Source organism: Eulemur rufifrons, chromosome 14 (genome assembly GCF_041146395.1).
Source record: "Eulemur rufifrons isolate Redbay chromosome 14, OSU_ERuf_1, whole genome shotgun sequence".
Taxonomy (NCBI): Eukaryota; Metazoa; Chordata; class Mammalia; order Primates; family Lemuridae; genus Eulemur; species Eulemur rufifrons.
In genome coordinates, this window is record NC_090996.1 from 2,002,875 (window position 1) to 2,104,181 (window position 101,307).

At 43.4% G+C, this 101,307-nt stretch overlaps 5 protein-coding genes and 2 non-coding genes across 15 annotated transcripts; 4 read left to right on the top strand and 3 right to left on the bottom strand.

Moving 5' to 3' along the window:
• Window positions 1-18,460: 18,460 nt before the first annotated feature.
• Window positions 18,461-29,984, top strand: CCT6A (chaperonin containing TCP1 subunit 6A). Of its 3 annotated transcripts, XM_069485611.1 has the most exons (14): window positions 18,461-18,674; window positions 19,102-19,165; window positions 21,660-21,794; window positions 22,617-22,790; window positions 23,320-23,423; window positions 24,052-24,162; window positions 24,425-24,584; window positions 24,677-24,759; window positions 25,622-25,718; window positions 26,368-26,515; window positions 26,969-27,102; window positions 27,640-27,742; window positions 28,669-28,741; window positions 29,005-29,984. In XM_069485611.1, the coding sequence occupies exons 1-14, from the start codon at window positions 18,538-18,540 to the stop codon at window positions 29,075-29,077; spliced, it is 1,596 nt and encodes a 531-aa protein (XP_069341712.1). In that variant the 5' UTR covers window positions 18,461-18,537; the 3' UTR covers window positions 29,078-29,984. The 3 variants fall into 3 exon arrangements, with proteins under 3 accessions (XP_069341712.1, XP_069341713.1, XP_069341715.1); XM_069485612.1 differs by lacking the exon at window positions 24,052-24,162; XM_069485614.1 differs by lacking the exon at window positions 21,660-21,794.
• Window positions 22,357-22,490, top strand: LOC138394948 (small nucleolar RNA SNORA22). Its single transcript, XR_011235456.1, has one exon. It is a non-coding gene; the product is annotated as a small nucleolar RNA SNORA22 (small nucleolar RNA).
• Window positions 26,564-26,698, top strand: LOC138394944 (small nucleolar RNA SNORA15). The gene has a single exon (XR_011235452.1). It is a non-coding gene; the product is annotated as a small nucleolar RNA SNORA15 (small nucleolar RNA).
• A 270-nt stretch (window positions 29,985-30,254) lies between the features above and the next one.
• On the top strand, window positions 30,255-41,183 carry SUMF2 (sulfatase modifying factor 2). Of its 4 annotated transcripts, none has more exons than XM_069486125.1 (9): window positions 30,255-30,332; window positions 31,837-32,002; window positions 35,033-35,147; window positions 35,589-35,633; window positions 35,992-36,142; window positions 37,489-37,544; window positions 39,418-39,502; window positions 39,686-39,830; window positions 41,033-41,183. In XM_069486125.1, the coding sequence occupies exons 1-9, from the start codon at window positions 30,278-30,280 to the stop codon at window positions 41,115-41,117; spliced, it is 903 nt and encodes a 300-aa protein (XP_069342226.1). In that variant the 5' UTR covers window positions 30,255-30,277; the 3' UTR covers window positions 41,118-41,183. The 4 variants fall into 4 exon arrangements, with proteins under 4 accessions (XP_069342226.1, XP_069342225.1, XP_069342227.1 ...); XM_069486124.1 differs by having other exon boundaries at window positions 31,837-31,993; XM_069486126.1 differs by lacking the exon at window positions 35,589-35,633 and having other exon boundaries at window positions 31,837-31,993.
• Window positions 41,184-42,402: 1,219 nt separating this feature from the next.
• PHKG1 (phosphorylase kinase catalytic subunit gamma 1) lies at window positions 42,403-48,430 on the bottom strand. Of its 3 annotated transcripts, none has more exons than XM_069486075.1 (9): window positions 48,348-48,430; window positions 47,659-47,815; window positions 47,178-47,227; window positions 44,504-44,569; window positions 44,078-44,241; window positions 43,556-43,646; window positions 43,273-43,426; window positions 42,978-43,103; window positions 42,403-42,648 (listed from the first exon to the last, which is right to left on the bottom strand). In XM_069486075.1, exons 1-9 carry the CDS (start codon window positions 48,428-48,430, stop codon window positions 42,403-42,405), a joined length of 1,137 nt encoding a protein of 378 aa, XP_069342176.1. The 3 variants fall into 3 exon arrangements, with proteins under 3 accessions (XP_069342176.1, XP_069342174.1, XP_069342173.1); XM_069486073.1 differs by having other exon boundaries at window positions 47,178-47,232; window positions 47,637-47,815; XM_069486072.1 differs by having other exon boundaries at window positions 44,504-44,575; window positions 47,175-47,232; window positions 47,637-47,815.
• A 6,879-nt stretch (window positions 48,431-55,309) lies between these two features.
• Window positions 55,310-58,975, bottom strand: CHCHD2 (coiled-coil-helix-coiled-coil-helix domain containing 2). 2 transcript variants are annotated; one of them, XM_069485883.1, is made up of 4 exons: window positions 58,830-58,975; window positions 57,399-57,648; window positions 56,480-56,630; window positions 55,310-55,606 (listed from the first exon to the last, which is right to left on the bottom strand). In XM_069485883.1, exons 1-4 carry the CDS (start codon window positions 58,877-58,879, stop codon window positions 55,596-55,598), a joined length of 462 nt encoding a protein of 153 aa, XP_069341984.1. In that variant the 5' UTR covers window positions 58,880-58,975; the 3' UTR covers window positions 55,310-55,595. The 2 variants fall into 2 exon arrangements, with proteins under 2 accessions (XP_069341984.1, XP_069341983.1); XM_069485882.1 differs by having other exon boundaries at window positions 56,476-56,630.
• A 5,833-nt stretch (window positions 58,976-64,808) lies between these two features.
• NUPR2 (nuclear protein 2, transcriptional regulator) lies at window positions 64,809-65,636 on the bottom strand. Its single transcript, XM_069486379.1, has 2 exons — window positions 65,170-65,636; window positions 64,809-65,010 (listed from the first exon to the last, which is right to left on the bottom strand). Exon 1 carries the CDS (start codon window positions 65,615-65,617, stop codon window positions 65,309-65,311), a length of 309 nt encoding a protein of 102 aa, XP_069342480.1. The 5' UTR covers window positions 65,618-65,636; the 3' UTR covers window positions 64,809-65,010; window positions 65,170-65,308.
• Between the last annotated feature and the right edge of the window lie 35,671 nt (window positions 65,637-101,307).

Here is a 101,307-nt window from a genome sequence, read left to right on the forward strand (position 1 = left end):
TGATAAAAGCCATATATGAGAAGCCAACAGTCAACATCATACTAAACAGGCAAAAATTGAAAGCATTCCCACTGAGAACTGGTACCCAACAAGGTTGCCCTCTATCACCACTTATCTTCAACATAGTGTTAGAAATCCTAGCCAGAGCAATGAGACAAGTGAAGAAAATCGAGGGCATCCAAATGAGGGCAGAAGAGGTCAAACTATCACTCTTTGCAGATGCTATGATCTTATATCTAGAAAACCCCAAAGATTCTGCCAAGAGATTTCTGGAATTGATACATAAGTTCAGCGAAGTCTTGGGTTACAAAATCAATGTACACAAATCAGTAGCATTCGTATACACCAGCAATAGTCAAACTGAGAAACAAATCAAAGACTCAATGCCTTTCACAATAGCAACAAATAAAATAAAACACCTAGGAATATATTTAACCAAGGAGGTGAAGGACCTCTACAGGGAGAAGTATGAAACACTGAAGAAGGAAATAGCAGAGGACCTAAACCAATGGAAAACCATACCATGCTCACTGATCAGCAGAATTAACATTTTTAAAATATCAAATTGTTTTTTTTTTTTGAGACAGAGTCTCACTTTGTTGCCCTGGCTAGAGTGCCATGGCGTCAAGCTCACAGCAACCTCAAACTCCTGGGCTCAAGCGATCCTACTGTCTCAGCCTCCCGAGTAGCTGGGACTACAGGCATGTGCCACCATGCCCAGCTAATTTTTTCTATATATTTTTGGTTGTCCAGCTAATTTCTTTCTATTTTTAGTAGAGACGGGGGTCTCGCTCTTGGTTAGGCTGGTCTCGAACTCCTGAACTCAGATGATCCAACTGCCTCAGCCTCCCAGAGTGCTAGGATTACAGGCTTGAGCCACCGCGTCCAGCCTAAAATATCAAATTTTAAAATACCCAAAGTGATCTGCACATTCAATGCAATCCCTATTAAAATACCAACACAATTTTTTACAGATCTAGACAAAATAATTCTATGCTTTGTATGGAACCAGAGAAGACCCTGTAGAGCCAAAGTAACTTAATCAAAAAAACAAACTGGGAGGCATCAATTTACCATACTTTAAGCTATACTACAGGACTATAGTAACCAAAACACCATGGTACTGGCATAAGAACAGAGACATAGGCCAATGGAACAGGACTAAGAACCCAGATATAAAACCATTCTCATATAGCCATTTGATCTTTGACAAAGCAGACAAAAATGTACACTAGGGAAAAGAATTCCTATCCAATAAATGGTGCTGGCTGGGCATTGTGCCTCATGCCTGTAATCCTAGCCCTCTGGGAGGCCAAGGCAGGAGGATTGCTTGAGCTCAGGAGTTTGAGACTAGCCTGAGCTAGAGCAAGACCCCATCTCTACTAAAAATAGAAAAAATTAGCCAAGTGTGGTGGCACATGCCTGTAGTTCCAGCCACTCGGCAGACTGAGACAAAAGGATGGCTTGAGCCCAGGAGCTTGAGTTGCTGTGAGCTAGGCTGATGCCATGGTACTCTAGCTGTGCAACAGAATGAGACTCTGTCTCAAAAACAAACAAACAAAAAAAAGGCACTGGGAATACTGGATAGCCATAGGTAGAAGACTGAAACAGGATCCACACCTCTCACCTCTCACAAAAATCAACTCAACGATGGAGAACAGACTTAAATCTAGGTCATGAAACCATAAGAATCTTAGAAAAAAATGTTGGAAAAACTCTTATAGACATTGGTCTAGGGAAAGAATTTATGAAGAAGATCCTTAAAACAATCACAGCAACAACAAAAATAAATAAATGGGACTTGATCAAATTTAAAAAGCTTCTGCACAAAGAAACTATCACTACAGCAAATACACAACCTACAGAATGGAAGAAAATATTTGCATGCTATACATCCGACAAAGGGTTAATAACTACAGTCTATAGAGACCTCAGGAAAATCAGGAAGAAAAAATCAAACCACCCCCAAACTGGGAAAAGGACATGAACAGAAACATTTCAAAAGAAGATAAACTTATGGCCAAGAAACATATGAAAAAATGCTCAACATCTCTAATCATCACAGAAATGCAAATCAAAACCGTAATGACATATTACTTAACTCCAGTGAGAATGGCTTTTAACGAAAAGTCCCAAAACAACAAATGTTGGCATGTATGCGGAGAGATAGGAACACTCATACACTGCTGGTGGGACTGCAAACTAGTGCAAGCTCCATGGAAAGTAATATGATGATACCTCAAAGAACTAAAAGTGAGAACTACCGTTTGATCCAGCAATCCCACTACTCGGCATCTACCCCAAAGAAAAAAAAGATATTCTATAATAAAGAAATCTGCATGTGAATGTTTATAGCAGCACAATTCACAATTGCAAAGATGTGGAAACAACCCAAGTGCCCATTGATACATTAGTAGATTCATAAAATGTGGTATATGTATACCATGGAGTACTACTTAGTCAAAAAAACAATGGTGAACTAGCACCTCTTGTATTATCCTGGATGAAGCTGGAGCCCATTCTACTAAGTGAAGTATCACAAGAATGGAAAAACAAGCACTACACGTACTCACCATCAAATTGGTACTAACTGATCAACACTTATGTGCACATATGGAAGTAACATTCATTGGGTGTTGGGCAGGTGGGAAGGGGGGATGGGTATATTCCCACCTAATGGGTACAGTGAGCACTGTCTGGGAGATGGGCAAACTTGTAGCTCTGACACAGGTGGTGCAAAGGCAATATATGTAACACAAATGTTTGTACTCCTGTAATATTCTGAAATAAAAAAAATCAATCAATATAATCCACTATATCAACAGTCTCAATAGGGAATACCACATGATCTTATCAATTGATGCAGAAAAAAGCATTTGACAAAATTCAATATCCATTAATGATAAAAACTCTCAGCATGTAAAACCTTCTCCAACTAATAAGTTTAGCAAGGTCACTGGATACACATCAACATAGAAAAATCAATTATATTTCTGTATACTAGCAATGAACAATTTGAAACCAAAATTTTAAAAACCATTTATGATAGCTTTTAAAAAAGGAAATATAAATTTAATAAAATGTTAGTATGTTTGGGTCTGTAGGCTAAAAATTTAAAAACATTGATGAAAGAATTCAAAGACCTCAATAGAGAGGCACACCATATTTATGAATATAAAAAGAAAAATATTTATTTACAAGAACTTTTATCACAGCACTATTTTGTAAATACGAAATATTCAGTGAAATATTATACTTTCATTAAAAATGATGGTATAGATGCAACAGAAGTCAAAGCTGTACAAAAATTAAAAAACAAAAAATTTTAATAAAAAAATGATCGTACAGAGATATCCCTACTGATAAAGATTTTCATGATGTTTACTAAGTGAAAAGTAAGTTCTAAGACATTATGTATAGTACAAGTCCATTTTTGTAAAAGGAAAAATACTTATATAGATATATGCAAAGATATACATTAAAGTATTAAGAATGGCCAGGAGTGGTGGCCCATGCTTGAAATCTCAGCACGTTGGGAGGCCAAGGCAGGAGGATTGCTTGAGGCCAGGAGTTCAAGATCAGGCTGGGCAACATAGCAAGACCCCATCTCTAAAAAAAATTTAAAAAACTAGCTGAGTATGGTGGTGTGCACCTGTGTTCCTAGCTACTTGGGAGGCTGAGGCAGGAGGATTGCTTGCAGTTGTAGGCTGCAGTGAGGTATGACTGTGCCACCACACTCCAGCCTGGGTGACAGAGCAAGACCCAGTCTCTGAAAAAAAAAAATGTGTGTGTGTATGTATACATATATATATATATATATATATATATATATATATATAGTATGCATGTATATAAAGAATGGTTGGAATTTTCCTGTATGGTTGTCTGTATTGGAATGGAGGGTTATTTTGGTTTTGTTTTGTTGCATTTTTTTTTTTACTTTATGCTTGTCTATATTTCTTTCTTACTGTATTTTTGAAAAGCATGTATTACTTGTATAATAAAACCAAGGTTATAGTTTTTAAATATAAATTTAAAAATTATATATGTGAATCTCTATAGCTATGTAAAGAAAATGTATATTTAACTGGAAGGAAAAATGGCAGACTGGGAAAAGGGATTTGCAACATATATGACAAAAGATTATGACTGATGCCTGGGTCCATTAAGGAAAATTAAAACCATTTTGAGTATTTACAACAAAGGGAAGCTAATATAGAGAAATGGATACATATTTAATAGAAAAACTAAGAAGCCTAACAGAGTATGTTGAAGCAGCTCACAGATTTACAACTGTAAGAAGCCATTATCAACACCGGGGAGGTGGGATTACCAGGAGCAGGATTATCTGGTAGGAGCAGGATTATCTGTGGTGACCTCCCCAATTGGAGCACGAGCCACAAAGGAGATACATCCATTGCCACCTGAAGCATGAAAGAAAAATACCCTGGTTTCTCATTTCCTCTTTCCAGGGCTTCCTCTTGGCCAAATCTAGCTAGAGGCCCACTTACACAGAAACCAGGGGAAAAAATGTGTTTTTCCTAGGTGTCAGACACCCCTGCCATACAGAGTATAGCCAGGGAAGAACAAGGAATGGATATGAAAAAAACAGGCCAAGGATCAGCACAGGTTATTACAAAGCGGCCTACAATTAAGAAAGAAAAACTAATTCCAGTAGAAATATGGACAAAGAACATGGATATACAATTCACTAATGGCCAAAAAACAAATTAAAATGCCTGATGAAACTAACAAAGAAATTCAAATAAAAACAAGGAGATAGGAATTTTTTCAGATAGGCAAAGACGAAAGGTTGATAAAGATGTAGGAAAATGGGCACTTATTGGTGGTGTGAATATAAATCCATGCAACTTTTCTACTTTGAGGTATTTATCCCAAGGAGCTCAGTCAATATAGAAATATATCTCTTCTAGGATGTTCATTAGATGACAAGTTAAACAATTTATGGTATATACACATATTGTACAATGGAATACAGCATAGCCATTTAAAAGGATGGTGTATATCTATATTTATTAACAAAGAACTTTTAGACATATTGAATAAAAAAATGCAGCATACAAAACAGCATAAACAGTATGAGCTTATTCACATAAATTGATGTATGACTGAGAGATGTTTAAAATGATTTTTACCAAAATGTTGGTAGTTGCCTCTCAATGATTTTTACTTTCTTCCTTGTACTCTTTAGTATTTCTTGAATTTTCTATATGATTATGTATTGTGTCATCTTTGTCCTTACAGGAAATATAAAGCTATCTTTATAATAGAAAGAATGATGAAAATTTACATCACAAAGCAATATGATTACAATATATAAATATTATAGTAATATCTGACTGAATTGTCCCCCTCCTCCTCCTCCTAGAAATTATGCAAAGGAATAGAGAGATATTGGGGGGCAGGGGAGCCTGGAAAACCCATATTCAGCAAAACTAGAAGACAAAAAGTCACTGGAAGCGGGCCGGGCGCGGTGGCTCACGCCTGTAATCCTAGCACTCTGGGAGGCCGAGGCGGGTGGATCGCTCGAGGTCAGGAGTTCGAGACCAGCCTGAGCACGAGTGAGACCCCCGTCTCTACTAAAAATAGAAAGAAATTATATGGACAACTAAAATATATATATACAAAAAATTAGCCGGGCATGGTGGCACATGCCTGTAGTCCCAGCTACTCGGGAGGCTGAGGCAGTAGGATCGCTTAAGCCCAGGAGTTTGAGGTTGCTGTGAGCTAGACTGACGCCACGGCACTCACTCTAGCCCGGGCAACAGAGCGAGACTCTGTCTCAAAAAAAAAAAAAAAAAAAAAGTCACTGGAGACTCTAAGACCTATGTAAGGGCTACCAAGAGTAGCTGAGATTGGGCAGAAGTTTCATGGGAAGGGGCACCTGGTGTGTTTAAGGGAACCAGCATCAGCAAATACCAGAAAACATCAGCAAAAATACTCTCTGCAGGTGTTGTCTGGAACAACCAGAGCAGAAATAGGGATAAAAAAAAAACTGACATTGGGTTAGAGCTACAGGGACCATCGTAGAAAGAGGAGGTACAGAGTATCCAAAAGAATGTCTGGGAAACTCAGATATGGAAAAGCTCAGAAAGTAGACGAACAGCTGCTCACAAAATGCAGAGGCTGTGTCCCCTGCGTGCAATGATTGGTGATGATTCCAGGGAACACAGGTCTGGAAGCAGAAGCCGTACAGGGCTAGTTTAGAACAGAGAAGCAAAGGAGGAGGCAGGGGCAGCTGCAAACCTTTGCACTATGAAGCCTGGAAGACTGCCGTGACCCCTCTTGCCCCTCCTTCACAGAAGACCCTTGCAAATGATTGGTCCAGGAAAATACAACTTGTTCAATAATGGATTCTAAAATGAAAGAAAGAAAAAGGAAGTGACACTTTTGTTATGGGCTGAATTGTGTCCCTCCAAATTTCATATGTTGAAGTTCTAACTTCCAGTACTTTAGAATGTGACCATATTTGGATATAAGGTCTTTAAATAAGTGATTAAGTTAAAACGAGGTCTTTAGAATAAGCCCTAATCCAATCTGAATGGAGTCCATATAAGGAGAGGAAATTTGGACACAGAGAGATAGCAGAAATGTGTGTGTGCACAGAACAGAGATCATGCGAGGACAGAGCGAGAAGGTGGCCACCTGCAAGCCAAAGAGAGGCCTCAGAAGAAAGCAAACCTGCCCACACTTTGATCTTAGACTTCTAACCTCTATAACTGAGCAAATAAATTTCTGTTGTTTAAGACATCAATTTGTGGCATTTTGTTATGTAAACTAATACAACCTTTGATACAAAATTACTATGAAAATGGTAGAAAAGAGCAGCAAAACTTACTAATAGACAACAGACACCAGAAAACTGATGGCCACAGAACAAATGAAACTGGGATTATACATTCTGCCTTGACATTTAAAAATTTAATGAATTTTCTCCACAAAGCACAAACAAAAATACAAATGTAGGAATTCAGGGAAGACAAGATAAGAGGAGAAGAAGAGACAAAACTGACAAAATCCAGGAAAGTAGAGGGAAAAAATAACTATCAAAGAAATGAAGAGGAAACTAAAAAGAACGCAAGTAAAAATGGACACCATGAAAGATATATTAACCATATAAAGGATAACAATGAGAAAAGCAAACTATAAAATAAAGAATTAGAGGGAGACTGGGCGCGGTGGCTCACGCCTGTAATCCTAGCACTCTAGGAGGCCGAGGCGGGTGGATCGCTCGAGGTCAGGAGTTCGAGACCAGCCTGAGCAAGAGTGAGACCCCGTCTCTACTAAAAATAGAAAGAAATTATATGGACAACTAAAAATATATATATACAAAAAATTAGCCGGGCATGGTGGCGCATGCCTGTAGTCCCAGCTACTCGAGAGGCTGAGGCAGTAGGATCGCTTAAGCCCAGGAGTTTGAGGTTGCTGTGAGCTAGACTGACGCCACGGCACTCACTCTAGCCCGGGCAACAGAGTGAGACTCTGTCTCAAAAAAAAAAAAAAAGAATTAGAGGGAAAATAATATAATAGTTATAGAAGATAAACAAAGGTGTTCTAATTGAAATTTCCAAAGAAGATAACCAAAGTATTAGAACAAAATCTGTATGTAATGATATATAAATAAAAACTACTGAATTTAAAAATAAGAAAAGAATCATTTGGGTAGCCAGGAAAATAGATCAAATAACTTATAAACGAGGGAGGGAATGGGCTGATCTCACACTTCCCCACAGATGAATTTACCAGAAGATAATAGTTACAGCAGTGTTTCTCAAAGTGAGATCCTTTAACCAGCAGCTCAGCATTACCCATGTGAAGAGTATGGGAATTCTTTGCACTATTTTTGCAAATTCTTTGTAAGTCTGAAATTATTTCAAAATGACAAGTTTGAAAAATTTCACTAAGATACCATCATGAAACTGGCAAAAAACACAAAATACAAAAGTTTAATAACATAGTATGTCGTCAAGACTGGAAAATCAGAACTCACATAAGTGCTGGGAAAATGGTAAAGTCCCAAAGAAAGACAATTTGGTAACACCCATCAAAATGACAAATGCATATACTTGAAAAAAAGTGTTTTCTTAGAGACAGGGTCTCATTATGTTGCCCACGCTGCTGGGGTGCAGTGGCTATTCACAGGTGCTATCAAAGCTCACCACGGTCTCGAACTCTTGGCCTTAAGGGATCCTCCCACCTCAGTTTCCTGAGTAGCTGGGACTATAGGCATTCGCCAGCATGCCCGGCTTACAAATACGTATACTTCTGACCTACCAATCCTACTTCTAGAATGTGTCCTATGGATATTCTAACATACATATGAAATGTCATATGGAGACTTGTAATAGCAAACTACTGGAAACGACTAGGTTCAACAGGAGGCTGGTTGAATCAGTTATGATTCATTCATTCAATGAATTATGCCACTGTAAAAAATAAGAGAAAGCTCGCTTTACTGACATGAAAGGATCTTCAAGATACATTGGTTAGTGAAGAAAGCAGGGCAGAAGAGTATGTATGTTACCTTTTTTAATAAGGAAAAAGGAGCAGATAATATATATTCTTATTTGTTTGCATTTTCATAAGGTAACTTTGGGAAGATACATAAGAAGCAAAAGTATTAGCAGTAATCAGAAGGTTGGTGGGAACTGCGTGGGTGGAGGTAGGGCTAACAATGGCACTCTCTATCGTATACCCTTTATGTTCTTTATATTAAATAAAAATGCAAAACAATATGTACAGTATATAAGATCAATATTATATCACACATAATCCAAAGCCTGGCAGCATAGATAGTAAGTGGTTAACAATGGTATATTAAGAGTTCTCCAGAGAAACAGAAACAACAGGATATGTGTGTGTTCGGATAGAGATTTATTTTAAAGAATTGGCTCACACAATTGTAGAGTCCAAAATCAGCAGGGTAAGCCAACAGGATAGAAACCCAGGGAACAGTTGCAGTTTGAGTCCACAGGCGGCCTGTTGGCAGAATTCCTTCTTGCTAGGGGGTGGCCAGTCTTTGTTCTATTATGGCCTTCAACGATTGGATGAGGCTCACTCACATTATGGAATGTAATCTGCTCTTCTCAAAGTCAACCTTGATTTAAACGTTAATCTCGGCCATGCGCGCCTATAATTCTAGCACTCTGGGAGGCCGAGGCTGGTGGATCATTTGAGCTCAGGAGTTCGAGACCAGCCTGAGCAAGAGCGAGACCTCGTCTCTACTAAATACAGGAAGAAATTATATGGACAACCAAAAATATATATAGAAAAAGTTAGGCGGGCATGGTGGTGCATGCCTGTAGTCCCAGCTACTCAGGAGGCTGAGGCAGGAGGATTGCTTGAACCAGGAGTTTGAGGTTGCTGTGAGTGAGGCTGATGCCAAAGCACTCTAGCGTGGGCAACAGAGTAAGACTCTGTCACAAAAAAAAAAAAAAAAGTTAATCTCATCCAAAAAACACCTTCACAGAGACATCCAGAATAATGTTAGGCCAAATATCGGAACACTTTGGCCCAGCCAAGTTGACATAAAATTAACCATCACAAGTCCACCCCTTGTCTACGTGGCAGCCACACACACCTCCTTAAACTTCATCTCTAAATAAAGACAATAACAAGATCACACTTCCACCTAATATGATACAACTATCCTACACACAACCAAAAACACACTAACTCTTTCCCCAGAAGATTCAAAGTATTTGGGTGATGTTTATTCTCCTTGATATCCTGTAACTTAAATACTATGATGTAATGTTAATACTTAAATACTATGATATAAAGTCAATATACCCTGTGTTTCATGATAAAGGGATAAGAGAGGGAAGAAAACAAAGATATTTGCTTAATACACACATAGAGACACACAGGCAAACATATTCATAACAAAATAAGAAAGACTTATGACAAATACAGTCCTCATTTCTGTAACTGGTTATGTGATCATAGCTAGTATTTCTAACTACCTTCTTCCACTACCCAGTCCATAGTCCCTTTGCCCTCAGCAAGCACCTCAGTTGGTTGTGGTTCTTCACGTGATGGGGTGACCCAAACCTTCATTCCTGAAGGGTGTGGGCCATTAGTAGCCCTGCCTAATTGGATAGTTGTTTTCCATTGACTGCAGTCGCAGGGCATAATAATACTTGGGGATGCCCTAAGGGAACTCCTGTTTTCCAGACATACTCTTCTTTACTTCCATTGTGGAGCAGCAGTCCAATTTCCCCTCGGTAGTCAGGATGAATCTCCCCAGCCGGCACGGTAACTCCCTTCTTTGCCTGTTGATTCAGAGGCATGAGGGGCTCAAAGTGCCTGGGCGACAGTCTTAATTTCCAGTTCAGTGGAATCAATATTTCATGTGCTGGTGGAAACATTCCTCCCTTTGGAACTAAGACCTCTAGGTCAGCAGAGCATAAGGTCATGGAGAAAGGTAGCAAACATTTTCTTACTGGGGCACTGAGGTCACTAGTGAGTGGTGCCATTCCCATTTCCACCCCTTGATTCCTGGACCCATGTTTCTGGCTATGGGAGAAGAAGTACCATCTATTGCCACTGATTCAGAGGATACTTACCTTAAACCCTCCTAGAGAACCCTTCCCCAGCCCTACAAGTTACTGGTACCTAGATAGCACTCTAATGCAGTCTTCAAATGGCCATTCCACTATTCTATCAAGCTAGCTGCTTCAGGGCATGGGGAGGAACATGGTAAGACCAGGGAATTCCATTGGCCCATTTCTGCACTTCTTTTGCTGTGAAGTGAGTTCCTTGATCAGAAGCAACACTGGGTGCAATACCATGACAGTGGATAAGGCAGTCTGCAGATCCATGGTTGGTGGTTTTGGCAGAAGCAAAACTTCTGTCAAAAGAAGGAGGATAGGCAAATCCATATCCAGAGTAAGCCTCTGTTACAATCAGAACAAATTGCTGCCGCTTCCATGATGGAAGCAGTCCAATGTAATCATACTATGACCAAGTAGCTGGCTGACCATCCTGGAGAATGGTGCCGTATCAGGGACTCAGGGTTATTCTCTACTGCTGGCAGACTGGGCACTCAGCGGTGGCTGTAGCCAGAGTGGCCTTAGTGAGTGGAAGTCCATGTTGCTGAGCCCCTGCATAACCTCCATCCCTACCACCATGGGCCACTTTTTTCATGAGTCCACTGGGTGATGACAGGGATGGCTAGGAAAAGAGGCTGACTGGTATCCACAGAATGGGTCATCTTATCCACTTGATTATTAAAATCCTCTCCTGAGGTCACTCTTTAGTAAGCATGCACATGAGACACAAATAGCTTCACGTTTTTCACCCATTCAGAGAGGCCTATCCACATACCTCTTTCTCAGACTTTCTCATCACCAGTTTTCTTTCCATAGCATTGACCATCCAGCCAAACCATTGGCCATAGCCCATGAGCTGCTATTCATTAATAATTGCTCTTTCTCCTTCCAAGCAAAATGAACAACCAGGTGCACTGCTCAAAGTTCTGCCCACTGGAAGGATTTCCCTTCAGCACTGTCCTTCAGGGATAACCCAGAAAATGGTTGTAGTACCACAGCTGTCCACTTTCAGGTGGTGCCTGCATGTCACGCAGAACCATCTATAAACCAAGCCTGAGTCTTCTCTTCCTCTGTCAAGTGATTGCAGGGAACTCCCCATGAGGCCACAGGTGCAGGCTAGGAGAGAAGGTAGCATAGCAGCAGTGGGAACCATGGGCATTTGGGCCACTTCATGTAATTTACTTGTGCCTTCAGGGCCTGCTGGGACTTTAATCTAATAATAGTTCCAGAAGAAAAAGTGGGTGTGGGGGGCGCCTGAGAAGAATCAGCAGTGTGGCAAGGAAACTGCCTCAAAGGAGACCACTAGAATTTCCTTAGACAATGTAGGGTAAATTTCCTCAGATAGGGGCTGGACAGACTACTTCTATTAGCAATGAAAACTCATTAGCATTTTGGGGCTCAACGTCCCCAGCTTCATCAGGGTCTTCCTACATAACCTCATCCCAAAGTTCAGGATCCCATTCCTTTCGATCAAAGCCCTGACTTTAACATAAGACACCCTGCAAGGCTGGGAGTTCAATTTTTATCATAATTTGGCCACTCACAGGATGAGACTCTAGGTTTGGTTTTCAGTAATCTCAGCTCTGCAGGAGATAAGGGTCTCTTTCAGGGCAGACATAGAAGCTTTCAGGCCATTTATATACTACACTTGAGCTGGGAATTTGAATCCCTGAGCTCATGCTTTTCTTTCCCCACTTAGTCCAGTGATTTGAGGAACAACCAGCCAATCTCATTATACTTGTTATTACAGTTTGACAAAAATGTTCAAAGGTATCATATACATGGTCACCCAGATCCTTGTCTCTTATACATTTGATTAGGAATGTCCACTGTCGACATTTTGCACATTTCTATTGCCAAACCATGCCATTGACTATCAATTCTCTCTTTAACACTGGAAACAGAGTCATTAGTAGCTTTAAATCTAGTCAGATTGGATGGCCAATTCCAGAAACCCCAGAATCCAATTCAGAAAACTCGTCATTAAGATTCTGTTCCTCTAGAGCCATTCCCAGTACCAAAATATGTATTAGCCAGGATTCTCCAGAGAAATAAAGCCAATAAGATGGGCAGAAAGAGAGAGAGAGATTTATTTTAAGGAACTGGCTCACATGATTGATAATGGAGGTGTATTCAAAATCTGCAGGGAGGGCTGACAGGCTGGAGACCCAGGAAAGAGTTACAGTTTGAGTTCAAAGACAGTCTGCTGGTAGAATTTCTTCTTGCTGGTGGTAGATCAGTCTTTGTTCCATTAAGGCCTTTAACTGATTGGATGAGGCCCACCCACATTATGGAGGGTAATCTGCTTTATTCCAAGTCCACTGATTTAAATGTTAATCTCATCCAAGAAACACTCTCACAGAAAACAAGTATCTGCACACTTAGCCCAGCCAAGTTGACACATAAAATTATTGCCTGGTTATCTCTGGGTGATGAGATTAGTAATTTTTTAAAAATGTATTTGTTTCTGCTACTTTTTCCAAATGAGTATGGTATTTTTATAGCAAGAAAATAAAAAAATTTTAATGAAAAAAATCGTTTTAGGAAGTCTTCCTTAGTAGTCTGGCACTGAGAGTATATCTCCATTATAACTCTTGTGTACATTGTGTATACTATGTATATCATGTTTGTCTCTTTAGTAGACTCGGAATTCTGAAGGCAAGGTCCTTCTCTTTACCTGTGTATATGCTTACCCCAATCATAGTACCCTGACACAAAGTACACCCTCAGGGAGTGAATGATCAACAACAAAAATAATAATTACCCACAATCAATACTATCACTCCACCTCCCTACTGCAAGCCTGCACCATTTTTAGAATTGCCTTGACCCTTCCAGACTCTGAGACTAGAAATGGTAACTGTGCAGCACATGTTTTGGAATTCTGTCGATTTTATGTCAGAAACGTTTCTCACCTCTGGCCTTTTGCTATCTCCACTATCACTGCTTTAACTTGGAATATCCCACCTATTAAAACATGTGTTTTACTAAAAAAGTAATACAAGCTTACAGTATTTTTTTAAGCAATCTATGATCAAAAATACCAACAAATTTTTTTAAATTAGATAATTCTATCATTCATCTGGAAAGAAAAACAAATGTAAAAATTGGCAAAAATATTTTGAAAAAGACTGACGAAGAGGTCTAGCCCTACCAAATTTTGAAACATATTGGAAAACTATAGTAAATAAAAAAATATGGTATTGGTACTTGAGTATCAGATAGAGCTACGGAAGAGAACACAGTCCAAAGTAGATCCAGATACACCTGGGAATGTAACATGCTAACAATTACATATTAATTGTGGAAAACATGAATTATTCTGGAAGAAAGTAAAATTGGATTCTGTGTGAGTTTTCTTCTAAACATCAACAATCAATTCTCCAATTCTTAGACACCAACTCTTTGATTCTCCAACAGCATCTAGGTATCCAACCATTTAATTCTGACACTAACTATCTGGAGTTAGTCAGACCCCACAGGTTAAGGGTTCATTCAGTCCCACAAGACTTTTTCCTACTTTAGACACCAGTTGCCAAGTCTCAGGTACCCTGGCTGCTTGTACTTTTGTTCCACTTGTATACAAATTCGGGGGTCCCAAGACCCCCTCCTCAGTTTTGATAATTTTCAAGAATGACTCACAGAACTCAGGAAATCACTTTACTTACATTTACCAGTTTATTATAAAGGATATAACTCAGGAACAGCCACATGGAAGTGATGCCTAAGACAAGGTATGGGATGGGGAGGGCAGCACATCAATGTGTTCACTGATGCTGCAAACTTCGTTGTTCAAGCACTCTTATAACCCAGTATCCACCTGGAGGTGTGTGTTGGGGGACTGAGAGTTCTCACCCTCTTATTGAGTGGCCTCCATCCTGAGGCTACCTAGGGGCTCCACCCTGAGTCACCTTATTAGCATAGAAGCGGGTATATTCAAAAGGGGCTTATTATAAATAACCAAAAGACACTCCTATCACTCAGGAAATTATACTAGTTTTAGGAGCTCTGTGCTAGGAACTAGGAACAAATGCGTAGTTTTGTTATACCACAGATTCTCATCTCACAATAAGTTTCAAATGAATCAAAGATTAAAATGAAAAGGAAAACTTCAAAAATATATTATTAATAAATAAAATGGGAGAATTTTTCTATAATCTCTAAGTGAATAAGGCCCATTTTTATTAATATATACGTGATTATTCACATACACATGCACATACACACAATTGTGCATCACTTAACAACAGGGGTTAGGCAATTTCATAATTGTACAAACATACACAAACCTAGATGGTGTAGGCTACTATAAATCTAGGCTATACGGTACGGCCTATTGCTCCTAGGTTACAAACCTGTACAGCATGTTACTGTACTGAATACTGTAGGCAACTATAATACAATGGTAAGTGTGTATCTAAACATAAAAAAGTTACAGCAAAAATGTGATATTATAATCTCATGGGATCCTTGTTGACCAAAAATTTTATATGGCAAAAGACTGAAATATATACAGTCATATTTGATATCTAAATATATAAAAATGTACACATACATACATATCACAAAAGCCAGATGCCCACAAAAGAAAAAAATGGATGCATTTGACTACATGAAAAAAAATTTTTAATGCTTAATTGGAAAAAAGACATAAATCCAAAATACAAATGATACTAGGACAAGTTAACTGCAACACAAGTCTTAAAGGCTAATTTCCACAAAACATAAGTGCTCCTACAAATCCATAAGCATCCAAGTAGAAATACACACAAAAGACATGAATAGACAGTAAACAGAAGTACAAATAGCTCTTCCTTCTTCCCTCTATCCTATATATCCACCTTTCTCTGGACATGCCAGGTCCCTTCACTCTCTGTCTAGAGTCACTCTTCTAAGCCCTCTTCCCCCACAACATATCTACATATCTTAAAATCTCATTCAACACTTACCTCCTCCAAGTAGCCTTCCCTGATGCTCAGATAAGAGTTAATAGCTTTGTGTTCACAGTACTTCATTCATTGCTTAAATATAACATTGGCCAGGTGCAGGGGCTCATGCCTGTAATCGTAGCATTTTGGGAGGCTGAGGAGGGAAGATCGCTTGAGGCCAGGGCAACATAGCGAGACATCTCCAAATATACATATATATATATGTGTGTGTGTGTGTGTGTGTATTTATTAACAGGGCCTGGTAGTCCATGATTGTAGTCTCAGCTTTCAGGAGGCTGAGGCAGGAGAACTGCTACACTCCAGCCTAGGCAATAGAGCAAGACCCTGTCTCTACAATAAAGAAAATTTAAAAATAAATGAAAACAAATATAACATACTACATTTTACTGTTATTCACCTGTTTACAAGTTTATCTCCATAACTAGGCTGTATGCTTCTTGAGAATTAAGAATCATATTTATCTCTACGCCCACTGGATGAGGAAGGGGAGGTGGAGGGAGGAGGGGAGGAGAGAAAGGGGGAACTACAGTGAAAGTAGGAGGGAAGGGGTCCTTGAAAAGTGTTTCAGGCTGCGCTAAGGCAGCTAGAACATTCTAAGAACTAAAAAGTTCAGAATGCCAGAGCATAACGAGGGAGAAAAGAGTTATGAGCCTGGATAGGCAGGCACAGGATGTAATTGACTGTGGATATATATTAAGGCATTTAGATTTCAGCCTAAGATTTTGGGGATAACTGACCATAAGCAGAGCTGTGGTATATAACGTTTTGATTGCTGTAGCAGCAACATGGGAAATAAATGCAGAGCAACTATTTAGGGCACTATGATAGTTATCCAAGTACGACAAGATAGTGGCCTAGATCTCAGTGGTGCAAATGGGGATGGAGAAAGATGGATAGAGTGGATAGAGGCGATATTTAGGTAGGAAAAGTGAAAACACTTGGCATATTTGGATATAGGGGACTGAGGCAAAGGGAGGAGTCAAGGATGAAACACTGCTTTTTTTTTTTTGTCATTTAACCTCTATTTAGTCACCTGTGAAGCTGGTTTAATAATATCTGACCTATCAACCTCAAAGGATTCTTACTACGATCAAATGAGACACTGCACATGAAGGTACTATGAAAAGTATATAGTTAATTGCATTACGCTATATAAACACAGTATAGCAATTTACTGAACACCTTCCATATCTGGCACAATACAAAGCACATTCTGTGGGCAACCTCATTTAATTTTCTCCAAGATGTCACTTACCCCTACTTTATAGATTAGAAATTGAGTCAAAAAAGTTAAGTAACTGCTCCAAGGTCACATACTGGAATAAACATTGCAGAACTAGAATTCAAACTCAAACTGACTCTAGAATTCTAACACACTGCCTTGCCTCAGAAAATTTTCTTGCCTTACGATGCTCCTCTTCATTGAACTCTCTCCTGAATCAAACAGCTAAACACCTTGCTGCCACCTCAATTTCTTCATTCATGGACTGAAATGGATCTGCTCCCACAATGCTGTGAGACTTTTTGGTTGAAATTTTCCAAAAGGCATTCTGAAATTCTCCAGTTCTATAGAAACACAGAGGGAATAACTCCCTTGTTATTCTATTTCACATCATATAATGAAAATAATTAAACCATAAACTTTAATTTGCTTGAAAGTGTGACAACTGAGACTAGTAGAATGATACAATACAAATAGATTGCCTTTACAACGATCATGTGGATCCTTTTGTTTTGCTGAGACTTTGTCTAATGTCTCGTATATTAGTTGTGATTCAAAACTCCAATATTTGTTCATCATAAATTCTTTGCATTAGTATTACTTTTTAAGAAAATACTCCATTATAATATTGATTTTGATTACTTAGTTTTTTGGCGTCCCCTTGAATTCTGCACCTCAGAAGAGTGGAAGTCTTCCCACTCTCCTCTTCTGTACCAGTAAGCAGATGCCTGAAATTCCACAAACTACATCTGTTTACCTGTTAAATTTTGTCTCCCCATTCATTTTTAACAGGAGTTAAAATAAATCTGCATGCACACCATGTAATGTCTGTAAAACTAATGAAGTCTTTTATGAGCAGTCCTATTATTTACTCATATAGGTACTTTGTGATTCTCAAATACACAGGACACTGGATACTAGAAAACAATTGGGGAGATCTTTGGAAAGTTTTTATCTTAAAAAGTAGTCCCCTCAAAGGCTGGACGACATGACTCAACCAAGTTTTAGTTTTCAAATCTGCCTTGATGGCCCAAGGCCTCAGCAGTGGCCTCAGCCCTATGGATGGACTAATTCTTGCCTCTCAATTCCCATCGCATTAATCCTGTAGCTTTCTAAAGGCATGCAGCATTTTCTACCTTAGCATTCTATCTCATCTTCCCCAGGCCTTCAAACACTGCATGATCCTAGGGAAGGGTCCTTATCAGAATCATTCTATGTCCCCACAGCACATAGTACACCGTCGAGCACATAGTTCATAGTCTAGAAAACTCGAGCGAAAGGGATAAAAGCAGCAATGAAAAGCAACTAAGAGCAAAACGCGCGCTTGAGGGGAGGAGGAAGCCCACCCTATGCCCTGCGGACACGCGCAGCGCTGAGCGGCCTACACGCCAGACAGGCAGGCCATGCCTTGCGCAGAGCAGGCCGCACGCCCCGCCCCGCCTACGTCCTCAGGTCCCGGGTCAGCAAAGCGGGGCGCAAGCCGTACGCGACACCGGAACCCTACGAGCCCAGCAGCCCAGACTGCCGCGGGACAGGCTCCTCCCGTGCGCAATGGCGCCGCGGCCGAGACGCGGGGGGGGGGGGCGGGGCCGCAGGCAGCTGTGCGGCCGCGACCCAATAAGCGAGCGCCGGCCAACCCGCGGCCCAATGGTAGCGGCGCGCGGGCACGCCGGGGGCGGGCCCGGCGCGCCCGACTTTTCCAGAAGACCCGGATAGTACCTCCCGGCCACGCCGAGCCGGCTCTGGGCGCTCCGCACGCCGACTTTTCCCTTCTTCGTCTGTTAAATCTGCTATGGCGGCCGTGAAGACCCTGAACCCCAAGGCCGAGGTGGCCCGAGCCCAGGCGGCGCTGGCGGTCAACATCAGCGCGGCTCGGGGGCTGCAGGACGTGCTGAGGACCAACTTGGGGCCTAAGGGCACCATGAAGATGTGAGGCGGGGCTGGCGGGAGGGTTGGGCGGGCACCTCGCGCTGCCGCGGGCCTGGTGAGCTCGGGACCGCGGACTCGAGTCCGCCGCGTCCCGGTCTCCGCTCGCCGCTGCGGTCCCCCTTCCCCGCGTCCTCCCGCGTCGGTCTTCCTTCCTGCTCAAAGCCCCTCTGCCCCGGCCATTTCCTCTTGCGTCGAGGCTGTCTCCGTGGAGAACAAAGCTGCCCTCGTGCGCGGCGCTCCCCCGCCCTCTGGGACTTCCAGCCACTGTAAAGACCCGGCACTGCACCTTCGTTCCTCTTACTGGGTGGAGATAACCAGCCCCGTGACCCCCGCTACCTCGGCTCCAGAAAAAGCCCGGTTTTTATGGGACTTTTAATTTGGTTTCTATTGAAAAAGTCACATTGGTTCATTTCTGCCCATTGAACAGGCTTGTTTCTGGCGCCGGAGACATCAAGCTTACCAAAGACGGCAACGTGCTGCTTCACGAAATGGTGAGAGGCTGCTATGCTAGGTCAAAAAGGTTTTGATTTTGTGTAGTACGTTTAATTTGTAGAAAGATTTCTAATGTTGATTCTCAAGGTAGGAAGAAATTATATTCATCGACTCTTAACGGGCAGTCATTCAGAGAAGGAATGTAATCTGTAATAGTACTTATAGTACGATACAGTGAGGAGCCCTGGAGCCTGACAGACCTACATTTGAATCCCCGCTCTTTTGCCATTCACAGTCTGGGCTAAAGAATTATAATTATGTATTAAGAACAATTATAATAAAATCTGAAGGATTATGGGTGACTGACACAATCTGCTGGGCAAAATGCAGCAGGATGGTTACAGTTTTTCTTTTTTGAAGACAGCAATTTTTGTTACATCTCGCCCATCTCCAGCTAGAGGGGAGATAAAACTCTTTGCTTTAACATTTTTAAGGTCCCAGGGATCAAATAAATGAGATTATTGAGGGGAGCATCTGTTTTACTCGTCCCTAAATTCCCAAAACCCAACAGTTGAAATCCAAGAAAAAGAAATGACTTGGCCTCTGATTTAAGAATGAAATTTAGGGTTTTGATGATAGTATACCATGTTGTCAACATCCAAATGTTTATAAATATTTTCAGTAAGGACTAGGGGGTGTAGTTTTTGTTTTAGTGGACTAGATGGTGGCCTGTGTTAGCAGAGAACAAGTGGATCCATAGTTTACAGTTGATACCAGAAAAGCCATATATCTACATGGCTTTTTATTTGGTTTTTATTGTGAAATAAACATAATACAGGGAAGCACATAAAACATTTACAGTTTGACAAATACAAGATGAACACATGAAAACATTTACAGTTTGACAAATACAAGATGAACACACAGAGCTACCACCTCAGAAATTCCCTCTGCCTTGTACCTCTTTTCTTCAGTCCTGAGGGGGTCTGTTTTTCATATTTTTTTTCCCTTAACACAGTGCCTGCCATGTCATTTGTATTTGACTCAGGCTACTCTTAGCCCCGAGGCCTCCTGAAACAAAATCTTGCAGTTGGTTTCTGAAAATCCTACATGATATTCTTATTGTTACAATTAATATTGACAATTCTAAAAACATGGATTGTGTTGCATATAACTCATGCACAGAAAACAATAAAAAATAACAGATTAGAAAGGATCGTTTTGTTTTAATAAAACACCGTGGCCCCAGGGAAAATCTTTTTTCTAACGTGGCAGTCAATGTGTTAAAAAATTAAAAACCTATCACAAAGTTGAAAAAAATTAGAATATATGCCCTTGGATTTTCACCTGTGAAATGCTGTTTATACTGAGAACATTCTCGTATGTAATCATAATATTATACTTATTAACATTGATAACAGTATTGTGTACAGTCCATACACAATTGTCCCCTCAAATGTCTCTTTCTAGCTGTTTGCTACTGTTCCCCATGTCCCATAGAAAGATGTCCATAATCTGACATTATGTGCCTATTAATAAGACACTGAGAAGTAAACTGTTGTTACCTGCATGGTACTTTTGTCAAAAATATTTAACATAAGCAAATTTAGATAAGACAGTCTACACGGTGACGGGCCTAAATTCTTAAAAAGTGTGTCCCCAAAGACATAAAAGGCTGGGGAACTGTTGTAGATTAATGAGACAGAGCCAAATGAGGCTGGGTACAGTGGCTTATGCCTATAATCCCAGCACTTTGGGAGGCTGAGGCAGGAGGATCACTTGAGGCCAGAAGTTTGAGACCAGCCTGGTCAACATAGGAAGACCCCATCTCTACAAAAAAATAACAAAAATTAGCCAGACGTGGTGGTGTGTTCCTGTAGGTGCCAACTACTTGGGAGGCTAAGGCAGGAGGATTGCTTGAGCCCAGGAGTTTGAGGTTCTAGTGAGCTCTGATGATGATACCACAGCACTCTAGCCCAGGCAACAGTGTGAGTGAGACCCTATCTCAAAAAACTGTACAACCAAGTGCAATGTAGGACCCTTGATTGGATCCTTTATAATTAAGAATCTCTGGGGTGACTTTGGAGTTGTGAATATCCTGTTCTAAAACCTTTCCACACAGTGAGTGGTTTAGGTTCCATAATTTATGCTAAGAAGGCTATTTTTTTTTTCTCTTTAATTTGGTCCATGCCAAATAATAGTGGAAGCTGCTGGGCTTTCATTTTAGAAGATAACTTGGCTTAGTCTCACAAGAACCCAACATAGATAGAAAATTATGTGTTACTGTTACGTATTAGATCTGTCATTTTGAGTAAACCTTAACTGAACCTCAAGCTTCCTCATCAGTAAAGTGGAGATAATCTGGAAGTAGATTTATACGTGAAAATGTTTTGATTATCATAAGTAGGTGTGCAAAATAGCTAATTTTGAGTTTTTTTAATTGAAGTAATATGTAGCCAAACACTTTGGGCAATTTTTTTAAGTAGATTGCACATTTTGTTTGTGGCATATTTGGACTGCTTCACCTTAAGTGATTCTTTATTTTTCTTTCAGCAAATTCAACACCCAACAGCCTCCTTAATAGCAAAAGTGGCAACAGCCCAGGATGACATAACTGGTGATGGTACTACTTCCAATGTCCTAATCATTGGAGAGCTGCTGAAACAGGCGGATCTCTACATTTCTGAAGTATACACAACTCTATTGTTTCTGTGGTATTTTATTCTATATAGGGAATGTCTGGTATTTATTTATACAAATTGAGGTACCTGAGGCGATTTGGTAGACTATAAAGATCAGGGAGCTTAAATCTGGGAACCTGGGTCTTTACCCTGGTCTGACACAAATTGTGGTCTTGGACAGTTTATGGAACCTTCCATGGCCTGAAAAGCATAATTTTTTTTTTTTTTTAACCAGGTTGCATTGCATACATGATTTATATCTGTCTCTATAGTATAGATTAATAATTGAGAACTAAAAACGGGATGCTCAGGACTAGCATGTTTATTTGTAGGGAAAAAGCTAACCAGAAGCTTACATTTAAGTAAGAATTCTACAACTTTTTTAGCCCAACTAGTTCTAAGTTTAAAGCAAACCTTATTGATTGAGTACTAATCCACTGTCCGAATTTCCTAGGAAGAGAGAGAGTGATGTGAATCAGTTTCAGATTACCTGTGGAAAATACGTAATATTCCTACTGACTACAAATCATTGGGACATAACTTTGGGTTTTGATATTATTCCTGGTGGTTTGCACAGTGAACACCCAAGTGTGCTTTATAGTTCCCTTGGCTTTGACCCTGTGCTAGAGCAATGTCTGTTATTTTCCTCTGCATTGAAAGGAGTATTTATCCTTTTAAATGTATTCAGAAAGCCAGCACATTATGGTACCTTGATTGTATTAAAAGGTATGAATGATTCAGAATATGCCTTCAAAAATTATCTGAACTTTATCATGAATTTAGTTGCATCTAATTGAAGATGCAGGTGTAATTGTATGTTTACTTATAGGGGCTTCATCCCAGAATAATCACTGAAGGATTTGAAGCCGCAAAGGAAAAGGCCCTTCACTTTTTGGAACAAGTCAAAGTAAGCAGAGAGATGGACAGGGAGACCCTTATAGATGTGGCCAGAACATCTCTTCGTACTAAAGTTCATGCTGAACTTGCAGATGTCTTAACAGAGGTATGTGTTAAATTTTGTGTGTTTCTGCTATAGTACACCCATATGGAAAATCCCTGATAGTAGACACTTACCCAATTATAGGGTGTTATCTAAAGTCTTCATAATATCATGCTATGTGAAATAAGTGGGTTCATTTTTTGTGGCAATGATACCTAATCTGTGTCTCTGAAAAGTAAAAAGAAAATTCAAATAATAGTATATCTCACCAGGTTATGAAAGTATAATTAGAGCTTTCATTAAAAGGCTTATAAAATGGAGATTTCATTATTAGAAAGTTTCTAATTATCAGTATTTGTAATAAAATAGCAAGAGAGGTGTTAATGATTCTTTAGGTAATTACAAATTGAGATTTCAGAAATGTAAATTACTTCAGCCCTTTACGTACAATGTATTTGCTCATAGAAAAAGGCTTAAATTAGTTCACAGATTTTTAAAGTGAAGAAACTGTCTACTTTAAAACTTTTGAAAAACAAATAACAAGTGTTTTGACTTATGCAGATTGTACGTAACGGTTATACTCCTATTGCAGGCTGTGGTGGACTCCATTTTGGCCATTAAAAAACAAGATGAACCTATTGACCTCTTCATGGTTGAGATCATGGAGATGAAACATAAATCTGAAACTGACACAAGGTAGGCGGTACAAAGTTATGAAATATTAACAGTGTTTAGAAATTTACAGGTGAGTTTTATACTTTTTGATATAAAATGCATAAATGTATTTATCCAAAGATATAAATTGGATAAATTGCTAGGTAAGTATTTATATTTACTTTTGGTGATATTTTCTCTTGAAATAAGTTAAATGTTATGCTCTATTTGTGGTCAGAATGATTCTGAAAAGTGAAGTACATCAGCCATTTGGCATTTATTGAACTGCTGGTTACAAAGCATAATGGGAGGCTGTTGGGGAATTTTTTTTTTTTTATTTTTTTTATTTTTCCAAAGACCTAGTTTAGAAACCTATTTTTAAAGGAGGTGATCACAATTTAGTAGCCTACCAGTTGAAACTGTCTCTCTACAGAATTTTCTATACAAGATAGGGTTGTTACTTTTGTTTGAATGGCTTGTCACGTTCTGGAATATTGCTTTTCACAGTTGGCCTGACCCTAGGTTTCACTTAAAAGTCTTGTTCAAAAAATTCAAGAAATACGATTGTGTGAAAATTATCAACACAGTCTAAATTCAGTGTTAATTTTGTTGTATATTACACCCCCATCTGGAAATCAGTAACATTATACTTTTTTACATGTTTTAATAGCTTAATCAGAGGGCTTGTTTTGGACCATGGAGCCCGGCATCCTGATATGAAGAAAAGAGTAGAAGATGCCTACATCCTCACGTGCAATGTGTCATTAGAATATGAAAAAACGTGAGTTTATAACCCTTTAACAATAGAATTGGAGAAGCTTGGTATTTTGGGCAAGTCGCTTTCTTTTTCCCCACTGTAAGGACAATGATGCCACAATTTGGTTTGGGGAGAATTAGGGGAAACAAACTCTGAAAATGTATAAGGGGCAGGATTGAAGCTCAGTGAATTATTTGTTCAATCTTAAGACTAATCTAGTTTCAGAGGCTGCTGTCTTATCTTAAAAAATAAACATTTTCCCCCCTTTCTGTTGTTTTTTTAATAGAGAAGTGAATTCTGGCTTTTTTTACAAGAGTGCAGAAGAGAGAGAAAAACTAGTAAAAGCTGAAAGAAAATTCATTGAAGATAGAGTTAAAAAAATAATAGAACTGAAAAAGAAAGTTTGTGGTGATTCAGATAAAGGATTTGTTGTTATTAATCAAAAGGTAAGAATGAAATTTTGATTTATAAACTAGTCTGTATCTTTTTTTTTTTAAGATGGAAGATGTTGAAACTAATTTGTTTTATTTTGTTTTAGGGAATTGACCCCTTTTCCTTAGATGCTCTTGCAAAAGAAGGCATAGTAGCTCTGCGCAGAGCTAAAAGGAGAAATATGGAGAGGTATGGGGAGCAGATCATCTGAGTTATGTGAATTTTACTTACTTTGCAAGTGAATTGGGATTATTCCTTTTTTTCTACTTATTTTATTTTTGCATATTTCTTTTTAGATGTACAATTTATTGGCATTAACTACATTCACGTTATTGTGCAACTATCACCACTATTTGTCTCCAGAACTTTTTCGTTATCTCAGACTGAAACTGTACCCATTAAACAGTTACTCCCTATTTCTCCCTCTCCCTGACCCCTTGTAAACACTACTTGAATTCGGTACCTCGTATAAGTGGAATTATATGATATTTGTCCTTTTGTGTCTGGCCGATTTTCCTTACCATAATGTTTTCAAAGTTGATGTAACATATCAGAATTCCTTTTTAAGGCTACATAATATTCTCTTGTGTGTATGTACCACATTTCGTTTATCTTTTCATCTATTGGTAGATATTTGGGTTGTTTCCACCTTTTGGCTATTGTGAATAATGCTGCTTTGAACATTGGTATATACTTGTTTTATTTTTAAATAAATACTGTACATATTTTTCTTTGTCAAGAAACAGCATCAAAAAGTTTCAGAGAAATAGGTTGTCCCAAAGAGCTTACCACAAGAAAGAGCTCTTGTCCACCTTTAGATTTCATATCGAAGGAGTATTTGCTAATTTGCAGAGAGCAGTTTAAATGGTTAGGAGAAAAGACCGGTTTTCAGCTGGTTGATGGTGAATGGAAAGGCTTAGGTTAAAATACATGTAGAATATAACTTTAGTAGTAATTCTGAAAAATGGCTTCCTAAAATTATTAGTCTTCTCTTTGAATGTAACTGGTAATGTTGCTTATACATCTCTCATAAAACACTTTAATATTTCAGGCTGACTCTTGCTTGTGGTGGAGTAGCTCTAAATTCTCTTGATGACCTAAGTCCTGACTGTTTGGGACATGCGGGATTTGTCTATGAGTATACATTGGTAAGTGTATTTTCTTCCTGAAGGTAATAGTACTTTTTGGTTCATGAATTCTTCAGTAGAAAACTTAATTGAAATTCAGGATCAGATTTTTCTTTGTTTAAATGCATTTGGATGGTTTATGTGTAGTAATGATAAGCCATTGGTGAGGGAAAATCATACTTGTATGTGGTTTTTCAAAAAGAATTTGCTTTAATGTGGTCTATATTTTCTGTTAATATGCTATAATACTTATTCTCTCCATGAGCCCCTCCACTCTGTTCACTCTGTGCGCAGCCAAATTCTGTTTTGTTTTGAGACAGAGTCTCACTCTGTTGCCCAGATTAGAGTGCCATGGCGTCAGCCTAGCTCACAGCAACCTCAAACTCCTGGGCTAAAGCGATCCTCCTGCCTCAGCCTCCTGAGTAGCTGGGACTACAGGCATGCACCACCATGCCCGGCTAATTTTTTCTATATATATTTTTAGTTGTTCAGCTAATTTCTTTCTGTTTTTAGTAGAGATGGGGTCTTGCTCTTGCTCAGGCTGGTCTTGAAATCCTGAGCTCCAACGATCTGCCCGCCTCGACCTCCCAGAGTGCTAAGATTACAGGCGTGAGCCACCATGCCTGGCCTCAAATTCTGTTTTTGAACATAATCTTTTTTCTACACATAGGGAGAAGAGAAGTTCACCTTTATTGAGAAATGTAACAATCCTCGTTCTGTCACATTATTGGTCAAAGGACCAAATAAGCACACACTCACTCAAATCAAAGATGCAATAAGAGATGGCTTGAGGGCTGTCAAGAATGCTATTGATGATGGTAAGATCCTCACTGTGTTTAAACTGTATTCTCTTGCTGGTCTGAAAAGCATGGCTGAATACTGTGTTCTTTTATCAGTAGTTTACACAGCCAGACACCATGCAAAAGCAGTCTTCCCTTTAAAATGACTGATGATATGCTAAGTTTTTTCATAGCATATCATTATTAAAGGCGAATACAAATAAATGAACTAGTACTAATAGCTTGAAATAGCTGCCAAGTGCTAATTAAACCATTCTAGTTGAACCATTCTGCTGTTCCATATATTAGTTGTGTGTACGGTGACTTTTAAATTTAAATTTTGGCAGTATTTAGGTTGCTGTGGTCATAGTGAATTTGTAAGAAATTAATGGCTTTCATATGTGTAGGATTTTTTTTCCGCTCATAATTGATTCTACAGTTTTATTTATTTTTTTGTAGCTTAGCATTTCTTTTTTCTCCCTCATCCAACAGGCTGTGTGGTTCCAGGTGCTGGTGCAGTAGAAGTGGCAATGGCAGAAGCCCTGATTAAATACAAGCCCAGTGTAAAGGGTAGGGCCCAACTTGGAGTCCAAGCATTTGCTGATGCATTGCTCATTATCCCCAAGGTGTGTGAATACTTTTAACAATCAATTTTGTAAACTACACCAAAATGATTTAGCTGATCAAACCTTTTTGATAGTGTAGGCTTTTTCATAATACGAATTTTGGATAAGCACATTTGATCAGTTTTCTTTCTGACGCTAGACTAGGTATTCGTCATCTAAGTGTATTTGGTTCTTAGAGGCTTAAATAGCTGAAGTTTCAGATGGTGAGAGATAATTATATTTTAAGAAATTGACAGTATAGGGATTATTATTCTTGGGTGCAAGCTTTTTGTTTTTTAATTAAACTGATGAATATCATTGTTTTCTGTTTATTCAGTTGGAGTATAATTTATGACCAGTGTATTGTTGGGCTTGAGGTAGATTAGAAAGTTGGTTGGTAACATAGGTCTAGTTCTTCTCTGAAAGGAAACACAGATAGTAGTTCTGTCTTCATTCAGTAAGCGTTTTTTTAAATTAATTAGAAATACTGTTTATTTGTTATAGACTTTACTATCAATTCTTAGTTCCTGTATTTCAAGAATTACTTATTTACTTTAGGTTCTTGCTCAGAACTCTGGTTTTGACCTTCAGGAAACGTTAGTTAAAATTCAGGCTGAACATTCGGAATCAGGTCAACTTGTGGGTGTGGACTTGAACACAGGTAAGAGAATGAAACTGTGTGTGGGCCATGAACTAGATAATATATGTGAGTAAAGCCAGGAAAGATTAAAAATGGGGACAAATCATCTTTTTTTGCTGTGCATTTGGACACTGGTGCTATTGGGGAACTCTGGGTTCTAAATTGGAATAAAATATGATATAAAAATGGAATAACTAGATACAGTAATTAAGGGAATAGAGTAGACGTGAATAATTTGAAAGAGGATAGATAAGTTGGAGATGTTGCTGAATGGTGGTAAGTGGTTCCAGTTCATGTTGAAAACTTTTTATTCCCTTACTCAATTTTTTAATCAGAAACTTTGATAACAAAATATATTCAGTGATTATATTCAAGGGTGACAAAAAGCTAAAGATAGCAAATAATGCCCAGAAAGAGGACCTAGAAATCAAATGAAATAATGATTATGGCTCTGGTCTTAGGTCCCCGTAACAACACAAATTATACAAGTATTGTACAAAATGGAAGACAGGTAACAGATACATCCATGCGATATGTACGAGACCTGCTATTGTCAACATTATTAATTTAATAGAAAAGGTTTCTGGAATGAGGGAAATTATAAGCCTGTTTTAGCCAGATTATAGTTGAAGTGCTGTGTACTTCAGTGTGGATAAACAGGAGTGTGTCCAGAAGAGCAGAGAGATTATTCGAACATTTATTAACCACAGAGAGCACCCATCAAGTCTTACAAGTAGAGGTCAGCCACTCGTCAAAGATACTGTGGACAGGCATTGTGATTTGGAGTAGAAAATTGTACTAATAGAGAAGCTTTGAATTCTCATCGTTAATACTGGATGAAATGAGTAATCAGTGATAAGCAAAGCAGCACAGAATGTTGGTTCTTATAGACAACATCTGATCCTATGACCTATATGTGATTTTAAGAAGACCTGGTTACCTTTCAGGTGAGCCAATGGTGGCAGCAGAAGTAGGCGTATGGGATAACTATTGTGTAAAGAAACAGCTTCTTCACTCCTGGTAAGTTTAGGGGAACCAAAACTGAAATTACCTTAGGGAATCTTCATAGTCTTCATTAGGGGTGTTCCAATTAGTTGTTCTCCCTGCTCCCCACAGATAACACAATCAACTGGAAGTACAGAAACTAAACTGGCCCTCTGTGTAAAGGGGAAAGAGGAAATTTAATTGGATGTCATATGTGCAGCTTATTTGGGAATGGGAAGTTGACTTGAATTAGGGTTCATATCATCTGAGCCGTCTGATTTTTTTTTCTCCCTTTTCAGCACTGTGATTGCCACCAACATTCTCTTGGTTGATGAGATTATGCGAGCTGGAATGTCTTCTCTCAAAGGTTGAATTGAAGCTTCCCTTGTGTCTGCATATTGAAGACTCTCCAAAGTGATCCTGAGGAAGATAGCTGTGGAATTTTTGTCCAAGCATCAAGTGGTTTTCAAAGGAATTTTCTTTGCCCATATGAAAAAAGGAGAGAACACTGGCACCTATTTAAATTCTGAAGTTATAATTACAGTATTTTTTAAATTGCACTGAAATACACACACATAAAAGGAGGTCCTTTTTACCTAGCGAACAGGATGTTTTGCTTTAGCTGCAGTGACAAAATTACATGTTAGATAAACATATGTTATCTACCTTGTTATTAAATATTCCTTGAAAAATTTTAATGGTTTAGTAATTTCTTATGTGGATGTATTTTAAATTATCCAACAGTACCCTACTGTTAAGAATTTAAGGTGAAAATTTTTATGCTAATATAAATAACAAGTAATTTATGATTTTGAAAACATCCCTGTTTCCTTAGTATAAATTTCTATGAGTAAAATTATTGGATCAGTTAGACTTACCACGCTTTTGAAATAGCTTTGCTAAAATGTTCCCCCAGAAAAGTAGGAGACAGGAGGAGTAAACTAGAGCCAGGGGAGTCCAGAGTGGCAAAAGTAGACAGAAGTAACATGGCTGAAGGCCTGGTGGCGAAGAACTAACTAGGGCTACCAAGTGAAATGTGAGATTTTTAGGCTGAAAGTATTTTCAAGCCTCTGAACTTCGCTTATTCGAAATATCCATCTCAAATCCCCTAGTGTCGTGTTTTTTCACTTGGCTTACTGTTCTCTCCTACATGTTTCCATGAGATTGTTTTTATATAGTTGGTCTCTCTGCAGTCCTTGAAGTTGCGTGTTACTCAGCTTTGTATTTTGAGGGCGTTAGCAGCTGCCTACAGTAAGAGTGCAATAAATGTTTAGTTGAAACATTTTTGTCGTCTTGCATGGTATGCAGCACGAAAGCAGTCGCAGTACAAGAGGGAATATAATTTGTACAAAAGTTCAAATAGTGAGTAGGTTTCTGCACTGACGGGCTCAACGCGCTTTTTCTTAATTACCTGGGCGGCCCTGCAGGCGGCAAACTGCAGCCTCGGCTCACGACGGTCGGTGTGCGGGCGGGGCGGGGTTGCGCACGCGCAGAGCGGCAGCCGACGGGGTGTGCGGGCGCACGCGCAGCAGAGCCGTGTGGGGTGCGTGCGGCGCTCGTCCTGCTCCCGGCATGGGTCTCCGGCTGCCTTTGCTGTCGCTGCTGCTCGCCGCGCGGCTCAAGCTAGGTCAGTGTGTCGGCCTGCCCGCCTCCGCTGGCGCCGCTTGTCCAGGGGGCACTGGGAAAGGGACGGGCGCTCCGCCCTGGTAAGGAGAGGGACCGTGGCCCTTCTGCCCGCTGTCGGGATGTGCTCGGAGCATGCGGAGGCGCCCGATCTGGGGAGGTGGTTAGCAGTTCAGGTTGTACCTCGCCGCTTTTTTTTAACTTTTGACTTGTTACTTTGGAGTCTTTCGACGTAAAACAATAAAAGAGAGTATGACGAGCCCCCCACGTACTCGTCGCCCAGCTTAAGCAGCTGACAATTTGTAAGCAGTCTTGCTCTTTTTGAATCCCACTTTCCCCCTGTCCTAGCGCATTTTGAAGTGGATCCAGGCATTATACAATTTTATTCATACATACGCAGCTTGAATAGTTAGAAGACATGAAGAAACATTACCATACTCTTTCCCACCTAAAAAATTGACAGTACTCCTTAATATTATAGCCACTCTGTTTAAATTCACCTATTATAAATGTTTTCAAATTTTAGTTTGCTTCTTAAATTAGGGTCAAAATAAAGTTTACGCATTGCAGTTGTATGTTGTTTCTTAATTCCCTTTCAATCTGAGATTTCCTTGCTTGCTCCTTTTTTTTTCTTGCAATTTATTTGTTGAAGAAACTGGAAATGGATGAAGTCAGTGTGAGTGTGTCAGAATGAAAAGAGAGCCAAAGACAGGATCCTGAGGAACATCAAAACACCTGGACTCTGCCTTTGGGGAACTAACTTACAGTGCTTAGACATCCTTTCTTGGGAACAATACCATGAAGTGGTACATCAAGCCAGAGAAATGTGGGCTATTGAAAACAGCACTGTAAGGAGACCAGGATCTAGACCCGTCTCCCGCTAACCAGCTCTTTAAGTCATTTTTCTTTATTGGGTTTGCTCCTGTGAAATAAGGAGATTGTAGCAAAGATCCTTTTTATTCTATTATTTTCTGAGGCATTCAAACAACAAGTCTAAAGGAGCTCATTTAATCATTGTGTACTTGTAGTAGGTGCCAGGGATACACTGGCAAAACAGACGTCCCTTTCCTTCTGGAGCATGTGGTGTAATGGTGAGAATCACGAAAAATTTATGAGTTGAATAAGTGGAGAGGAAGACACAGAGAAACAACATGCGCAGAAATATGGGTAGAAAGTGCTGCATGTATTTCAGGGTATAGTGTCTAGATTTCCCTAGCTGGGCCAAAGGGTTGTGTAGAAGAATAAAAGGTAAGTGAAAACCTACCATGTGCTCAACATTTCACACATGTTATTTTAATTCATACAGCTACCACCTAAGAGATAGTTAGATGTTATCCCCATTTTATAGATGAAGACTTTGAATCTCAGATTAAATAATTTGCCAAAGGTCAAAATCAAATTTTTAAGCCTCCATGTTTTGTTTTGTTATAACATGGATACTGCATATGATCCAGATAGTGTTTCATATATATGAATTTATTACTGATAACTCTCCTTTTTCGCTTCAGGTAGTGGACAGGCCACTAGCATGGTCCAGCTGCCAGGTGGGAGATTCCTGATGGGAACAAATTCTCCAGATGGCAGAGATGGTGAAGGGCCTGTCCGGGAGGTGACAGTAAAACCCTTTGCAATTGATGTATTTCCTGTCACCAACAAAGATTTCAGGTACATCAGGTGTTCTTCTAGTAGGAATATAGGCCCTTTCTAATCTCTTCCCTAATATCTAAAAGGAAACTAGCTTGTTCACTATCACATATCATCTTTGCAGCAATACTGTGGGATAAATGTTATCTACATTTTTCAGGTGAAGAATCCAAAGTGCAAAGAGGTTTGACTGACTCTCAGTTAGTGCATGAGCTGGGCCTGGAACTCAGATCCCCTGACTCTTGAGCCAGTGCATCTTCCATCACACTGGGCGTGGCACTGAGAAATAGAAGCAAAAGTCAAACACTAAACAGAAGCCTCTTGTACAGTGAGAAGGGATTAGGAGAAGGATCATGCTAGCTGAGAGTTCCTTAAATTCCATTTATTAATATATTGGTTGAAGGAAATGGCGTTGTTTTAGGAGTGAGACATTGTGGTTCTAGCTCAGTGTAAGAAGCCATGTTGAGCTGCCTCAGGTTCCCTAAGGCCATATGTTTTGGGTAGGCTAAAGTAAAAATGATCCAGAAGATATCTGTAACTTACCTTCAAATGGTACAAGGGGGAAATAGAGAGAGAGAGAGAGAGGGAGAGAGAAATATGAAAGGGGACAGAGGGAGGACAGGGGACAATAAGGCAAATGTGAGAAGTGACTTAAATATTACATTTGTGGACTTAAACATTTTCAAGATGAAAAATTGCAAGAAAAAAATTGATTCAGGAGGCACAGACTGGAGTAAGCATAATGATTGTTGGTATAATCCTCAGACACTTGGACCCAGTGAGTCTACCTCCAGGGCTTTGTCTTAAGGAAGAATTAAGGTTGTCCAAAACATCCAGTTATAAAAATGACATTGTAAACAAATGTCTTAATAATTTAAGGATCACTCAACATGTTGTATCAATATAACAGAATACTTAACAGTCATTAAAATCTTGTTGAAAAGAGTTATGTTAAGTGGAAAAAATAACTTATAAAACAATATATAGGGTGTGATCCAATTTTTGAAAACTATATATCTATAAAATGTTTATGCATAAAGAATCTGAAAGATGAAACATTGTATTAGTTGATGGATTTTGCCCATGTTTTATATTTATTTCAAAATGAAAATAATTCCAGGAAAGCACCTTACTAAAGCTATTTGAAAATCCCTGGGTAAGTTGAATGTCATGATGGAATCATAAAAAAGAGGCAGAGAAAGAAGGGGAAGAAAAGAAAAAAAAACCCTGGGTAGGGGTAGGGAGGGAGAATCTAGAAGGATATATCTTTTAGTTGGTGTGATAATGGATGATTTTAATTTTTTTCTTTTAACCTACCTGTATTTACTAATTTTTCTGGAATACAATGTGCATTGCTTATATATGATTTTAAAAAGCATTTTTAAACAGGACAGTTATTAAAATTGGAGGAGAAATCACTTCTGATCAGGCTTGTACCATTCATGACAACCAGATAGATGGATGTACAGTATGCATTCTTTTATATTGCAAATTATGACCTATTAGATGATGAAAATGTACTATGACTGCCAACAGGTCCCTGAACTTTGCCTAGAATCCCATGGCTTGTCTCTGTTTCTCTGGTAAAAGATCCTCAAACTGGTGAGATGCTGTGGGATTGGTGAGCAGCTGTTGCTACACAATCTCCTGCTCACCTCCTCCATTCGCAAAGCCCCTTTGATGGGTGAACAATGTCTTCTCATATCAAAGCCCCAGCACAGGCGGTGTACTGTTAGCCCAAGGACAGCAATCAGTCTTACCCTGGCAATCTGCTTGCTGAAATTTACTAAACCATTCCAAATTATATGAAAATTCATTCTAAAATCTTAGTATGTCATTTTTATTTGACTCAGTGTCTTTTATCTGTTAGATGGAGTTAATAACTATAACACCTGTTCTGTCTGCCTCCCGTGATTGTCATGACATTAGATACGGGATGAAGACCTCTCAGAAAAGAGACTCATTCCCCACCCTTAAATCTCCTGCTCAGTGGCTTTATTCATAATCTCCAAAAGCTGGAGACAACCGACATGACCTTTAACTGGTGACTGTATAAGCAAAACATGTTATGTCCATACCATAAAATACAATTCATCAAGAAAAAGAAACAGACTACTAATAACGGCAACAACATGGATGAATCTCAGAAGCATTTTGCTAAATGAAAGAAGCCAGACTGCAAAGACTACATACTATATGATTTCAATTTTTATGACATTCTGGGAAAGGCAAAACCGTAGGGACAAAAAACAGACCCATGGTTGCAGAGGCGTGGGGGAATGTTTGGGGGTGGCTAATGAACCTGTTCTGTATCTTCATTATGGTAGTGACTGTGTGCTTTGTCAAAACTCACAGAATTACACACTAAAAAGGATGAATGTTACTGTATATGAATTAGATCCTAATTTAAAAGAAAATCTGCTCAGGCTTTCAGGTTAATTCCTTGGTGGTCGTGAAAACTCTGTGGTGTGTGACTTATAGCAGCGGTCCCCAACTTTTTTGGAACCAGGGACTGGTTTCATGGAAGACAATTCTTCCCCAGACAGGGGGTGGGAGGGGAGGAGGGGAGGATGGTTTTGGGATGATTCAAGCACATTCCATTTATTGTGCAGTCAAACCTCTCTGCTAATGATAGTCTGTATTTGCAACTGCTCCCCAGCACTAGCATCACCGCCTCAGCTCCACCTCGATCATCAGGCATTAAATCAGGCATTAAATTCTCATAAGGAGCCACAACCCAGACCCCTCGCATGCACAGTTTACAGTAGGGTTCACCCTCCTATGAGAATCTAATGCCACCGCTGATCTGACAGGAGACGGAGCTGATGCGGTGATGCCAGTGATGTGGAGCAGCTGTAAATACAGATGAAGCTTCACTTGCTCACTTCCTGCTGTGCAGCCTGGTTCCTAACAGGCCACGGACCAGTACCAGTCCATGGCCTGGGGGTTGGGGACCACTGACTTACAGGACAAGGATACATGAGGTTTCCTAGAGTAGGAGAGGGTGGGAGTGGGGCATGGAACCCTTTCAGCTGAACCAGGTGAAATATCTCTTTGCAGGGAGTTTGTCAGGGAGAAAAAGTACCGGACAGAGGCTGAGATGTTTGGGTGGAGCTTTGTCTTTGAGGACTTTGTCTCCAATGAACTAAGAAACAAAGCGACCCAGCAAATGAAGGTGAGAGAACCTGGTCTTGCTGCTGGGGGAGTGGGAGTGGGACTTGGACAGAGCATCCCATTGCCACACGGGGTCGCGTAGGCCACAGTGGAGAAGTAGATGTGAGACCAGAGGCAGAGAAGAGCAACAGAAACCCAAGCTGGAAGAGTCAGCTGAGTACACACTCCTGCGAGTTAACCCCGAGGTAGTTTGCATAGAGAGACTGCTGAGGATCCACATCAAGATAGGGTTCAAGATGCTTCCCGAACCAGCAAGAGAACATCTTGACAAGATGTCTCGTAAGGGTGGTGAGATGTCCCTCCAGAGATTCCAGCCACAGCTCACTTCCACCAGCCAGGTCTCCGCTTGAAGTCTCTGCTCTGCCTCCTGCGGGCCAGTCACTCAGGAAGGCGCCCTCGCTGGGCCAGCGCATTTTGCAGTCATGTTCCTTCTTTTTTGCAGCCTGTTCTCTGGTGGCTTCCAGTGGAAAAGGCATTTTGGAGGCAGGTAAGGGTTTATTCCTCTGCTTCATTTTCTAACCCTGCTGACTCTGTTCTCAAGGCCTGGCTTCCTTATGCCCCTGGCACATCTAGGAACACTGAATTTAAAAGGGTAACAGGGAATTTCAGGGAAATAGCCAAGCAGTCCTGTTGCCTCTGCCCTGAGCTTTCCCCGTTGCCCATCCTATTCCTCCCTTTAGTCTCGTAGTCTCTTCTGACTCTGGACACCCCTCGCTTACCAGACTATCTCTTCTAACTTCCTTGCTCCATCTAGTGGTAAAAGCTGAACTCAGGCACCCTAAGCCTAGCCCTCCTCAGTCTTCGTGAGCTCGCAGAAGCCTGTCTCACTTCCCCCTGGCTGTCAGCCTGCAGGTCCTGGCTCTGGCATCCGAGAGAGACTGGAGCTCCCGGTGGTACACGTGAGCTGGAATGATGCTCGTGCCTACTGTGCTTGGCGGGGGAAACGGCTGCCCACTGAGGAAGAGTGGGAGTTTGCTGCCCGAGGGGGCTTGAAGGGTATACAGATGCCAAGGCGAAGTCCCTTTATCCTCTCCATCCCACCCTCCATGGGGAGCTTTAAAGGGTGGGAAGGGTCTACGTTTCCTAGAGCAATGCTTATCTTATTAAGGTATCTGTGGTAAAAGACCAGTTGGGTTTTTTTTTGTTTGTTTGTTTTTTTGATAGGGTCTTATTCTGCCACCCTAGGCTGGGGTGCAGTGGTGTGATCATGGCTGTTCTCCGCAGCCTTGAAATCCTGAGCTCGAATGATCCTCCCAGCTCAGCCTTTTGAGTAGCTGGCACTATAGGCATGCGCCACCATGCCCAGCTAATTTTTTTTTTTTTTTTTTTTGGTAGAGTCAGGGTCTCACTATGTTGCCCAGGCTGGTCTCAAACTCCTGGCCTCAAGCGATCCTCCTGCCTTAGCCTCCCAAAGTGCTGAGATTACAGGCATGAGCCATTGCACTTGGCCTTTTTTTCATTTTTAATCCATCTCAGACCAATACATCTATGAAATACCATAAAAATTAACTGGAAAAATGAACTTAAAAAACAGACATAAAATCTTTTATTGTTAGAGATTCCACAGTTATGTTACATTTCAATAAATATAATCAGAACAACATAGCATAGGGAAAAAGAAGAATTACCAAAACTACACATCTCTTCCACAGGGGTGCAGGGATTAATACAAAGAATCAGTATTTACTCGTAACTGTCATTCTGTAATACAGTCCTAACTACACAAAAAGTTATGAAGCCAGGTAGGGTGGCACATGCGTGTAGTCCCAGCTTCAGGGGAGGCTGAGGCGGGAGGGTCATTCGAGCTCAGGAGTTCGAGGCTGCAGTGAGCTATTACCAGGCCACTGCACTCCAGCTTGGGCCACAAGATCGAGACCCCCATCTCTTAAAAAAAGTTATGTGAGTGAAAATCAATTCCCTACGTTAAATACCTCTATACACTCTTTGAATGATCACCAGATACATCAGTAATCAAAGTATGCCAAATGAGATTGCTTCTTGAGTGTTCATTTATGAAATCTAAGTCCAGTTAACACCTTTCTCAATGCTTAGTCAATTTCTGTACTTATCTTGACACGGACTGGTAACAAGTAGTTCACAGACTAGCGCTGCTCCCAGAACCACGCTTAGGATTGCACTGCCCTGCAGCACCTCGGGAGGGCGGGGCTCCAAAGCAATGCGGTGAGCGGAGGGGGTGGGCGTGGGAAATAAAAGTAAGTAAGCTCACGCTTTTTTTTCTCACCACCTCCTAACTTCCTTTTGGTTCCTTCATTCTTTCTGCCCTTTTTCTTCCCCAACTCTTCACCTCTCCCTCCTCTGCTGTCTCCTTGCTCTCCTGGCAGGTCAGGTCTACCCATGGGGGAACCGGTTCCAGCCAAACCGCACCAACCTGTGGCAGGTAAGACCCATGCCTCCTTTCACCAAGCGTTGATGGAGACCTGTACAGGCCAGGCACTGGGTTAGGCTGTGGGGTCCAGAGGGCTTTGTGTTCTAGTGGAACCGATAAGCTGGCGAAGCAAAAGACAGCATGGTAAGGACTATATATTAAAGATTCGCAGAGTTGGGGAGGAAATCACTGCCTGAGGGTGCAGGGGAGGACTTCACAGAGGAGGTGACATTTGAGCTGATTGGAGTTTGTCAAGTGGAAAGTGAAAGAAAGGGCTCTCCAAGCATAGAAAGAGCACAAGTGTCTGGCTTTGCTCTGTGTGTTCAGAGACGTGCCAGATCCAGGGAGGCTGGAGCACAGAGAAATAGGGGTGAGGGAGGTAAAGTAGAGAGTGGGTTGGGGACAGATTATGAAGGACCAGATGTGCCAAGCAAAAGTTTGAGATTTTACCCTCCAGGCAGCGGGGAGCTAATTGAGACAGATTTTAAACAGTCGGAACAGCATCACTTTGACTTGCGGGGACTTGGGGCGATGCTAGTTGTTGCTAATTTGTGCAGGACCAGATGAGGTCCAGCCACAGTGGTGGCAGGGGCCTTGAATTTGAGGCTGTGGCAGTGGCCCGGGGGACTATCAACACTTGAACTGGAAGTGGAATCAAGAGGGGAAGCCAAACAGGAGAGGCCTGTCTGAGAAGATGCGCAGGGTTTGGTCATTAATCGGATGTGGAGGGGTGGGCAACATGCTGGTAGTGCCGCCGTCATCCAGAGCAGATAATGTGCATGCCAGGGGTCCGAGGGATAGAGCTTGATCAGTTTAGGATCCGAGTAGCCTGAGGTGCCTTTGGGTCATTTATATGCTCAGTCAGAAGTTGAAAAATAGGAGTCTGGAGCTTAGGACAGAGATCTGGGTCAAAGCAAGTGGTTTGAGAGTCCAGCGAGCCTTGCAGACCTTGCTGAGAATGATGCCCCCAGGGAGACTGTGTAGACGGAGGAGAGCTCGGCCCCAGCATTGAAAAGGGCCTGAGGGTTAGACTGAGCCTTTGGACAACCTTGGCTTAGAAACCAGAGCTTTGCAGAAAGACACATCTGACTTATTCACTGTTTGATCTTTGTTAACTAAGCTATTTTGAGCCTCAGTTGCTAGTTTTATAAATGGAGGCAGTACCTGCCCGACAAGGTTGTGAAGATGAAATTAAAAGAGCTAAATGTAACCGACCTAGCGCGTACTAGTATTGAGTACTTTTAACCCGTTCATCTTCCCTTTTGTAAGAGCAGCTTCCATAGAGGGGTGGCAGCTGAACCCCAGTTTTAATGAGAAGAACCATAAACAAGTTGAACAAATTGCATCAGCAAATGTAGGTGACTTTTTCCAGAATTTTGGTGGTAAAGAGCAGCAGAGAGGGAAGGCTGTGTCCGGGCAGCGGGGGGGGGGGGGGGGGGGGGGGGGCGTTCGCTCTGTTGGAGGTAGAGGGAAGGAGATGTTGCAAGAGGGTACAGGCAGGAGCAGGCCCTGCTGCTCAGGCAGGGGCTGCAGGACACGCAGGAGGGAAGGGGGAGCCACGCTTCCCAAGGCACCATGGCCTGGGGGGTTCGAGCCAGAGGGTAGGAAGTTGCTGAGAGTGGAGAAAGCAGGAGCGGGATGGGCTTGACATGGACCACCGTGGGCACAGGGAAACACACACTCTTCCTGATCCAGCTGGGGGGTCGTGGTGGGGACATGAGGTGACTGGTGTGGGATATTGGGATAGGAACCCCAGGTCACTGCTCCACGCCCTCCTCCTTCCCTAGATGATACAGCAAGATGACCTTGCTTTTCCTCTGGATGGGCAGGAGCACCTGCCTTGGGACAGGATGGTAAATCCTTTAGCCTTCATTTCTCCCACCAGGGAAAGTTCCCCAAGGGTGACAAAGCTGAGGACGGCTTCCATGGAGTCTCCCCGGTGAATGCTTTCCCCCCGCAGAATAACTATGGTAAGATTTCTCATCAGGGTGCTGCCAGTGCTTACACATTGGTTGGTGGGATCATTCTGCCCGGGAGGGGAGGCAGAGAGAAGCACTCTCCCCACCCCAAATTTGCTCCCCAGGGGTTCAGATGGGGAGGAGGGGTGGTTAGTTGCTTCCTAGCCTGGGGCTGACCTGCCTGCTGTGCTACAGGCCTCTATGACCTCCTGGGCAACGTGTGGGAGTGGACAGCATCGCCATACCAGGCTGCTGACCAGGACATGCGTGTCCTCCGGGGGGCATCCTGGATCGACACGGCGGATGGCTCCGCCAATCACCGGGCCCGGGTCACCACCAGGTGAGGGGCGTGGTCCAAGGGAACCCACAACTCGGTAGCTGGGGCTGAGGGTCTAGATCCCGGGCAGCAGCAGAGCTATGTTGGTTGTTGGTGCTGCTCCTGCACCCCTACCTCCACCGAGAGATGCGGGCACAGGAAAGAAAGCAAGCAGAGTTTACCGTGAAAAGCACAAAGGCCTCGGGCAACTTGTGACTTTCTCCTGCCAGCTTTTGGCACCAATGGAGACTGTTCGGCATCTTAGTTATACGGGTTTCTCCTCTTGTCTTCACAGCTAGGTGGGCAGAGGGAGGGGGGTGGAATGTCCACATCTGTAGGTCATTGCCGGTGATCATGGAATTATCGACCCTTCACACTGCTGGACACATGAAACATCAGTTTTTTACAATCAAGGCAAAAAGGCCTAGGGAGGTGCTGGGACCCACTCGTCTCGCATGGATGTCCCGTGGCGGCACCTGCATGGTAGCGTCCCTGTCTCCCGAGTTTCCTTCTGGGACTCTCTCTACTCCGTCCATCTGTGGATTTAATGTGGCTGGTATCTCTGCAACTCCTTCCACCCCTGGGTTTCTTGAAGACTGTGGAGAGTCCACTGTTTCTGTGGCCCCCAGATTTCAGGGTTGCAGGCGTTTCTGTGACACGTGGAAACCCCTGGATTTTCCTCACCTCCCTTTTCAGGACGACTTAGTGGAGAAAACTGGGTTTGCCACAGATTCTACCCCTGAAGCAGTGGTTGGCCTCGGGCAAAACATTTCAGTCTTTCTAGTATCTGACTGTGGGTTTGTAAAATGGTGAACGTATCCTGCCCTCCAGAGCAGCTGGGGAATGGTAGACGAAGGCCTGTCTGTGAATGTTCTTCAAAAATAGGAGATGCCGATTAGTGCTGTGAATTCCCATTTCTTCTGACAGGTTTGTTCAGCTGAGTCTAAACTACTGGCAGTGGATGTTATTAGTCACTGCCCTTCCTGCCCTCCATGCAGCCTCTCAGGGCCATCTCACTTCCCCCACTCTGTCCCAAGCCCCTTCTCGTCCCCTTCCCCAGGAGTGGCATCCGCTCAGGACCTGCCCTGGCACCAGGCTTCTTTCCAGACCATGCCCCCCGCCCCCCAGACCCCAGCAGGCCCCGAGGGGCTGGGCGGGGAAGTTGGGTGAGCCCCCAAGCCCTTTCCCAAGGAACGTTCATTCTCTCTCCCTTTCTCTGGTGGCAGGATGGGCAACACTCCAGATTCGGCCTCAGACAACCTTGGCTTCCGCTGTGCTTCCAGCACAGGCCGGCCGCCCGAGGAGCTGTGAGCGGCCGTGTGCAGAAAAGGAGAAGCCCTCCACAGTGTCTGTGTCCTTCCCTGGCCACACCCCAGACGCTGCCACACTCCAGGCTCTTCAACTGCAGCCTCCGGAAAGAACTCTTTCCCCCTCCCCCGCCCCTCTGTGGCAGGCGTCTCTCCCCAGGGCCCCAGAGGACTCGAACCCTCAGAGAAGGGCTGCCGCCATCTCTTGGAGAAGGGGCCCAACTTACCAGCTGTGGCTGGGAGCTGGGGGTTTCTCTTAGAGCTCAAGCATTAACCATATAGGAACCAAATATGCAAACAGTTGGAACAGAGTGCTCTGAAAGGCAGTTAGTTAAAAATTTTGCGATGTATTCCCTCCCCCTTTTTCCCTAATTCCAGAATCTAACGTTGTTTCCTCAAGGCAGAATTTCCCCGGTTCTCTTTGTTTCCCCAACAAATTACTGGAGAAGGAAAGTGCTTTCTTCATTTGCCTCCTCTGTAGTACTCCCCGCTGAAGGCACCTAGTTGCCACTGTGTGTGTAAATCGCAGGCACGTGGGCTCTTGAAAGCACAACCTCAGACTTAAAGGGTCTGGGAGAACCGAAGGATTTCCCAGGCGAAGCCGTGCACTGTGGGAGTCGCAGGTAAATAACGCTCCAGACAGACAAGTATCGGAAGCTTCCCCTGTATTGCGAATTACATAAGGGCTCTAAGTACGCATCTGCCTCTACAAGCACGTCCCTGGAGCGTAACCTGCCCCGCTGATGTCACTGGATGGTGTCCGGTTAGTAAAATCTCCGATTGTGTATCTCAAATATTTCTGTATCTTTTATCCTCACCCCGGGACCTGAAGGGAAGGGGGCCCGAGTGTCAGGAACTCAGGGCCTCCCGTAAGCAGAAACTGAGGTGGCACAACTGGGACATGGAAAAGCAGGAGAGCTCCTGGTTCTCGGGCCGCATCCGGTCTGCCCCTGCCCCCCGGCCCCCCACCGGGGCCTGGCCCAGTCCGCGTTTGTTGCTGTGTGGTGGGAACACCCTCTCCTCATGTGCAGAGCCTTGGAGAGGGGTCATGGCCTCCACCCCACGGTTCCTGACCCCAGAGCCTTGGAGAGGGGTCATGGCTTCTATCCCAGGATTCCTGACCCCAGAGCCTTGGAGAGGGGTCATGGCCTCCATCCCAGGGTTCCTGACCCCAGCCAGGTGCTCTTTCTGCGCAGAGGCCTGCACGTGATCTCAGTCCTTTGACTTGTATTTCTGCAGCTTCCTCTCCCTACCTGTCTACCCCCGGCCCTACCCCAGCTGCCAGCCCCTCAGAAGTCCTCCTCGGCCAGGGACAGGAGCACGGCCTTGGGTGTGTTCTCAAAGAGGGCGGCCCGGTTCTGCTGCTGCCCCTTCTTCACCCAGTGGCCGTAGATTCGGAAGGCATAGGCATCAATGAGGCGCCGCAGAGGCCGGAGGGCGTAGGGGTCGCGGATGACGATCTCCCTGGTCACTGGCTTCACCCGGCGGTACTGGTAGTAGATCCGCACTGAAGCGAGCACTGTCACAGCGATCACCTGCAGAGGGCCAGGACAGAGAACCCCAAGCTGGCAGCCCCACCTGCTGCTGGCCCCTGCCCCTCCAGCACAGGGGGGCCCTGAGCTTGTTTGCCGTGAAGCCTTAGGTGGCTTCTGCTGGGCCCTTCCTCATGTCCCCCGATCCGCACCCTGCCAGCACCCACAGGGACTTAGGCTGAGGCAGCTGGTCAGCTGACACCTGCCTTCTCTGAAAGCCGAAGTTGAACTGGAACCATCATAGGGTGGGTGGGAGGGGTGGGGCTTGCAGGCCTGAACTTCGGAGCCAGCAGCAACTGCCCTAGGGCCTGGGTCGAGGGAAGTTTCAGTACCTTGAACTTGCCCCGGGGGCTGAAGTGACGTACTTCCTCCACCACGTACTGCTGGAAGAAGGGATGAGCTAAGGCCTCTTCCGCCGTGTAGCGGCTCTGGGGGTGCACCACCAGGAAGCGAGAGATCTGAGAACGGGCGCGGGGAACGGGGAACGTCAAGGCAGGTCCCTTCCAGCATTTCAGGAGACACGGGGTGTCCTGGTGGGCTCCTCCATTCTGTGGCGCGGTATACTCCCTCCCCTTCGTGGGCCTTTCCCCTCGCCCGGGCCCAGGGCCAGTAGGCTTGGCCTCTCACCAAGTCCTTCACGGTGTCCGAGTAATCGTCCCACTCAGGTGAGCCAAACTGGTAGTTGCCACTCATAATCATCCTCAGCATCAACATCTGCTTCCGGTGCCAGAAGGGTGGGGAGCCGGCCAGCAGGGTGTACATGATGACACCCGTGCTCCACCTGGGGCACGAGGGCCACTCACCACACCAGAGTCAGGGCCTGGCTGTGGCTCCCACTGTTCCCGCCCTGCCCAGCCACGTGCTCCTGCCATGGCTCATCCCGCCTCCCTGATCCCCACCTCACACTCACATGTCCACCTCCTTCCCGTAGCCTGGATGGTCATCGTTCATGGAGCACTCGATGATCTCAGGGGCCAGATAACTGGGGGTCCCACAGACCTCTGCAGGAACAGGTGCCATCAGGACAGCTCAGCACGGGACACTCAGAAGAGGAAGTCCAAAGGAACAAAGGAGATGGGACAGGAGTGGTGCTTGGGCTGGAACTCTCCTAACACCGGCCAACTTCAGGGCCAAGGGCCAGGGTGGGGTACTGGCTCACAGGGCCACCGTAGGGGCCCATGGGTTCCTTGGTCACCTGTGGGCATCCCGGTCTGGACTTGGGCAACAGGATCCCTGCTCAGCTCATTCCCGGGAAGAGGACTTACCTGAAGAGACTTCTAAGCCCCTTTTCAGGTAATGATTTTTACCTAAATGGTAAGATTTTTTATTCTGGGGGAAAATTAAGTTAAGGGAGAAACCCAGGCAATCTCTGTCCCGAGAATTGGTGAGAGAGCCTGAGCCCCTGACACGGGCCAAGGCCATGTTACCGGACCTCGCAGCTTCTCTCCTGGCTCCAGCTGGCAGGAAAAGCCAAAGTCTGTGAGCTTGATGTTCATGTCATCGTCCAGGAGGATGTTCTCGGGCTTCAGATCCCGATGCACGATGTTGAGCTTGTGTAAGCTGCAGATCACCTCCAGCAGGGCTCTCATGATCTTCCTAGTGTGGGCAGACAGACACATGCTACTCTTCCGCTGTGCGGGGGCAGGGAGACCTAATCTCACACACCGGCCACACTGCAAGTGAGGGAGGACTCGGGACAGGCTGGGCTAGTCCGGACTGAGCCCAGGGGAGAAGGAGGCCACTAAAGCCAGTGGCGCATGCTCCCAGCCCAAAGGCAGTGTGCCTCCCGCATGACCTCAGTGCCTGTGGCAGTAGGACCTGGGGAAGGGAGTGGGGAGAGAGGAAAATGGACCCTCACCTGGTCTCCTTCTCACTCAGGGTGACCTTCTCAGTGAGATAGTCAAAGAGCTCCCCTCTCTTCATCCTGTGGGGACAGAGGATTTGCAGCTGGATTGGCCCCAAGACCACCACCTCCTCTCCTTGCTCCCAGAGAGCCGTCTCCCACCCTAACACGTCCACAAGCAGAGGGAGCCAAGTCTGGGGAGAATTGGAAGAAGAGCAAAGGAGGCTGGAGAGGCGGTGAGGGTCCCCTGTCTGCAGTGACATCATGGACTGGGATCTTTCAGGGCTGGGGGCTGAAAAGGGGACCCTGAGCCACTGGCCCAGGGCCCCAGAGCCAGATCAGAAGGACACAGGGACCCTGATCTTTCCCAGGGAATGAACGGAAATAACTGGCTGCGCAAATGCTGGAAGAGCAAAGTTTGCTCATTGTAGGATCAAGATTTGTGGTTCTGTCTTCTTCTTGGGATGATCTGGAAAGAGGTCTCTGCTAGAACAATCTAGTTATACCTTGGAGGGCTCCTCAGGGAAGCATTAAAAATAGCTTCCCCAAGCAGCTTCTTCAAAGGTTAAGGACATCTGAGCTGCCCCCACGGGCTGGACAGGACAGGGCCACTGCGCAGTCGGGACGGGTGCAGCTGGTCGAGTCCAGAGGGGTCCTAGGAAAGTCTCCCTTGGTTAAATGCGGAAAGGTACCTCCTGCCCCCACCTGCTCGCCCCTCCAGGGAAGGCAGTGGGATCCCTAGAGCAAAAGGGGAGGAAAATGAATGGAAGGAGAAGATTTTTGGCCAGCTTCATGAAGAGGCATGAAAACCTTTGGGTCTGGCTGGTGGAGTGGGGAGGGGGCCCTGTTTGAGAGGACAACCTAGAATTGGTCACTCAGAAGTGAGCCTTGTTTTTATGATATCTGTACTGTTCCTAGAAGACAGTGTGTGAATCTAGTTTTTGTCATTCTAGTTCATTTGAAGGATACTAGAAGAACTCGCTATTCTCAGCAGCAGAACAAAGATTTACCAGGGAACACCCGGGGCTGTGCGAGGTTCCTCTGCAGGCTCCTGGCTTCAATTGCACACACATGCCAAGTTGACTCGTGTCTCAAAGCCAGACAATACTGCGCATGCTCAGTAGAGCTACAATGGGAAATGTTCCAACAGTACAAAATCTAATAGTTCTCCCGAGTATGTCCAGTCCCTACATTAGCTGTTGTGTGGAGAGATCGAGACACCCCTGCAGTAAGGACCCGTGTCGCAGCAGAGATTTACATCCTGCAGTGAGATTCAGTGGGGAGGGGACACCGGTGCTGAAGAGCCCCCTCCCCTGGGAACACTTCTAATAACAATGATGGTAGGACTTGAACACACCGTTCCCAGAGCACTTTGTGTGTTCACATTTGATGCGTAGCGATAAGAAATCCGTCTCGCTAACCCTACTGGTGCAGAAGCAGACAATGGCGATGATGATTTTGATTTTTGGACAACACCCCAAGTGGCACCCCAACCACTTGCCTGTCCCCTCAGTACTGCTGGCCTCCCCCTTGTCCACTCTTGCCTCCTTACACTCGTCCCCAGAGAGCCAGCGGGAGCCTTGTGCAAAGTAAATCAGATCCCGTCACCCTCCCGCTCTTGGCCCTCCAAACTCACCACGGCTGAAATGCCGCGGAATCTGGTCTTTGGTACTGACCACCTCCCGTCCTGCCACTCTCCACGAGCTCATTCCACCCCCTTCACCCCCCATGCCCGGCCCGGCTTCCTTGCCTTGGACTTGCCGCCCAGCCGCAGGGCCGTGTCCTGGCTCACTCTCCTGCTGCACGGTCTCCCCCAGGCCTTTGATCCCTCCCTTGTTCATCCGGTCTCTGCTCCAGTCACCTCCTGGAGAGCCTTTCCTGACCACTCTGTCTAAAGCAGCCTCTCTCTCTCTCTCTCCCCCACCCCCCGTTCTGCTTTATATATCTCTACAATAGCTCCCCCTTATCTGCAGGGAATACGTCCCAAGACCCCCAGTGGATGCCTGAAACCTTGGATAGTATGAAACCCTGTACATACTATGTTTTCTCCTATATGTACAAACCTATGGCAAAGTACTTTAATTTATAAATTAGACACAGTGAGAGATTAACCACAATGATCAAATAGAACAATTATAACAAGATGCTGTAATAAAAGTTATGCTAATGTGGTATCTCTGTCCCTCTCAACACATCTTACTGTGCTGAGCTCACCTATTTTCATACCACGGTTGGTGGTGGGTGACTGAAACCTCAGAAAGTGAAACTGCAGGTGAGGGGGGACTACTGTGCCTGTATGGGAACTACAGGTCAGGGACCTTGTATGTCTTTTCATTGCTGTATCCTCAGTGCTCGGAAGAAATACCGAGTGACCCACTGTCATCATTGTCACTGTAGTTGATAGCTATTAGCATTTACATTGTGCCTGTCACTGTGCTATTATTATTGCTGTAATGCCAGTGAGAAAACTGATGCGTAAAGAAATCATGCAGCCTGTAAGTGGTGGACCCAGGTTTCCAAACCTGGCAGCCAGAACCCAGGGCTGACCTGCCTAAAGCATCTGTGGTCCTCCCCGGCATCCACAGTGCGGGGCGGCTGCTGGACTCCAGACAGCGCTGGGCGGGGGGCCACAGTGGGAGGTTCTCCGGGAGGCCCCAGGCTGTGGCTGACTCCAGGGCTGGGTACTTACAGGTCAAACACCAAGAAGAAGAAAGTGTTGGTCTCATAAGTGTCCTTCAGCTGTACTGAAATGGAAATGGCTAGCTCGTCTCGGGTAGCAGGGGAGCCCAGGTAGGGGCAGCGGGGCACGGGGAGGGGGAGGCACGGGGGGGCGGGCATGGGGACGGAGGCTGCTGTGGCTAACTGCCAACGCTGGGGCGGGAGTCAGGACGCTGCTCAAAGGAGGCCAACCAGGGGTTTGGGCAGCCCGGGGACTTCAACCTCCCATTCCCCCACCCACGTCCATCCCCAGCCTGGGTCCCTCTCTGTGGGAGCAGTGAGGGTGGGGCTGGGAACCTGGAGCCTCAGGACACAGGAGATGCTCTGGATGGTTCTAGCTAGCTGTGCGGTAGGGCCACACTCCCAGACTTGGGTGACCAGGGCAGAGTCATGGTGGAGCACCCTGCTGTGGCTCGGGGCCGCCACTCACTGATGTTGGGGTGCCCTGAGACCTTGCGCAGGATGTCCACCTCCTTCAGCGTGGCTTCCCGCAGCTCCCGCGCCTCTTGGGAGCTGAAGCTGCCTCCCCCGGTGACGTCGATGATCTTCACGGCGTATTCCTGGCACGTGGGCTTGTGGATGCAGCGCCTGACCACACTGCTAACGCCCCTGGGGGTGCAGACGACAGATGGCCGTGGGGGCCCCTCGCCCCAGGGGGAGTCCCAGGTCCAGGCCGCAGCAGAGATGTTCTGCCTTGTTATGTGAGTTACACTTTCCCCCAACTCCTATGAACTTGTGGGAATGGTGGATGACAAGATAAAGACACAGAGGGGTGATTTGCGCGGAGCTGATGAGTAACACGCCTGGTCTCGGGCCTCTGGACTCCCGGCTGAGGGCCCTTCCTCAGCATATGGGAAGAGGCAGCACACGCTCAGGGCCGCGGCCTTCCTCTGTCCCTGGCCCTGACCCTGGCCCAGAGCTGGGTTTGGACGTGCTTGTCAACAGCACCGGGGAACTTTCTGCTGGGAGCGGTCTCTGATCTCATACCCTGCTCACCTGTCCTGGCTGCAAGAGGGCAGGACCCCGCCCAGGGATTCTCCAAGTGGCCACTGCCTCGGGGACGGAAGTGGGTCAGTCCTCAGGGCGGAGCAGGGCCTGCTGCGGCCCAGGACGGCACCTGGGGGGAATGTCTGCGCCTTACCTGCCCAGGATCTCCTTGGGCTCATAATTCTCGTAGAAGCCCTGCGCGGAGTAGGAGTCGGGCAGCGCCTCGTCCCGAGTCATGCTCAGCTCCGCAAGGGTGACTCCGAGGGGCTCTGGGGGGCGTAGACAGAAGCTGTCAGCCTCCTGCCCCAGGGGATGTGCCCCTGGAGGGCTGAGCTGCTTCTCACGCACCTTTACAGCTCCTGGCACAAGGCTGGCCTGCGGTGAATGTGCAAAATAAATGTTTGTAAATTGAAAACGGTCAGCCAGCTTTGTCTTTCTAGCCCTTTCTGGCACCCAGCCCTCCCCCAGGGTTCCCCAGGGATCCTCCTGCCCTCACTGCCTGCAGCGTCCCCAGCAGACCATGTGGCGCCTTCCCGTTCCAGGCGGGGGTGGCAGATTGTGAGCCAGTGGCCCGGGCCAGGGCCAGGGTTAGCGCTGACGGGCCAGCAGGCCCCTGCTTTTAGAAAGAAGCACACAGAAACTGCAGAGGGCAAATTAAAGTGCAGTTTCCTGTCCTCTCTGAGGAGCTGAGGCTGGTCCTGCTGTTCCTCTGTCTGCTCTCTGCACTTGAGGAAAAGATGAGAAGCTGCACGATTTCCTTAATGATATGCCACCCCTGTGGCCTCTAGTGACTGTCCTACCTTGAAAACACCCCTCCTTCAGGGACACGCTTCCTGAGTTCACCCCCCTGCTCCTTCCTCACTCATTCTGTCCATAAATTAATTTCATAATCGCTTCCTCATCCGTTCCTTCCTTCCTCATCCTACAGACTCTTTGCCCAGCACCGTGCCCAGTGCTCTGAGGGAGGCACAGCTGGGTGCGTGAGTCCTGGACCCAGCCCAGGAATTGCTTGTCGCGTGTGCTGCCGTCTCCCCCAGTGGATGGTGGTCTTCTCTAGGAGGTCCCAGCCATCTCCGCCCTCTGTGGCCCCGGTAGGCACAGCCGGCATTGCTCCCTAGACGTGAGCTAATGTTCAGGCAGCGATGCCTTTGGTCCAGGGTCCTGCTGACAAGATGCCCCACGTCCTAGCTAACGACAGCCACGGAGCCCTGAGTGGGACCGCTGCCTTGCGGCGCAGTAGACAGCCAGGGCGCTCAGGCCGGGCCCCCGAGGAGCTGAGCTGGCCGGCCTTGCTTCGGGAACACAGAGGCTCTCCTGCCTCAGACGCAGGATTTGAACAATGCAGGAAATCATCTACCAACCAACAGGAAGCGGCAGGTAGAAAACAGGCACAAGCTGCCACTCAGCAGGACCAACGCTGCCTCCTGCCCCACTCCCCCCACTCCTTCTGGCCCAGGAAGGCCTGGCCTCGCCAAGGAGCCAGTCTGCTGACCAGCCGAGCAGCAGCCTTGGCTGCCCCAGAGATCGGGCTGGCGGTTCCAGGAATCCTGGTGTCCTCACTACGGGGTGCCTGGTTACCAGGGGAAGGTTTGGAACAGCAAGTCCTCTGAGCAGCAGGCAACTGGGCTGCCCGCGAGCCTCCTCTGCCCCATCAGGAACCTGAGGGGGCCCAGGAATCTCTGTTCCCCACAGAACAAGCCTATTTCCTGGAAAGTCCTGGGTTCCCAAGACGAGCATCTGTGTCCCTCACCTCCCAGAGCTGAGCAGCACCCACCTCCTCCCCTTCCCAGCCCTCCATGGGCAGAGGGTGTATCTGTAGCTCACCACCCCCACCCACCCGATGCCATCCTGGGTCGGGGCCCCCTTTCCCTGGCACAGCCAGCTTGGCCAAGTTCTGGCTGCACTCGCCTTTCCTGGGGGGCCTTGGGAGAATGTTTATCTTGCCCCATCCGCTGCTCTGAGGCCTGGATGGGGCCAACTTTGTGCCTCTGTCTGCTGTCCCATCCACCCCTCACAATTTTTCCAAGACCCCTTTGGAGAGGGTCTCCAAATGGGAATAGGTGGCCCGGTCCTTTGTGGGACATAGTATCCCTCCCCCAAACTCTGAAAGTCCCCCTGATAGCCACAGGGACCCACTTGCTGTAGCAAACTCCCCTCCAGAGGAGAGTTTCGAGAGTCAATTTGGCCAGTCTGCTGGGTCCATCTGCCTTCAGCAGAGAAGAGAAATGGCTCTAATGGATTCAGGGGTTTCTGTCTTCTCCACCCACAGCCTCCCCTCCCTCTGCCTGCTGCTGGCTCTTGTCCATTGCTGGCCTGGCTACTCACCGTTAGGTCCTTGCGGGCCCTCTAATGAGCTTGATGAGAATCCCAAAGGTCCCAGAGCCCCTCGGGGAGAGGGGACCAGAGAGGGCAGAAGCCGTGTCCCAAGTAGACACTTGTGGCCAGAGTAAGATATCTTGCTGTTCTTCTTTTGGATTTTGCTACTTGATGACCAAAGGCTGACGTGCCAAAAATAAATCACAACTGCAAACCTGGGACGCAGGCCAAGGCTGAGCAGGGACAGGGCACGGGGCCGAGTCTCACCAGGGGTGACCTCTGGTGGAGGGTGAGGGAAGCTCGGGTGGCCTGGGACCCGGCAGGACAGCACGAGGTGACCAGTCCTCCCTCTAGGGCTCACTTAGCCTCCAGGCCCTGAGCAGACAAAGCTAGCCTGTGGGAAACACACGTGCTTCTTGGAAGTGATCTCGGTTCCCACGTGTGCTGAGAGCAGGCGCTGGAGGACGCCTCAGCACACGACTGCTGCAGCTGGCAGCCCTGGCTGTCACAGGGCCCCAGACATCCGGGCCCACGCAGGCACCGCTGGCATGGCTGCCCTACGTAATGCACACCTTAAAGGTTAGGGAACTTCCCCTTCAGGGATCCACCTCTGATCTGTCCTCCATAATAATTTCATCTAAAGAACCTTCTTTAACCCATTTTGTTTTCAGCCTGCAGTTTCTACTGGGAGGAGTGCCGTGGCCCAGGAAGAGCATATGGACTCTAACGTCGTCCAAGTTCAGCTCAGGGTTCCGATCAGTATGATTCTACTTGAAGAGGTTGACAGAATTGGAAATAATGTATGCGACCTGCCGGCACCCAGTAGACACTCACTCTTTATTGCTCTCCCTCATTTTTTTTTCAAATCCTTAAAAGCTGAGCCCAAATGCCTATTTGATTAGCATTTTAAAAAGCCCTTCAAACACAATCTGACCTGGACCCCAAAACTCTGGCATTAAGCAAACTTTAAAGAGAATGTAACTTGCTCAAGGTCACCAAGTAGGTGAGCAGGAAAGCCTGGATCGACCTGCTGTTGTGCGTGGCAGTGCTCTTTCCATACCGTGCTGGCCGTGTGTTTGTTCCAGCCTGGGGCAAGTTTTCGAGGAATTGCCATGTAGAAAGGAGCTCAAAAAGACGTCAGCGTATGAGCTCTAAGCATAAAGGCCTCCAACTTGCTCAAATGCAACACATTGAAATACAAATTCTCCAAGGATGAAAACTCCGGAACTCTTCCTTTTATTAATACTTACTGTTAATAGGCCTATTTTTACCCTCAGATTCTAAGCTACAGATTTTTTTAAATTTTTATTTTAATTATTATGGTACATAATAGTTGTATATCATGTGACGTTTTGCTACAGGCATACAATGTGAATTAACCAAATCAGGGTAATTGGGGTATCCATCACCTCAGGGGTTTATCATTTCTTTGTGTTAGGAACATTCCAATTCCACTCTTTTAGTTATTCTAAAGTATATCCTAACTTGTTGATTACAGTCACTTTGTGGTGCTATCAAATATTGTTCATCCTATCTACATTTTTGCATCCATTAACCATCCCTTTATCCTCCCTCCCTGCTACCCTTCCTACCCTCCGGTAACTGTCATTCTGTTCTCCATCTCCATGAATCGATTGTTTTTAGTATTTAGCTCCCACATGAGCGTGAGAACATTTGAGACTTGTCTTTTTGTGCTTGGCTTCTTTCACTTAACATGTTCTCCAGTCCCATCCATGTTGTTGCAAGTGGCAGGATTTCGTTCTTTTTGTGGCTATATAATATTCCATTGTGTATACGTACCACAATTTCTTTATCTATTTATTCATTGATGGACACTTAGATTGATTTCAAAACTTGGCTATTGTGAATAGTGGACATGTAGGTATCTTTTCAATATACTAAATTCCCTTCTTTTGGATAAATACCTATCAGTGGGATTGCTGGGTAACGTGGTAGTTCTGTTTTTAGTTTTTTGAGGACCCTCCATGCTGTTCTCCATCATGGTTGCACTAATTTGCATTCCAACTAAGATTGTATGAGCATTCCTCTTTCTCCATACCCTTGTCAGCATTCTTGATTGCCTGTCTTTCTGATAAAAGCCACTTTAACTGGGGTGAGATATCTCATTGTAGTTTTGACTTACATTTCTCCGATGACTAATGATGTTGAGCGTTTTTCATATACCTGTTGGCCATTTCTATGTCTTCTTTTGAGAAATGCCTATTGAGATCCTTTGCCCAGTTTTTAATCAGATTATTTGATTTTTTTCCTATGAAGTTGTTTTAGCTCCTTTTATATTCTAGTTATTAATCCCTTGTCAGATGGGTAGTTTGCAAATATTTTCTCCCATTCTGTGGGTTGTCTCTTCCCTTTGTTAATTGTTTCCTTTGCTGTGCAAAAGCTTTTTCACTTGATGTGATCCATTTGTCCAATTTTGCTTTGGTTGCCTAAGCTACAGATTTGACTTGTGCTGGCTTATAAGGTATCTTTGGGGGAGTGGTTCCAGGACCCCCAGGGGTACCAAAATCCACAGATACTCAATTCCCTTATATACAATGGCATAGTATTTCCCAATAAAATATGCATATGCTCTCATATACTTTAAATCATCTCTAGATTACTTATAATACCTAATACTACGTAAATAGTTGTTACACTGTATTGTTTAGGGAATGACAAGAAAAAAAGTCACTACACGTTCAGTATAGAAGCAACTGTCCATTTTTTTCTTACCAAGTATTTTTTTCCATCCTCAGTTGGTTGACTCTACAGATGCAGAACTCTGGGATTCAGAGGGCTGACTGCATTTTCAATGCATCACAAAATCCCTTCTGACCTTAGTGCAAAAGGCCAGTGCACCAAGTGTATTATTCCATGACCATCTCCTTATGGCTATGACTCCTAACGGGGAGAGGCCAGACCAGCCACTCTTACCCTTTGTCAGTGTCAGTAGTTCATTTTTCTTTGATTGATTTGGCAATATTTGGATACCCACCATACACCATCATACCTTGGACACAAGGGGCACCTGGGCATTAACACTATGGCCTCTCAGCCATCCTAAGCCTCCGGGAAAATGAGCAAAGAAGCCTACTATAAATCCACGAGGCACTATGCTTGGGGCCTGGTTACAAGTGAATTGTTTGTGGTCATTCAGGTCCTCAGGGCACAGAGTCTTGGCCCCTTTCAGGAACTGAGCATTCAGGCAGAGTGAGGCACTCCAAGAATACAGATGAGGACAGGAAGCTGCGGCTGAATAATCTGTTCCTTTACCAGAACCTCACTTGCTTCGCAGTAATAATGGAGGTCGCCGAAACTTGAAAGGAATAAAAATCAGATAATGGATCCTATGAAGTGTACTTTTTTTTTTTTACACAGTCTCTGTTGTCTGGGCCAAAGTGCCATGGCATCAGCCTAGCTCACAGCAACCTCAAACTCCTGGGCTCAAGCAATCCTACTGCCTCAGCCTCCTGAGTAGCTGGGACTACAGGCATGCGGTCTCTATATATTTTTAGTAGAGACCGCATCTTGCTGTTGCTCAGGCTGGTCTCGAACTCCTACCCGCCTCAGCCTCCCAGAGTACTACAATTATAGGCACGAGCCACCACGCCCAGCCTGAAATGTACTTTTCAAAGTATGAAAACTACAGAGCGGCCAGGCGCGGTGGCTCACACCTGTAATCCTAGTACTCTGGGAGGCTGAGGCGGGAGGATCACTTGAGGTCAGGAGTCTGAGACCAGCCTGAGCAAGAGCGAGACCCATCTCTACTAAAAATAGAAATTATCTGGACAACTAAAAATATATATAGAAAATATTAGCTGGGCATGGTGGCACATGCCTGTAGTCCCAGCTACTCGGGAGGCTGAGGCAGGAGGATCACTTAAGCCCGGGAGTTTGAGGTTGCTGTGAGCTAAGCTGATGCCACAGCACTCACTGTAGCCTGGGCAACAAAGCGAGACTCTGCCTCAAAAAAAATTAAAAAAAAAAAAAAGAAACGAAACGAAACGAAACCACAGAGCAAAACGTAGGCTGGAGATCAACTCCTAACAGAATGAAATTTTGAGCTTTCTATGAGGGATGGGTTCACCTTACAAAAGTCCATTCATTCTCTGAAGTCCTTCCCTGACACGGAGTGGGCGGATGCAGCTAGCTTGAGTCTTCTAGGAATGGAGGCTACAATGCCTGAAGTAGAAGAAAAACACCTGCAAGGGAACTGCCTATATCAACAGAATGGTTTTCATCTTCAACCAATTAATTGGAAATACTAGGGAACAGTGACATGCAGTGCTGACCTGGCCACAGGGAACCCACCCAATAATAGGTCTATTCCCTTGTTTCCTTTATCGTTCACCTGATTAAAACAGTATTTTAAACAGTTTCCTGCTACTGCTCAGTTTACTGAACTCTAGGCCAGCAGCGATTGGAACCTTTTTATTGAGCAGCATGTTTGCTAGTGAACTACTCCTTATATAACTCCCCAGGGAGCTGTCGGATCTTCTGGATGGGTGCTTGTTCAATACTTGGAGACTACATACTAGATTTAACTTAAAAGACATGTTGAGGACAGGCACTGTGGCTCACACCTGGAAACCTAGCACTGTGGGAGGCCCAAGTAGGAGGACTACATGAGGCCAGGAGTTCGAGGCCACCATGAGCAAGAGTAAGACCCCATCTCTATAACAAAGAGAAAAATTAGCCACTGTGGTCCCAGCTACTCTGGAGGCTGAAGCAGGAGGGTTGCTTGAGCCCAGGAGTTTGAGGTTGCAATGAGCTATCAAACAAAACAAAACAGACACATCCTGGAAGGAAATCACTTTATTTAATTACCTTGCAAATAACATCACAACAGCTGGTTTAAGGAGGCCACACCAACCAACTGTTGCCCAGCCCCCAATTCTTTACCATCTCAGTGAACTTCTACACAGTAAGAACACCCTCTTCCACTGCAATTCTGAAGCAAGGAAGCTATTAAATGACAGAGGAGAGGTTTAACTGATGATTTTATACTTTATACTTTCACTATCAGTTACTAAATTAACTTGCTCTTGAGAGCTGATTTTTCATTTCTTCAGTTTGAACTTCTTGATTAGGATAATCCTAGAAACAGAAAAAGTAAGTCAGAAGAGTACTAGCTGCATATTCTCAACGAAACAGAAGCCTTTGAAATCATGAAATCAAACAGCCCAAGGTCACTGGTTTCTTTTGCAAGCTATTGAAGGCATCCTGTGACTAACAAAACTTCAACTCTACGCTTGCCACAACTGAGAAAACACAAGGCTTGTGTACTTCTAGGGACAGAATCCTGAAGCAGAAATTTAGCCTCTTTGGTACTAGACGTAGCTTCACCAAAGACTTCTGATAAACTTGGACATGCAATCTCTTAATTCCACAATTCAACCACCTGCAACGACTAACTTCTCCCCTATTTCCTACCTAAATGAAGGTGGGAAAATGAAAATAAACATTTTAATAGATGGTGAATTCTTAGGCCAACAGGAAGAAATTACACAAAACAGATGACTGCCAACATTCCAGAAACCCTAAATCTCAAGACTGCCACTGAGGGATTTAGTGAATTCTTCTTTCTCAATTAGGTATAAAGAATGCCAATAATACATCATTCATTATGTCCATTCCCGGATTTTGGTGAAAACGGACTATAATTTTATATTCACGGCCTTAAGGCTAGGTGATCACTCACATGCAGTAATCATAATAAGATCTATTAACAGGATATTGATTTATACCATCTTAAGGGAGAAACAGATTAAGAATACAACTGGTAAAAGCTTAAGGCAATGACTAAAATCTGTGACTAGCTCCTTGTTAGAAGAGTTAAATTATTCCTAGAGAAATTTAAATAAAATCTTCTTTAACTTGTCAATTTATTTAATAAACAGACTTCTAAGTTCTATAGGGTCTAGGAATACCACCATGAATCAAGCAGATCTAAGCTAAAGAATCACCTACCGTTTGCAAGTCTGCACTGCTTCAGCACTTCACTGAACCCCTCACAGAGCTTTAGGTCGCTCTGGTTCTGGGCACATTCCAAAAACTGTTTTATCTCATAGAAGCAAGGGCCAACCTGCTGCTGCTGTGCCGGCTGGCTTCCCTGAGGCTCCTGCAAAGACAAAACATTCAATACTGTTGAGAAAGGAAATCATATTTATACTTAGCAAAAGGCAGTACCCATTGTCTTTGCAGTTAACTGGGGAAACAGAACTAGAACCAGATGTAAATAAAGTTTCTATCAAATAAAATAAAAAATAAAAAAATGTGAAGGCAGAAAGCAAACAAGTTTTAACAAAATTCCAGTTGCAATCAGATTCAAGAACAAAGATGCAAATAAAGCAGAATGGTTATCTGTGCATCTCATGACTAAACGGCTCAGAGAAGCTTCATGAAAATGGAACTATTACAGAAAAATCGATGGATGAGAATGTCAAGTACACCAGAAACACAAGAGTATACACCCATGCACATTAGAAAAGAAAATCCACATACCTCAGAAAGACAGATAATAGTAAATATCAGGTAAAAGATCACAGAGCACAGAGTTATTAAAGAGATTTTTGATTACTTAACTAAGATTGATAGGAAGCGTCACCAAGATAAAATATTCAGTGGGGAAAACGGTTGTTTTATAGTGAGTCAGGTTGGACTGTTACAATTCTACTCCTTGGGAATAACCATGATTTGTATGGTATTTATCGATACTGGCTTAAGGCACTAACTCAACTGCCACATGTGGCTTTTGATAACCCATTGTCTATTAACAGCATTGTGCATTCTAAAACTGAAGACAATGCCTACACATAAAGAACTTACTAACAACTAGGTTTTCTCATAAAATACAGCCATGGAAGGGAAATGCTGCCCAAAATCTTACCTGGTAAGTGATGTCAGGGTTTGAGGGTTCGGCATTATGTCCTCCACTGAAGCCCCCAGTGATGGCATGACCCAGTGTGTGGCCAACTGCAGAGCCCACAGCCACACCTGCTGCAGTGGTGGCCATCTGGGCCATCAGACCTGGCTGCCGGGGTGCAGCAGCAGCTGAGCCAACTGCAGATGGTGGGGCTGCTGCTGGCGGCTGAGCTGCTGGTGCTGGCCTGGGTGCAGTTCTCATCTGAGGGGCCCGGCTGTGAAAGAAAAGAACAGAAAGTATGAACTTCCCTCTCCCAACCAGTTTTGGAAATTGTCAACTTAAGAACTATTTACATCACTTTATCTTTTTAATCTTTTGTTAAGATTATAATCACCAAGTATAAACTATTTTTCCTGCTTTTTTTGCAATAATTTCCATGTATTCACATAGCCAGCAGTATCTCTGAAAAAATTAACCCAAAGTTTCATGAAAAATAATAGAATATTAAAAGTTAGGCTGATGTGGTGGCTCACGCCTGTAATCCCAGCATTTTGGGAGGCCGAGGTGGGAGGATTGATCGCTTGAGGCCAAGAGTTCAAGACCAGCCTGAACAACATAGCAAGACCCCATCTGTACAAAAAATGTTTTGTAGAGACTACGTGGTGGCACATGTCTGTAGTACCAGCTACTAGGGAGGCTAAGGCAGAAGGATTGCTTGGGTCCAGGTGGAAGCTGCAGTGAACTCCTGAGCTGTGATTATGCCATTGCACTCTAGCCTGGACAGAGCAAGATCCCTTAAAAGAAAAAAAAAAAAAAAAGTCATAACCATATTAGGTGTTAAGGAAGAAATATCACAAGAGGGGGAGTATAATGTGGGATATCTCAATTTTAAGACGATCAAGAAAAGTCTCACTAAGCCAGCAGCATTCGAATCAGGACCTAAAGATGGTCTTCTGGGGAAAGAAACTAGCCCAATTCGCTCACTAACAAATCAGAAAACGGAAGCCTAGAGAAAGTGACTTGTGTGGACTACTAGACCAAAATCAATTTCAACTACTATCTGCAGGGCATTTGGATGCTTTCAAAAATTTCACTAATATGTCCAGCACTGCTTTAAAATTTTTCAATGGTTCATGCTCCCTCTGCCCATATTTTGATTATTTCCTTGCGTGCTCTTCCCCCAAATAAGGCTAGGTCAAAAGGTTACGACTTGACTTCTTATCAAGTGGCCACTTTATGTCTTTCCCGCCCTTTGGATAAGATGCTTTTCTCCATAAGTGAATTCCTTCCCTAGACTCCTAGCATACCGTTAGAACACAATCCCCTCGGACCCGCTAAGGCGCACCACGGCGCCGTCGGCCTCCGCTCGCCCCCGCCTGCGGCCTCCCTCTGCGTCACGGCGCCGGCTGGGTCCGGGCGCCCACGCTTCGACCCCAAACCCTGCGACGGCCTCACCTGGCCGGAGGGGCCATGCGGGAGGTGCGGCTTCGGCTTCCACGCGGCATTGCAAGTGCACTGCGGGTCGGCGCCTAAACAGCCAAGATCGGAGAAGAGCACAGCAGCTTCTGCGAAGAAGAAGAAGAACGGAAGTCGGGAGGCGGGGCTGGCCTCTGCGCATGACAGGTAAGAGCAGGCGCAGGACTTCCGTTCGCCGATGTCTCCGCGGCCCTGAAGGTCATTGGAAGAGCAGGACGCCACGGGAACTCCTTGTCCTACGCGGTTGACGTCATGAGCTCGGCGCCAGGAATTTTAAAAAAACCGGAAGTTCCTGTGGCGGTTGAGCAAAGCTGCTCCTCCGAGGCCGGAGTGAGTCAAAACTGGTAGCAGTTTGCTTTCTGGGGCAGAGGTGTCGTCGCTGCTTGCTTCAAACATCTGAATTAACATGGAAGGTTAAATCCAACCTTGAGAGTGAGTCACATCTCTGGTTTGACTGGCGGGGCAGCTTGGGGAAGTTACTTAACGTTTCTCAGCATTAAGTTACTTAGGGTAAGTATTTTTTGAGGCAGAGTGTGTGGACACGTAATACGAACTGAACGAAAGAAACAAAGTTTTAGGCAGGGATCGGCAGAGCTGATTTGGCTCTATTTGTATTTCTCTTTCTTGTCTGTGGATCCCGCCAACAAAATTAAATTCAAACGGTAATAATGCCTTACATTTATGTGTTACTATACATTTTCAGCTCCCTTTCATATATATTATTGAATGTCTCCAGAATTGGGATAGTATGTATACACTGATAGTGGAACAAAAATTTACTGACTGGGTAGCTAGGACAGAATTCCTCTTCTCTCCACTCCCGTAATCTGTTTTGCCAGGGTGGTATATAAGCCTCTGTTGTGGGAATGGGGAATCATTCTTTGTAACTCTCCCGAAGTAAACATGTTATATAAATTTGTATGCCTTTTCTCCAGTTAATCAGCCTTTTGTGGGTTGATTTTTCAGCAAACTTCAGAGGGCAAAAAGAGAAGTCTCCCTTGTTGGCTCCCCTACAATAACCATTTGTTTTAGGCCAATAGGTTTGGAGTAATTTGTTACATAGCAATAGATAATACACATTTTCTACAGTGACCATATTTATAATTTAAATTTTTAAACTTTTCATATTTAAAATAAGCAAAATCAAGCCAGGCAAGGTGGCTCACACCTGTAATCCCAGCACTTTGGGAGGCCAAGGAGGGAGAATCGCTTGAGGCCAGGAATTCAAAACGAGCCTAAACAACACAGTGAGACCTTATCTGTACAAAAAATTTTAAAAATTAGCTAGACATGGTGGCAGGTACTTGTAGTCCTAGCTACTTGGGAGGCTGATGTAGGACAGCTCGAGCCCAGGACTTTGAGGTTACAATGAGTCATGATCACACCATTGCATTCCAGCCTGGGTGACAGAAGGACCCTGTCTCTAAAAAAATAAAATTAAAAAATTAAGTGAGTAAAATCTAGTAAGCAGAACATCTTATTATTGCTTTAATATGGCTTATGTCTGTCTGGGGATGCTATATTTAACAGCAGGAGTTGTGGAGGAACTGAAATGTTTAAGACATTATGGTCCTTGCACTCTATTTTTCTTTGGATAACTAAGACATATAAATACAGTGCCTTGCACACATCAGACCAAAAAAAAAATAAGGAATGAATATAATTATTGATCTGAAAGTACTAAATACTATATGAACAAGTGGTTAAGTGGTGTTAAGTTCTACAGGATTTCTGCGGGGAGTTAGCTACGCTCCCTGCAAAGAGGTTTTTTATTCAGATCAGGTCTCTCAGGCAGGGGTCATCGCAAAGGATGAAAAATATAGTAGGAAACAGAACTAAAAGATAAAGTAATGGCAATAATAATACACAGAGCCAAAGATATAGTTTATAAAGTAAAAGTTTATGAAAATAGATAAAGGAGGGTATCCGGATGGAAATATTTTACCCGCATAAAATATCTCCCCGACTGAAACTCCACACAGGTATTATATAGGGTACATACAGGCTCCGGTTGCCAAGGGCAACGGGATTTTCATACTAACAGGCAGTTTGCTTTAGGGTCAAAGTCTCCTAAAAGGCTACCACAGATCCTTTAACTAACTCTAACTACGGGAACAATGAGTTATATAATCGTCTTGGGGTAAACTTCTAAGTTTTATGATAAGGCTATTACTTTAGCAACAAACAGAGACATCTTGGCTCTGGTGATTGTGTTTTTGGAGATAGAGATGATCCCAGAAGTCAACATGGGCTGTGCTTTGTGTTAATTACTTTAACCTCATGATTCCATCTGGGCCCGGCTTGGGTATTAGCATATCTATCTGATTAGCTCTCATCTCCGGGGGTCCACCTGTCAGCAGCACCGGCAACCTTTGGTCCTAAGGGAGGCCTGCCTTGTCTTTCAAAACAGGTGAGAACCAAAGGCCCAGTTTACAGCTGTCTCCTTGAGATGCAGCTTCTACTGACCAGCAAGACGCCCTCCTGAGACGAGGCAGCTTTTGAACTAACACATTTAGTTTTTCCTTAAGGCAAAGCCTTATTTGACTTCTGAAATCAAATCTTGTCTCCAGAAATACAGGGGGCATTTCTATAACTCAGTATTCTTAGGCTCAACAGATTTCAAGGGAGTGGACATTCAATGCAGATGAAGGCTTCAAGGAAAAGGGAGCACTTAGGTATAGGTGGGATTAGTTTCAGAAAATTAACACTGTCAAAGGGGAAAGGACATACTAAATAGGACAGCACAGATTCAAATGAAGAAGCAGAATTGGTTAAGGGGGCAGAAGGCCTGTGTCAAGAACCAGGGTGTGTTTTTGTAAGCTGTGGGAAACAAATTTAAGAAAATCCAATAGATGATCTGCAGGACAATGTAAGCAATCTAGGTTTTTTATCCTACAAGGTTAGAGAAGCCATTGAGGGTTTTTACATGATTAAAATGGTGTGGAGGCTAAAGCAACTCCATTTTAGATGCTAGTCTCTCAAATTGACTTCTGATTAACCCAACATCCAGGAATGCCTCTAAGAATTCTACTTTATCTACTCTTAAGAGCACATCAAAACAGCTTTGTCCCTTTCCCTGAGGGGTCGACTTCAGTTGTCCTACACATCCCATCCTTAGGACATATAAGCCCTGGGTCTGGGGGTAACAGTGAGGGGATCTACTATGTCTCAGCCACCTGGGACATGGCTTCTGTTTGTAAGTACCTATTAAATGTTTCTGAGAAACTGGATTTGTCGTCAGCCTCTTTCTTCAGGCTCTCGGCTTCCTTGGCTTTTGAGGGTAGGTTTGCATAGACCTGCTTTCCATGGAACAAATGGTCTTCAAGAACATTAGTCTGGATATAGTGTCTGAGACCTGGCAGAGGGAGACTAGGGATAAGGAGTAAAATCCTAAAGGCTAAAAAAGTGGCCTTGGGCACATTACTAATTATGTTAGTGCCCACTACGTATCAGGCACTAAGAACTTTACATGCATTATTTCATTTACTCCTTGGGAATTCTTGAAACAGGTACTAGTATTACTCCTATTTTATAGGTAAGGAAAGAGATGCTTAGAGAGTTTAAGTATCTTGCCCAAGTCTATACAGGCGTTTTGTTTTGGTTTTTCAGACAGAGTCTTGCTCTGTTGTTTTGGCTAGAGTGCAGTGGCATCATCATAGCTCACTGCAACCTCACCTGGCCTCCAATGATCCTCCTGCCTGAGTCTCCCAAGTAGCTGTGACTACAGGCATATGCCACCACGCCCAGCTAATTTTTCTACTTTTTGTAGAGACAGGATCTCACTCTTGCTCAGGATGGTCTTGAACTCCTGGCTTCAATCTTCCCACCCAGGCCTTCCAAAGTGCTAGGATTACAGGTGTGAGCCACTGCGCCCAGCCTATACAGGTAGCAGTCCAAAGCCAGTACTACTACCATACCACACTACCTGGATGCTGGAGACATTTTAAAAGAAGAATTAATGTAATGAGTTAAAGAATTTTGAGACTTCATGACTAGAGAGGAAGTTGAGGAGGGATGGCATTATATAAATTTAAAAATAGCTACCATTCATTGAGTTCCTATTAAGTTATAGGCCCTTAACTGTGTTAGATGCTTTATATATTCTATCCATGATCCTCACAATTTGGCAAGGTAATCCAATACTAATCCCATTTTACAAATGAGAAAACTGAAGCTTGGTGGAATTTGAAGTTTGCTGGATGCCAGAGTAGTCAACAGTCAAAGCCAGGACTCAAATTCAGGCTGCTCCTTCTAGTACACCACTCTTCTCTCCTAACCAAGGACTCACTGCTAGGCGCAGAAGGACTGACTGAATGCGGACTGAAAAGAGGAAAGCTAGACTGCCATTTTCTGCATAATTTTGTAACAGTAACACAACTCTTGGTTAACAGTTGAGGAAAACTGATGTTGGACAGAGTGAATGCTTTTTTGAATATCTGCTGGTTTGGGGCCCCTAAAACACACTTCTCTTGACTCTTGGGAGAAATTAAAAAATTAAAAATGCATTTGAAAAGAACAGCATCATTTCTTTATCAATTAGACTGAGGGAAATGGATTTCCTGTAAAATTTTCATTTTCAAAAGTATCATTAAAATATAGCATGGTTTGCCATAACCTACAGGAAAATTCTGGATAAAACTAAACATGAAATATTTACTGCTGTGCTAAAGAGTGCAGAGTTTAAGAACACAAGTACAGGGGTCAGACCACCTGGTCTAATTAGCTGTGTGACCTCTGGAAAGCTAGTTGAACTCTCTGTGCCTTAGAATCCCTTCTCTAAAATGCAACTAGCAGCATCTACCTCAAAGGAGTGTTGTGGGATCCATCGTGCAGAGAACCTAACAACTATAAAAGAAAATAAAATTTCAGGACCCTCTATATCTATTATGCCAAGGAAAGAGTTAAACCTTGGAAACCGAGTCAAGTTTCCAATTTGTTTCTTAGATTATGGATTAACTGCTTCCTCATTGTTCTTTTCTATAAATGACTAGAAGAGACCAGACCCCCTCCCTTTCCACTCACTAATCTTTGTTATAAGTTAGTTATAGGCAGTTGTATATAACTGCCTCCTTTATTGTCGTCTACCTAACTCACACCAGATGGTGCAAAAGACCCTATGAGTGTTACATCTTCAGTGTGGAATGTTAAATATACCTTTCCTGGGGAAAAAAAGACCACCTCAGCTGATCAGATCATTAAAACTATGTGTTAAGCCTTATAAAGAAAGACGTTAAAATTGTTAAGCTTTCCTAAACTTTAAACAGTCCTAAACTTCTACACTTCAGAACATTGCTATTCTTTGGAATCTGTGCTTCCTAGGCAGCTGTCCTTAAACTTTTATTGTGAATAAACTCTCTTTAAAGTAGATTCTAAAGCTGTGTGGGGGCTTATGCCTGTAATCCCAGCACTTTGGGAGGCCAAGACGGGAGGACTGCTTGAGGTCAGGAGTTCCAGATTGGCCTGGGCACATAGTGAGACTCCTGTCTCTACAGATAATTAAAAATTGGCTGGTGTGGTGGTGTACACCTATAGTCCCAGCTACTCAGGAGGCTGAGGCAGGAGGATCCCTTGAGCCCTGGAGTTGGAGGTCACTGTGAGCTATGATTACACCACTGCACTCCAGCCTGGGCAACAGATCAAAACCCTGTCTCAAAACAAAACAAAACCATGTATATATATACATATACACACACACACACACACACATATATAGACTAACTAGATTCTGACCTTTTTGATGATTTTAGGCTGACACACTGTTCAATACACATTATAAAAAGTAAACATTAAGCCTTCAGAGTAGTCTGTGACATTTAGGTAGAAATCTTGTCCAAATTCCTATCTTTGGTCTCCCCCCTTCATCTTTGTGACCTCTTCTTATAGAGAACTCACGTATTTGTGGACTTGAAACGAGTTACCATAGTAACTGAAAAGAAACCGGAAGAGTTAAAATGCCATTCTTGCTGCTCTCTTTTAATTAAAAACCCTAAAAAGGCATACCCACTTGGACGTTAATTAACAATCAATTAGTAAGGAAAAGCTACTGAAGCAGTAAAATTAAGCGATGTGGAAAAGTTGTTGACCAACATGGCTCTCTCCCCCTTAGGAGCAGTTACAGTTGGAGACAGAGAAAATACTTTTATCAGGTCCTTCCAGTATCCTGTAGAAAATCAGACAAAAACACAAATCAATCATTCTCTTTAGTCCGAGCATGAGCACTGGAAGTAAAAAGCTCTCACTTGTATTTTTTAAAAGATGTTTTCTTCCTTTCCTAGCCCCTTCTTCTACCCAACTACAAAGTTCCAAAAGGTAGTTTTACACTATTCCAACTGCAGTCTGTAGATAAGATGGGGGTGTCGGGGTACTGATGGGGGCAGTCTCAGAAGGGCCGACTGTGCCCAGATCGAGCCTCACGGACGGCCGGGGCCTGGCCGGCGGCGGCCCGCACGCACCGGCGCTCAGCCGAGGCGAGTGCGCGGCCGGGGCTGGAGCTGGCGCTGGCGCCGCTTGCGCTGGCCGTTGAGGAGCTTCTGCGCGACCTTGCGCTCGTGGCCGCCGGGCACTGGCCGGTTGGTGCGCAGTTCCTGCTCGCGCCGCGTCCGGCCCTTGCTGCGGCCAGCCCCGCACGCCGGGAAGTCGCGCAGGTAGTAGTAGTCGAGGCAGTCGTAAAGCTCCTCCTCGAAGCTCACGGGCGGCCGCGCTTCCGGTGGCGGCGGCCGGGCTCGTGTCTGACCGCACTTAAGGGCCCGGTGGGCGCCCCGCTCCATCTCACCAGTCGCCTGGCCGCCGCCGCCCGCGCGCGCTCCCGGAGGGCCGAGCGGCCCCGCCCCGCGCTCCGATTGGTTCCAGCAGGCACGGGGGCGGGGCCTCTGTGGCGCCAGAGTGGGCGGGGCGTTGGGCGGGGCCTGTGCCCTCCTGCCCCGGCGCTGGTGACCACTTGGCTCCGGTCTGCGCGCTGGGAGCCTGAGAGACCGGTTGACAAACTGGCCGAGAGTTACGTTTACGTCAGTCAAAGTAGGAAACTATCCACGTGCCCACAGTGAGGAACTGCTTCGAGAGAGCGTGGGGCTGTGCACTCGTCCGGAGGACTTCTGTCGGCCACCGACATTAGGCCATTTGATGACACAAAGTGCTCAGTCACCAGTGCTGTAAAGTCAGAGATGTAGCTTATGCGGGAATACCTGTTATCCCAGTGACGTATTTTTAGAACAGATCTGTCTATAGCAAAGACTGAAAGGAAGTTCATCAGATGCAAAGGCATCTCCGGCCGGTGGCGTCACACAGTGTTTCACGCTTGCTCCTTGCCTGCACGCGCCCACCGCCTTTCGGTGCGGAGCCGGCGTACGGAGAGCGGCGGGCGGGAAAGGCCGTCTGCCCCGCCAGCCCGGCCTTTCGCCCCTGGGCGCTATGGCTTATCCGCGGGCACCGCCACCCCGGCGCCCGGCGACGCTAAGCGCGACAGCGCGAGGTCGTGTGGGGAGATGGCCGAGAGGCGGCCGCGCGGGAGCAGCCGGCCCAGCGCCCCGCCGGCCGGTCGCGGCTGCTCCGACACCGGGCGAGCGGGAAGTGTGCGCGGCGGCGGAATGAGGCCAGACGACCCGCGCTCGGGCGGGCTCCAGGTCTCTCGCGGAGCGCCGCGCTGCGGAGCTGGACTCATTACGGCCCGCGGCGGCCCGGCTCTCGTGGACTCTCAGGTCTAATTACCTACTTACTGCCTCCCTGCACGCTGCTCCCCGGGGTTACTGCGAGGCAGGCCTTGCTTTGCCTGTGTTTGAGGAGCATAGATGATAATTCTCGTCCCACAAAAATTTCAGCTACCCCTCGGGGTTTTTTTCAACAGATCGAAATTAATTCCTTGCTGAAAAAGAAGAAAAACAAAAACTTCTCAAATATTTGATCTTGCTGAGTTTCTGTCTGTGACTAATCCGCGGATTTGCACCCCGGAGCCAGATCCCTGGCGGAGGCGTGGCCTACATATCACGCCCTGAGGGCAATTTTGGTGGTTTCTGAAATGAAATGAGTCCCCAGAGAGTGTTTTTAATAAAACACTGAGGGGATTTTCTACTTCCACCCACATGTCTTACATCTATGCTATTGGGAAAGGGGAACTAATATTTATTCTCTGTATCACTTTCTTTTTGTACGTTATCTCTGTTTTCTTTTTGTTTGAAACAGGTTTCCCCTTTATCGCCCAGGCTGGAGCACAGTGGCACGATCATAGCTCTTGGGATCCTCACCTCCTTGGCTTCCCAAAGTGGTGGGATTACAGGTGTGAGCCACTCCCCTCGCCCCTCCAGCCTACATTATCTCTTTTTAAAAATCTGTTTAAAATTTATGGTAATCTTCAGACATTTTCAAAAGTGAAGTGAATAGAACAATGAACTTTCGTATCCCATCACAGAGATTTAACAGTTATCAAGCTCCTGGAACATTTGCTTTATGCATCCCTTTCTGTTTTCTTCTGCAGCATCCTTTTATGAATAGGTCAAATTGCGGACATTATATCATTTCACCCCTATATATCTCACATTACTGCTCTAAAAAAAGTAGACCTTTTCCTTATGTAACCACAATGCCATTTTCATACCTGACAAAATCAATTGGTCCTGGTATTATCTAATGCCCAGTCGAGAATAAAATTTCTCTGGTTGTCTAAAATACAGGATGTCCCAAGAGTCTCCATACAAAGGAAAAATTTCATAATGAATATTTTGTAAGTAAAGGTACATTTAATAATAGCTACAATTTCCCATCTTCCCTATATACGGTGACTTTTGGGACACCCTGTACATCATTTTACCATTGGTTTGTTCAACTCAGAATACATACAAAATCTACACATGAAATTTGCTTGTATGACTTTTAAGTCTTATATCTTAGAGCAGCCTCCCCCTCCTTTTAACTTCTCCCTGGTATTGACTTATAGAAATTGGGTCACTTGTCCTGTAGAATGTCCCACTTTGTGGATTTGACTACTTCCTTCAGGTATCATTTAAATTGTTCCTCTCTCTTCGATATTTCCTACAAATTGAAGTTGAATATAGAGGCCTTAATTATACTCAGATTCAATTTTGGGGGACAAGAAAACTTCTTAGGAAATGATGTATGTTGGCCTGTCACAATCCCTCACTGTCCCAGTTTTAGTGATGTGGGATCAGGTGGGGACATTCTGACCTTGCGATTGTAAAGTTCCTCGTTAAATTTTATCTAATGATTTCATCCATTGTTCATTGCTTATTTGCTATTACTTCATTAGGGGTTGTGGTAATTTTCTAATTTAATCATTCCTTTCATGTTTATTGGCTAGAACTTTCCCTCATGAACTAAGCCTATTTGATTAGCCTGAAACACTCTGACGGGAAAGGCAGGACAAATGCTTAATTGTTCCCTTTTAAAGGTGGTTTTTGAGGGATTGTAATGGACTCTACTTTTTTTCTTTCTTTATTTTTTTTGAGACAGTGTCTTACTCTGTTGTCCAGGCTAGAGTGAGTGCCGTGGCGTCAGCCTAGCTCACAGCAACCTCAAACTCCTGGGCTCAAAGGATCCTCCCGTCTCAGCCTCCCAAGTAGCTGGGACTACAGGCATGCACCACCATGCCCGGCTAATTTTTTTCTATATATATTTTTAGCTGTCCATATAATTTCTTTCTATTTTTAGTAGAGACGGGGTCTGGCTCCTGCTCAGGCTGGTCTCGAACTCCTGAGCTCAAACCATCCGCCCACCTCAGCCTCCCAGAGTGCTAGGATTACAGGCGTGAGCCACCTCGCCCAGCCTAGTTTTTTTCTTTTGATATCATGAACTTGTGGATCTTTAAAAAAATATAGTCATTGTGTTTCAATTTTATCCATTTTTATTCTTTTTGGTGCTCAATTTTCCCCATTTTTTGCCTAATAGGAGTTCCTTCATCATGTAATTTCTCTGTTATTTTGGCTTTAACCTAACGTTCATGGAGAAAGTCCTTGCTTTCTGGCACACCAGAATGTCCAGGCTCATCCTGTACATTCATGCCCTAGACCCAGAATCAGCCATTTGTCCAAGGAGTCCTGGATCCTTTTAATGTGGGGAATGGTATCTAGAGGCAACAATCTTGTGCTAAGTGTATCATGTCCCTTGATCTTCTTGAATAAAATTTACAGGAGGTGGTTGGTTTGGACTGAGCTTCTGTACTAGGCCCAACAGACCGAACCACATGGAATCACTCGTGCTGAAGCTCCACGCCATGAGCCAAAACTAAGGTATTTATCTGACCATCCAAGGAATCAGAAGAAAGAGAGATAATAGCCAAATCCCCAAATAGGCCGGTGTTAGCTGACATGATAAAGAAGTCCCTTCTGCTTTAAACTTTACAAAGGAAGTAACTTTGAAATGACCAACCACTTTTTATTCTGTTTCTGCTCTTTTTCAGCTCTTTTCTGCCTATAAAGCCAAGCTCCTCTGCTCAGCTCACTGGAATGCTCATTATCTTATAGAAGCTCTGGAAAATAGTCAAATGTCTACAAATGTCTACAGCAACCAAGAAAATACCCAATTTTTAAAAATTGGGTACATTTTGAATTCCTACATTCAAAATAGTAGGAAATATTGTGCCATTTTTACTCACCCTTGCTCTACCTCTTCCATGGCACAGCAGTGGTCATGGTGTGAAGTAGATGGCCCCCCAGTTTCTAGTTGTATAGAATAAGGTATTGCTCAATTCCAGAATTGCAAATAAAAGCCAATTAGATCTTTAAACTAAATTTGTTGTAGTTTTGACTTTTGACAATCTTTACAAGAACCCTGTGTGATATTACTGTCCCAATTTTCCCTATGAGAAAATAGTAACTTTCCCAAGGTTATGTAACTAATGAAAAGCAGACTCAAACTGAGACTGAGGTCTTATGACCCCTAGGTAGTTACTTCTTTTATTTTACTGTGCCTCTTGGTGTGAACTTAATACTTGTTAGTTCACAGACTTATTGCTAATCATCCGTGCCCTCTTAGCTTCTGAGATGGTATTTAAAAGCAGGTGCCACCATCTGTCTTGCTCTCCTGCCCAAGGACTTTAAGCTAATGCTGATTATATCATTGGAAAAAGATTTAAAATATGCCTTGCCCAAGGTCCATGGCAGAGTGATCCTCTGTGTCTGCTTTTTAGCTCATCTTATAGGAGCTCTGGAAGACAGTCGTGTCTACAGCAACCAAACAAATATACACACAAAAAAAGCCACATTCAAAATGGTAGGAAAATTTGTGCCATTTTACTCATCCTTGCCCCACCTCTTTCATGACACAGCAGCAGTCTTGGTCTAAAGTAGGTAGCAACCCAGTTTCCAATTCATTCCCTCCAACCAGAGGAAGCAGAGCAGACCTTTTTGCAGTTCTCTAACCTGTCTGGGGGCTGCACGATGGACTGGATTTTGGAAGTTCAGGTGGAAAAGCAGTGGGAAGTGCTCAGGAAAGCTGTAGGGAGAGTACAGACCCACAGGTACCTAGGGAAGAGATTATAGATGGAGACATACAATAGACCACCTAAGGCCCTAAGAAGAAGCTGTGAAATTAAGACTTTCAAAAGCAGCTGTGTATATGGAGAAATTGAAAAAGCCACACAGAGACAAGATACATGCTCAGAAAAGAACTGAAAAGACCTTAAGCTTCCATTTCAGTCTGATCCCAAGGCTCAGAGAAGGCCCAGCTACCCAGTAAAGGACTGTCCCAGCACAGAACCAGTCTGCAAAGACTGAAAGAGGTGGCTGTCCTTTCAAATGTGCAATTTTTAACAACTTCACAAGACATGCAAGGAGGCTCCTTTAAAGGAAAAAATTAATCGGCAGAAACTATTCCTAAAGAAGCACAGGCATTAGAATTGGACTTACTAGACAAATACTTTAAAAAAAAAACAAAACTGCCTTAAATATGCTGGCTATGGGAAAATGTAGACAGATAACTAAAGGAAATGAGTAAAATGATATATGAACAAAATGAGAATAACAACAAAGAGATAGACTTTGTAAAAAGGAAACAAGTAGAAATCCTGGGACTAAAAAGTACAATAAATAAATTGGAAAATTCATGAGAAGGGCTCAACAGCAGATTTGAGCAAGCAGAAGAAAGTCAGTGAACCTGAAGATGAGGCATGTGAAATTATCAAGTATGAAGAGAAGAAAAAAAGAATGAAGAAAAATGAACAGAGCCTAAGGGACTTATGGAATATCATAAAGCAGACGAATATGTACAGTTCAGAAGGAAAAGAAAAAGAGAAAGGTAAAGAGAGATTATTTGAGGAACTAATGGCCAAAAACTTCCAAAATTTGAAGAAAATCATAAATCTACAAATATAATAAGCTTAATGACTCCAAGTAGGACAAACCCACAGCCAACATCATACTGAACAGGGAAAAAAATGAAAACATTTCTGCTTAGAACTGGAACCAGACAAGGTTGCCGTTTATCACCACTTCTCCCATCCAAGTACTAACTGGGCCCGACCCTGCTTAGCTTCCAAGATCAGGAATAAGTCACACTGGGTCATGGTGTGTAATCCTGTTAACATGCTACTAAATTTGGTTTGCTAGTATTTTGTTGAAGATTTTTGCATCAATGTCCATAAGGGATATAGACGGGCCTGTAGTTTTCTTTGCTTATAATGTCTTTGTTTGGCTTTTGTCAGGGTAATGCTGGCTGCATAGAATGAGTTCAGAAGTGTTCCTTCCTCTTCAATTTTTTGGAAGGGTTTGAGAAGGGTTAGTGTAATTCTTCTTTAAATGGTTAGTAGAATTCACCAGTAGAGCCATCTGGTCCAGGGCTTATCTTTGATGGGTGGTGGGTGTTTGATTCTATCTCTTTAGTAGTTATAAATCTATCCAAATTTCCTATATCTTCATGTGGCCAAATACAGAGTTTGGACTTTGTCCTAAGGGAAGTAGGCAAGCACAACAGATTTTAATCAAGGATCATTTTGACACAAATTTGCCTTTTAGAAGAATCCCTCTGGTTCCAGTGTGGTGAACAGGCTGAAGTGAGCAAGCCTGGAAGTAAGAGGACAATTAGAGGCCCTCACAATCACCCAGCCAGAGATGACGGTGGCCTGGCCTGGAGAGTGGCCGTGGGAGCAGCACGGACCAGACTTGGAAGGTAGAATTGACAGGGCTCAGAGATTGAGCGACTGTGGTGAGAAAGACGGGGAGGTGCTGACGATGAGCCTGCAGTGCCCCTGCTCCCTGCTCATCCTTTCCAGCTTAATCCTCTCCTTACTGCTTACAAACCTTCCCCCACCCCTAGCACCTTGCTGCCCGCTGCCCCCCAGCACCCTGTCCTCTGCTGGTTTACCACGCCAAATTGTGTGATGGTTAGTGCTTGGACACCCTTCTTCCCTGTTGCATTGGGCAGGGATGCTATAGCAGTCAGAGTCCTATCAGGAGAGGAAAAACACTCAGCAATTTTAATACATACAAATTATTAACGATAACAAGGGATTGGAGCAATGAGAGATTGTCTAGTAATAGCTAAAGAGAACCCTAAAGAATATAGGATTTGCAGATTTAGGGTGCAGCCACCACTCCTAAGGCTGAGACAGAGCCCCAGGGCTGAGATCCAGACCCTGTTGGAGGGGATGTGGTTGTGGCTAATTGGACGGTAGAGAAGTCGCTATGGCGCCCCATGGATAGTAGTTGTCAGAAATCTTCCCTCCAGAATTGACTGGAGCCTACCTTCTAGTGTGACAAGAAAAGTCATTCATGGAGTGGTGTCTTCCCAGAGGTACTTTGCTACAAAGTCAACCAAAATGGAAACAACTGGTGGCTGGGTGCTGCTGGCCACTGTCACTGCAGGAACCGGGCTCTGGAGCAGCTACATGAGCTGCAGAACCCTGATGCTGAAAAAACATCTGCACTGTGGAAACTGGGCGCTGGAGAAGCCACGCATGCTGCAGGAGCCTGCTGAAAGAGCACACCAGAACGAGGAGGGAAACATATCCCTTCTTCCCGCAGTGACTCTCCAGAGTCCTCGGCTGACAAACCTTAACATCGTGCCAGCTGGCAAAGAAAAAATACTTAAATGACCCAGCCCCATATTTTCAGAGCAAGCAATGAAGGGTGAATTTGGACCCTACAGGCAATAAATTGATAGCCGGCACAGACCCCATCCTGTTCATCATGGTTGCTGGAGTACTATGGGGGGCTAGAAATCAACACAGCAAGTAAGGTTCAGAAAGGACTTTTCTCACTTGTGGCCTCAGTGGGAAACAGAGGGCTGGGGGGATGGAAAGCCTAAACCAGGGTTCAGTAAACTCCGGTCCATGGGCCAAATTGGGCCTGCCCTCTGTTTTTGTAAATAAAGTTTTATTGGAATGTGGCCATTCTCATTGTTTACATATTGTGTGTCGGCTTTCATGCTGTAAGAGTAGAATTGAGTAGTTGCAACAGAGACAACATGGCCTACGAGGCCTGAAATAGTTACTCTCCAACGTTTTACAGAAAAGGTGCAGGTCCCTGATCTAAACCCTAGTCAGAGTAGACCTAAGGGTTCAGCAGAAAGTCAAGGCCCTGGAAGCCAAAAGGAAAGTTGGTTGTTTCCAGTGCCTTTCAAACAGTTGGAGTTCATGAGCCTGAGCACTGGACATGAGAATTCTTAGATTTTCCCTGCCATAGTCTCATCCTCTCTACTTCTAATGAGCGAGGTGCTGTTCAACACAACAGGCCTAGCTGGTTATGCCATCTGCTCCAGTTCCAGATGGTGACTTTTGGTTTGCTGGTTCCCAGATTTTAGCCTCTGGGTTCCTGATTCCCAGCCTGCCACGTTGTTGGAGTAGGTGGAGATACTCTTCTCCCAAATAGCTCAAATCCCTGTTACAGAGGTCATGGAGCCATAGATACTGCCTGATAGCGCCTCCTGCTCCCCAGACTGACCTCCATAGATAGGTCGGGATCCAGTGCAAGCTCTCAAGTTAGGACCTCTTGTCCAACATGGACTGACTCATTGATTCAAGGACACTACACTACTGACAGACCAAGTGACTATGTGAAATCAACAAAGATAATTTAACAACCACAATGATGACATGTTGACCATGAACGTAGAGGTGCCCTTGAGCTCTGCAATAATGTGTCTTTGTGTTCTTCAAACACAACAGGCACTTTCCTGCCTTGGGCCTGTTCTCACTGCCTGGAATGCTCTTGCCCACACTTTGGAATGCCTTGGTCTCTTCATTTGTTTTTTTTTTTTTTTTTTTTTTTTTTGAGACAGAGTCTCGCTTTGTTGCCCGGGCTAGTTTGAGTGCTGTGGGATCAGCCTAGCTCACAGCAACCTCAAACTCCTGGGCTTAAGCAATCCTCCTGCTTCAGCCTCCCCAGTAGCTGGGACTACAGGCACGCGCCACCATGCCTGGCTAATTTTTTCTGTATATATATTTTAGTTGGCCAGATAATTTCTTGCTATTTTTAGTAGAGATGAGGTCTCACTCTTGCTCAGGCTGGTCTCAAACTCCTGACCTCAAGTGATCCACCCGCCTAGGCCTCCCAGAGTGCTAGGATTACAGGCATGAGCCACTGCGCCCAGCCTTCATTTGTTTTTAATTGTGGAAAAATACACATACCATCAAATGTGCCCTTTTAACCATTTTTAAGTGTAAAATTCAGTGGTATTATTAGTACATTCACTCTGTTGTACCATCATCACTATCCATTTTCAGAATTTTTCACCATCCCAAAGTGAAAGTCTGTTCCCATTAAACAATAAATCTCTATTATCCCCACCTTCCATCCCAAGTAACCTCTATTCTACTTTCTGTTTCTATCAGTTTGACCACTCTAGATACACCATATAAGTGGAATCATACAGTATGTGTCCTTTTGTTTTATTTCACTTATATGGAATCATACAATATGGGTCCTTTTGTTTTATTTCACTTAGCATAATGTTTTTGTGTAATAGAGTGTAGCAGAAGTTCATTCCTTCTTAAGACTGAATAATATTCCATTTTTGTGTATATACTACAAATGTCAATGGACATTTTGGTTGTTTCCACCCTTTGGCTATTGTGAATATTGCTGCCATGAACTTGAGTATGTAAATATCAGTTCAAGTGCCTGCTTTCAATACTTTTGTCTATATATCTAGAAATGGAATTGCTGTATCATGCAGTAATTCTATGTTTAATATGTTTAATGTTTTAAAACTTGCCATATGGTTTTCTACAGCATCTGCACCATTTTACATTCCCAGCAGCAAAGCACAAAGCTTCCAATTTCTCCATTTCCTTGCCAGCAACTGTTAAACTGTTATTTTCTTATTTCTTTCCTCTCTTTCTCTCTCAATAATAGCCATGCTAATGGGTGTCAAGCAGTATCTCATTGATCGTGGTTTTGATTTGCATTTCCCTAAGGATTAGTGATGTTGAACATCTTTTCTTGTGCTTACTACCCATTTATAGATCTTCTTTGGAAAAATATATGTTGAATTCCTTTGCCTGTTTTTAATTGGGTTGTCTTTTTTGTTGTTGAGTTGTAGGAGTTCCTTATATATTCTGAATACTAATACCTCACCACATATGATTTGTAAATATTTTCTAAATTTTGTGGTTGCCTTTTCATTCTGCTTTGATGTACATATTTTTTAATGTTGATGAAGCACAACTGAAGCACAATCTATTTTTCTTTTCTTGTCTGTACTTTTGGTGTCATATCCAAGAAATCATTGCCAAATCCTATGTCATGAAGCTTTCTCCTATACTTCCTTCTAGGAGTTTTATAGCTTTGGCTCTTATACTTAGGTCTGTAATCCACTTTGAGTTAATTTTTGTAGATGGTGTAAGAGGTAAGGATCCAATTTTATTCTTTTGCATGTGGATATCCAGTTTTTCTAACAGTTACTGAACAAACTGTCCTTTCCTCATTGTGTAGTCTTGGCACCCTTGTCAAAGACCATTTGACCACATCTGCAAGGATTTATTTCTGTTTCTTTATTTAGTTCCATTGGTCTACATGCCTGTCTTATGCCAGTACTGTGCCATCTTGATCACCACTACTTTGCAGTATGTTTTTAAATCAGGAAGTGTAAGTCCTTTAAGCCTTTTCTTTTTCAAGATTGTTTTGGCTATTCAGGGTCCTTTGAGATTCCATATGAATTTTAGGATGGGGTTTTCTATTTTTCCAAACAACATTATTGGATGTTTTCAAAAGAATCTGTAAGTCACATTGAACTATGAACATTTTAACAATATTAACTCTTCCAATCCAGGAACATTAAATTTCTTTACATTTATTTGTATCTTATTTTATTTCTTTTAGAAACATTTTGTAGTTCTCAGTGCACACATCTTTCACCTCTTTGGTTAAGTTTATTCCTATGTATTTTATTCTTTTTTGATGCTATTGGAAATAAGATTGTTTTCTTACTTTCCTTTTCAGATTGGTCATTGTTAATGTATAGAAACACAAATATTTTTGCATGTTGATTTTTATCCAGCAACTTTGCTGAAATTGTTTATTAGTCTTGATAGGTTTGTGCAGGGGTGTGTGTGTGTGTGTGTGTGTATGTGTGCATAATCTTTAGAGTATTCTACATATAATGTCATGTCATCTGTGAACAGAGATCATTTTACTTCTTCTTTTCCAATTTGGATGCCTTTTATTTCTTTTTGGTGTCTAATCACTGTGGCTTGGACTTTCAGTACTATGTTGAACAGAAGTGGCAAGAGTGGTCATCCTTGTCATGTCCCTGATGTTAGAGGAAAAGTTTTCAGTCTTTCACTATCAAGTATAATGTTAGCTGTGGACATTTCATATATGGCTTTTATTATGTTGAGGTAGTTTCCTTCTCTTCCTGGTTTGTTAAATCTTTTATCATGAAAGGGTATCACATTTTGTCAAACACTTTTTCAGCATTCCTTGAAATAATCATGTGTTTTTTTTCCCCCTCCATTCTGTTAATGTGGTATATTTATTACATTGGTTAATTTTTGTATTCTGAGCCATCCTTGCATTCCAGAAATAAGTCACACTGGGTCATGGTGTGTAATCCTGTTAACATGCTGCTAAATTTGGTTTGCTAGTATTTTGTTGAAGATTTTTGCATCAATGTCCATAAGGGATATAGACTGGCCTTTAGTTTTCTTTGCTTATAATGTCTTTGTTTGGCTTTTGTCAGGGTAATGCTGGCTGCATAGAATGAGTTCAGAAGTGTTCCTTCCTCTTCAATTTTTTGGAAGGGTTTGAGAAGGGTTAGTGTAATTCTTCTTTAAATGGTTAGTAGAATTCACCAGTAGAGCCATCTGGTCCAAGGCTTATCTTTGATGGGTGGTGGGTGTTTGATTCTATCTCCTTAGTAGTTATAAATCTATCCAAATTTCCTATATCTTCATGTTTAATTATTGCTAGGTGTATGTTTCTAGAAATTTGTCCATTTTATCTAAGTTATCTAATTCATTGTTTTATAGTTGTTATAATATTCTCTTATTTTATTTCTGAGGCGTCAGTTGTAATGTCATTTCATTTCTGATCCTAGTTACTTGAGTCCTCTCTCTTTTTACTTTGTTGATTTACCTAAGTGTTTGTCAATTTGGTTGATCTTTTCAAAAAACAACTTTTACTTTCATTGACTTTTTCTATTACCTTTCTATTCTCTATTACATTTATCTATGCTCTAATTTTTTTCTTTTAGAGGCAGAGTCTTGCTCTGTGGCCCAGACTGCAGTGCAGTAGTGTGATCATAGCTCACTGTAACCTCCAACTCTTGGGCTAAAGCAATTCTCCTGCCTCAGCCTCCCAAGTAGCTAGGATGACAGGTGCATGCCACCATGCCCAGCTATTTTTTCTTATTTGCTTTTGTAGAGATGAGGTCTCATTCTGTTGCTGAGGCTGGTCTCAAACTCCTGGCCTTCAGTGATCCTCCCTCCTCAGCCTCCCAAAGTGCTAGGATTACAGACAGGCATGAGCCACTGTGCCTGGCCTCTAATCGTTATTATCTCCTTCTTTCTGTTGCCTTGGGTTTAGTTTGTTCTTCTTTTTCTAGTTCCTAGAGGTGTAAAGTTAGGTTGTTGATTTGAAATTTTTAATCTTTGTTTAAAAAATTCTTTCTTTCCCAAGTATACTGAGTCTCAATCTTCTTTTTTGATATAGGAATTTGTCACTATAGATTTCCTTCTTAGAATTGCTTTTGCTACATCTCATAAATTTTGGTATGTTGTGTTTCATTTTCATTCATTTTCTCTGAAGATATTTTCAAATTTTCCTTATGATTTCTTCTTTGATCTATTAGTTATTTAAGGGTGTGCTGTTTAATTTTCGTGTATCATGATTTTCCAATTTTCCTTTTGGTATTGTTTTCCATCCCCTCACCTTGAGTCTGAATGAGTCCTTGTGGGTTAGATGGGCTTCCTGAAGATAGCAGATACTTGGCTTGTATATATTTAACTGTTTGGCCAGCCTATGTCACTTCAGTGGGCAGTTCAAGTCATTAACATTTATTGAGAGGCTTGATAAATGGGGTGGATTTCTGTTCATCTTGTTGAGTAGAACTTTGTTGCTTTGTTTTATCTCTTGAGAAATTGTGGTCTCTGGCCTTTTACCTTTAGCTCTTGGGTGATTTTACACTGGTGAGTGTCTATAGTGCTGATCTGTGTATGATGCCGTTATGAGTACTTCCTGTAGGGCAGGTCTTATTTGGACAAATTACCTCAGTGTTTGCTTGTCTGAGAAATACTTTATTCCCCCCTCATAAATGAAATTTAGTTTTGCAGGATACAAAATTCTACACTGGGCATTATTTTGTTTGACAAGACTGAGAATGGGGCCTCAATCCCTTCTGGCTTGTGAGGTCTCAGTTGAGAAGTCTGCAGTTAGTCTGATGGGCTTTCCTTTGTAAGTTACCTAATGTTTTCACCTTATGGCTCATAGGAGTGCCTCTTTCATGTTTACTTTGGCCAGTCTGATGATTATGTATTGTGGTGTTTGCCTCTTTGTGATCAATCTCCCAGGCGTCCCTTGAGCTTCTTGTACCTGGATATCTAGATTTCTAGCAAGGCCAGGGAAATTTTCTTCAATTATTTCTCAAATAAATTATCCAACCCTTTTTATTTTCTTCTTTGCCTTTAGAGATGTCTATGATTGTTGTGTTAGGTCTCTTTACATAATCCCATATTTCTTGTAGGCTTTGCTCATTCTTCTTATTTCTCTGCTCTATCTCTGTGACTGACTTGTTTAATTGTTAGGTATTGTCTTCAAGCTCTGAGATTCTTTCTTCTGCCTGATCTAACCTATTCTTAAGGCTTTCCACTGTGTTTTGTAATTCCTTGAATGAATTTTTCATTTCCAGAAGTTCTGTTTAATTTTTCTTTAATATTTCAATTTCTTTAGTGAATTTTTCATTCATTTCCTGCATGTTTTTTGTAGTTTCTTTGTGTTGGGTTTCCATTTTATCTTGCATTTCATTGAGCTTCCTTTCAATCCATGTTTGAAATTCTTCATCTGTCATTTCAACATTCTGATTTTGGTTGGTATCCATCGCTAGGGAGCTGGTGTTCCCTTTTGGGGGTGATCTTTTGCTCTGATTCTTCATATTTTCAGAGTTCTTTCACTGATTCCTTCTCATCTGGAACAGCTGTTGCTTCTTACTTTTGGATTTTATTTTGCTGAGATGAGTTTTTAACAATTTAATCCCCCTTTTACGAAACCTTACCTAAGCTGAAGATTTCCTTAAGAACAAGTACTATCCTGTGGTTTCATTGTCTTTCTTGCATTTATGGTTCTTGCGAGCGAAAGTTAAATGGATGAAGCCAAGTTTCCCAGTAGCTGGAATGGAGAAAATGATGGACAAATATGTTCCACTCAGCACCCATAGCCCAGGCACGCAGATCTCCACGCACCTGTGCCCCAGACCACCCTTCATTGTGCATAGCTCTGAAGTGAGGCTTTTGCTTTGTAAGTACCAACTGGACATAGTTCATAACAGTAAGGGAAGCAGTAAATATTCACCAAAAAAATTTTCTGTTCCTAATTCTAGCATAAATTGGATTATATAATTATTTTTGTAAATATTTTCATATGCCACAATACTAACCATATCTTCAAGTGAACAGAAGATTTCCACTAAGATAAAAAGTAGATATTTTCAAATGGGCTTTCAAAAATTTTCTGTGTAGGAGATATGATATGAGAATGAACAAAGCCTCACTTGAATTTATTAATTTAATCTTATATTACTTGCTTATTTTATAGTTTTGAGGGTAATTATAATTTTATAAATAAAAACAACAATAGATTTACTTTTAAGAGTACTTTCAGCTTCATAGAACTATTGGTCAGAAAGTACAGAGTTCCCACAGACCAACTCCCCCTACCTTTTCCCCTGTAATTTACATCTTGTATTAGTGTGGTACTTTTTTTACAACTGATGAGCCCATATTGATACATTACTAACTAGGGTTCACTCTTTGTGTTGTACATTCTGTGTATTTTGAGAAATGTATAATGACATGTGTCCATCATTACCGTATCGTAGAGCAGCAGTGCCCAACCTTTTTGGCACCAGTAACCAGTTTCATGGAAGACAATTTTTCCATGGAGTTGGGAGGGAGGGGATGGTTTCAGGATGATTCAAGCACATTACATTTATTGTGCAGTCAAACCTCTCTGCTAATGATAGTCTGTATTTGCAGCTGCTCCCCAGCGCTAGCATCACCGCCTCAGCTCCACACAGATCATCAGGCATTAGATTCTCATAAAGAGTGAGCAACCTAGATCCCTCCATGCTCAGTTTACAACAGAGTGAGAATCTGACGCTGTCACTGATCTGACAGGAGATGGAGCTTCTGCAGTGATGCCAGCCGTGGGAGTGGCTGTAAATACAGAGGATGCTTTGCTCACTCGCCTGCGGGCTGCTCACTTCCTGCTGTGTGGTCCGGTTTGGTTCCTAAAAGCCACGGATGAGTACAGTCCACAGCCTGGGGGGTGGGGACCACAGTCATAGAGATAGTTTTATTTCCCTAAAAATATCCCCCATGCCCTGCCTGTTGATCATTTCCTCCTTCTCCCTGAACCTCTGGAAGAACTATAAAACTCCTAGAAGATAAAATAGGAGAAAAATTTGGGTTTGGTGATGACTTTTTAGATACAGTACCAAAAGCATGATCCATGAAACGAAAAATTGGTAAGTTGGGTTTCATTAAAATTAAAAACTTTTGTTCTTGAAAAACACTGAAAGACAAGCCACAGACTGAGAGGAAATCTTTCCAAAACATGTATTTGATAAAGGACTGGTATCTAAAATATACAAAGAACTTAACAATAAGAAAACTAGCAACCTGATTAAAAAATGGGCAAAAGATCTAAACAGACACCTCAGCAAACAGGATATACAGATGACAAATAGCATAGGGAACATGCTCCACATCATATGTCACTAGGGAGCTGTGAGTTAAAACAACAATGAGATACCACTGAATAGCTATTAGAATGGCTAAATTTCAAAGCCCTGAGAACACTAAATGCCGGTGAGGATGGGGAGCAACAGCAACTCTCACTATTTGCTGGTGGGAATGCAAAATGGTAGAGTCGCTTTGAAGGACAGCGTGGAAGTTTCTTACAAAATTAGTTGTAAATTATAAATTGGAAATAAAATCTATAACTTGTCTGAGGTAAATAATGCCATATGCAGGTTTTCTTTAAAAGTCAAACAAAACTTAAAAAACGAGTAATAATAGAAGACAAACTTTCTGGCCAGCAGTACAAAATGAGTACCTGGATAGTAAACTCACTTTGCAATTGTACAACTTTAAGTATATATTGTTGACTCTGTCCAGGCAGAATTAAAACCATGTTTCAACAAGAAGCTGTTACTAAAGAAAACCATTTTTAAAAAGGCATAACTTAGGTTCTTTCTTGTGAACAACTTCATCTAAGTTTAGATGTGCCAAAGGGCTCAGGTAAGTGGTCCTCAATGTGTGATCAAAGGAGACCCACAAGGTGAAGACCATTTTCATAATAATAGTAAGCATTATCTGCCCCTTTCACTCTCATGCTCTTAGTAGTGCAAGGTGGGGTTTTCCAGAGGCTACATGAAGTGTGGTATCATAGCAGGTTGAATTCTGGTATGAGAACCCACTTGTCTTTTGTTAAGCCAGACAGTAAAGAGATATACAAAAATGTAAAAGAAGTCCACTTTACTCACTAATTTTTTTTGTTTTTGAAAATATAGTTATTTTTAAAATGTATCATTTGCTTATAGAGACAGGGTCTTGCTCTGTCACCCAGATTAGAGTACAGAGGCCTGATCATAGCTCACTGTAACCTCGAACTCCTGGGCTCAAGCGATCCTCCCATCTCAGCCTCTCAAGTAGCTTGGACTTCAGGCACACCCCATCATGCCCAGATAATTTTGTTATTTTTTGTAGAGATGGGGTCTCGCTATTTTGCCCAGGCTGATCTAGAACTCCTAGCCTCAAGTGATTCTCCTGCCTTGGCCTCCCAAAGCGCCAGGATTACAGGTGAAATGTATATTTATCTCAACATGTAGTGATTTCATTATTATTTTGTAATGAACAAATAAATATTTTTAAATTATGTTTTAATTTCTAATCTTAGTAGAATAATTTATATAAACAAAGAGCTCTAGAGATCTTTAGAGAACCTAAAGCTTTACAGAACCTAAGAAGTTTGAGACCCACTAGTTTAGAAATATCCAGAGTAAGCCACGTGCAACTTGCTACTTGATCAATTTTCTAAAATAAGGTTATGGAATGATGACAGTAACATAGAGTAGAAAACATAGAGGAATAAGTCCTAATAACTACTCATGCACATTCTTTTGACACCAGAAAGAACCTTTTGTGGATATGTTCCTTATGAACAAAGAAAAAGCAAGAGAACAATTTTTTTTTTTTTTTTTGAGACAGAGTCTCGCTCTGTTGCCCGGGCTAGAGTGAGTGCCGTGGCGTCAGCCTAGCTCACAGCAACCTCAAACTCCTGGGCTTAAGCGATCCTCCTGTCTCAGCCTCCCGAGTAGCTGGGACTACAGGCATGCGCCACCATGCCCGGCTAATTTTTTCTCTATATATTTTTAGTTGGCCAGATAATTTCTTTCTATTTTTTAGTAGAGACGGGGTCTCGCTCTTGCTCAGGCTGGTCTCGAACTCCTGAGCTCCAGTGATCCGCCCGCCTCGGCCTCCCAGAGTGCTAGGATTACAGGCGTGAGCCACCACGCCCGGCCGAGAACAATTTTTTAAAGGAACTCCAACACATTCTATACAGGATTCCCACTTTGCTGACATCAGTTATATAAATTCTTCATAGTTTTCTTGACATTCACTAACGCTATCTGCTTCTCTGATCATTTTCATCAACCTCATCTGTTAACTTCTCTCCAACGTCTGTCATTATGTGACACAATTCTGCTGCACTAACATAGCCAGTGTCACCCTATTAAACACAAGGAATACTTCCCTAATTTCTTCTTTACTTTCTGTCTCTGTATCTTTCATTTTTCTTGCTATCATTGTCAGAAACTCCAGAAAGTCAATTGTACTATTTTATCACAATGTATTTTTAGTTGCTTCATTAACTTATCCTGAAACTTTTCTTCTATGGAATTTTGCCTAAGAGACCTTGTTGCAGTTTCTACTCTTTTTTTTTTTTTAAACTGGAACCAGAGCTTACAATGCAGTTTCTAATTTTTTGATGTTATAGTCCATCACTGTCCTTGTCAAATAGCGGAAAGCTTCTTTGAATTCTGCAATGTTTTCCCTTCAGCTGGTCAACGATGCTGCAAGCACTATTGATTTTCAAGCAGCAATCACACAAACATTCAGCTCACTAGCTCCACTCAGACTCTCTACAATACTATTTCTTCTTAGTGTTTATATTAGTATATTTTTAAGGTAGAATTTACATACAATAAAATGCAAAAAGCTTATGCGTGTATTCACTAAGTTTTGACAAATACTATTTTGACAAATGTATTGATGCCTTGGTGATTACATCAGTGAGAAAGAAAAAGTCATCCCTGACGGTCGGGAACTGGCTTGGCACCATCAAATAGGCCTTGGTATTCTCCAGGGTTTTTTTTTTTTCTTTTATTGATGAGTGCAAATCTGTTGTATGAATATATACCTGGCCTATCCATTTACCTACTGATGGACTATAAATTGTTTCCAATCGTTGGCTACCAACAATAAAGTGCTATGAATAAAAAAAAGATTCTGAACAAGTCTTTTGTGGATATATGTTTTCATTTCTCTTCTAGAAAATATCTAGAAGAAAAATTCCTGGGTCATATGGTAGGTTATGTTTAACTTTATGAGAAACTTTCAAACTTTCCCAAAGTGTTTTACCATTTTATATTTTCCAACAAGGTATGAACGTTTCGGTTTCCACTTCCTTGTCGGTAAGTGGTAAGTGTTGTCTTTTTTTTTTTTTTTGAGACAGAGTCTCGTTCTGTTGCCCAGGCTAGAGTGCTGTGGCATCAGCCTAGCTCACAGCAACCTCAGACTCCTGGGCTCAAGTGATCCTACTGCCTCAGCCTCCCGAGTAGCTGGGAGTACAGGCTTATGCCACCCTGCCCGGCTCATTTTTCTATATATATTTTTATCTGTCCATATGATTTCTTTCTATTTTTAGTAGAGATGGGGTCTCGCTCTTGCTCAGACTGGTCTCGAACTCCTGAGTTCAAACAATCCGCCCGCCTCGGCCTCCCAGAATGCTAGGATTACAGGTGTGAGTGTTGTCTTTCTTTTTAACATTAGCTGTTCTAGTGAGTAGGAAATGTTGTCTCATTGTGGATTTAATTTGAATTTCCTTTTCAGAAAGCCATCATCCATCATATTAAATTATTGCTGTTCATTTGAATTTTACTTTTAAATTTGCTTTGATTTTACAGTTGTATAAAGAGCTGTGAAAATGAGGCATTTATACTGAATCTAGTTTTCTGTTTGCACATATTTAAGTAATATCATAATAAAAATAATAGAGGTAAACATTTGAGGTCATAATTTTTAGGAGGTAAGTGCATTACTCAAGTTTGAACCACTAACCTAGCCCACACTTTTGCTGTTCTAGTGTTTGTCCAATTTTCAGTAAATTAATTCAGCTACAGGTTTTTTCCTTTACATTTAAGACTTGTTTCCGGGCCTTATTTGGATTCAGGTGTTTCTCAAGCCTCCCTTAAACTTTCAGAGTCTTTTAGGCTAGATTGGTTGCATAGATACCCTTCATTACGTGTTAAGGTTTGCTGGTGTAATTCTTAGAAAACAACTTTAATCTACATTAAAGATTAAAACCCAAATGAGTTTGTGATAAGCTCAGTATAGCTCTAACATATCTTTCCTAGGTTCTAAACATTTTGTTAATAATACTTTTGGAAAACACCATGTGACTTTATTGATTTTTTTTAAGAGATGCAGTCTTGCTCTGTCACCCGGGCTGGAGCACAGTGGTGTAATCACGGCTCACTGCAGCCTGGAACCCCAGGGCTCCCGCCCGAGTAGCTGGGACCACATGGGGACGCCACTGCGCCCAGCTTTCATGTGACCTTTAAAATTTGGTTTTGAGGCTAGGTGAATGATGAGTAGGAATATTTTTAAAAAACTGTTTAGCTCCGAGAGGTGCGGTGATGAGCACGGCGGGGTCGGCGGGCCACAGGGCTGTGGCTGGCGGTGGCCGTGGCGGTGGCCGAGGCCGCTGTGGCCCGGGGCTCCTGGCCGGGCCGCGCTGTGCACCCAGCCCGAGCAGCCCCTGGGGACTGTCCTGTGAGGCTAGTCTCTTCCCAAGGCCAGAGTCAGGGGCAGGTTTTGACGAATTATCATGGATCCTGTTTGGAACTAGAGGTGGCCTTAAAGATCGTGATACCCGGACATAAAATTTTACTGATGAATTTTTCCTTTGAAAGATGCTGACCGTGAAACTCCGAGCGGCCACGCGGGTGACGGCGCGGTTCAGCGTCCCGGGCCGCACGCGGGCGGCGACACTCACGGCCGTTGGCGCACGACGGACGCGCTTGATGTCTGCGGGGAAAACAACTGGTTCAGGCTCTGAAAGAGCACATCCTTTTGAACGAAGCCAAACCCTCTCTGATGGAAAAATTTACTGCCAGGCTGACATCAGTGAGCGGGTGCTCCCTGCGGAGGAGGATGAGGCCAGAGCTGCCAAGGCGCGCCGGCACACGCGAACCGGACCTGGAGGCCCCTTTCCGGGGGCCCTGCCGCCCCGCCCTGAGTGCTGGCCAGGGCTTCAGAGCCGCCGGACAGCCAGCAGCGTCAGCCACTGTCACCGCCCAGTGCTTTGTTTTGTTGTGTTCTGAGACAAGGACTCTCTCTGCAGCCCAGGCTGGAGCGCAGCAGTCCCATCATATGTCACTGCATCCTTGAACTCCTGGGCTCAAGCGATCCTCCTGCCTCAGCCTCCCGAGTAGTTAGGACTATAAGCATGTGCCACCATGCCTGGCTAATTAAAAAAAATTTTTTTTGGTAGAGATGGGGTCTCACTATGTTGCCCAGACTGGTCTCAAACTCCTGGCCTCAAGCAATCCTCCCTCCTCGGCCTCCCAAAGTGTTGGAATTACAGGCCTGAGCCACTGTGCCGGGCCCCACCACTCAGCGCTTTGGATGCAGCAGGCGCTGAAGCAGCTAAGCGCAGGTGGGCACAGCACTATCTCTGAGGCCCCGGCTCTGGATTATCTCAGCAAGGTTAGCTTTCATCGTGGGCACCTATACAGGGCTATGGACTTCACCCACCAACTGCTTTTTCTTGATAAGACTCTTGGGAGCCGGGTAAAGCGAGCGATTTGCTGTGTATTTGCTGTCTGCCCTTCACCCCAGTTACCAATTGGCTCCGCCCCTGGCCATAGATGGAATATTGCATAGAGTTCTTGTGACTCAGTTGTATTAGGACAGGCCAGTCTATGGATGGCAATAAATAAAATCCAAAATCTTCATCACACACACACACACACACACACACACAAAACACACTATTTAGTCTGGAAGCCTCTAGACAGAACAACAAGCAGGAGACAACTTGAGACTCCACGTGTATGTGATGTCTCAGAGCAGAAGAAACCACAGAGCTGTGGCTGAACGGAGCTGCGAGTCTGCGTTAATCTGTGCTCTCTGCTGGACTAGTCTAAAGGAAATGGTCACCATCGAATGTGATCGTGACTTCTGTCCTATGCCAGATGCTGTCCTTCTCCGGGCCATATGCTGGGTGATATGCAGGAAGTGATATCGCCTCGTGGAGCTGAAGAGGCTGCAACGAAAGATATGGTGACAGAAGAATCAAGAATTCTTCCCTAAAGCAACTACTGACGTGTCACTCTAACGGGGCCTTTGCCCCGGTTATGTCAGATCCTCCAGGCAATCTGGGGCGTCCAGCTTGGACACTTCAAATTTAAAAGAAAGATAGAAGACGACGTTCAGATGTTCCAGATGCATCACTGAAGAACATAATACCGTCTTTGGCATTTGGAACCTCTGCTTAGCCAACTCTAGTACTCTGTTCTTTGTCTCCATGGAGACAAATTTCCAAGCTTTACCCAGAAGGCTTACATAAAATTTAAATGTCACTAATGGTATAAGAAAGTGCCCATTTCACTGCATCTTTACCAGCACAGGGTATTAGAAAAAGTTATTTTTTTGTTTGACTGTTCTTTAGTAGAGAAAAGACCTCATTATTACTTTATTTCTATTTATTTGTCAAAATTCACCATCATTCCTTATGTTGGCTTATTAGCTCTATTTCTTTCCTATGTGTTCATGTTTTCACCCATTTGTTTATAGAGTTAATGTATTTTTTGCCAATTTGATAATCTTTATTTAATCTTTTATTAAATTATAAAAATAGTAAATGCTTACTTTTAAATAATGAAGTGAAAGTTTTTCTTCATCCCTTAGACCCATAATCTTATTTCAAGAGATAATTACTGTTGAGAAAATGGGGCATATATTTCCAGATACACACATACATGAGATATCACTTTATATGTTCACACTTTAATGTACCATAGACATCTATGTCAATACCTATTGATCCACCTTGATTTTTTGCAGGGTGACATAGTCTTTCATTATGTGGATGTATCACAATTTACTAAACAGGCCCTATAGGCATTTAGGCTCCTTCTAATATTTACTTTGAGCTCTTTATATAGTTAAAAATTAAACCTTTATCATATTTCCTGGTAACACTTTCTCTGCTAAGTTTTCCCCACAAGACTTTGAGTTTTGTTTACTTTTCACATACCATTTGAAACTTCTAAGTACTTGTGTGTCCCTCTTTTTCTTTCTTTTTTTTTTTTTTTTGAGACAGAGTCTCACTCTGTTGCCCAGGCTAGAGTGCCATGGCGTCAGCCTAGCTCACAGCAACCTCAAACTCCTGGGCTCAAGCGATCTTCCTGCCTCAGCCTCCCGAGTAGCTGGGACTACAGGCATGCGCCACCATGCCCAGCTAATTTTTCTATATATATTTTTAGCTGTCCATATAATTTCTTTCTATTTTTAGTAGAGACGGGGTCTCACTCTTGCTCAGGCTGGTCTCGAACTCCTGAGCTCAAACAATCCACCCACCTCGGCCTCCCAGAGTGCTAGGATTACAGGCGTAAGCCACTGAGCCCAGCCCCTCTTTTTCTTTAGAATGTCTTTTATCACTTTTCAGCTGGCTCTACCCTGAAGGATTTCACAGTTCAGGAAGAGAGACTTGACTGGGCAACATGTTGTTCAGGTGCAAAGAGACATGGACAATAGCTCCAGAATGATCAAATAATGGTGCAAGAATCAAGTGCCATAGAAACACTGTCTGGGAGAGAAAGAGAAATCGTCCCAAAAAAGGTGTGTTTAGCTGGGTCCTGAAAGATGAGGAAAAGCTGTATGGCAGTAGGGAGGGAAGGGGGAGGTGGAGAGATGGCGTGGAGTGGAGTAAACTACCCAGGCAGGAAGAACAGCCTAGAAAGCCCAGGACAGTTAAGATGACACTTTGTTCAGGGAATGGTGAATTAAGCGTGGCAGCAGTGCTTTGGAGAGACAGTAATGACAATAATCACAATAACATCGAGCATAATATTTCACTAATCCTCATGAAAACCATAGACAGGTGCCACAATTATCCCCATTTTAGAAATGAAGTGATTAAGGCTTGGAGATAATGGGTGATTTGCCCAAGTTCACATGGTTGTTAAGACTGAGTCAAATGTAGTGTCTGGTCAGACTTCAATGCTTGCTCTGTTCATCAGGATCATGTACTGCCTCGAGGATATTAGCCCCCTATCAAATATATGATTTTCAAATATTTTCTCCTATTCTTAGGTTGCTTTTTCATCCTATTTACAGTTTCTTTGATGCACAGAAGCTTTTAAATTTGATGTAGTCTCTTTTACTTTTGTTTGCTGTGCTTTTGGTATCATATCCAAGAAATCATTGCCAACGCCAATGTCATGAAGCTTTTCTCCTATGTTTCCTTCTAGGGGCTGTAGAGTTTTAGGTTATACATTTTTAGGTCTTTAGTCCACTCTGAGTTAATTTTTGTAGATGGTATAAGGTAAGGGTCCAACTTCATTCTTTTGCATGTGGATATCCAGTGCTCCTAACACTATTTGTTGAAGGGACTGTTCTTTCCCCATTGCATAGTCTTGACGCCCTTGTCAAAGATCACTTGACCATATCTGCAAGGATTTATTTCTGTGCTCTTTATTCTGTTCCATTGGTCTATATGCCAGTCTTTATGCCAGTACCACACCATATTGATTACTGTTACTTTGTAGTATGATTTGAAATCAGGAAGTACGAGTCCTCCAACTCTGTTCTTTTTCAAGATTGTTTTGGCTATTCTTGGTCGCTTAAGATTACACATAAATTTTACAATGGGATTTTATATTTCTGTAAAAATGTCATTGTATTTTGATAGAGATTGCATTGAATCTATAGATCACTTTGGGCAGTATGGACATTTTAACAATAATAAGTTTTCCAATCCATGAACATGGGATGTCTTTACATTTATTTTTATCTTCTTTGATTTCTTTCAGAAACATTTTGTAGTTCTCAGTCTACAAGTCTTTCACCTCCTTGGTTAAGTTTATTCCTAAGTATTTTATTCTTTCTGATGCTATTGGAAATGAGGTTGTTTCCTTCCTTTTCTTTTTGAATTGGTCATTGTGAGTGCATAAAAATACAACTGATTTTTGCATGTCAATTTTGTATCATGCAGCTTTTGCTGAAATCATTTATTAGTTTTAATAGGTTTATGTGAGTGTGTATGTAATCCCTAGGGTTTTCTGCATATAAGTTCATGTCATCTGTGACCAGAGGTCATTTTACTTCTTCTTTCCAATTTGGAAGCCTTTTATTTCTTTTCTGTGTCTAATCACTGTGGCTAGGACTTTCAGTACCATGTTGAATAGAAGTGACAAGAGTAAGCGTTCTTGCCGTGTTCCTGATCTTAGATGAAAAGCTTCAGTCTTTCATCATTGAATATGATGTTAGTTGTTGGCATTTCATATATGGCTTTTATTATGTTAAGGTAATTTTCTTCTATTCCTGGTTTGTTGAGTGTTTTTTTTTTTTTTAGTCATAAAAGGGTGTTGAATTTTCTTAAATGCTTTTTCTGCATCCATTGAGATGACCACATGGTTTTTGTCCTCAGTTCTGTTAATTTGGTACATTGCATTGATTGAGTTTTATATGTTGAACCACCCTTTCACTCTAGGTATAAATCCAACTTGGTCATGGTGTCAGTACTACAATTCTTATATTGCACTACTGAATTTGTTTTGCTAGTATTTTGTTGAGGATAAAAGCTTTGTTTGTTAATACAATGCCCATGGCTTGTTTTTGGGTGGGTAGGGTACTATCAAAGGTGCCAACTAGCTTGAACCTAGAATTAGGGATGCAGAGCCTGGACTAGGGTGAGTCAAGTGGAACACTGACCCTGAACTTGCAGGTGTCTAAGAGTTAATACCTCCTTAAATTTTGTACCCTAGGTGTTTCGCTTAATTTACTCTAATCCCCAGCCCTGTAGGAATATATGTCATTGCCAAAATTAGAGAAGAAGAGGATTTCAGGAATGATGGGTGGCAAATAGCATTGAACTCTATAGAAAGTTCACCTAGAATGAGGACAGAAAGGAGATTTTTGGATTTGTCAGTTAGGAACTTCAGAGAGGGTGGTTTTATGGAATGAAGGGTGGACGGTAGGAGCCAGGCTGTTACGGATTGGAAAGGGGTGGGGTGTCATGGAAGTGGAGACAGTGCACTCAGGCCAGTCTTGTAAGAAGATTCATGCCCAAGAGAAAGAAGTGGCATGGCAGTGGCTTGTGGGGGCAAACATTTATTTTAGCAAGGGGTATATGAACATGCTCACGATCCCAGGAGTAGGAGCCAGAGAAGTGGAGAGAGAAAGGACAGATTATGCCACAAAGTCCTGCAGTTAGGAAGGCAGCTTCCCGATTCCTGGGAGAACAGCCTTGAGAGAGAGACCTTCACCTCTGAGATGGGACGGGACTATACTGCCACCTCGGCTGCTGCGACCACCATCGCTGCTGATCTCTCTCCTTTGTATCTGGTCCTGGCTCTGGCAAACTTGAGGAGGATGTGTTTGTTTCCTGCCACAAGAATCGTTTGTGTCTGGTCTGTCCTTTGTCCCATGTGCTGACCATTTGTCTTGGCTTCCCCTTTGGGGCTCATAAATTTGGCAGCCTAGCTCTAGCAAAGTCACCTCTTTTTCTAGCTCCTGGCCATTGCGGGGCAGATCCCACCTGCTGCTAGCACCCGAGCTTCAGGTGTGGCGCGCAGTGTGCTCAATGGATGCTGGCTAATACAGACGGTATCAGACTTAAATGGTTCTACTTACGATTTTCCGACCTTACGATGGATTTATTGGGCTGTAACCCCATTGTAAGTCGGGGAGCATCTTTACTTGCTTGTGTGTCAACTCAGATACAGTAACAGAAGGTCCCTCTCCAAGGGCATCGACACTTCAGGGGTGTTTCACTTCACTGGTCCCACAGACTTAGAAGAGAGGACTTCGATGCCCCCTGAGGCACTCCCTTTTTGAGATCCCCTGGAATCCTCGCGGGTTTCTGAAAGGGGGAAGACACTTCTCTCCTGGCTCAGGGTCATGAAGAGAGGCAGACATTTCTGGCCAGATCTAGCGTGGCACAGGGTAAACATGGTGTCTGATTCAGATGACCGAGCATAAATCCTTGTGATCTGACCTTGGACATGCCCCTTACCTTCCCTGAATGAGAATTAGATGGAATAATGTTTGCAATTTTTTGACATAAAAATTTCCTCAGCAAGTATTATTTCCCTCTTTCTCCTTTCCCTTATTTAGGGGCCTAACATTTTAGCTGCACCCCTGTAAGAAAGCAGGATTAAATTTAACAGATTTGTTGGCAAAACCCCCACAAAACAGTGTCCATAAACACACACAGGCATATGCAATGTGCAATGACTTTTCTCTTAAGAAAAGTTTATTTCTTTTTCTTTTTTTTTTTTTTTTTTGAGACAGAGTCTCACTCTGTTGCCCGGGCTAGACTGAGTGCCGTGGCGTCAGCCTAGCTCACAGCAACCTCAAACTCCTGAGCTCAAGCGATCCTCCTGTCTCAGCCTCCCGAGTAGCTGGGACTACAGGCATGCACCACCATGCCCGGCTAATTTTTTCTATATATTTTTAGCTGTCCATATAATTTCTTTCTATTTTTAGTAGAGATGGGGTCTCGCTCTTGCTCAGGCTGGTCTCGAACTCCTGAGCTCAAACGATCCGCCCACCTCGGCCTCCCAGAGTGCTAGGATTACAGGCGTGAGCCACCGTGCCCGGCCTATTTCTTTTTCTTAAAAACTTACGCCGGTGGTTCAGTTGGTGGGATGGTCCTCCACCGTGTCAGAGACTAAAGCTCCTTCTCACCAGCTGCTCTGCTCTGTGTGGCCTCGGTCAAGGGGGCAACATTTGCATCCAGCAGGTAGGAGAGAGAGAGAAAGAAGGAGAGGAAAGGGTGTGTGCCAACTCTCCAGGAAGGCCAAACTTACTTGGCCTCTTCTGGCTGTGAGTGAGGCTGGGAAATACGGTCTTTCTCCAGGGCAGACATATACCCCACTAAAAATCAGAGTGAGTTCGACTACTACGGAACAGTAGTTCCCACCCACAACTGCACAACAGGAATGGCTGGGGAGCTTAAAAAAAATCCTGATATCCGGCTACATCTCGGACCAGGTAAATCAGAATTTCTAGGGATAGGACACAGGCGTTGGGATTTTATAAAGCTCTCTAGGAAAGTCCAATGTACAGGCAAAGGTTGAGAACCTCTACTTTGGAAAACACGTCAGGGATAGACCAGCAGTGTTTGCTCAACCACTGATTACAGCCCTTAGCCCAGTGGGGAAAAAGATAATGAGATTTCTGAGCCCCACCCAAGACCTAGTAAGTCTGAAACTAGGGTTGGGGAAGATGGTGCTAGAGAATCTAAATTTACAAGTAAGTTCGCCAGATAATTCTTATGCATACAGAAGTTGGAGAATCCCTGGGTTCCCGTGTTTACAAATTGGTTCAGAAAGCTGGTTGCTGTGAAATAATTTACTTTTGTTTTCTCTCCCATTTAACAAGTTTGGAAGCATATCCAAAGAATATTTTCTCTTCTTGATTTGTCTAGATGAGTAGTGCTTTTCTTTCGATCAACAAATGTTTTCTGACCATCTACTGTATGCCAGAGACTTTTCTAGTTGCTGGAGATATATCAGTAAACAGAAGAAACAAAAATTCACGTTGCTATGGAGTTTACATTCTGTGGTGGGGGAGGTAGACAACCAACAACAAGGCCGGGCACAGTGGCTCACACCTGTAATCCCAGCACTTTGGAAGGCTGAGGCGGGAGAATCACTCGAGGCCAGGAGGTCAACACAGCAAGACCCTGTCTCTAAAAAATTTTTTAATTAAAAAAAAGAAACATTAATTCTAGTAGACAGGTAAAGTATGTTAAAGTTGATAAGTGCTTTGGAAAAAAGAAAAACCAGGGCAAGATAAGGGAAACCTCATGGCTGGAGTGGGGATGGTAGAGAACAATGACTCTCAAAGACGTCTGTGTCCTAATGCCTGCAACGTGTGAGTATGTCACCTAGAATGGCAAAAGGCACTTTGCAGAGGTGATTAAATTATAATCTGGAGATGAGGAGATTATTCTGGATTATTTAGGTTGCCCAGTGCAATCATGACAGTCTTTATAATGGAAAGAGGGAGGTAGGAGAGTCAGAGTTGGAGAAGGAGACGTGACACTGAAAGCAGAGACCGGAGAGGAAGATGTGAAGATGCTGTGCCCTGGCTTTGAAACAGAGGAAGGGGCCGTAGGTCAAGTGGGTGGCTTCTAGTAGGTTGGTGCAAAAGTAATCGCGGTTTTGGACCATGAATTTTAAATCATTATAGCTAAGCTCAAACACATCTTTGTTAATCAAAATAGAAACCATTATAATCCATACATTTTTGCCAACGAGAAATAAGTTTGTTTATTCCTGTAGCATAAAAATCCGTGCTTTGGGATGCCATGAACTCTTGGAAAGCATTTTCTGCATCCTGCTGGTTGTGGAAGCTTTTTCTCTGCAAAAAGTTGTCAAGGTGGTTGAAGAAATGGTAGTCGGTTGGCGAGAGGTCAGGTGAATATGGCGGAGGAGCCAAAACTTCGTAGCCCGATTTGTGTAACTTTTGAAACGGTTGTGCAACATGCGGTTGGGTGTTGTCATGGAAAAGAAATCAGGCCCTTTCTGTTGACCAGTGCCGGCTGCAGGTGTTGCAGTTTTTGGTGCATCTCATCCATTTGCTGAGCAGACTTCTCAGTTGTTGTAATGTTTTTGCCGGATTCAGAAAGCTGGACTGGATCAGACCGGCAGCAGACCACCAAACAGTGACCATGACCCTTTTTTGGGGCAAGTTTGGTTTGGGAGGTGCTTTGGAGCTTCTTCTGGGTCCAACCACTGAGCTGGTTGTGGCCGGTTGTCATATAAAATCCACTTTTCATTGTTCATCACAATTCGATCAAGAAATGGTTCACTGCTGTTGCGTACAATAAGAGAAGATGACACTTCAAAACAACAATTCTTTTGGTTTTTCGGTCAGCTCATGAGGCACCCACTTAAGTTTTTTCACCTTTCCAATTGGCTTCAAATGCCAAAGGACCATAGAACGGTCAACGTTGAGTTCTTTGGCAGCTTCTTGTGTCATTATCAGAGGATTGGCTTCTATGATTGCTTTCAATTGATCGTTGTCAACTTTCAATGGCCGGCCACTGCACTCCTCATCTTCAAAGCTCTCGTCTCCTCTATAGAACTTCTTGAACCACCGCTGCACTGTACGTTCATTAGCAGTTCCTGGGCCAGATGAGTTGTTGATGTTGTGAGTCGTCTCCACTGCTTTACAACCCATTTTGCACTTGAATAAGAAAATCGCTCAAAATTGCTTTTTGTCTAACATCTTTTCCATAGTCTAAAATAAATATAAAATAAACAGCAAGTCATAAGTCATTAGCAAAAAAAATAAATAAATAAAGCGAGAAATGTGTATTAAAAATGTGTAAGATAACCACATTTATTAAGAATGTATTACAATATCAAATGGCAAATTTCATCAATGCTAAAACTGCAATTACTTTTGCACCAACCTTAATAGAAGCTGGAAAAGGCAATGGAGCACCTTCTCTCTAGAGAGTACGGAAGGAATGCCGCCCTGCCGGCACCTTGATTTTAGTCTTTTTTTTTTTCCTGCCTCAGCCTCCCGAGTAGCTGGGACTACAGGCATGTGCCACCATGCCCGGCTAATTTTTTCTATATATATTTTAGTTGGCCAGATAATTTCTTGCTATTTTTAGTAGAGACGGGGGTCTCGCTCTTGCTCAGGCTGGTCTCGAACTCCTGACCTCGAGCGATCCACCCGCCTTGGCCTCCCAGAGTGCTAGGATCACAGGCGTGAGCCACCGGCCCGTCTGATTTTAGTCTTATAAGACCTATTTTGGACTTCTGACTTCCAGAACTGTAAGACAATAAAGTTTTGTGTTTTAAGCCACTAAGTTTATGGTAATTTATTACAGCAGCAATAAGAAACTGGTATGGAGGGAGTGGGGACAGATGGCAACATTAAATAGAGTGCTCAGGTCAGGGTTGTCCTCATTAAGGTGAAAATTGAGCAAAGGCTTGAAGGAGGCGAGGGAGCTGGCCAAGGTGCCGTCCGAGGGAAGAGCACCGTGGGCAGAAGCAACAGAATAAAGGCCCTGAGAGGGAGCTGCCTGTGTGTGTGAGGCTCGGAAGGAGGCCAGTGGGGCGGGGGGAGAAGCAGGGGAAGAGGCCAGGGAGTGGATGAGCTGGGCTCAGTGCAGACTGTGTAAGCTCTGGGAGGTTATTACCAGGGCTTTGGCTTTTACTCTGAGATGGGAGCCACGGGAGGGGTCTGAGCAGAGAGGTGACATGATCTGTCGCCTAATTGAAAAGCATCCTCTTGGCTGCTGAGTTGAGAAAGACTGCGGGCGGATTTGGGTAGAAGCAGGGAGGCCTAGCTGTCGCGATGTCCAGGTGGGACGTGACAGTGGCTCTGACCAGGGCCGTGGCAGTGCTGAGAAATGGTCAGACCCTGGATACATTTTGCAGACGGTCCGCAGGATTTCCTGAGAGGCTGGATATGGAGTGTGAGAAAAGATAGGGATCAAGACTGAGTTTGATTCTTGTTGAATTCTTAAATGAATTTAAAAATAATACTGCCTTTCCCAATGCTACCAAGTCTGGGAAGCTAAATTAAAGAAGTCAGACCAGTCCGTCACTGGCGCTGCAGCCCTGGCAACCCCGCAGCCGCGTGATGGGGTTTGCGTGGCTGAGGATTAGGGGACCTCTGCACAGTTGTTGCTGCCTGTCTAATCAGTTTAGTTTTTAAAAATCTATTAATCAAATGTATTTCATTATTCTTTTTTTTTTTTTTTTTTTTGAGACAGAGTCTCACTTTGTTGCCCGGGCTAGAGTGAGTGCCGTGGCGTCAGCCTAGCTCACAGCAACCTCAAACTCCTGGGCTCAAGGGATCCTCCTGCCTCAGCCTCCCGAGTAGCTGGGACTACAGGCATGTGCCACTATGCCCAGCTAATTTTTCTCTATATATATATTTTTAGTTGTCCATATAATTTCTTTCTATTTTTAGTAGAGATGGGGTCTCGCTCTTGCTCAGGCTGGTCTTGAACTCCTGACCTCGAGCGATCCACCCGCCTCGGCCTCCCAGAGTGCTAGGATTACAGGCGTGAGCCACCGCGCCCGGCCGTATTTCACTATTCTTGATGGTCTTATATATGTGTCGGTTTTGGAATTCTCCTTTGAGCAGCTTGTAACATCTTATTAGTTCCTTCATTAATTAATTTTTTCCCTAATCAGTTTTGATTAACGAGGAAATGAAATCATGTTGTTTGCACACTTTATCCAAGATTAGTGTCATATTGGCTAAATCAAATCAATACTTGAGCACATGCAGAATTACAGCTTCTTTAGCATGGAACACTCTGGGAGTCATTCTTGAAGATGCCATTTCTTTTTTATAGTCTTTAATAAACAGCTGCTATCATTTCAGATCACTTGAATTTGGAATTTTTCACTAGAAGGTATGTAAAGAAAGACAAAGGGCGTTTGTAATAGATTAGCATTCATCATTCGACTGCATGACCGACCCCTGGAGTTGTGCTTTTACTAATGAGTTTTCAGATGCCACTTAGCCAGCGCCTGAGCCCGGCCGCCCTCCACCACCTCTCACTGCGCTTTTGTTCTTCTCTACTCCTCCTCGGACTTGGTCACTCTCACAAAGTGATAAAAACTTGCTTTTCTTTTCTTTTTTTTTTTTTGTAACAGCTTTATTGAGCTATAATTCACAAACCATATAATTCACTTATCAAAGTGCACAATTCAGTGGTTTTTAGAATATTCACAGAACTGTGCATTCATCATCATAATCAATTTTAGAACCTTCCATTACCCTATAAAGAAACCGGCTCCCTTTAGCCTTCGCCTCCTACTCCCTCCAAGTCCTGTGTCCCCAGCTCCAGGCAACCACTAATTTACTTTCTGTCTGTATAGATTTGCCTCATCTGGAAATTTTATATAAAGAGAATTGCACAATATGTGGTAGTTTGTGACTGGCCTTATTTCATTTAGCATAGTGTTTTCAAGGTTCCTTCATGTTGTAGCATGTGTACATATTTCATTACTTTTATGGCTAAATAATAGGCCATGGTGGGGACATACCGAATTTTGCTTATCCGTTCATTAGTTGATGGATATTTGGGTTGTTTCCAGTTTGGGGGCTGTTATAAATAATATTTCTATGAACACTCATGCACAAGTTTGTGTTTCTCTTGGGCATATACCCATGAGTGGGACTGTTGCATTATACGATGACTGTGTATTTGACCTTTTGAGAAACTGCCAGACTGTTTTCCAAAGTGGCTACACCATTTTACGTTCCCACCAGCAATGTATGCAGCTTCCACTTTTTCTACATCCTTCCCAATATTTGTTATTATCTGTCTTTTTTATTGCAATAAACAACAAATAATTTTTTAGTATAAATGTGCCCCCCCAGATTATTTGTTGTTTATCTGAACTGCAAATTTAACTGGGCATCCTAGGTCTATATTTGCTAAATCTGACAACCCTAAGTGGAGGGTAAAATCTTTGGCACCAGGAACCCTTGCCCTCTCCCCCACCCCCCGTGAGGATTTTGTTTGCGGGAGTACAGACCAGTTCAAGGAGACTATGCTGAGTGGGGGAAGTGGGACTGGCGGACTGGAGAGGTGGGGGTGGGATTCAGGGAGGGTCTGCATGGCTCCCAGGAATGTCCAGCTATTTAGGACAAATGAAGTAATGTGATGTTTCTTAAGTTTCCATAGCACAGATCAAAATAATACTCACTGTACTTCAATCACAGAAGCTTCTTTAGGAATCCCCTTTTCAGAAAGTCCACAGGCTGTATCACCTTGGCATTGGTCATAGCAGTCATAAAATCCCTGCAGCATCCATTTCACTGTCCAAATTACAGAAAAAAAACATATAATTTGGACACCACAGGGATATCGTCATACCATCCAAAGATGGTTTCAGTCCAAGTTTTTGTTTTGGTCTGTGTTGCTCTCAAGATAGGGTCTCAGTCTGTCACACAGGCTGGAGTACAGTGGTGCTATCACAGCTCACTGTAGTGTCGAACTCCTGACCCCAAGTGGTCCTCCTGCTTCAGCCTCCTGAGTAGTTGGGACTACAGGTGTGTGTCACCACATGCAGCTAACTTTTTAAGGCCAGGAGGTCTTCTTAAGCGATCCTCCCACCTTGGCTTCTCAAGTCACTGGGACTGCAGGTGTAAGCTACTGTGCTAGGCTCAAACCCAAGTTTTTCGTACAGCCAAGACATGTGGAGAGTCCCTTGGAGGTTTATGATAAAGAAATGTGACTTGTATCATTCAAGTTATTCAGTCTAATAACTAAATGATTAATAATTCTGGTCATTTCTATACCTCTGTAAGTATCACTTTGAACATGGCAGATCCTTAGGATAGAGTGTGAAGAGTGAAGATTGAAAGTTTTTCTCAACCACAAACTAGCCTGTTGGTCAGATAATCTGGAGAAAGTCATTTAGTCCCTCTGAGATATATTTTCTCACTTGGGCTCAGAGTTACACATCACTAAGTTTCTTTCCAATGGAAAGAAAATGGGATTTGCTACCCAAAGACCTGGATTTTAGTCCTGGCTTTGCCTTTTATTAGCTGTGGGACCTTGGGAAAAGCATAATACCTCTTTGAGCCTCTGATTTCTCACCTGTAAAATGGGGATATTACTATCTCGAAGTTTGTTCCAAGGGCCAAATAAGCCAATACATGGGCTATTACTTCCTAACAAACGATAAAGTAATAAATTAATAGAGGTATGAATTTTTATTTTTATGAGTAGCTAATTATTAAAAACCCCACAGTTTTAATTTGTGTTTTTGTTTATTTAAAAATTCACAAAAACAAGAAAATTATAAATGTACTTCCTGGACTTTTATAGCAGCAAGCACTTAGTTTAAAATGTTAATTATTTATAATACAGATAGATGCTCCTTGACTTACGATGGGGTTATGTCCCTACAAATTCATCGTAAATTGAAAATATCATAAGTCAAAAATACACTTAATATTCCGATAAATTCATTGTAAAGTGAAAAAATTATAAGTCAAACCATTGTAAGTTGAGGACCATCTAAATGAGACTGGTGCACTCTGGGAATTCTTGGTCGTGGTGAAGGAATAGAATCCATCAGCTCTGACGGGGATGAGCACTGAGGAAACAGCAAGGAGGGGCTGGCTGGTTGGTTTCCACTTTTGGTGGCCATGAAACACTTTGATTCTTGGGACCTGAAAAATCATACTTCTCACTGGTGAGTCCCTAAAGACTTGAATCATTTCCAACAATTTTGGTGGATTCTATAGTGTGTACGTGTTGGGGAGGAGGGTTAATTTTAGGTAAAAAGAAGAATCTGCTTAAGTGTTTCATGACCTGAATAACTTAGGCATACAACACGCTGAAATTATGTTCAAAGTCCTGGCACAATGGACTTACCTTTTTTTTTTTTTTTTTTGAGACAGGGGTCTCACTATGTTGCCTAGGCTGGTCTCAAACTCCTGGCCTCAAGTGATCCTCCCACCTCGGCCTCCCAAAGTGCTGGGATTACTAGTGTGAGCCACAGCACCTGGCCTTCTGCATTTACATTCTTGATAGTGCATTTTCTTCCGCTGAGAATTTCTAGGCTGCTCCATGGGATCCCAGTATTCTTTAGAAGCTTCAGTGAGGCCAGGGGGACTTCCCAAGGATCATTACACTTTGGGTGTTTGTGTTGGATGTTATTGTATGATATCGTATCCCTCTGGGATATAGGATCATTAGTTAATCCATTGACCAGTTAACTCAGCCTTTAGTGGAAGCCTACTATACGTGCTAGGCTTTAATGCCAGGAACTGAAAACACGAAGTAGGACTGGTTTTGACCTCAACTAGCTCACAGTGTGGTGAAGAAAGGTACAAAAACAAATACTGCACTTACAACTCAAGGTGTTAACTGCATAAAACTAAATTCTACCACTTTTTGTTACTTCTTTCTGAGCCCTCCTGTTTCCCTTGTGAAACAGGGGTAATAACATCTCCCTTGCAGTACGTACACTGTTACCCCACAGAGCCTGGCTCCTCATATGTCCCTGTGCCCCTCTCCCACACACGGAGTGGCTTGGTGATGGGGAAGTGGGCACAGCCCTCTCTAAGAGACTGATTCAACTTGGCCCTTTCAGGTTGCAAGAAAGAGCTGAGCAACCGTGAGGCTTGGAGACTTCTTGGGAGGAATTCTGCTCTCCAGCCGCCTGTTCTGTAGTGATGTCTCTCTGGGCTCTTTGTCTCTCTGTCTGCTTTCCATCGTCAGTTTTCTCTGGGCTTTGGTCGGGTCCATTAGTCACCATCCAATGTGGAAGACCCAGCCAGGTGCAGGCT

Coding starts and splice junctions, on each gene's coding strand:
- SUMF2 (XM_069486125.1), top strand. CDS start 30,278: ATGGGTCTCCGGCTGCCTTTGCTGTCGCTGCTGCTCGCCGCGCGGCTC. Junction 35,148..35,588: donor AAGCGACCCAGCAAATGAAG/GTGAGAGAACCT, acceptor TCTTTTTTGCAG/CCTGTTCTCTGGTGGCTTCC. Junction 36,143..37,488: donor TGCCCGAGGGGGCTTGAAGG/GTATACAGATGC, acceptor CTCTCCTGGCAG/GTCAGGTCTACCCATGGGGG.
- CCT6A (XM_069485611.1), top strand. CDS start 18,538: ATGGCGGCCGTGAAGACCCTGAACCCCAAGGCCGAGGTGGCCCGAGCC. Junction 21,795..22,616: donor CGGATCTCTACATTTCTGAA/GTATACACAACT, acceptor GTTTACTTATAG/GGGCTTCATCCCAGAATAAT. Junction 28,742..29,004: donor AAACAGCTTCTTCACTCCTG/GTAAGTTTAGGG, acceptor CTCCCTTTTCAG/CACTGTGATTGCCACCAACA.
- CHCHD2 (XM_069485882.1), bottom strand. CDS start 58,879: ATGCCGCGTGGAAGCCGAAGCCGCACCTCCCGCATGGCCCCTCCGGCC. Junction 56,631..57,398: donor ACCCTGACATCACTTACCAG/GTAAGATTTTGG, acceptor TTGTCTTTGCAG/GAGCCTCAGGGAAGCCAGCC. Junction 55,607..56,475: donor TGCAGACTTGCAAACGGTAG/GTGATTCTTTAG, acceptor TTCTGTTTCTAG/GATTATCCTAATCAAGAAGT.
- NUPR2 (XM_069486379.1), bottom strand. CDS start 65,617: ATGGAGCGGGGCGCCCACCGGGCCCTTAAGTGCGGTCAGACACGAGCC.
- PHKG1 (XM_069486072.1), bottom strand. CDS start 48,430: ATGACTCGGGACGAGGCGCTGCCCGACTCCTACTCCGCGCAGGGCTTC. Junction 47,233..47,636: donor CTCAGGGCACCCCAACATCA/GTGAGTGGCGGC, acceptor TTTCCATTTCAG/TACAGCTGAAGGACACTTAT. Junction 43,427..43,555: donor TACGGGAAGGAGGTGGACAT/GTGAGTGTGAGG, acceptor CTCGTGCCCCAG/GTGGAGCACGGGTGTCATCA.